This window comes from Meleagris gallopavo, chromosome 3 (genome assembly GCF_905368555.1).
Source record: "Meleagris gallopavo chromosome 3, MGAL_WU_HG_1.1, whole genome shotgun sequence".
Lineage (NCBI taxonomy): Eukaryota > Metazoa > Chordata > Aves > Galliformes > Phasianidae > Meleagris > Meleagris gallopavo.
The window spans coordinates 51,932,388-52,043,309 of record NC_139406.1 but is presented as its reverse complement, the minus strand read 5'-3'; the positions used below and the strand labels follow the sequence as shown (position 1 = coordinate 52,043,309).

At 42.0% G+C, this 110,922-nt stretch overlaps 1 protein-coding gene across 4 annotated transcripts; it reads left to right on the top strand.

Moving 5' to 3' along the window:
- Positions 1 to 4,332: 4,332 nt before the first annotated feature.
- Positions 4,333 to 106,965, top strand: GAREM1 (GRB2 associated regulator of MAPK1 subtype 1). Of its 4 annotated transcripts, none has more exons than XM_085220978.1 (6): positions 4,344 to 5,040; positions 25,143 to 25,283; positions 81,716 to 81,846; positions 90,511 to 91,689; positions 96,951 to 97,117; positions 100,102 to 106,965. In XM_085220978.1, exons 1-6 carry the CDS (start codon positions 4,920 to 4,922, stop codon positions 101,012 to 101,014), a joined length of 2,652 nt encoding a protein of 883 aa, XP_085077104.1. In that variant the 5' UTR covers positions 4,344 to 4,919; the 3' UTR covers positions 101,015 to 106,965. The 4 variants fall into 4 exon arrangements, with proteins under 4 accessions (XP_085077105.1, XP_085077104.1, XP_085077107.1 ...); XM_085220980.1 differs by lacking the exon at positions 4,344 to 5,040 and adding an exon at positions 9,546 to 9,659; XM_085220979.1 differs by lacking the exon at positions 25,143 to 25,283 and having other exon boundaries at positions 4,333 to 5,040.
- The last annotated feature ends 3,957 nt before the right edge of the window (positions 106,966 to 110,922 follow it).

Below are 110,922 nucleotides of genomic sequence, written 5' to 3'. Positions count from 1 at the left end.
CACAAAAAACAAATGCAAGCTGGAAATTGTTATGGTTATATTGTCTTTTGTTTGTTTTGACTGGGAGATGTGGTTCTTGATTATTACATTTAATCTATTCTACCAGCATTTGCAGAAGAATAATAGTACTAATAGTACTTTGCAAGACTGTGTGGTAAGCTATCCTAGTACATCCAGAATAATGAACTCCATTGGCTTAGTGTTCTGGAATGCCACTATGTGAAGTGGGCCTTCTCCTTTCTGAAGTCTTTCTTCAGCTTGTCTTTTCAATCATATTTAGTGTTGAGACAGTGACCTCAGCTCTCAGGTACTTTCTGAAGGATGTGGGACACAATATGCCCGAGCGTTCTTTCAGGTTACTGTGCCACCAGCTATTCGGTGTGCTTGCAGAAGGGGAGTGAAAGACAAGAAGGTTTACTTATTTACAGCTGATCCTGAGACTGCTCTCCTAGCCAGTCATTTAAACTAGCATTTAGAGCACAATCTTAAAGAACAAAGGATAATCCCTGCCTTAATTACAGCCATAGCAGATGAAGAAAATAGTGCTGGAAGCGATTTTGAAAGGCTGTCTAGTTCCTCCTCTTATCTCATTCTCAGATCAGCTGTCCCTGCTGTATTCCAGGAAGATGTTTAAAAACCTGTGGTGAAGGAGGGGATTTCAGTGCCTCCCTGAGTAGGTACAATCCTTACTGAACTGGTTTTGCAGGCAGGAAGTTTCCTAATAACCTCGTCTAACTGCTGCACATGGAAAGCAGGTTTTCTCTTTCCTCTTTATGTATGTACATACCTTTCTGTGTCCTCTTTTTTTTAGGCCAGAGAACTCTTTTTTGCCATTTTCAGTGCGCTGCTTCTTATTTTTGAGTTGCTTCTCAGCTATCCTGGAGTGTAGAACTGAGAAGTTACCAGACTACTCCAGTTTAAATAACCACAGCTGGTGAGATTAAACTGATTTTTTTTTTCATTATCTTACCTAAGATCTCCCTACTTATGCATTCCAGTATCAGCATAATGTAAGATAGTTAACGTTGCTAACTGTTTAGCGTGTGTGATCTGTAATCTCTCCTCTAAATAACCGCTTTTCTGTCCTGGCACTTATTTGTGCAGTGGATTATTCCTCTGTATATGTAGAACTTTCTGTTTCTCCTTATTTAGTGTCATTTCATCTTTTCCAATTTGCCAGCATCCTTCTCAGTTGTCGTGCTGCGCTCCAGCATAGCTGGAGCCTCTGCCTGTATATACAGCCTTTGCATGTGAATAAGTGTGTTCTGTTTAGTCATCTGAGAGATGTTGATGGAAATATCAAATAGCTCTGGATTCAAGACAGATCTCAGTGAAGTCGCAGTCAATACATCCTTTCAACTTGGGAGTACCAAATATTTCAATATTATTATGCACTCACGCTGTGTGCTTCTCTAGACCTTCTTTTTTCCTTTCAGTTAAGAGCAACTTACATGTAACCCTATGACCCTCACTTTTTCCAGCCTATTCACAAAGCCTGTTACCATCTGCTAGAAGTGATCTAGGTTGATCTGGTGTTGGTTGTTACTGACAAACCCATGCTGTTACTTTTAGTGTATTTACTTTAAATATGCTTAAAAATGGTTGAATTGCCTGTTCAATTTTTTTCAAATTTTCTGGGGAAAAGGAGGCTGAGGGGAGACCTTATTGCTCTCTTCCAATATCTGAAAGGTGCTTACTGCAAGAGCAGGGCTGGTCTCTTCTCACTGGTGACAGGATGAGGGGAAATGGCCTTAAGTTGCACCAGGGTAAGTTTAGGTTGGATATCAGGAAAAACTTCTTTACAGAAAGGGTTGTTAAGCACTGGAATAGGCTCCCCAGGGAGGTCGTTGAGTCACCATGCCTGGATGTGTTTAAAAACCGTTTGGATATGGTGCTCAGGGACATGATTTAGCAGAGCATTGTTAGAGTTAGGATAGTCTGGTTAGGTTGTGGTTGGACTCGATGATCTTTAAGGTCTTTTCCAACTATGATTCTATGAAACCAGGATTTTTTTTAACAGTAGAAATAAAGATTGTATTTTGCAGCACCAGCAGGAGACTTGGGTAAGAGATCACTGAATGACTAAGGCATTGCTAAACATCAGAGAAATGGTTATATCTGAAGTGTTAATTATGCATAAGGTACAGTTAACACAAGAAAGAGTTGTGAGATTCTTCTGTTCTGGTGATTTGAATACTTTGTAGGCAGTAGTAAAACATACTTCAAGAAGGTTCAGCTACAGTACAGGTAGGACACATTACAAAGTCAATTTAAGAGCTCCAGTAAGACAGTTAAATAATAATAGGCTTTACAATTTATTTTTGCCTGGAAATAACTAAATGAAATTTAGATGGTATCTCTAAGTTGCATTTAAAAATATGCATCCTGTTCCAATGGAATGGGTAAGAAGAGGTCAGGTTTCTACTGATGAAAGATGACACTGGCATGCCTATATATGAAGACAGGCTTAATAGATGTATGACACACCTAAAACTGAAGGAGAAAGTAATCTGTAAAGAAAAATTAGCAGTAACCAAGGGGCAACCTATTGTAGGGAACCTGCTTTAGCAGGAGGTTGGACCTCATGATCCCCAGAGGTCTCTTCTAACCTCTACGATTCTGTGATTCTGTGGGAGAAATGTTTCTGCCCAAGCAGCAGTGCTGTGTGATGGCTGAGAGAAGCCTGTGAGGTGAGGCTGTGTCTGTCCTGAAATTAACATGGGTTGGATTTGCTTTTAAAGCCACTTCTTGACAGACCCGTGCTCCTGGTCCTAGTGGGTCCCAGTCTGACCTGATCTGCTTCACCTTGTGCATAAAAACCTTGGCAAACCTAAACAAGTTAAAACCATACTTTGGCTTTCCATATTTTGACAGCAATGCTTTTAGCTATTATATCACTTTGCACTTCAATAGCTCAATTCACTGAAGTAGTTCAAAGTGTTCTGCAAACTTCATAAAAAGGAAGCTACTTTGGGAAAAAAAATAATCCAGTGTCTCATATTTGTGAATCTAGCAATTCCAGTAAGTGGAATTTAACATCACCAGGACCGAGTTCAGAGAATGAAGGACTTTCATAGGGGTGGGAAACTCCTACCCGGACCCCTTTAAAGCAAGTTAACTTGAGTTTGTCACCCCCTCTGGCTTCCACAGTGGTCATTTCATCATAGAGCATGGACAAGTCTGTCTGCAGCTAAGCAGAACAAGAATGGATCTGTCTGTGCTCTCCTTGTTCTCATGGTGCTGCTGGCAGTAGCCACATAGCACGCAGCTATGGCTGGGCCTGATACAGGACAGGAGGAAGAGCAAGGGGTCCCTCCACCCCTTGTATGGGGGGTAGAAAAACATTTTATCAGAAAGTATCCAGAGTTGGGAAGGATCTGCATGAATCACTAACTCCAACCCCTGGTTCCAAGCAGAACCACCCAAATCCAAACCCTTTGTCTGAGTGTATTGTCTAGCACTCCTTGAACTCTGGCAGCTCGGTGCCATAGTCCTGGGGAGCCTGACCTCTCTCTGGTGAAGAACCTTTTCCTAACACCCAGTTTGACCTTGTAGAGATCACACAAGACTTCACTGCATCACAGAATCATTAACATTGGAAAAGACCACTGTTATCACCTAGACCAACTGTCATTCCCACCATGCCCACTAACCACGGCCCTCAGTGCCATGTCCACACAGTTTGTGAACACCTCCGGGGACAGTGACTGCACCACCTCCCTGGCAGCCTGTGCCAGTGCTTCAGCACTCTTTTGGAGAAGAAATTTTTCCTAATATCCAACTTGAACCTCCCCTTGTGCAACTTTAGGCCATCACCTCTTGTCCTAACCCGGGAGAAGAGGCTGATTCCCAGCTCACCACAATCTCTTTTCAGGGGGCTATAAAGAGCAATAAGGTTTCCTCTGAGCCTCCTCCTGACTGAACAATCCCTGTTCTCTCAGCCGCTCCCCATCAGACTTGTGCTCCAGACCCCTAACAGATTCACTGCCCTTCTCTGGATGCACTCTGGGGCCTCAATGTCTTTCTCATGAGGGGCCCAATCACACAGAGCATTGAGAAAGGAGAACAAGCAGCTAATTTTCTGTTTTGTTAGGAGAACTGAATAGGGTACACAATACCTATGCCTGCAGTGACAGCCGTATAAATACACCAGAGATCTTTTTTCAAGTGCCTGTGTACTGCTCTTCACTCTTGAAACTCCATTTGTGGTTGATGAGTGAAAAATAAAATAATAAAGTTGGTACATAATTAGATTTTTTATTTATTTATTTTTTTAATCTAGGATGGAACTTCGGTAAACAGGCAGACTGCTAACTCTAAGTGTAAAGCACACGCAGAGACTCTCGGTCTGGTGTTAGCTCCGTGCCTGACGCGAGCCCCGAACCCGCGCCCTCAGCGCCCCACATCTCCGGTCGGCAGCTCCAGGTGCGGGGTCGCGCAGCGCCCGCGCCCACCTGCAGCCCGCGGCGGCCGCCCCGCCCCTGCACGTCGGGCGAGCGGTCGGAGGGTGGAGTGAGAGGGCCGGGCCGGGCGGCGGCGCGCCCCGCCGGGCGGGCAGCCCGGCACTTTCCTTTTCGGAGCGGGGAGGAGCGGCAGCTGCGCAGGCGTTGCTCGCACCCTGTTGATTAGTCAGTCCTGGGATGGCGCTTCCTGGGCCAGGCGCGGCGGCGGGCGGCCCCAGCCGGTGCCGGGGGGCGGCGGGAGCAGCGTCGGCCGCTCGGCGGGCCTCCCCCTCTGCCTAGCCCGGCATGTCCCGCGGCGATAGCCGGCGCTGAGCGCGGCGAGCTGCCTTCCCGCTTACCCTCCCTCCCTCTCCCACCCTTCCGCCGCCGTCCCGCCGGGTGGAAGCGACCCCACCGGCGCTGCCCGCCCGGTTCCCTCCCCTCTGCGCCGCTGCCTTGCCCGGGCCAGGCGGGAAGATGGACCCCGGCTCCTCACTGGGCTTCAGCCTGAAGGACGTGAAGTGGAGCGCGGTGGCCGTCCCTCTGGACCTGCTCGTCAGCACCTACCGCCTCCCGCAGATCGCCCGGCTGGACAGCGGTGCGTGGGGCGGGCGGCGGGGCCGCGCGGGGGTCGGGCCGCTCTCAGCCGTGCAGGGGGCGGCCGCGGGGCCCCGGGGCTCCGGTGTCGGCGGTGCCGCGGGGCTCGGGCTCGCGGCTGAGCGAAGCGTGACGGGGTGCGGGAGACTGCTTGCTGCCAGCCCAGGTTAGAGCGGTGCGAGAGGAGAGCCGGTGTGGTGGCGCGATGCTGCAGCAGGGCCGAGGAGGGGGAATATCGCGCGGTAGAGCCGGGCACGTCGCCTGTCACCGCTTGCTAGGAAAGCGGCGGAGCTGTGAGAACGAGGGGCGACGCGAGGTGCCTGCACGGCTCCCGGACAACTTCTTACCGCTGTTCCGTTGGGAGCCCACCTGCACGAATCTGTGTGTGTGTGCCTCCAGCCCAGGGGATGAGTAGCCAACCTGGGTGGCGGCGGTGCCCGCTGAGGAGGGAGCGCTCGGTGGTTGGGCAGCGCAGGGGTTTCTCCGGAGGCTCGCACTGCTGCTTCGCGATAGCGTTGCATTGTGGCTCCCTGAAACCGTCCTGCTTTCCCATCCCTGACGGAATGCAGGGGATAACTCAAAATTTGGAAACGTGTCTGGGCTGTGGGCTTTGTTAGCATATGAAGTGGCCTTGCAGTTGCTCGCTGGAACAGATCGGAGCTCTCACAAAGTTTTCTGTTGGTTTGAAAAGTGAAAAAGGAGCGTGAGCGCTGTGTGCTGCGGCTCCCCGTGTTCTAGGCAGGACTGGGACTGGCTTATTGCTTAACTGCAGCTCCCATAACCCTGCAGCAATCACAGCCAGGGCTTTTTGACTTTGTCCCTTGGTTGTGCGGCACGCTTCCCAGCCTTTGCCCAGAACTGCTGTGCTGGAGCAGGCTGGTGAAAGCTGCTCTGCCATTTTAGCTGCAGCTGGCTGTTCTTCGTGCTGCCAAACTGATGTTGTCCTGCAATAATGGTAAAGCTGCTGTGTGAAGGAGTTCCTCCTGTGGTAGTACCTTCTGTCCCTGAAGCAGCCAAGATGGCCTCCAGTCACTGCACTTAAGGCTATCAATTCGCTTGCAATTCCTGGCAGCGGTTCAGGCTCTAACAGGGCACATGTATTGATGACTTACTGATTTCCTTCTCTGTGTGTCAGGCTCCTTCTCAGCCTCTCTGCTCCCTCTAGAATTACTCCCTCTGGAGGGAGATGGAAGTGGATGTTCAGAGGTGAGCAATCTTTTCCTCTCCATCCCTTCTTTGGGTGTGTTTTCTGGGGGGTGTCTTGTGCCGGACCTGGTGAGAAGAACGTCCCAGAGACAGAAGTACTGCTGGCTTTGTGCAAGGGCTGCTCGTCCCCTGTGCACACCTGAAGCACATCACTATGTAGGTGGATGTGGGCAGTCCTGAGCTCTGTGTGACCATGTCCTGGGATGCCCAGACAGAGGCAGCTGCTGCAGGGAACAGACAAAGGCTCTCAGGCCTGCTTTCCCTCCTCATGCAGATGTACCTTTTAACTTAAGGGACTGCAGATGGCAGACAGATCAATATTTTATAAAGAACTCAGACGCCGTGGTCTCAGTGGTACAAAGAGGATGCTTTTCCTATCTTCAAGGGAAGCTGTCTTGGAACAAGAGGAACAGGAATGATGAATCAGTGCATGGTGTCCTGAGGAGATAAGCAGGGAACGTGCTGTGTGTTGACAGGTAACTTGAGCAACTCTTGTCCTGGGAGCTTGCACTGTGTGCCTCTCTTTGTCCTGAAAAGCTTCCAAGTAGAGCTCTGTCAGAATTTCTTGATGTGGTTCTGAAAGAAGTTCCAAATCTGTTCCAGATGTGTGTAATCCTATGCCACGGGCAGGTTAGGGTAGAGCTCTCATCTCCACATCTCTGAAGGTACAGCTTGCAGGTAGTCACTAGCACATTGGAGCAGTAATGGTGTGGAAGTGGCCTGTTCTGTTCCTGAAGAGCTGAGCTCCTGTTGAGGTTGATGGGAGCTGCACGCACTGCATGTGGTAATATCTGTCTTCAGGCACCTTCTGACTTTGTTAGGAAAAGGGGAGACAGTTTTGAACTAAAAGAGGGAAGAGTTAGATTAGATGTTAGGAGGAAATTCTTTACTCAGAAGGGGGTGAGGTACTGGCACTGGATGCCCAGAGAAACAGTGCATGCCCCATCCTTGGAGTTGTTCAGGTCAGATTGGATGGGGCCCTTGGCAGCTTGAGCTGGTGGGGGGCAGCCCTGCCTATAGCAAGGGGGTTGGACTAGTATGATCTTTGAGGTCTCTTCCAAACCAAGGCATTCAGTGATCCTGTGTCTTCATGGCTGGCTGCTCTGTCCTAGCAGCTGATTGTTTTTCAGGCTGGTTGTCTGATCATCGTGAGGTGCTGGGATGGAGTTCATTTCTTGTGTAGGACCAGGAGGTAAAGGGGGACTGAAATGCTGGAGGTGTATTTTCTTCACAGGAGACCAGCTTTGCTGCATTGTTTCTACATTTTTTTTAATGGAGTGTAGTGCACCGTGGGTAATGCTCTTACGTTACACGCACATAAGATCTCAAGTTTTTAACTGCTGCCTCACCTTCAGGCCTTGTAGTTGGAAGAGGGAGAAGGGTTATGATGAATGTGGTTTCATGCTTGGAGTTAAGATGTGCATCTCCTGGAAGAGTGCCCTTAAGTATTTCAGTTTGATTTCTTGACAGGATGAAGTTATGAAATATTGATGTGCACTAAATTTGGTCCTCTGCGAGAAGGGAGGATTTTTCTGGATGGCATGGGATAAAGGAGGGCTGGAAGGAGGTAGTCTCTTACTGCAACAAGGTGCAGGTTGGAGCAGTTAAGCAGCAGTGCCTACCTTAACTATCCTCAAATGATAAATTTGTTAGTATTTGGTTCTCAGGTGAAATTCTAGGACTGTCTGGTTGGGCTCCAGTTATCCTTTCGGATGCCAAGTTAAGTTTTTGAGATGGCCATTTTGAGGATAGCTAATGCCTGCGTGTTTCCTTTAGTCAGCTTTGTGTTTTAATATTTTTCTGGTGAATATTGTTAACATTGACTGAACAAGTAGAGCAAATGGTGTCGCTCGCTCCTGAGAGGAATGTTTTTCCAGCATATATAACAGCCTAAATGTTTCCAGAGGGCAACTCAAATACAAAGCTTCAGAAAGAGTACTTAACACTGGGAACCTGGAGCAGAAAGGGCTCATGTCTGAGCCTGGCTGTAGTCTTATGCCTGTGCATAGTTGGACTGAGAACACACAGGTGGATGCACAAGGAGGCTTGGGATGGCTGTTTTTTGGATAAAGAGTAGCAAAGGCAAAAACTGAAAACATGACTGTTTTCTCTTAATTAGTAATGGTGAAGTGATGCTGAGTGTAATTATTTCAACACTTTGCTTTCCTGGTGATTATTTTTCTAGGATAACTTTGGAGGGTAAAAGAGAAGTGCTATCAAGGTTAAGATCTGGAAAATGCTGTTTTGCATAGAGCTGACCTTCAGGCCGAGCATTCCTGCGTAAGCTTACTGCTTGCACTTGGTGGGACTCCCTTTCACCCTGCTGCTACTGCTGTGCAGCCAAGGAGCAGGCTGCCAGCAGAGAGCTGTGACCCACAGATCGGCTGCAAAGAGTTCACAGAAATCTAGGCTTCGTGTATAAAGACTGAAGTTTCTGGGATTAAGAGGGCATGTGATCCTCTGGTGTAACTTCTTTTTTTTTTTTCCTGCAAGGAATGAACACATTTATGCATGCTCTAATAATGTGTTAGGGAAACATGCTGTAGAGATCAGATGTGGCACTTGGCTGGGCTGGGGGAAGCCCTCAGCTGATGGAGAAGTGATTCCCTGCTGTGTGCTATGTAAAAACAACAGTGATTTTTTTTCTGGAGGATCACTACAAGCCATTAAGACTCAGAAGGATATTCTTTTCTGTAAATGTGTGGTTACTTTAAAGTGAAATGACAGAAATAGTGGCCAGAAAGAAGGAAAAATCTATGTAATAGGCAGCAATCTTTTTATAAAAGTGATTCCTTAGTCCTGACAGAACTCTAGTGAAGAGCAGTGGTAGGGTGAATAGTGAGTTTGTGCTGCTACTGCTCCTGGGGACAAAGATTTTATTTATTGTAAGTATCCAGGTGCCCTTTTTCTCTCTCCTTTTTACAGCCTTTCCCTTTGACATCCTTCTGCTCCAGCAGTCTCAGTGGCCTGTTGTTTCCTGCAGCACGTTATTGTGGGGTTTATTCCAGTTCTAAATGAGTTGAAACCGAGTGCCCTTGCAGCTTATCAAAGAAGATCGTACTGAAGAGAACATCTTGGCCGTGTACATAATGACAATTTCATATTGCGTCAGTCCACAAATGCGGGTTGTCTGTGTGGCCAGACAATGCTTGGAAACTACAAAGAATCTTATTCTTTTTATTCTGGGTGCTGCTGCCCTTGCTTTGATTGTCCTGAATGACCTCTTCCTCTCAAGAAGCTGCTGCAGAGCTCCTCGGTAGCCTGCTGTTGGTGTGAGGGGGTGTGAATCATGTGGGGGTGGGACGTGGTTTTCAAATAGACCAGAAAAGGGACTTTAGATGTGCTGAGGCTTTGAGCAGATACTGTGATCTGACCTCCCGCTCGTGATATGGCTGGCTGCTGTATGCTATGTTGGTAAGTTACAGCTGTGCACTATGCAGGTAGACTAAATTTTGATATTTTTTTTTTGGTAACCTACCTATCCTGAAATATGTTATAGCCACATGGCTTGATTTCTTCCTTAGGTGCTGAGCAGCTTTGAAACTCCAGTGGCTTGTTCTGTATGTTCTGCCACTGTAGTAAAATATCAGAAACATCTTGTTTTCTCCTGTTTCCTCCTTTGCCTTATGGTCTGCTGTATTTCTACCAAGACAATCAAATGAAGATACAATTGACAGGTTGCTAACCACTGGTACTGGTTGTTGGTTTTTTTTGTCGTTGTTTTTCTTTTTCCCCTGCTGGCAGAGATGTGTTCCAGGAACGTTTTAGTGAAAAAGCTTTTAATTCATTTAAAATCTGCAGCTACCAAATGGTGTCTGTGAAGATTACAGTGCCCTGCTGGAGTCCAGTAGCTTGGCAACACCTGCTCCCAGGAGTACCACTGGCTTCAAATGAGATAAATAACAGTTCAACAGCGTACCTGCTTTACACCTAAAATCCATTCCTTTTTTTTTTTAGCTACTTTCATATTTGGCAGTGGTTTTGTGTGTATTGTGTGTTCTGTGTCCAGTGTGCAATTTGCACTACACTAGACCTATGGTAGTGCTGCTATAGGGCAGCTAAGATGCAGGTAATTACCATCCCCTTATTTATTGCGCACTTAATAAATGTTCAGATTTCTTGCTACCATGCATCATGTAGAAATTCTAGATTGTGGTTCCTGCTTCTAAATTTCTGACTCTGTTAGGCAAAGCTTCTATGTATGTATCGGAGCAAAATTCCTGTGCAGTTCTGTAGTTCAACATCTGTCTTTTTATAACTGGAATTCAAGAGCTGCAACTTTAAATCCAGGGGCAGAATCCTTGGGGAAACTTAGTGTCTTGGCTTTTTAAGCTTCAATTACATGACATTAGGTATGGCACAAGATGTAGATAAAAATCAAAAGAATTAAGGTGTCCTAAACAGTTAGTAAAACTCCTGATCTTAGAACAGAAGTGCAGTGAATCACATGCTCGTGTTGCAAAATGTGGTATTGAGGAATGAATGATACATGTGTAAGAAAGAAGGGCTTTGTTTCTTAAGCTTTGTAGGTGCTGTTCTGGAACTAGGTGTTCCTGCTGCAATGACTGCACGGGTTAGTGCTCCCTGTAATAGCACTGTGAAGGCAACCTACGGGAGTGTGCCAGGAAGGAGTGCAGGAGGAGTTGGACGACGTGGTGTGATGCCCCAGGATCCTGTGCATGTTGTGAGTGGTTTGTTCCCATCGTTCCTGCAGTGGTTTGTCAGCAGCACAGGGCATGGGTGTTGCTGTGTTTCCTCTTGGCATTAGGAGTAACAAGTCGGCTGGATTAGGGAAGCTTAAGTTCCTCCCCTATAGGAAAATATGCATCATCTTAGTGTACATTGCGTATGACTCAAAGAACAACCTGCCTAAAACTCAGTGAGCCAATATTTCGAATCTGAAATTTGTGCTCTGAGCAGTTTTCTCCTTTGGAATGGATTTCATGTGGCGTTTGCGATCTGCTTTCTTGTCATTTGTAGTATGGAAAGTCTGTGGAGCTCACTTCACTGTGCCTTCATCTGTGAGGCACATCTACTGTGTTGGTGTACATCAGCATAAAATTCCTAACACTGTGGCCTTGCCAGTGTACTGGCATAGGTGGCTGAGGCCTAGCACCAACCAGCAGAGCTGCCCTGCCTCAGTGCCTCCGGCATGGCCCCATTGGGACTGGGGCTGATGGGGCCCTGCTGGGGAGTGCTGCATGTGGAGGTTTTCCATCTCCTGTGCTCTGCCTTGGTGTTCGGTTTGTGTGAAGGAGGAATGAGAAGGCTGACATCTGGTTCCCAGACCAGGTCCCTCATGTGGAGAGCGATGAGTCTGAGCCTTGTGAAATGCAAGCTGCCCCTGGTTTGAGCCATGGCACAGGCTGTTGGGGTTGCGGTTTTGGGAGGTCTCAGCAAAGGAACCTGTGGTGACTTAACTGTGGAAAAACAGCAAGCCTCATTGTGGCAGGTGAAATCGCTGTCAGGAGTTTTGCTGTAGCCAGGAGTAAGCAAAAACCTGTGCTTTCTGCTCTCCAGGGTTTCTAGTGTGGGAAGATGCGTGCCAATTCCTCTTTTGGCATTGTCTCCCTGTTTTCTTCCCCTGCTCCCAAACTGGCACAGGCTACCCAGAGAATCTGTGGATGCTCCATCCCTGGAGGTGTTTAAGGCCAGGTTGGATTGGCTCTGGGCAGCCTGAGCTGGTGGGAGATGTCCCTACCTAGGACAGGGCATTGAGTGGCTTTTGGTGAAGTGAGGGACTGAAAAGCTCCTCTGACAGGGCTGTATGCATCATGCTCTGCTCTGCTTTGTGTCTTTGTGATCATGACAAAACTCCCACGTGTTCTGGGTGAGAAGGTAACTTGCTCGGCAGCAGTTTTAACAAAGATGACCTGGGTCTGTGGCATGAGCAGCAGTGGCGCATGTGTGGTGCTGTTCAAGGGTACATTGTGCAAGGCTTTGGCTCCTCTCTGTATCCTAGAGCACCTGGGGCAGTTGAAGGAGCATGTAACTGATTGGAGAGCCTAGGGAACAATGGCCCTAACCTGTTTATGCACAAGATGTTTTCTGCACTGCTGATATGGGAAAAAAATGAATAAGTGATTTTCTTCTGCAGGATAGCATAGGGATTTGTTGTGAGGCCTTGAGAATCCCAAGAAGATAAAATAATGTGTTCTCTCGCTTGTTTTTGTTTCTTTTCTTGGGTTTTAGGTTGCTGTTTGAGCAGTGCATAATAAGTGCCTCTCAGGGACAGGATATTTGAAGGGTCATCAACCAGAGTGGCTGAAAGAGTTGCCTGCTATCTTCCAGGCAAGTTCTGTTAACCACAAGGAGTGACCCATAACTATGTAATAGCTCTTGTCCTCAAGGGCAGTTCAAGAACATATTCTCAACTCTTGCAGGTGGAGAGTGAATAGATCCTCTGGATTATAAGGACAGTAAATTAAACTATTCATGTTGTGGGTTATTGTGGTCTCGGGTCAGGTGTTTGTGGAGGTGCTGTAGAGTTGCATGCTGCTGGCCTTTTTACAGGATGATTTCTCCAGAGCTCACTAGAAAGAGACTGAAGAAATGATCAGCTTCTCAGACTCAGAGAATCTTCTTGCAATGTGAATTTGCCTCTTAAAAATGTTTGCTTTAAAACTTTATTGCCTCTTTCCTGAAAAGAGACTGCATGTCTAAGATTGACCTGAGAGTACAAGTGGAGAAAGGTAGCTGTGTGTATCTTAGGCAGTCACTTCCAAGCTGTTCCTGCTGTCCTTACTGGGAGTCTGTGCCTTTTGCTCGGCTGCTGAGCCTGCTATTGTGCTGTTGGACCTGAACAGAACATCAGTTATCTGGAGGTATTTCCAGGGACGTTCTAAGGTAAAACACTCAGGACTGCCTAGCAATAGCAGATGGTGCTATCTCCAGGTTTTCTTTTATCCTCCCTTGTTTTGAAATAGTGCAGTCCTCCCTTTTGCCTCTTCCAGCGTTTCTGGTGCACTGCTGTTGTTTCTGTCCTGTTGCGCCCAGACAAGTGATTCTTCTTTCTGCTCTAAGTGAAAAGAACCTCTGGCTCCGGGGAAATTCAGGATGGGAATCAAGAACTTGTTTCTTGGACTGGACAGCATGTGGTCTTTGGCAGTATGTGTACCAGGAGTGATGGCTGAATTTGCCACCAAAGGTGAGGAAGCAGGCAGGAACAGCCATGTTGGACGTTTCTAGTCACTGAGACCAGAAATGCAACGTGCAGCTAGTGAAATGGAACCAGGTGTTTTTGGACCCTGATGCAGAGAGGAGGCATGTATCCATGCAGGTAGCATGGGATTTCTCTCATCCTGTACTCTTTTTCTTATGTTGACCTGCTTGTTGGTTTAGCTTCATTAAAGTGGGTTTTGCTGGCAGGACTTGAACATGATTTGGTAGGTTTTTCCTCTGATACTTCCTCTTAACTGGCACCAGATTCTTGCTTGACTTACAGTGAGTGGGTGAGTGAGCTTGTAGTAATCCTTGTTTGGGAGGTTGTCCCAAACACATCCCGCTTGTTATGGGATGTGACTAGCTGGGAGAAGAATTGGGTGTGTGTAAACCGATTTCTGTCTTTGCTGAGAGATTAGTTACTAGAACATTAGATATTTCTTCTATCTTAACAGTCCTGTTCAGGCCTCTATTTAGTAAAAGGTCAAAATGCCCCTTTTCCTCTCTGAAAAAAGCTATAAAAAAGTATATTGGCTAATTTATGTGATCATGTCTGAGATGTTTGTCACTTTGTTATGGCCAGGCTTTTTTTCTACCCTGGTCTCCAGATATGAATCTACGTTATATTCATAGTAGAAGAATATAGAAAACATTGGTGTGCACGTGAATCAGGGAGATATTAGGGTTCTATATGAATATACAAAATGTGACTTGTTACATCTGTGTGTTACTGCAATCACTGAACCCAGGATGTGGCTGGAGATGAGTAGCAAAGCTGCTATACCATTGCAACTGAATGTAGGGCAGTCCAGAGATCGGATCATCCCTGTTGTGCGCTTTATGGGTTGTATTGTCAAATATAATTTGTGTTCTTGTCAATATAGAACAAAATATCTTGAGACTGAATAGCCTGTGGGCAAAGATAAATTATTCCTCGAGGGGAAAGTGAAGCATGATGGGTTTTCCTTCACTGTCACTTCTGTATGCTGCTCACTGAAAGTAGCTTTCCCTCTTTGCGGGAGGTGCTTTCTTCTTTTTGTGCATTCTTAAGATGATAAAAGCTATTATCAAAGGGACATTACTCTCTTATCCCTTACGTTTGTTTGTGTGTTTTTTAAACAAAGCTGTTCTTTTTGTACCTTTCAGTTTGTGCAGATTTCTCTGAAACAATGAGAATTAATTGCACTCAGGATTAGGATTGTTCTTGGTCAGGAAAGAACAAGGTGCAGCCCTGCTTGCATTTCTCATGTTGATATTGCCATATTGCTCAAATACTCTTAAACTGTACAGAACGTAAGCAAATCAAGCACGTGCCTAATTACCCTTGAACACCTACAATTTCTGTGCATGTATGTGGTCAGCCTGTGTTGGAAGAGGCCTTACCCTGTCATTAGTGGTGCTTGAATTTTACAAGGTGGAGGTGGCACTGCTGGAGCTGCCATCCAGAGAGCAGCCCCCCAGCACCAATTAGTGCGCATCAATTAGCGCCTGCTCTGCATCTGACAGCGTGGGGAGCCGGGCCAGGCAGCTCGGAGAGCAGCCAGCGGGCATCCTGGCTGGAGAGCAGAGTTGAACTTCTGCTTGCTCCCAGCTGTTTTTATTACATCCCTACCATGCTGCAGAAATCGCAGGCAAATTAAAGTGCAATGATGAGCTCTTGCAAAGCCAAAGAAAACTATCCTTGAGGAGCTCCTGCGTTTTTGGCTACTTTATTTTTAATTGGGAGTTTGTCCAAGATGCCCTAAGTTCAGACAGGGATCACTGCCATGCAGCACAAAGGAGCGTAGTGTCTCTTTAGGACTTGGGCAGTATAATGAGAAGGCTGAGCATGCTTGCTTGGCTACTGTTTAAAAAAAATCATCTAATTATAAATCATTGACAATAGGCAGCTCCCCAGCTCTCATGCTGTGCCCAGGAAAAGTCTGAATGAATAGGCTGCTTCTGTCTGCCAGGGCAATCTAGAATCACGTTCTGGATCTCACAGCTATGGGGTTGGCAGGGTCAAAGGTTTTTTTGTGGGCATTCTGAATCCAGGGAGCAGCAGCCAGACCTTCCTGACCAGACTCCAGCTGACGAACCTGGGAAGAGGGGCTCCTTGGAGCAGCTGAAATTTGGCTTGTCAATTAAAGCAACCATTTTGTTGCTGCGCTTGGAAATAAACAGGAGGCCAGTAAAAGTGCACAGTGCAATGCTAACTGCTGACTTCCCACCTTTTAAGTGTTAAGTTTGTCCAGCTAGGCAGCTGATGTTAAACAGGCTCTTGGAAGTGTATCCTCTGGTAGCCCTCACAGTATTTACAGATGCTTCTGAGAAGGAGCTTTCTAGCATAAGGAATGCTTGCTTCTGGTAAGGCAAAACCTCAGCTCTCTTAATAAGGTATTTAAAGGAGCTGATTTGGATATCAGCACGCTGCTCAGAAATCCCGTTAATGCATTGGTTTTCTTTAGGTCAGGTAGTTCCGTTTGTCCCTTTATCGCTGCCAAGCAGTTATTGGTCTTAATTTCTAGACTTGGTGCTCTGGTTACAAAGGACAAATAAATGCTTTAACCTTCTTTTCCGTGACTTTGGCAATGGGAATTCAAAATGGAAAACAAACTGAATCTACGCATTAATTCCTGTCTCTCTACAGTAGCACTAAAGTAATGGAACCTGTGTTACCTGCAATGAAAAGTTAAGCTTTGTCATTCACGGTACTCCGGATTTGTAGTCATTCTAAGTGTCATTAATGTGAGATTCTTAGAGCTTCAGATTTGTGTTCTGAGGTCACTTCAGAATGGATTTCTTTTCCATGAGAATCTCACGTTTGGTTGTTTTTTTTTTTTTTAATTAATGATGATTTTCTGATCAAGTATCTTTTTTTTCTCCTTAAAGTCTACGATACCATGATAAATGAAAAATGATAATGGGCACTGGTTCACATGTTGTAGGGTATTGGAGTAGTTTAAAGAATTGTTGGGTCTTTCTGCAGTGGTTTGTAAGTAACTGGGTTAATGGATTGTCTTGTTGGACCAATCTTACAGCTAAATCTGTAAAGTGGATAAATCTGCAGTTATTTCTGATAATGTTCAGCATTAATAAGAGTAACTACAGTACTGACAGAAAATCACTGTGTTTTGGGATGCAAATGTGAAGATACTGTTGGTTTGTTTTTTTTTTTTCCCCTGTGTAGGAGTGGAGAGCAGGCTGTGTTGAAAGATGTGCTTTGACTTGCTTGGCTTGAGTTCATAAAAAGTAAGGCTTCTCGTTCTGGGTTGTTTGTTTTGAAGGCCTGAAATGAATGCAAACAAAACTCAGTGAAATCTGAGTTGTTAGCCTTGTTCTTTTTTTCCACACCAACTTTCATATGAACACGCATCAAGATGCCAAAGTTGCTGAAGTCAGTGGAGCGTTCCCCATTGAAGGCAGTGGCACCAGTCTTCCGTTTGGCACTGATGTAAAATATTTGTGCTCCTCCTTCCTGCAGTGGGTTGAACAGGTTTTCTGAGACTTGCTGAGATGATGTCTGTGCATTGGCAGCTAGAAAAAAGCTTGTATTGGAACAAACCGGATTTTTCAGTGGATTAATCTGTCCCATAGCCTTATAACAAGATTAGGGTTTATGCTGATTTGTTGCAACAGTACTGGTATATCCAGTTGTTCCAATAGCAAAATCTTAATCCTAAAGAAATAAATCTGTCTTCTTCCTGGCAAGCGTAGAAAGAATAGGGGGATGGGAGTTGTTTCTCTCTTGCTGGGTATTAGCGGATCGTAGCTTGAGTTCAGCATCAGATGTATTGAAGCAATTTGATTGTATCTGGCTTTTGCAGAAGGACTGGAAATTGCAGAAGCAAAGGCTTGTCTACTTTCTCTTGATTGTGAAATATTTAATGGTCACCCAAAGCGGTGTTTGATCACGGTGCTGTGAGGCTCAAGGATTGCAGAGGTGAACAAAGCACTGCAAGTCGTGATTCTAGTCTGTAGGTAAGGCTGTCATTGCTCCTTGTTTGCAGATGTCAGTGAAGCAAAATGAAAGTCCTGCTGTTCAGTCACCACTGAAAACTGTTCCAGTGTGGTCAGTTGTAGACAACAATTGTTTCATCTGGAGAAAACTTCTTTGAGGAGCTGGTAAGGGCTGTGCTGTGGAAGGGCAGGGCTGGTGACCCAGTGTTGTGGGCTGGGCTGATCCCATTGCCCAAAGCCTCTGGAGGACAACAGGCTGAATCTTAGCTTGAGAGACAGCACACACTTTTGTACTAATTTTACCTGATTTCCCCTGCTTGAGTTGCTATTTTTACCTTAATTTTGGCAAAGAAATGAATTTGTTTTAAAAATCAAAACTTTTATACTGTCTGGTAAGCCTTTCTTTCATCTACTGGAAGATGTGGAGTCTATTCAATTGATGGTGCTTCAAATCAATATTACATTATTTCCAAATAATTCCAAAAAAGGAGTGTAGGGGAATTTCACTCATGCCAAGTACTGGCTGACCTGGGTGGTGGGAACCAGCACCAGTGAATGTGCTACTGGAATGAAACAGTTAGAAACATATTTAAAATTACTCAGCAGATGGAGAAGTAAAGCTAGAAAGTGAGATGTGATATCACTAGTCTCAGATATAACTGTGATTTTTATTCCTAATCTTTGTGTCACTATTCATAAGGTTGTGTAGCCGTGGACAAAGTCTTCTACTTCCATCCGCTGTGCTCAGATACAGATGAGACCACTGTCAGGCTTTCAGAATGAATTGGCTCACTTTAAATTAAAAATTTAGTATACTGTTCTGTATAGCCCAGAGATGATTAAATGTTAATGCTTTTTTTTTTTCCCCATGTTGCTCCTAGAGATTACAATATTTACCCTTCTAAGTCACTGGCTGCCTGCATTTAGGTTTCTTGTGATCCACCCCCGTGCAAATTGTTTTGCTTTTCTTTAACCAAAGAAATGTTTCTGATCAGCTAGATAATTCTTATGCTTTTTTTTTTAATGTCTGTATGGAATGACACAGTGAGACTGATAATGTGGGGAGACCTTCAAGGAAGGGCTTTTGTTTGCTTTTCTGGCAGTAGCAGTATTTTCTACAATTCAGTGCTCTTTTTACTTCTCTTCCATTGCACATTTTATGCAACAGTAACTCTTCCAAGCATCTGTTCAGTCTTTGTGACAAAAAACCAAAATTTTCAATCCTTGTATATCTGTTGTGTTGCTGTAAGTGGGATACTTCACACGTCAAATTACTTGTGAGGTTTTCTTTCATTCATTTGTTAGGAAAAATTACAGTAGTCTTTTTTTTTTTTTTTCATACAAAATCTTTGCAGCTTCACAATGGAAAATTTGGATGTTGTTCTCATCCTTTTGAACTTCTCTCTGACCTACATTTAGACCAGGACAAGTTTTATTTTTGCTGAAGCAATAGCACTAGCAGGCTGAACAGCTCATTGAGATTTGACTCAGTAACCAAACACACTGCAAAAGGATAAGCAAGCAAATGACCCTAGCAACACATAGTCTTTGACGTTTGCTGAGATATCTCTGTAGGTGTGTACCCAACAGATACTCTGGAGTATGATGCAGCATGCAGGGGGGAAAAAAAAAAGGTTTAATTTCTTCCCTCACCTTCCTTCAGAGTTCATATGAAAGTTACTTGCTGTGAGAAGGATTTTGAGCAGGCTTGTATGGTAAATATATATGATAAAAATAAAAAATAAAGTTCATATTCAGAGTTAACAAGAAGTTTGTGTTTTATTTCCTAAAATGTAAATTCCAGACTCAGTGTTAGAAGAAAGCTTTAACCTGTGGGAGAAGAGGCAGCTGTTCTGCTAGGGTAACACAACTGCGAGTTGGAGATGAAAGACCAGGTGGTGTTAGCATTGGGGCACGTCGTGGGTCCGGTGGATCTGTCCTGTGCGCTGGTGCAGCTTCAGTCTGTCTGAAACAGAATGGCCATGAGATAATTTTAGGGGAAGCTGACACTTCTGAAGGAAAAAATTTGCTCATGTGTTCCTTTCCTGGCCTTGATGATGACTGTCTTTGGTTGGTCATGTGTAACAGCACTGCAGGTATTTGATTAACTAGAGAATGTAATAAGCTCATTTTTGACTTGTCATGTACTCGCTTCCTTTGCTTCTCCTCCATTGCACATATTAAAATTAGAGAAGATTGTTTAGGAGTGCAGCCTTGTTTCCTGAGTAAAATAATTCATGCTGCTCTTAATTTAAACTCCAGTTTAGACTCCAGTTTAAATAGTTGCTAAGCATTGGAGGTACTGGAAAATGAACTACCTGGAGTTTCAGTAGCTCATTGTCATCGTATAGGCAAAAGGATGCTATACTCATCACCCTGGCCCTAAGATCTGCTGATACCTCAGAGGCTGCCTTGGGAAGGGTGCAGTTACCTGTGGTGCTCACAGATCCTCTTTGCCAGGCAAGCTGAAGTCTGTGTGCATAGTGCCAAAGTTAATGGGTGTGCTGGGGACAGTTGGGTGTTTCTGACCTGCTCTTGCCTCTTCGGATGTGCTGTCTCATCCGTGCTGGGCCCCTCTACTTCCCATTTTTATACAGGAAACTCTGTGCTTGCATTACAAGAGGAGCTTCAGCTTATACCTGCTGTGAATCTTCCAGCAAGATAAAAAGTAGTAGTTCACCCTAGGATGCTACCCCTATAGGAGCTGTGACTAGCGAATGTTTTTAGAGACACAAGTTGACTTTCTCAAAAAAAGACAACTCTTACTAATTGACTAGTGTACAATGTTATAGATTCTTTCTTTTCATGTGGAAGAGCAGTGTTGGCATTTATTTGTGTTAGCAGTGTGACCTCCCTCTGACCCAAAATGTCTCCCTGCACAGAGCCATAATACATAATACTGTCTTTCTTTATTAAGAATGGATTATAATTTCATTTCATCCTGGCTGGAGCTGTGCTTACTGTAGGATGATGTTGAGGTGTATCTTAATGCATGGCTTGTTTGGCCCTCAGCTGGGAAAAGAGTCCCTGTTGCTTGACCTGTGCGGCAGATACATGTAAGTAAGGAGGGCTCCTCAGTGCTGTGATATCATGTGGAATAAATAAGAACATCACTTCTCTCTTCTCCAGTTTTTCTCATCACTTTGCTTTCTGTTAGCTTCTGGTCATTGTAAAGCAAACCTTATCTGCTAGTCTTCCCTTGTCTTCCCTTTTGACACCAGCCACGTGCTGACAGGTCTTTCTGCTCCTTCCACGGAGCTCACCTGCCTGGGCAGCTGCCTCTGCTGCTCCTCAAATTAATCCTTCATTCTTAGCAAGCATTAGTACAAGCTTGAGTGGGAGGAAAGTTGAAGTTACTCATTTGTGTGGGGCTTTTGTAATTACCTGGCTGAGCGTCCACTGAAAGGATTTCTCATGTTGCTGAGGTTTTCCTCTGTAATGATTTGTTATATGACTTAGAACATTAGGTGGGATAATTAAAGCCCACCACCTACTTAACTCATCAAGGAAGCCTGGGTGATGCACTTAATTGTACAGCAGCTGTTATCTGGCTGCAGACAGTTCAGACTTGATGAAAACACATGGTACGAAGTCTTGATGAATTGTCTCTGGGGTTCAGCAGGCATCTTCTTCACCAGCTATTTCACAGCAGCAATCTTACTTTTGTCATGAGTTTAGTTATTTTCTATATTTTCTTTTTGTTCCAGGAAGAGCAAATTCTGCTTGCTTGATCTAACGTGCAAGGGGACAGCATTTAGTTCTCTTACAGTCTTCAGTGATGAATGGGATAAGAGGAATGTCTCCATAACCATCTTCTGGCAGGAGGAGATGTATCCAGTTCAATGCAAATTGTATCTGTTACGTTGCTGGAACCTTGTGTGGACTTCCTCTTTCTATTCTTATGCCCCTAGACACAAAGCTTATGCTTTAAGGGAGTGATACAAATTCTTACCCAGGATGACAAAGTGTGTGGCATTTTAAAATGTTTATATTCCTGTAGATGGCTGCTTATTTTTAGCACTGTAGTTTCTGTGAGTGAATGAGTCATGTTGGTCTACATGTTTTGCAGTAACTTGAACATCAGCTTCCCAAAAGTAGAATGAGAATCCTTAAAGTTTGTCTTGTTTGTTTTTTTCCATTTGTTTCATTATTTTTCTTTAGTGGTTGGTGTTGAAAAGTCACTTCTATCTTTGGCAAATGAGAATTTATGGAACCATCTTGAATTCTCTTGTATGGGAATGAATGAGCCAAGCTTTAATTGTTGATCCAGGGGGTGAACAGGAGATGGGAGAGCTCAGTCCCTTCAGAACTGGAAGGTCTACAGTTATAATGGGGTCTTTACCTTAGATGTTTGAGAATCGAGAAATGCGAAACAAACTGCAAGCACACATTCTCAGGAAGAAGTGGTAGTGACAGCTCGTGAGGATGTCAGTACTTGCTTCAAGAGAAGCGTGCCTGTGTGCCATGGCTTTGCTATGGATAAACTCAGTCCTGGCACATAGTCAGCCACTATTTTCTCATCTGGTTCTGAAACACGGCAAGTGAGAACAGAAACTCATCTCTGAACTTGTAAATTGGGGTATCCTGCTCCTGCCTTGCTGCAGTTTTTAACTGTTCATCTGAAATTGGAGTGTGCACAGTGACTGAGCCAAGATGGGATTACACAGTTCTAGAACTAGAAAGAATTGTGAAAGGAGTATTGGCATTTAATGTAGGTGGCATTTAATAAGCATAAGAATCTTGATTAGGCAATTATCTTTTTCTTGTTTTTTTTTACTACCAACATTTGAAGAATTTTCCTTTCGTTGTCATCATTCCCTCTGCAATTGCTTTTGAACAACAGCGGGCTTTTGTTTGTAGTTCTTAAGAGCTGCACAGATATGAAGTTTTGCCAATCATGCAACTAAAAAATGATGATATCTGAAAAAGAACACATGAGTAGCTGTTAAAGCACTGCTTCAGTGGTGGGTGGTGAAGTGGCCTGTGTCTTGGTCACAGTGCTCACAGGATGACAGCTTGCTTAGGAATACGCCTGCTTACTTCTCAGTTCAGAGATGTGAGGCTTTTACTGTAAGGTAAGGAGAGGTGTCAGTGCTTTATTAGGATTTACGTGCTGTTAGCAAAGCGTGCGTTTCTTAGTCTTGAGCATTATTATGAATAAAGTTGACTCATGCTTTGGAAAGGTGTAGTGAACTTAGGGAGGTGTGAGGAAACGTGTGATAATTCCTTGCTTCTGACTTTTATTTAGGGGAAAGAATGAACTCAAGTATTTACCTGTAGATTCTTTGTAGTGGTATAATTACATTGCAGGCATTTGGGGTGGGGAGGAGAGGGCGAGATACAGCTAATCCATATTTGATCACAAGAGACAAAATTGCTAGTAAAGATGAGTGACCTGTATTCTGTTTTCTCATGGAGTCTGATTTTATGTAAGCAGTAGTGTAGGAGTATGTTGAATAGGTGAGAGCCAAGATGCATAGTTTGTGGATATGAAGGCTGCTGACTTCTCTCCCACATAGCTAAAATGTGATTAATAAAAGACTTGCATAACCTGTGTTACTAAGATGGGGGAAAATCAGATTGGATGCGTGTGGCTGTGTTGCAAGGTATGGGTTGCTGGGAAAAGTATGAAGGGCTACATCTGGGTGTGCTTGGGCCAGATCCTGAGAAGCATAACCTGGTTTGAATGTGTCCCCAGACTGAAGAGAGGAAGCTGGTCTAAAGGCACCGGACAAGTCGGTGGAAGGAATTAGAAAGAAAGAAAGAATCACCACATGCTATTCTCATTCATATTTGATGCTTCTTTGTATTTCCCCATAGTGTGGAGGCTGTTATTAGCCAGGTTTTTTGCTAATCCATTAATCCCTACAAGGAGCAACTTCATCTAAAGCAACCCCTCTACTCACCCTAGGCTACAGAAGCAAAGGGCATGCAGATGTCAGGCCTGCCTGTTGTGTACGTCCACCTTTCTGCTCTGCTGCAGCTTCCAGAGAGAAATATGGAATTTGTTTCCAATTTAATCTCTTCAAGGGAATGGTTGTTGTAACAGGAGTTGTGGTTTCCAAGATTCTGCTTAAAAATTACTACTTCCAGCTGCAGAGTTAATTAGGTAGTCACTGTTTGGCCTGCCTTCATAACGCCTTTTTACACTCACCTGTCCCACCCAGTTTTAGGAATAACCTCTTAAACAGATCGTGGCTTGTGAGCCATGACTGGAAGCTCCTTTTTGTAATGTGTGCATATGTTGTTATTTTTAGTGAAAACATCTTTCTCAGACTCCTCGAGAACAACCTATACTGTAATTATTTCCCTGCAAATCCTGGATATAGAATTCGGGCTTTCTTTAGGTAATGGTCTGAAATTATAACTACAAATTACAAGGCACAGTAGAGCATATCAGAGGTGCTTTGGCTTTTCTTCAAAATCTGTTTACTATTGTCAGTGAAACTAGTAAAATACTAGTTCTTCCCTTAGGTGTCATTGTTTTTATTTTGCTGTGGGATGGAATAATTGCTTGTTGCCATGGGCTATAGAAAGCATGAGTTTAAGACTCTGAAGTGAAACTTGAGTTTCAAATAGACCATATATTATCATCATGTTTCCCTCCAGAATTATAACTGTTCGCTGGAGTAAGCTGAAGAGAATTTTTGTGTCTATTGTGAGTTGCCTTTTGAGCAGAGAACAGAAGATGCTCAAAGTCAGTGAGAGGAGCAGGTGCTCAGCAGACTGCCTGCCTGGCTGGACTGCCTTGGGACTTGGAAACCAGTTCTTGAAATGCTGTGCCTACTTGAAAGTGTGCCTGCTTGCTGTCAAAATACTTTTAAAAAAAAAAAAAATGGATTTAACAGCTCATGAGGCAGTAGACCACATGAGGTCCATCTCTTAGGCTCATCACAGGGGGTTGGAAGGGATCTCTGGAGATCATCAAGCCCAACGCCTTGCTAAAGCTGTAGGTGACATAGGAAAGTGTACAGGTGGGTTTTAAATATCTTCAGCGGAGACTCCACAACCTCTCTGGTCATTCTGACTTGCGTTTGGTGCCTGCTAGGTGTTGCTGAAAATTCATTTGACTGCTTTCAAGACACCTTGAGGAAGGCTGTTTTCTCTACTTGTACAAACAGGACTGTATGAATGTAAGAGCAGCCTGCTCTGAGTGGTGATTGTGATGTGTTAACGTTTTTTTTTTTTCCTCACAAACAATAGGATTAAGTTTACTTGTACAGGAATAGCTATTTACCTAGTAGCTTGCAAAGGGATAAAAAGAGCTGAAATCTCTATCTGCAGGTGAAGTACCCAGGTGCTTAATAATGACAAGCAGAATTTGGCTTTTGGTGGCTTTAGGTTAGTGAAGTGCTGGTCCTTTAATGTATGGAAATGTGCTTTTCTCCTGATACCTCCAAAGTCTAATAACTGATTTGTGTGGATTTCCTTTATTTAAAGATTAAGAGCTCTCGAGTATATGTATTAAGTGAGATAGGCAGACAGAAACAGGAATGTGAAAAATCTGTTTAAGCAGAAATCTGAAAAAGCAGTCTGAGAGCCACTGCTGAGTGATCAACAGCACATCTCTGGTACTTGTATTCAGGCATTGGATTGGTTTATGTTCTGTAAGATAAAGTGCTTACCTTGCAAAATGAATAACTGTTTAGAATTGCAACTTAGTTAACTGGATTTCTTAACTTATTTAAACTCGATTTCTGAAAAATAAATAGTAGTAAGAACACAATGCTTATTGCGAAGTCTTTCTAATTCTATAGACAATAAGTGTAATTTTAAAATCATATGTCTGTTTTTCAGGAGAAACTGTAGAAGGCCTTCGAGAGAGTGATTACCTCCTGATTCATTCGTGTCGGCAGTGGACAACAATTACAGCTCACAGTCTGGAGGAGGGCCACTACGTCATAGGGCCAAAGATAGAAATCCCTGTACATTATGCAGGTAAAGCTGCTGTTAACCTGGAATACAAATTTCAAGAGAATGAATTGCCTACCACTTAAGTTAATCACTTTAGTTGGTAGAGTGAAACTAAGTCTTCAGTATCAGTGACTGTGAATTAACTTTTTAGTAACACTGCAGAGCTCAAGAGATAGTGATATACAGCCAGGGCTACTAAACAGATGTTTCATTGGGCAGCACGTTGACAGAATGCATAGCGATGTAGAAGAGTGTCAGTTTTGAGCATAACAAACTGCCAGCCTTTGTCATCTGTGAACATGGTAGGGGAAGTTTGAAAATGCTTTGAAATGATCAATCAGAGATGAAATGAGGTTTGCACTTAGTTACATACTCAAGCTGGAGGTAGGTTTTAACATTTGTGTTCAAAGTCCTAGAGCTTTCAGAACAACAGTGCAGTTTTACATTGGTGCTTTTCAGTAGTTCTTATTGCTGCCTGCCTTTTTGGATGATGCAGTAGTATCATTCTTCAAAGTAGACAGATACGGTGTAGCTCATCAGTGTTTATTTTATGACTTAAAAAGTTAGCTTTACTTTCCAAAGAGAGTATTTTATTAATTTCGATTTTAGTACTGTTTCTCACTGCTTAGTATCCTTATTCACATGCTGAATAGAACGGTACTAAATGAATGGGAAGTACTTACCCTGCTGCAGTTTCAATGCACACTCGGGCTTTTAAAATTTTTTTAAGTAAAAGAACTGTGATCATAAAGGAAATATGTGGGCTTAGTACTCTTCTTTCACTTTGTCTTCTGAATAGCCACTTGTCAGTTGAGTAATCTACACAGCTCTTTTACTGTCTCATTTTAAATCTTGCTGTAATGAGGGTAGGCTGAATTGTACAAGAGTTGACTGAGATGTTTTAATCACAGTGCTGCTACAACAGCACCATATTGCAATGATGGAACTTAATGTTGTTCCTTTTTTGAGCTGACTTCTGGAAGCTTAATTCTAAGATGTCTAAAAATTTCAGACCGGTGACATTAACATTCAGTGGATTTAACTTCTTCAGTATAGTTTCTAGTGCTTGTTCTTAGTAACACTGTTTTTTACATTTCCTGACTCCATAAACTTCAGTGCCATGGCCAGATAAGCACTTCACTTCGTTCAGACTGAATAGTGCTTTATAAAATCCTCATTGGCCTGTGGAAGGAGAGCAGCAAATAACCTGGTTATTGGCATGAGGGAAGATTGGACTCTTTAGGGGTTTACTAAAGCTTTGTTATTAATTTTTAAAGATCTTAAAGATATCTATATAAATTCACAACCTGTCCCCTACGATACTGCAAATGTCTTGATGTACTTTTCTTATTGACTTGTGTTAACACAGGACAAGGGTGTGTATTTAGTATTTTATTTAGTGTGTATTTTGCTGTCAAACAATCATCTCTAGAAGGATCTGTGACATTAAACACCTCACTAATGAGATGAAAATGCAGGCAAGTTCACAAATTGCTGCGTAGTGAAGATGCTTAGTAAATATCTGATGGACTCTGCTGCCAAGGGAACTTCACAAGACTGATGGGTGCTAACTTGCAGTGTCAGAGCTCATGAAATAGGTTACCTGTGAGAAAGGAGAGACTTATATAAGGATATAGAGGTTGAGCTAGAAAAGTACTTCAAACTAGTGCTTGGATGCTAACATCTAAAAGCGTTTAGGGAGATCTTCTGTGTACTAAAAACAAATTTATGCTGACATGATGCCTGATACAGCTGTGTAAGGTGGCGCAGTGCTGCATTGTGCCTCATGGCATGCTTTTGGAATCCAGAACCCCATGTGAAAGTGACAGTCTTCAATGTTAGACTTGTACTCCCTGATGCAGTTATGCTTCCAGCTCAGGAACTACCTTGGGCATCTGCTCTGCTGTAAGCAGTTTAGAAGTCTGGGTGATTAGAGCACTCCAGAATCATTAGCTTCTCAGAGGAGGATGTGCTGCTGCCAAAGGTAGGCTGTTCAGCTGGCCAGGGCCCTAGGAACTTGCTGGCACAGCTCTCCATGTGCATCCAAGAACTTTCCATCTTTGTAGAACACAGAAGTAGAACAATTGACAGACTGTGTTTATGAGGTTCAGACCTAAGTTTTTGGCTCTAGAGGTGGGATTTTATTTGTAAACTGCTTTGCTGTCTGAGGACATATTTACTTATTTACTGACGAGTTTTGGATTATATTGCTGCTGCTTCTTTTCCAGATAGTAACTTTAAACTTCTGTCAAGTACGACTATTTTGTGAACATGCAATTGGCATTGCTTCTTATACTGCCATCCAGAAAAGTCCTTGGAGTTTGAACATAACTGTTCATTAAAATGATTTTTTCAGTTTTAATGAAATAAATTTTTTCTTTTCCCCCCACAGTGAAGTTTTAAAGTAGCAAATTTCAGCATGATTTTGGTTGCTCTTGGTGAGTAGAAAGGGAGTTTGAAACTGATTTTATGCTCTCTAGGTTTGTGTTTACCTACTGCAAAGTCATCACTCACATATATAAATACTAGTATAGCATAAATCTGATTTTGCTACTTGATAAAATCAGATTTTGATACACTTATTAAACCTAAATACAATAAAGCCTAGTTAAAGAAGGAAAAGACTGTATTTTACATTTATGTGAAATCTCATTACTGCAACCTCTGTTTTGTAGTACTGCTAGCAGGAAGCTACTACCCTGTTTGTTGCTGTTCAGTGGGATGTCTGACATGGTTAATTTTTGCTGTTCCTGTCAAACAACACTCATATATGACAGCTGTTAGTCTAAGCATTCTCTCTTGAATACTCTTTCCAGTCTGTTTCTCTTTAGCTGAAGTTAATGTAGCATGGAGTTAAATTTTCACGTAATTAAAAACAAGTGGTTAATGTATTTCTGGTTCCTACAGCAGAAGAGGTCGTCTTGCACTTAGAATGAAGAGTAGATCAAAATTATTCTCCTGATAGTGTCCTGTCTTGGTGTAAGAGACTAGATGATCTTAGAGATCTTTTCCAACCTTGATGATTCTTTGATAAGAAAGCAGACATCAAAGGCCTCCCAGGTAAACCATTGCTGCTTACAGGCTCGGGTGTCCTTTCCTTTTGTCAAGGCCTGTTATTCACATTTGATACATCTAACAAATCCCTACCTGCTCTCAGTTTGAGCTAGCTTTATGTTTCTGGTACTATATTCCTAATATCAGATTTCTGCTCTAGAAAAGAGTATCATCTATACTCTTCAAATGCTACCGTTGGTTTTGACTTAGGCAATGCTGTGAACATTATCTTGATGAGCGTCTCCCTCAGTAACCTCTGGAAAATGTTGTATGATCTGAATTTGATATCTTGCAGAATTAAACTTCACTATGCTGGTTCTTGTTGAGGTGATGTCTCATGTTCCTCCGTAGCTGTGTGGAAAGATGCAGGCATTCATGACTGCTTTTCACATGTTTGCTACCATAACTAAAGTGATTGAAGCTGCCTTCAGCAGAGGCTTGAACACCATGCCCCTTAGATATTGTCTAACTCTTGTGTTACCACTGTGCCCCTCAGAGGTTGTCTAACTCTTGTGTTACATTCCAGAGTTCTAGAGCTTGAAACTGAAAAAAGTGTTTGTGAGGTTTTATCAGCCCAAGCCACAGAGATCTCCTTCTCTGACTGAAGAGGCTGAGTTCTGGCAGTTGTTTGCTTGCATTATGTGACTGACTGCAGCTTGTTCTGGGGGTAGATCAATGCTTTGCAGTGGGATGGAGCTGGCTGTGGTTTCTGAAACTTGCAGTACAGGAAAAGCAGCCCAGAGGGCTGTGCAGCAAGCCACCGGCGTGCTCTTACTGTTGCCTGTGTAGCACAGCTTTTTCTTCCAAAGGTACTGTTGTTTGTGAGCAGATGCAGTGAAAGAAAAAATGCTTTGGGATGAGTTGGCAGCATTGGGGTTACTTTGCCCCCAGATATTTGTTCCAGTTTTTAATCACTTTGCAACAGGATCTTACTATTGCTTTTAGCACTTTAGCTCTGTTTCTCTGACTCACGGTTTATTTCCACTCTTGTGGTGTCTGTTGGAGGCTTTTTCCCTCCTGAGAGCAAAGCTGTTCCCTCTAAATGATTGTTATTAGTATTGTTGCTTGTTAGTATTGTCTAAATAAAATTGACTCTCTTTTTTTTTTTTTTTCCTAATCAACTTTTCCAGGGTTTGGAGGGTAACAGCTCTTGCATCAGTGCTGCTGTTGGTATGTTCAAGTGAAGCAACTAATAAAGAAAATACTTCTATTAAGACACTAGAAAGTAACACCCTATTGCAGGGTGTACCCTGTTGTAACATATCCGGGGTGTTGGAAATACTCTTCCCGTGACCTCATGCCTCCCAGCCACAAATGAAGGTGTTTGATTACTAATACAGAGCAATCACTTGTGCCTTGTCTGGTTGCTTACCTAAGTGTACTGATAGCTTTCTTAATGTCTTTAAAATGAAGAAATATAAAACCTTGTCATGTGAGCCCTCCCCAGGTGGGGCAGCTGGTGAGAATGAGTCAGAAATCTTGTCTCTGCTTTCAGAACCAGTGTAAATGAACATCCTACTGAAACCTGTTTCTACTAGTTGGATTTGTTAATCACAGAGCAGTGCCTGATAGGCCTGTTCCTCGCTGCATCCCGTTAACGAGGAGGAAGACACTCTGCGGATCTTCTCAAGAGAGAACTTGCCTGTGCAGCTGGGGAGCAGGAGACATTAATAGCATGCAGCAGCAGCAGTTTCCATCTCCTGTCTCTAATACAACTATGCAGTGCTACCAGTCCCACTGTTGCCTGCTCTGGGATACTCACAAGTTGGACACGGAGGAGGGTGCTGAAGTGTGGTGCGAGTATGGCATCTCCCATCTGTCTCCAGATGTTGGCAACAGCTGCTGTTGGTCACCCTTGTATCTCTTCTATCTGAGATGTGTAGGAGAGTGGCAGTGCAGAGCAGAACGCTGTTAGATGTTTAGCAGTATGTCAGCTCTTTTCAAACTATGCTTACCTTGTGGCCTTGGAAAGAGGAGCAGATGTTATATGGGCAAACAAATGCTCGTTCTCAATGACTTTATGGTAGCTGTTGCCAACTTATATTACTTTGGAGACAGGGTGCTTTACTTTCTTCGTTCAGCTTAGTATTTTCATTTCTGTGGGGATAGCTCAGTACCGTCTGCTAGTTAAGGAAGGCAAAGGTAGATGAGGAGCCCTTTTGCTAAGCTTTACCTCATACAAATTAACTATGGTTTTGTGAAGAGCTAAGTTCTTTTGTGTATGTGAAGGAACACAGCTCTGATGGAGTAACTTTAAAGTTCAAAGAAGTGGGTGAGATCTGAAGCAGGGAGGGACGCTGCTTTGGAGCAGAGAACTTATTTAGGTGAGTCCTCTCGAGCAAACAGGTACACCACTCCCTGATATGAAATGTGTTTTGCATTTTAATTTGTGTTTTGCTTTTAACTTAACCTGGCACCCAACTATCACATAGCTCTCCTGGGGCTTTTGTGCTGTATGACTGCACAAAACAGCCTGAATTCAGTGTTTCTGAAAGAGGCAGGCTGTCATATGTAAGGGCTGGTAAATGATTAATGAATGTATGTCCTCAAAAGAAACCCAAGACAAAAAACAACCCCCATATTTAGCTCCCGGTACTCTAATTTTGTTTTTGTTGTGCTTTCTTTAAAAGTTTTTTTTTTTTTAATCTTAAAAGCAGTCAGAGGAGTTAAAGTTTTACTTCATGGATACTGCTCATAAAAGCGCTGCCACTAGCATGTAGCCTTCATAGTTTTCAAGCAGAACTACGTGTATAACACTAAACACCTGATTCTGTCAAGTTTCCTGAGAATTGCAAGCCTTTTCTCCCCATAAAAGAATGTATCTTCAATATCAGTTTAGAGGTGTTGTCATGGAACAGTGCCTAGGTGTTACAGTTCCCTCCTCAGTTCAGAAATCTGAGAACAGTAATCTCCAAACCAATTTAAATAGTCCATGGATTGTCATTCCATGCTTTCTACGCTGAGGATGTGACTGCGTCTTAATCTGTATTTATCTACTCATTTTTTGTTAACTCCAGCTGTATCCTGGAATACATGAAAAGAGAAGTAGCCAGCAGGGAGAGAGAGGTGATTGTTGGTGAAAGGAAGAGGATCACGAAGATGATCAAAGGGCTGGAGTACCTCTCCTATGAAGAAAGGTTGAGGGAGCTGGGCTTATTTAGCCTGGAGAAGAGAAAGCTCTGGGACAACCTCTTTGCAGCTTTCCAGTACTTTAAGGGAGCTAATAAGCAGGAGAGAGACTGATTTTTACATGGTATCGTAGTAGGAGTCGAAGGGGAATGGTTTAAAACTAAAAGAGGGGAGATCTAAAATAGATGTTAGGGAGAAGTTCTCTCAAGGGGTGGTGAGGCACTGGCACAGGCTCCCTAGAGAAGTTGGTGATCTCTCATCCTTAGAGACGTTCAAGGCCAGGTTGACTGAGGCACTGGGCAGCTGATCTGGTGCTTTGCAACCCTGCCTACGGCAGGGGAGTTGGAACTGAGTGTGCTTTAAGGTCTCATCTAACCCAAGCTATTCTGTGATACTCCTTTTTTTTCATCTGCTACCACCAACGGTTTTTCTGTTCGCAGGAATTCAAGGCTTTGTAGTCTGGCGACTATCTTCACATCCCTGGATTTTTAAAACCTGAAAACTAGTGGATGAACTACTCTTCCATACATGAACAAATCTCTGTATTCTTAATTTGTGTGGTGTTTTTTTCTTCCAAAAACTTACCACCAAGTTCAGCTGATGTCAGACTTCCCATGATTCCCTATGGCCCTATCTGTTATTTCAGTTCCCATGTCTGTTTAAACTTTGGCAGATGTGTCTCTGCTGGCCTACAGCTCAATATCAAATCATAAGATAAAAATGCAGGCACTGAAAATGCTGGCAAAAATTACTTATTTCTCTTGCACCTTTGAGTTCATATTCTTCCTGTTCCTTCATTTTTCCCCTGCCCACCATTGCTGAGTCAGATAATGTAGCAGCATTTTACATAAATTTTAATTAAATATTCCCCTTTTGTATATTCATCTGCATTGGAGAATCTCTTGTACTGTTTTTTAATCTATTATGGAATATATGCATGTGTTCCAGTTATTGTTGCTTGCTTGCTGACCAGATTTTCTCTTAGCACCATTAGTATGTCCTGAGCTCACGGAGGTTGTTCTGAGTATGTACAGGACTTACTTTTTAGGATTCTGCTGGTAGATTCCTAGGATGCAGACTATGGATCAGGAATACCTTTTTGTATGGGGAGGTGGCTGAAGTCTAGCTAGATTCTGGAAAAAATAAATGTGCAACTCTTACTATGTTGAGCCTGTGAGGGTCTTCTCAAGTATTCACAGCTTCACAGCTCTTGAGTCAGCCAGACTTTTTTTTTGGTGTCCAGTTTCCTTAAAGTTGTTATCCTCATAAAGGAAAATCAGCAAACTGCAAGACAGACTGCTTCTTCATTTGTATATTTTAAGGTCTTAAGTCTAGGAGAGACTTTAGGAGTCTCCTGTCTACGGAATTTGCAGATTTTGCTCAACTTTCAGAGGCCAGTGGAAGTATCAAACTTTGTATTCAGTGTTCTGGTGATGCCCAATTCAACCATTCAAGCTCCCCTCCGCATTCAGTCCTGCTGCTTGGTATCTTTCAGTGCAATCTCAGTGATGTACTTGGCAGAAAAGTGTATGATTTTAGACACAGTTACTTTTCTCTGTTTTGACTTCCACGTCAGTGCAACCGTACCCTTGCTAAAAAGCTTAAGATTTGCTTCAGCACAGAACTTTGTTTTATTGGTGAGAAAGGACAGCAAGTAGGAAGAGAGAGGAAAATTAACAGTTTTACAGCTGCTGATTTGAAGCATCACATATTGTTCTCAGACTTCCATGGTTCTTGGCTGTTACACCAAGTCTGCAAATACGCAGCCTGCTGAAATTCAGCTGTGACCTTGTATGCATTCACTGTAAGGTGTGTTGTTTTTTTTTGTTGTTTGCAAAGAAGCTGATAGCAGTTGCATCAATTAAGATAAGCTCTAGAGGCTCATACAAAAGAAATTAACTGATGAGGATGACTTTTTAAAAGATTGCAATTGAGGGAAGGTTGAATAGCAGCCAGAAAACACTTTCTCAGATGAGATGGGCTAAATCATGCAAGATTTGCTCAGTATTGCTTGAATTGTTTTGCCTTAACTCTTGGCTGGTATGGTGGAGCACTGGGCTGAAATGCTTGGGAGAAGGCTTTTAAAAGCTGCCTAACATAACTGCTAGGAAGCTCTAGGGATAAGTCTGAGTCACCTTGGGAGCTGCACATGTATTTAGGGCTATGCTCGAGGTTCCGGTCTGCTCCCACATTTCTGACCACTTGAGAATGTCCTATCTATGAGGAAGTGGGGAATATGGCTCCTGTGTTCCCAAGAGGGTGTTATTCTCTTCTTCCATGAGATGCAACCTAAGGCATTATAAGGGAGGATGTACATGAATGCTATGGCACTGAAAGCTCATGCCAGTGAAGCTGGGGCAGGAATGGGCACTTCTGTACTTGCAGAAGTTTCTAGATAAGACAACTGGAGATGGTGACACACCTGTAAAGCAGGACCCTGTGTTTTTTGCTTGAGTACCTCCCTCCTGTATCCTGGAAGTGGGATAGATGGAAGAACAGTCTGGTTTCAGGCATCGTCTCGGGAATAAGGTATGAATTAAATGTAAAGCTGCTTCATCTTTTCATGCCCTAAAGTAGATGTGTAGGGAGGTAGAAAACAATACTGATGGGTAATTAAAAGCTCAGAGAGGATCTATTAGCCTGTAGTCTGTATTTGCAAGTCTGGAACTACTTATCTGTTTTCATAAGGGTGTGTGTGCATGCACATATATTGTATTATTGTAACAGGTCTAATATAATCATTTGATAGGACAAGGGGGAATGGTTTTTAACTGAGACAGGGGATGTTTAGGTTAGATATTAGGAGGAAGTTTTTCACCCGAAGGGTGGTGTGACACACTGGAACAGGTTGCCCAAGGAGGTTGTGGATGCCTCTGGATGCATTCAGAGCCGGGCTGGATGTGGCTCTGGGCAGCCTGGTCTGGTGGTTGGTGACCCTGCACATAGCAGGGAGTTGAAACTAGGTGATCATTGTGGTCCTTTTCAACCCAAGCCGTTCTGTGATTCTTTGATTCATTCTGTGATCCATTTGGCCTCAGAGTTGACTCTTGATGGGAGAAGAGAATGAAGAGAAATCAGTTGCAAGGGCACAGCAAAATTTATATGCCTTCTCTTTTCTGCAAAACTTGAACTTTTTTTTTTTAATAAAACTGTTCCAGCTGAAAACTGGTGTGTTTCAAGTTGATAGTTCATAATGGTAATGATTTTCTTTGCTAGCCTGAACTCCAGTGTGTGAAGTAGGGTCTTGTGTTTTTGTATGAACAGTAGTAGATGCAGAATAAAAAAAGGGAACACAAGTGACTACTATAAAACTCCTGCAAAGAATCGTGTAGTCCCCACTTTGACTATCTCATGACTCGTAATCTTACATGGATTGTAGTGTGTGCTAATAGCTGATGAAGATTTTCAGAGAAAAGTTACAGCTCTTAGTGTTTAGGGGATTTTGATATGGCTTACTGTATACCCTTAAAAAAAAAACAACTTTATTCAGCCATCTCTAAATCTGCATGGGAATTTGGGAGGGGAAGAAATTGCTATGAGGCTTTTTGATTAGTCTAAGAAATCTTTCAGACTGAGTGTCCTTCTGCTCCTCAGAGTTGGAAGGGCGTCTGTTGTATGAGCTAAGTGGCAAACAAGTAAGGCAGAAATTTCCAGTGTCTTTCGCTTCCCTAAATACCCAGTCCAGCTGACACTAGTCTGCAGCAGGGTTCCGTATAGGTTGTGTTTCTCTGTGGGGATAGCTGTAGAGAAGTGTGCTGCATGGGATGATGTCATATTGTGAATTTTCGGATGCCTGAGTGGACATTTTTTCCCTGGAGCTGGTATTTGGTGCGCAAAACAACTGATGGGAAGTGTGGTAGGAATTCTTCAGGCAGCATCCTCCCCATGGAAACCAGCACACTTCACGTCTGGGAACGAAAGCCAGTCACGTCAGTGCTGCCTATTAAAGCGACTGACATCACAGACATCTTAACCCTCAACTGAGCTACTGTACCCATTGGTGCCAACAGGAAAATAAAACCCTGCTATTTAAGCCATGCATAAGTCTGTTTATGTAGGGAATGTAATTTGTGTGTTTAATTTAGCCTGTGATCCAATATGATAATTTTGCTGTGTCAGGCTGGGGATGGTACTTCTGTGGGCTTTGAAACTTTGGAGTGGAAGAAATGGCTTTTTTTTTTTCCTGAATGATTGTGCAGAGACTCCGTTCTCAGGTGGAAGGGATTAATTCATTTCAGTGTGTGTGAGGAGGGGATGGAAGCTATTTAATGGTAATGTGGCCACTTTCACCTGGCTAGGAGAAACATGGGTATTTTGCTTTAGGTCCTTCAGAATTAGAATAGGTGGAAACAGAAGCCTGTGCCTTATTTGCATGAGGTGCAGCCATGAAGTTCTGTTTCTCCTACCCATTCTCTTTGCTGCAGCTGAGACTCAGCTTTCCCTGTGAAGAAAGAGTGCCTGGGTTATTTGTGAAGGCAGACAAAGTTGGGACAAAGAAGAACATACAGAGCATATGTGAATACTCTGTGCTCGTAGTGCTCATGAGTTTCCCTGGATGAGGAATGGCTGCCTGGTGAGCTACCGTACCCTATGTAGAGCAAGACCTTTTAAATCTAGCTGCTAAGAAGGTTTTTCAGACGAGTTACTTTCACAGCACTCTCTTTAAATCTTTGTCATGGGTTTAACTTTCTCTGGTTCATCTCACACAGATTCCATGTTGTGCTAGGCTGAGAATAGTTAGCTGGGATGGTTGTGTTTGGCTATCTGGAACAGCTCATACTGGCTGTGTCCATTCGTTGTTGCTTTGATGCTCACCTGATCTCTCTCCCAGTGTGCCTCGGGACAAGTTCTTCATGTGCAGGGTCCCATTTTTGTCTCAGTGGTTGCACGTGTGCAGGAGAAAGGAAAAAGAGAATGAGCAATTAGAATGCATGATCGCACCTGAAGGTTTCTGAAGGTCTTCATCAAAATGATGGGAACCACATTTGTCATCTTCTGCCAGAAGAAAAATAATAGTTGGTGGTTTTGTTTGTTCGTTGTTTGTGGTGGATCTTTTTTTTTTTTTTTTCATTAATAAACTTTTAAACACAAGTGTGAGATGTGTATCTGTAGAGAAAAGGGAGTGCAGGAGGAAGTAGCAACTGGGAAAAGCCATCTGATAAAATACGTCATGGGCCTCTGCAGTGTAAATAAGGGCTGTGTAGGGCAAGGGGGACTTCTTTGAAGCTGATAGGGGAAAATGGCAAGATGGTGCACAGGATGGCTTGTGTAATCCAGTTTTTTAATTACTATGTTCCTGTTGATTACTGGAGCTTAAAGGGGAGATACTGTGACACTTCCTATACACATGGCATTGACCAAAATAGTGCTATGTTTGACCTGAGTGTCTGAGTTGATTGATTCTCGTGAGAGTGACCTGGAAAGCCAGAACCAGCTGCTGTGAGGGGCGTGTTTCTCACACAGCAGAGGGCAAGGACTGTGGTGTGCCTGCTGTGCAATGAGAAACTCTGAGTTTGATTTACTATCCCATTGCAAATCTGCTCCCATCCCCCCCCCGAAACACTGCTGATGTGTTAGGTGGGTGAGATGGCCATTTCTTGTGACTGGTTGTGGTATCCAGTTTTTCTGTGAAATGCTTTCAGATCTCCGGAAGGACCGTTGCTATAGAAACAACATGAATTGAGACAAACTTGCTAACTAAGAGCTGATGGAGAACCTGAATTTGACTTCAGACTGTCAATGTCTTAAAACAGGATGTAAATAGAAGAGGCTGACATTTATAATAAGATCTTGTGTGCATATGTTCCTATCTGAAAAACTACCTTATTCTAAAAAAGAGGCTTAGAGCTGCGCTTGAAATTCTAGGATGTGTTTTTTGGTGGTGATGGTGTGTCCATTCTGGCAGTGCAGAGCCCTATGGCTGCCTGTGTGTTACCTGTGTTTCTCTACTGATGTGGTGTCTATACTGCTGAAGACACTGTTGTGGGGCTGGATGTCAACAGGGCTGCTCTGGGTGTAGGGTCAGGAGCAGACATGTTTGTGTTGCTTTCCCAGGCTGGAGCAGCAAGCAGGCATCTCAGTCAGCTTGCCCTCCTGCAGTCGTTGCAGGGTGTGGGAATGAGCAGGAGAACTGCTATGGGGGTGCTGCGGAGGGAGAAGGATGAAAGGGAGGCGATGATGCAGAGTGAGGCAGGAGGCAACAGCAGCATTCTGGATGGGGATGGAGAACAGGAGGAGGTGATGGGTCTGAGGTTCCTTCTTGGTATCTTTTTAGCAAAGAAGTGGCTTTGCTGATTTGTATTTCTGGTTGAAAGTCTAATGACTAGAATTAGTCTCGTCCAGAAGAAAGAGACATATGGCAAGCAAATGGCCCTTTTTAATGAGCCTCCCACTCAGCAGTTGGCTGCTCATCCAGTTTGTGTGTGGCACAGTGTTAGAGCAGCATCTTACTGCCAGGAAAAAAAAAAAATCCTGCAACCTTTTGGTAGGTTTTCTTTGGAGAAGTGGGGGGACAGATCATAATGAAGTGCTGCAGGAAAACAAAGCTTTGCGTTACCCTTCTCCACGCTTTCTTACTCAAACTATAAAGAAATGTTCCCGAATGTAGTTTAGGGAGCTGGAATGCACCTGTTCTTTATCTCTTGCTGGTGATTGTTACCATGTGTACCTTTTCACAACATCCAGAGTTTTCTAATGATAAATAAGTGACATAATGTCTGATTTCTGAATGTCACAGCAGTCCAAAGGCCAGAATGTGATTGCAGCTGGTTTATAAAATCATGTTAAAATTAATTCATGGCACATTCAATGGGAAATACTGCTTTCAGTGGACAGTAGTGGGTGTGGAGGATTGAGGGGGTGCATTGTTCCTAAGCTGTAAGTACTACTAGTCTGAGACACGAGATTTACTGTGACCAGTCTTTGCTGCTGGTGACTGCTGTCTGACTGATCCAAGAACAGTCCAGTGCCAAGGTGTAGCTCCACAAGGAGTCATGTGAATAACAACATATCCAGTTATTTATGCCCAGCTTCCTTCTTACTAGGCTAGGTCAGGCTGTCCTTCAATACTTAACCTCCGGGTGAGGAATACTCAGTGTTGTGGCAATCACATTTGGTATTGGATCTCAGGTTTGTTCTCAAAGTGCAATTTGTGTGTAGGAAATGAGAAGTACCCTCTGCCACTGTGCTGCTCATCCCAGGTGCAGCTGTGCCATTTCTTCCTGCTGTGGTTCCTAGGATTTCTCCCTGCTGTTTAGGGTCTGTGTTGAGAAGGTGAAGTGCTTTGCTACCTTCTGTGTGCAAATACCCAACTCGTAGCTGCAAAGAGACTGCTACTTCTGCAGGCTGCGGCTTTAAACAGTGCTGCCACACCGAGCTCAGCTGAGCCCTGTGTCACTATAAGGAAGGGCCAGGTTAAGTGTTTCTGCAAGAAAAAGAGAAGTATGGTTCAAACATATCTCAGCGGGACTTCTTGCAAGAGGAATGAGAAGTGCTGGAGTTCACTGGCACAGTGCAGCAACAGAGCACATATAGTGCTTTACCTTGGTGCTATTTGCTCCATCTCCTGATGCTATGAATAAAATTCTTTTTGCTCTTTCAGAAGAGGATGGGAAGCAATTAACAGCAACGATTGTGCACATCAGGCACTTTCGATAAGATATGAACTAGCTATTGCAGCTTAAAATAACCTCTCTGAGCCCACTATTGTCTAAGCAGTGTGGAAGAGGAGTGGCACAGCTCTGCTTGGATGCTGCCAGGTCTGGTGGCTGGCAGACTAGGCTGAAATCTGAGTACAAGATTTCAGCTGGCCAGCAATGTTTGGATTTTTATTTATTTATTTATTTATTTTGGTTGGAGCTGTTAATCTGCAGCCCTGCAGGCCTTCTCACAGCCATGACTATTGCATGCTGCCCAGCTCTCCCTCCCCAACCTGGGCTTGGGCCAGCTGTGTGTGTGCATACAGCCCTTTTTGTTTCAATGACTGGTGCCCAATTATAGCCGTGCAGCATGGGGTGAGGGGGGAGACAGCATTTGGCACTCTGTTTGCCAAGTCATATTACTGTAGTAAGGTGTGAGTAATAGCCACTATATATATATATATGTAGTATGTGTATATGCACACGAATGCCAGATCTCGCTTTGATTTGATTTCCAAGAGATCTGTATTCACGAAGGAAGTCACTTCAGATACCTTTTCTTCATCCAGAAGCATTAAAAACCATTCAGTACCAGTGGGTTGATTTATTTTCGGGGGGAGGTGAGAGGGAAACATAAGTAAATTTATTCTTAAGGAAGTTTCACTCTTCCTTCATGGACAAGTAACTGAAAAAGCAGTACCTGATTTTGCCAGTGTAGCTGAGCTGAGCAGTGTTCTTTTCTAGGATGCAGGGATTACTATTTTTTTAAAAATAATTTTTAAAAATTATTTTAAAAATGCTTGTTATTCCACTGTAAAGGGAACACACACTGTGATAGAAAGGTGAGTTGAATAAGCTCAAAGAGCAGTTGATGCATCCTACTGGCTGTATACCAAGCAGTAGAAAGTTACAATAGTGACTGATTCTTTTCTTTCTGGGAATAAGGTAGTCAGGAATCTAGTTTATTTGCACTGTCCTGAATTCATCTGTAAAAGGGTAGGATAAATTTAATGCAACATAAAAACAGGCTTTTAAATTTTCTGTGTCTGTGGTTACTCAGACAAAAGAAGGTTCTTTTATATGCAGTTTTCAAAAGAAACAACTACAGTTCTTTGGACTCCTGGAGTTGAATGCAACCCTGAAATGCATTAATAACAAAAGTTTCTAAGAACTTAGAATAAAAACTTAGAATAAAGTTAACAACTATGTTTTTGGGAGGTTGGCGTCATAGAAACTCATGGTCAGTGTAGTGTGTATTGATGGATAGTGCTGTTGTTTTTTTTGTTTGTTTGTTTTTTAATACTTCAACTTAATGGTCCAGCAGAGCAATCTTTAGTCACATTTATGAAATAATGAGGAGGAGAATGTAGAGGTTATTGATTGCGGTCTTGAACAGCAGTAATTCTGGCTCTTCAAAATCTGAATTCAAAGTTTCAACTGCTGCATTTTCCAAGGCAGCCCTTGACTAATACTCGATCACGCTCATAGCTCAGTTGGATCAGTTAAAAGCAAACTATTTTTATAGGCTGATTTAGATAAGCCCAAAATTGTGCATGGATAGCTATTTGGAAAACTACAGGGTAGAATCTGATTGGCTAATGTTTGCCCTAGGCTGCAATATCATCGACTTCAAAAGAAATCAGCAATAGACATGACTTTGGCTGGTTTTGGCAGATGAGTGTTTTGTTTGTTGTTCTCCTTGGTTGGAGGGTTGATCTTGGGAACTAAGAACACTTTGACTAGTGTTGCTATAAATGTTGGTCTCCCATCCAGGAATTCTTCATACTAAACAAACAAAAGATGTTTCCTTTTATGTGAGGAATTATTAAAAAGAATATAAACATGTGTACTTACGTCCTCAAACATTTTCTTTCTGAAACTGATATAAATAACCTTGTGTGGTGATTTCTTATATTTGAGGTCTGTTCCCTGTATGTAGCTACAACCCTGCATTGCATTGATTGCACATGCTGTACCATGTCATGACTTCTAGGCCGGACAAGTCTCACAAATGAATTTTTCTTATGGTTAACAAATGCTGCAATTCAGAAATGTCTTGAATAATCACTTTTGTAGTTTCAGGGCTTTATAGCTCTCATCGGGGAGTCCTTCACCAAGTATAGTTTTCATGTCAAAAGCTCATTAGTCTTTCATCTTGGTAATTCCTCACTAGAAGAGATTCTTTTCCTTCCATAGGAGGAGAATGGTTACGCCTCATCCTTCACGTCAGAACTTCTGGGTAATATTTGAAGTAAGTGAGGAAACAAGCAGCATCAGGGAGTGATTAAACCAAGCTTTTAACTGGCATTTCGAGACAGAAGAAAGCTCTCTCTACACTCTCTCTCTCTCATAAGTAGTTTTGCAGAAGTATGTAACGTTTCCTGAGCTGAGCCCTGGGTTTTTTCTGAAGAGTGATAGAAGTACCACTGAACTCTCTGGGAGCGGAGTTAGATTACTGTTAAGGGCTCTTCAGAAGAGTTTACTTTTAATTATTTAAAGATACTTGTATTCTCTGCCATTCTGCTGCTACTACTGTGGCTCAAAAGGTCAGAAATGTAGGTAAGTGATGAGAATGGATGCCTTGTAGCTATTTGAACTGCCATGGACCTAGGGGCTTGTTGCCGTGAGAGGAGATAGAAGTCATTGAAGTGGGGAACGTTTTTGAATCTTACTGAGAAAGAGCTAAAAAGATACTGCCTTAGACTGTGAAACTTAAACTGATCTGAAGGCTACAAAAGAATGTGAATCCATGTAGAAGTAAACGTCGTATAAGTCAATCTAGTACATAAGGGAGCATGTAGTTAATGTAGGTAAGAAAATATCATACATTTGTTTAGCTGATTTCATGGTAAATATAGTTCAAATAGAATAGTAACACAATAAAAAATGCCTACCTATAATCTCAGGGCATTTAAAATATACCAAATCACTCATTCCCCACCACCCACAGCCATGGATTTATAGATGTTGTGTTGTGGAGCGCTGCATCTAGATTCTTACTCACAGCTCCGATGTCTAGGAAACATTGGAGTAAAGAAGAATATAAATGTGTTTTCTACTTAAAAAAGAGAAGGTGCAACAGCAAGTACAAATGACTTCTATTATTTACTGATAGTACTACTTCTCGTAACGACTGGGCTGCAGAGTAAACCGTATCCAATCAAATATTTAGAAACAGATGCACTCACCTGTTTTTCTCCTCTCTTCCATTCCAGTGCATGCAATTGCAATATAAAAGCTAGTTGGTAAAGATGAATTCTGTATATCTTTTTACATCAGGGAAAAAAACCCACAAAACTACACCTGAATTTTTGCTTTACATAGGTAGCTTGCTTTGATGGCCATGTAAATTCATAGAATTTTCATCATGACTGGAATGTACTTGATATGTAAGTCCTTGAGACGGTAAATGTGAAATCGCACTGAAGAGCTTCAGTAGACTTTTTTCAATCTGGTGGTAGGTCTTTCGATGGATATTGGTGGGTTTTTTATTTCATTCACAAACTTTTCTACATTGGAGTTCTTTTTCAGAATTACTGCTTGAGGATACTTAACAAATACAGTACTTAACTATTCCAGAATGTCCAACTAATATAGATAAAAAAATTTTGTCTGCAAACAGTTGCAGAGGTGACATGGAAATCAAATTTCTGTGTCAATATCAGTATTCATTTAATTATTGTAAACAACCAGACAATGATTTACAAACATCAGAAATCTGATTGCGTCTGGGTTATGATGTAACATCTCACTTAGAGCTGCAAAGTCAGGGTTATGTTCTCAGAAGACGTTGTTAGATTGCCACTCATTTTTTTCCTGTCATTTTGAGCACATGTTCTATCACCTGAATGTTTTTAACTGCACAACAGCCTCAAGTTATCTAACACGAAACTAAAGCAAACACATGAAAACTTGCGAAGAGATTGCTATGGTTGTGTAGAAATCAGGTAAAATCCTCTGAAAGAACTTAGCACTTGGAAAAATTCCAATGAAAAAGCTTTGCAACTTTTATACTTTCTTTTTCCCCTGTACGTGTATTGGCTTCAGGCGTTGGCGACTGACCTGAGTTATATTTTCGGAGTTGATGTCTGTATTGTATTGATTGTGCTATTCCTAAATATAGCAAAGTCACTTTTAAACTGTTCTGTCCCATTTGTTTTGAAATTACTCAGATTGTCCTGCAAGTTCAATACCATAAGTTTACCTTTTAAGAAAACTGTGAAAAGTAATAGTTTAAAAAATATCTTTATGCTTTTGTGAATTAGCAGAATTTTTAATGATTTTTTTGAATAGCTGCTAAATCTGAATTTTTTTATTTTTTTTTTTTGCCACTTTGAATACTTCAGTGCTTCCCTCTTTCATTGTGCAATTAAGAAGACTTGTATGTTATTTAGGCTAAGGTAATTATTACTTCCCTAAAAAATTACAGGGATATGGTGTTGAAGGCTCCTTTGAGTTAGAACAAAGCCTGCTCGTGTCCAGAGTGTTGGCAGGTTTCCTATGATTTGTTAGCTCTGCAGAACTTTCCAGGAAGAAACTATAGTGGCTGCAGCCATGTGACGGTAAGGTGGAGGGTTGTTCTTGTTGTGGAGCTCTTGGAACAAATCCAGAGGAGGGCCACTAAGATGATCAGAGGGCTGGAGCACCTCTCCTATGAGGAAAGGTTGAGGGAACTGGGATTGTTTAGCTTGGAGAAGAGAAGGCTCCGGGGAGACCTCATTGTGGCCTTCCAGTATTTGGAGAGAGCAGTATAAACAGGAGGGAGAACAACTATTCATGAGGGTGGATAGTGTTAGGACAAAGGGGAATGGTTTTAAACTGAGACAAGGGAGATTTAGGTTAGATATTAGGAGGAAGTTTTTCACACAGAGGGTGGTGGCACACTTTAACAGATTATCCAAAGAGGCTATGGATGCCCCATCCCTGGAGGTATTCAAGGCCAGGCTGGATGTGGCTCTGGGCAGCCTGGTCTGGTAGTTGGTGAGCCTGCACATAGCAGAGGGGTTGAAACTATGTGATCATTGTGGTTCTTTTCAACCCAGGCCCTTCTATGATTCTGTGATCTGCATAGAGGGCAATATTTGTGAGACCAGTTGCAATTTGGTGCTGAGTTGCAGAGTTTAATGGATGTAGATACAAAACCAGGAGAGCATCATGTAGCTGCAGTGGAAAATGTCTGTCCAGCCACTGACATCTCACAAGTAGCCATGGCTTTTGGAAGCACTGGATCTAAGCTCCAGCCCCATGCCCCAGCTGTGCCTCATCTGCACTGCCATCCTGGGCTGGAGCAGCTGGTGCAAGGCATTGCCCTTCTGCTGGCACAGGGACACGGCTGCCAGAGGGCGAGGGCGGAGGACACCTGTCACAGAGCCATCATGTGCCGCTTCTGTTCAGTAAACGGAACGTAAATCACTGCAGGAAGTAGTAAAAGCAATAATTTATAATCCTAACTTCATGATGTAATTGAGACGCTTACAAGAGGGGATGTTGTAACCGTGTTTCCTGTTTTATTAGTATTATCTCGTGTTGCAAAACTGTTCCTATTACGGCATCTGTTTGTGGATGTGTTTACTCGTAAGGGCTGGAACTTTTCTTTCATCCACAAATTAAACTATTAATGTCTGGTGTGTTTAAGTTACACCCATTTGCCATTTTTTGAGTTCTTGGAGGATTGCAGTCTGCATTTTAACATTGTCTGCTGACAGTATTGTATCAGAATTGCTTTGAGTCTGGTTTATGATATTTTTCTTTCATCTGGACTGTCAGTTTCTTCTAAAAATACTGAATTCTGTACCCTTCCTTTTTTATTATTCTGGTGAGGCTGGCCAGTGAGAAGCCTTGATCTGTATGTTATTGCTTACACAAAATGTAGATTTGACATAGGAGTTTGCTACAACATGTCTTATGCCAAACATATTGACAAAGGTTGTAAGCAGTACTAAAATCTAGCTAATGAGGACTTAAATAATACAGCTGAAGTTTATGAAAGCAAAATTTATTAAGTTATAGTCATAATTTCTTAGAATCACAAAATTGCTCAGGTTGGAAAAGACCTTAAAGATCATCAAGTCCAACCATGACCTAACCATACTACCCTAACTCTTAACAACCCTCTGCTAAATCATTTCCCTGAGCACCACATCCAAACAGTTTTTAAACATATCCAGGGATGGTGACTCAATCACCTCCCTGGGGAGCCTATTCCAGTGCTTAACAACCCTTTCTGTAAAGAAGTTTTTCCTGATATCCAACCAAAACTTACCCTGGCACAACTTGAGGCCGTTTCCCCTCATCATGTCACCTATGAGAAGAGGAAAACCTCGCTCTCACTGTAAATACCTTTCAGGTATTTGAAGAGAACAGTAAGGTCTCCCCTCAGCCTCCTCTTTCCCAGACTAAACAGCCCCAGTTCCTTCAGTCTCTCCTGGTACAGCATATTGTCCAAGCCCTTCACAAGCTTTGTTGCCCTTCTCTGGACCTGCTCCAGCACCTCAGTGTCCTTTCTGTACTGAGGTGCCCAAAACTGAACACAGTACTTGAGGTGAGGCCTCACCAGTGCTGAATACAGGAGCAGGATGACTTCCCTAGTTCTTCTCACTACACCATTCCTGATACAAGCCAGGATGTCATTGGCCTTCTTGGCCACCTGAAAATGATCCTTTCTTAAATGTAATAAATCAAGAGATAAATGATCTTAATGATCCTTTAAAAAAATCAGTCGTGGATTTGCTAGGAAGTTTTTATTGGGGAGCTTTTTACTTCTCTTTCTTAGCAGAAAATAGAAAGTTTCTTTAACGGGAAAAGTGGTTGGTCCAGATTTTATTCCTCTCAACTTAGAAGCTAGTATGCTCAGAAGTTTTTTAAAAAAAACAATTCCAGCCACTGGTTTTCAGAAACAGTGTATGAAAAACTCTAGCCTTGTGCTGAAGGTAATTCAAGACACCTGGGGGAAAAAATGGTTATCTAACTTCAGAAACTTCTCATCTATGGCTTAAGACCGGTTGCAGTTTAATTAAAGTATTAAGTGGCAACTTCCGAATTAAAATAATACTTGCACAAGTGGGGGAGGAGATAGAGCTATGAAACCATTTTTAATTGTGTTTGTGTGCCCTCTGTTGCAATGGGTAGTGTCTAGGTTACACACGACCTACTAGGTTTACAAGACATGCTCACACGTGGTAATGTGCATGCATTCAGTGCTGTCTGTGATCAGTTGGCAAGCTGCAGATCACTTTTCTATCAGCTCTCCTTTCCAAAGAAAAGTGAGCACCTGTATGAAATACTTGATTTCAAACTGTATTTAAGTTGTTGAAATTGGGTAGTGCTTTGTTGGGCAGCTGTAGCATCTTAAGGACCATTTGGTTACATAGGCAAATAATCCTTATAGGGGACCTTTATCTAAAGCACCACTCTGATACACAGGCAAACAGCCCTGGAGGTGGGAAACTTCTACCCTCCCCCAGGCACATGACAGGCGAGGGGAAGAGGAGATGGCACCAGAATGTGTGAATTTAGTGCATACTCTGGGTGCTGCACAGATCTTACTTGAATGGCTATATGATTTGATTTGATTTTTTTTTTTTTTTAAGCTGGCAACCTTTTCAACAACTGAGTGATGCTTCCTGCCTCCCTTTCTTGGTAGGGAATCGTGTGTTCTGCCAGAAAGCAGCTGTCATTTGACACAATCTGTTCTGTGCTCCGGCGTAGGCTGGGTGCTCAAAGGGGAGCTCTGTTGATTCTTACACATTAGGAGATTAGGGAGTGACTTCAACCTCCCTCGGTTATTAGGGCTTAACGACCAGCTGCAAGCAAAATACTTGGAGCCTGTCTCACTAGCTTTCTGCAGCAAAGTGGGTCAGGGTTATGTGTTGAAGGAGGGAGGGATATGCTGTTCTGACATCTAGGCATGCTTTAAGTGTATTGCTGTGGGTGTGGAGATGGGTAAACTGGGGGATTTCTATTAAGGAGTTTTTGAAGTGGGATTTTTGGTTGAAAGGTGAGGTCTTGTTTTTTTGTTTTTTTGTTTTTTTAACATGCAAATACATATTTATATATTACATGTATACATATATGAAAGTTTGTGCATTTTTATATTTGCGGCTATGTTTACTAGTAACTGCCATCTTTTAGTGACTCTTAGCAGTTGCAAGTTGTGTAATGCTGTCGCCGAGGACCAAATTTTTGTTACAGAGAGCTGAAAAGTGTTACAAGCTTCCTTGATAATAACAAGTGAAGGAAAGAAGTATTTCTGTAGAATCAAACCTGTTTGAGAGGCGCTCATCGCCAGAATAACACACTAAGGCCTAGTTGCAAGTTACAAAAGGCACTTACATATAAGATTATTTCTTAAAGTAAGCCTCATTTAATAATTGGCAGTATACAGTATTTTTCCATCTACTGGAACTTCTGAGAGTTATATCTAAAACAGAACAACTTTAGGACAGTTATTAGTGCTTATCCTATTTGTACATAGTTACTAAAGGCTCTGTTTCAGGTTCTCTTTCAGAGACTCTGCAGACTTTCCAGTCTGATATGGAAGTAGCAGCTTTTGGGTGTACTAGCTAAACTTAACAGAAGGGCAGCATGGCTGAACTGATTACCCTTTAACACTTCTTCCATTCCTAGAACTGAATGAAGAAATACTTCTTGTAATCTGTAGTTACCGTTACGTTTCTGGTAAGCGTGGCTTTAAATTAAGGCAAACTTGTTATGAAGACACCTTTTTTATGTTTGACATTTACTTGTCTTTGCAGAGAGGACATAGTTTAAGCCTACTAGTTAAATTAAGCTGATTTGAGAAAGTTTTATGAAAACTCAAATGTTAGTTTATATTTGAGGTTCTCTGGTGGAAAGGTGACTGTGTAAAATGTGATCTGTTCTTTTTTTTCATTAGGAAAGCTAATATGGTTGGTCAGTATGTGAATGTCTTCCAACTCCAAGAAAGATGGAAAAGTTACCAAGGAATGTAATAGCTTGATAAAAGACAAGTGTTATCTTCATTGGCAGTCTCACGCTTTATATGACAAACTGTGGCACTTCTTTGGCTTCTTTAAAGAGAAAAAAAGTTGAGATAAAGCTTAGAGATGCCTTCATCTCTAAATTGTAAACTTGAAGTTTGTCACAGTAATTCAGAAAACTCATGAGTTCCACAGACATTGTCTGTGAATGGTTCAGCTGTTCGTCTTTGTTAGAGATCACGAGATCAGATCCTTCTTGCCTCTCTCCCACCCCCTTCTTTCTTCTCTGTCTGTAAAGGCTGTTTTGTTTGTACAGTTTCTTGGAACAAAATCCACTGACAGCAGTCTGTGCAGTAGATTTATTAAGGAAATACAGTAGCTCCTTCTGTAGCTTCCTTTCCTGCACCATGCCTGTGACCCTTGGAGATTTTCCAAGACAATGTCAGTCAGTAAGCATGATAGTTGGACACATTAATTATGCTTATGTGGAGAACTAGGTGTCTTAGACTTCACTGATTCATTGCTACAGTTGACAAATCTTGCCAAGTTAACTGGGTCTGGGAGGTATCAGTTCCAAAGCGGAAGACTTTTAAGTTACAGCCCATGGGACCCCTTGTTGGTCTGTGTACATGCATCAGCGTAGTGACACTGTGCTGCTCCTCATTCCCACAATAAAGGTAAAACCTGTTACCTCATTGCTTGTAAGTAGCAGCTGTGCTTGCTGTGTTCTGCAGGGGCTGCTTCAAAAGTAATGCCTCCTATTATATTGGCTCACAATGTCAGAGGTGCATGTTGGCAGCATGGCAGTAGAGACTGAACCTTCCCGCCAGCATTCTGTTACATGTTTTTGTTGTGTGGCAGATGGAAATGGCAGCAGAGGTGCCATGTCTGTGTGTCTGACACAATGGTGTCTCACATGGAAGTGCGTATGAAGCCAAGGTGTGTCACTGAATTCCTCCATGTGGAAAACATTGTACCCATTGACATTCATCTATGCTTGCTGAACTTTCATGGAGACTAAACAGTGGACATGAGCACAGTGAGATGGTGGGTGGTGTGTTTCAGCAGTGGCAACTGCAGTGTAAAGAACGAGCCACATTTTGGGTGGTAATGCAGATTTTTATAATCACAGCATGCAGGCTCTTGTTCGTTGCTGGTGCAATTGCGCTGCACTAAGAGTGGTGCTTGTGTTGAAAAATATGTTCTGTAGCTGAGGATTTGCTCTATCAAGTAGGTTATTGTGCTCTTTGCATCTGTTGTAGCTTCTGTGGAAATAAATAGGAGGCATTACTTTTGGAGTGACCTACATACGTAGTAGTAATATGAAAATGTTCGGTGGTAATTTTCTTCATTCAGCAATTTGTCTGTTCTGTGGCATTGCCTGTTGAGAATGAGAATGTAACGCAGTTGGTACAAAGCAAAAGTTAAGGGTCACACCTCACTGATTAAGTCTACTTGAACCAAGTACTTTAAGTGGTGTGGTACTCATCGAACTGTCTTGCAGCTAGTTAAAAGACATGGATGGGGTACTTCTCTTCTTGTTGTAGGAAAGCTACTTAGCATTAGACAGTCCTGAAAATCTTCCCCAGATTTGTCCACTGATTATATTTTCACTAAGGTCTTATATTGAAGTAAGAACTTAAATGAAAATCAAGTTGAAGTGATGGAGATGGAGCATACTTGGCAGTAGTAAATACTGATGTCTGTCATGTGATCTTGAAAATATAAAACCTGGCAGAGTAGGAGGAGGGAACCAGGCTTCAGTCAATAAATATGTTGTTTGCCGTCAAGTTCCCCAGTAGTCTCATTCTTCTCTAGCATGAGTAGGATGTAGAGAGTTCACTCTTCTTCAGATTGCTTTATATGTAAAAACTGTAGCTACTATGCAGACTGAAATGTGCTTGCATCAGGAAAAGGAGTACACTAGACTCAGATTGTGAAACTTTTGTTTATGAGTGTTCTTGATTGCATATTGACTCAGTTATGCTCACTGATTGAGATGACGCTATACCATATTTAAGTATTTGCGTATTACTTCCACAGTCATCAAGAATACCTTTAACTACCAAGGGCTTGATTTCTGTCATCAGTGCTCTGCAGCATAATTTTTTTTTTTTTGTAGTGTATATTAGTGTTTGCTTACAAGAATAGAGAAAGGCACGTTTCCTATCTCACAGTTTTTCTGTAAACTTCATTTGAGTTTTATTTCTGACTCCTGGATTGGCCTTATGACCTTCAGAGGCAGTTTGTGGTAAATCTTGGTTGCTGAAATGAAAGTAATTGTTGGAAGCCAGTGAAAACACTGTTTTCTGTTTTTTTGTTTTTTTTTTTCCAGGTGTGATTTTGTTTTTGAGTTCTCTTTACTAAATACTTCCTAAGAGCTTTCCTGGAGATTCAGATGGTGTCTGTAGTCTTGTAAATCATTTTATAAACATGCTTAATTAAATTCTCTTTAAAGACCTAAGGCTTAGAGGTAATTACAGTTGTTTTGCTGCAACTAAGAAAGATGCCTGACAATTTTACATGGGTGGGAAAAATGTTAGTATCATTGTTAGAGCATCTGAAATAAGCTAAAATTCACAGATTGTCCTCAGTCTAAACTGAAATGAGCAGCTCATGGCTTACATGTGAAGCAGCAGTTCATGTACTTAGGCTGGAAATCCCATCCAAGTGAGCCAAATCAAGAAATATATCCCACAGGGTATATTGTTCAAAGGAAAACTGGCTTTCAGTGGGTGCCAATATCACATTGGAAGAGGTGAGGTGGTCTTATGTGATCACAGTGGAGACTCTGGCTTTACTTGTAAGGCTGTTACTTCCAGTTGGTGACAGATTACTGTTAAATGACCTAGTTCATGGGAGTCCAATCTTTTGGCTTGTCTGGGCTGTATTGAGTGAAGAGGAATTGTCTTAGGCCACATACAAAATATATGATATAGTAAATGTATGCATCAGAACTACTTCTTTAATATATGTTTCCTTACTAAAGAATAAAAAGAAGAGAACAACAAAATGTAAAACAGGTGGGGTATATGACCCTCCTTGTGTGAAATGCATCACTCTGGTTTGATGGCAGTGGCTGCAGTTCTTAGTGAGTTCTCAAGGTGTTTTTAATCTTCCTGTGCTTCATCCTTGAAAGCAATTGTTTGCAAATTTACGTACTGCCAAAAAGCAATGTCATGAATAAGGCTTGGCTGTGAAGCGAGGGATATTTCTCTCTGCTAAAACAGAGCTTATTGAAGTCTAGTAAAGAGACATGGTCAGACTTTTGTGTTGAGTGTCTGATTGTAACTCTGTACATTCCATTTGAAATTTCACAGGTTTTATTTAGGTTAACTGAAAATGAAGTCACAAGTAAACAAAAAAAAAAGGATTTTTTTTTTTAAATATTGAAACCTATTTTCGAATTTCTTTATCAAAGTGGAAAGCGTGGCTGCATATTTTTCTATTCGCAGGACTATGTTTAGCTAATGTATCAAAATGCATAGAATGCCTTTAGTTGGCACTGCTCTGAGCCCTCCCTGTGTCCCAGTTTCTGCCCAGGCAGTGCCAATTGCACACTGATGTTTTGTTGTGAGCGTTGGGTATCCTAAACCTGGCCAGCTTCCTCTTCTGAAGGGTCACACGGTGTTTGTGTTGTAGAAACCAGTGTCCATTGTGCAGGATGTGAAGTCAGGGAGGATGCTGTTTCCTCTCTACAAAGCAAAGGCAGTGCTTAGGAGAATATGGGGCACACACTTGTGAAATTTGGGTGAAGAAACCTGAGCCACTTCCCTACTGGGGCAATCTGAGAGCTGTATCTTCCAGTGCCTGTGCTCAAAATGAGAAAACCAGTGTGGACTGGAGATCTTGGAAATCCCAATGGGCTGCAGAGCTGATGCTACACTGCTCTTGGCAGTCTTTCAGTGATCTGAACTTAATGGCTCAGGTGGCCCTATGAGTTCTGTATTTCTGCGGGTGCTACATCTAGCTGATGGCAAAATGCCAGGGAATGCCGTAGGTATCAGCAGTGAGAAGGCCTTTGGGTAGCGCTCTCAGCAGTTTGGGTGCCTTCTCTCTAAGTCAGATAACTGACAGCTTTTTGCATAGCAGCCAAAGCTGTGATAAATTTAAAATGTGGATAACCGGGAATGACTTACTACTTCTCTCTCCGTGGAAAAAGTGAGAAATAAGGAAAAATTCAAGTGCAGCGGGCTGGTAGCTGTAGTGTTCGTAGGCATGTTGTTTCTCTGCAACAATTTACATAGTGAGGCATAATATTTTTGTTAGACCAGTTGGAATTTCGGATACAGTTGGAAAAGGCAGGCAGACTTTTGGGCTTACAGTCATTAGGGAGGAGCAGCTATTTTTGCACTACATGGGTGGGATGAGGCACACAGAGTCCTTGATGAAAGGAAAAGATGGGAGGATGTGTGTAGTGAAGTAAGAGGTCAAAACATAGTTTGATGTACCTCAGAAAATGAAGGATGTTGTAGGATCTAGAACCAGTGGCTGTGGTAGCAAAATGCAGTGAAGATTTCTTAGAAACAACCACATTCTTTTTTGCAGTTAGAGATGTTTTTGAAATACTAATTCTAACAGCATTGGGGCGGTGGTTTCTTTTTTTTGGGGGGGGGGGAGGGCAGGGGGGGAAGAAAATAGTGCATCTCTGTACAGCAGTCTGTGCCTATCAAGCTGGATGTGCTTTATTAAACTAATCTCAGCTTGTCCTGTAGAAGATTGAGAATGATTGTTTTCAGTGTTGTTTTACACTTACCTGACTGAGAATGGCTGAAAGATGACTCATGTTCTGCAAGGACTTCTCAAAAATATTCACTTACTAGCTACCACTAAAAGAAGGGTTCAGAGAGCAAACTCGTGATCTTATACTGCGTGTGTTAATCATTTGTTGATTAATCTGAATTACAGACCACAATTTAGGCAGTTTAACCATGTTGAAAGTCCTGTGGGTGTCTTCTAATAGATCTGAACTCAAATCTACTATAAGAAAATTTTAGCTCTCTAAATAACACTTTACCACTGCTTTCCTTCTGGTTTAATTCAGATGCTGAACACTAGTCACAATAAACATCAGATGGGAGGGAATAAAATCAAATATGGTATGTTGGATTGTGTATAAATGCCATGCAGGCATATAGAGCTGTTTAATAACCATGTAGTGAAAAGCGCAGCAGTGCATCTGTTTTAGTAAAGCAAGTATTTGACCTTTCTAGATTTCTTTCATTAATCTTCATTGGAAATAGTAGGTTTAGTTGTACTGAAGTTTAGGCAGCATCCTGAAACATCAGATGAGCCAAAAGCGTCCTAAAGATGCTTTGGTGTTGATGGATTTTGGGGCAAAAGAAGTCAGGAACAGGGGGTCTAATTGCTTAATTTACAAGAATACTGGCTAGTCATTTATAAATATTAACATACTTTGATTTAGAAATACATTGTTGCCAGACAAGACTTGCTGTTGAAATTAGCTAAGTGTTTCTGTTGGTACACTTAGTAAAATAACATTGCTTCCATGAAGGACTCCGAAAGCTTAAATAAGGCTAGGTCATTTCTTTACTCCGGCTGAGATGGGAGCGCAAAAGGCAAATTGGAAAAATGATGTTTGTAGTAGAAAACTGTGTTTAGTAAATATGGGAAACTAAATCTGAAGGAAAGGCTAAACAATGTTCATTGACAGAAAGTACAACTCATGTCTGTTGCTCTCATGCAAGACAGTAGCATCTTTCATTATGAATGAGCAAGGTTTTAATGGTATTTACTACCATTACTTTTAAAAGTACTTCCCTGCCCTGTCAGATTTAAATGTTGTTATGACATACTCTACTTGCAAACTTTACTGAGTATCTCCCCTAATTAGCCATTGAGAAAACCATCCAAGCCAAGCTGCTTCTTAAGTGATCTACCTTTCTATGGCCAGGAAACTAGTTCTTTATAATTGCTAATACTTGAAAGCAGCTTTCAAGATGCAAACTATTCTAAGGATGGCCTCTGCACTCAGCGTACAAAGTACATTAACTTACTTGAACTCCTTCCTGCTACTGTGTTTTGCTGCTTTTATAAGAGAAAGTCAAGGATTTTGTTTCTTTCCAGAAAGAAGGCTTGGCATAGAGCAACTTCCAGAACTTGTAAGATAAATAAGGAAGGGAAAATATTAACTGTTGTTTGGGAATTATCACTGAGATGTCCCATTTTGTAGTTCTTAATTTTCTAGGTTATATCTCCCTTTTACAGTATTACTTCAGTGTTTATTTCTATAAGCTTTTATGTATTATTAATGCTTCTTGTGACTTCTTTCCTTAGGAGGGGGGGAAAAACATGTTTTCCTGACACCTTTCAAAAGGAGGATATTAAAAGAAGCTTCTTTGTTTTCTTAGTTTCTTCTATTAATTAACCTTAAGGAATTCAAGGCCTGAATCAGAACTTTAAGCTGTCTTAGGAGATAACTAGTAAAGTAAGGGCGAGTAAAATCTTCAAGCAGCAGATTGTCACTCACTACCTGGCCATCTGTCCAATTGCATTCAAAAAGTATTAGGAAGTTAAGACTCTCACATTTAAGTGTGCATAATATCTCTCCTGGCTATTGCTTTGCATATTTATAATTCTCATAGAATTATGAGGGTTGGAAGGAACCTTTGGAGACCATCTGGTCTAGGTTCCTTACAGTAGGTTACACAGGAAAGCATCCAGGTGGGTTTTGAATACCCTCAGGGAAGAAGAATCCATAATCTCTCTGAGCAGCCTATTTCAGTACTCTGTCATCCTCACAGTGAAAACATTTTTATCATGTTTATATGGAACTTGCCATGTTTTGGTTTGTAGCTATTGCCCCTTCCTTGCCCACCAAGAAGAGATTGGTCCCATCCTTGTGACACCCACCCTCTAGATATTTCTGTGTATCAATAAGATCTCCTTTGTCTTTTCTTCTCCAGGCTGAACTGCCCCAGGTCCCTCAGCCTTTTCTCATAAGGGACCAGACTCCTCGTTATCTTTGGGATCCTCCACTGGACTCTCTCTAGAGGTTCCCTGCCTTTCTTGAACTTAGGAGACCAGAACCAGTCACAGTAGTTTAAATGTGGCCTCACCAGAGCAGTGTAGAAAGGAGAAGATCACCTCCTTCGACCTACTGGCCACGCTCTTGTTAATACATCCCAGGATCCCATTGGCCTTCTTGGCCGCAAGGGCGCACTGCTGGCTTATGGTCAACCTGCTGTCTACCAGGACACCCAGGTGCTTCTCCGCAGAGCTCCTTTCCAGCATATTGGTGCCTAACTTGTACTGAAGCTTGTAGTTATTCCTCCACAGTTTCAGGACTCTAACTTCCTGAGGTTCCTCTCTGCCCTCTCCTCTTACTTTGACTCCTCTTCAGCTCACATCTTGCACTGTCCTTGCTGACTTGTGTTTCAGCAGTCCATTTGGAAAACTACTGTAGCAGTATTCATCAAGGATGTCATCTATTCCATCAAAAGCTCTAAAGTGAGCACAGTTCAGGAGTAAATTTTGTAAGCATTTAAAAAAGAGAATATCTATATGATGAAGACAGTTGTTTTTATACATAAAGAAGCTGTCTAAACTCAGGGATGTTTTAGAGTTGCAGCCTGAGTGTTTCCTTGCTGGCTTTTTCCCAGTCTATTTTTGTATTGCTGCAGAGAAAGAAATCAATGTGTAAAACTGAGCCCTTTGCTTGTTTACCTGAGCGGTTGTTGCAAGTGACTCTTTCCTAGTTATGGTCCAGTTATGTAAGATGTTCTACCTCACTGTATCTTCAAAGGGTAAATAAAGAACATGCTTCTTTCTCTGTTGCATGTTTTCTTTTGGTGTTTTTTGTTTTTGTTCTAGTGTTATATTCACACTTTTCATACCATCTTCATTGGTTATTGTTTTTTTTTATGGTATATTTTCCTGAAAATACGGCAGAGACATTGTCCATGCTGAACTGGTATGTTGGAAGGTAGTTGGCAATAACCAAAATGAAAGCCTTCCCTTCCACCCGCGCAGAGAATTGGCATTCAAGCAAGTAGTATTTATGGTCTATATCTACCACTCTGTTATGTCTGTATTTATTTAGAAAATGACCTTCTGATATGTCTGAAAATCAGCCATCCCAGTCACTGATGGTTGCAGTTGGAAAATTGTTGACAGCTGAAAGCGAATCCACTTTAAAAGCAGAATGTGAAAAAAGGTTGAAAGGCAGGCTTCAAGCACATTGCTGGCAACAGACATCAAAGACCTTATTTTAAGCTGAAAATTTAAGAATGGAAAACAAGTTCTCTAATAGTTTACTTCTGTTTATAAATCTGAACATGAGTCATTAGTGTCATGATGTTGCCTCAAGGAAAGGGAAGGGGTGAAGTGTCTGAGATAAAGCTTTTGGTTTGTAGGATGATGTCATTCTGCTTTCTTTGCAGTTGGTAAGGCATCAGTCAGCTCAGTAGAGTCTTCATTGTGCACATGGAGCCTTAACGTCCAGATCACAGCAGCAGAAATAATCACAGCATAGGTAATGCAACACTTGAAGGAAACATTGGTTTGCATCTTCTAGAAAAGGAGTAGTTCAGAGGCATCAAGTGTGTCAAATGAATTATCCCCTCAGTCTGATGTGACAAAACAGAGACTTAAATTCTAGCAAGGCATATGGAAACAAGTTATTCCAACTATTCCAGAAACTTTACCAAATATGAGGATGTGACATACTGGCAAAAATTGCCTAGGCAGATGGTTTGGATGTTTTTTAGAAGAGGTCCAACATTTGCCAAAATTGGTGTAGAGACAGTAAATTCTTTACTGGAAGTGAGAAAAGGGAGGGAAGAGAAGGGATTTAAAGACAACCTCTGGACATCTGGTCTTGTTTTCTATTTTTTAAGAACTGAAGCTGTATAAAATGCATTTATATCTCTTCTTTTTCATCTTTGTGTTTTTAGTATTTTTATGAATGAATTAAACGTCTGGCAAACAGGACATAAGAAGTAAATGAAACCAGGCTACAAATTGATCTGCTGTAAAACGATATTTACTTCAAAGCAGACCAAAATAAAAACTGCATGTCCAGGAATGGAGAAATACAAGTTATGCTTATAGTGTAATGCTATTTTAAGAAACACTAGCTCCAAAAATGTCTGGATTGCCCGCTGTGAGATTGTCTGATTTCTGTGGTAAGTGGTCGTAATGCAATCAGTGGATGTATAAAACAGAAGCATGTACAAATCTTTTTCTCTTTGTGACTGATGTGACAGCAACTGGAATATAATTTATAGTTGGTTTTCAGTAAAGGAGTTGGTGGTAGAGCAGAATTTCTAGAATAGACGTAAAAATGACTTGCCTAAAAATAATACGTTGCTTGCAAACTCCAGGGGTTTGGAAGGGAAGTTAGTTTTATTCATCTGCGGTCTCCAAGAGCTTTACCTTATCAAAATTGTGGAATTAAGCTATGTAATGTAGGAGCTGAGCATGCTTGCTAGACCAGGTCATGACAGAGCCAGCAGTAAAGTGAACAGAAAGTTAGCAGTGAATATGAGGGAAAAAAAATGTGAATTTGTGGGTTGAACTTCCTTCCCTGGGAATATTTCAATCAAGATTGAAGGTGGGAATTTTTCTCCCTTTTGGAAAAAGCACAAATCCATAAGCATTAACTCAAGAGAGATAGTTCATTGCAGTCCTATGGCTTCTACTATCAGAGAGATTAAGGCTTAGATGATTGTGTTGGCTCCTTCTGGTTTCATGATTTATGTCGCAAAATGTTGGGGAAGTTAAATGAGAGATTAGCAGCTCTCATGGGAGTGAAATAAAGGTTTTCCCATGACTGGCATTTTGTAATATCTCTTTGAAAGTGTCTGTTTTGGTCTTTCTGCCTGTTCTTTAAGGTAATTAATCTTACTATTGATTGTGATGTCAGAGGAACATCTTTTAGCTCTTTTGTTCTTGGAGCAAGGAGGGGGTAGTAAGTTACCATCAGAGGAATTTCTATCAACTCTTACTATTATTATTTTGTTTGGATAATTGTTTAATTTATTACTTTGCCTAACTCTACAGTTTCTGGAGCCAATACAACTTTATTTCATTCTTATTAAAGAAAAGCGAGAAGATACTATTTGAATGCATCCTGAAAGCTTTAATAATAATAATAAAAATGAACTAAGAAAGAAAAACTGGAACCAAGCAGTTGGTGGTATGGATATTTCTCATGTTACATATATTGTGACTTATTTTGGAGTAGAGGAGGCTTGGCTTTTATTTCCAGTGTTTGTTAACCCTTTATAGGGAAGACCATGAAACCATCAACACAACATACTGAGGGAAGTGGCCACGATATACTGCATAAAGGGAACTAGGTGGTGATGAAAAATTGCTGACTTCAAGATGATTTTGTTCATAAACTTTGATCCCGAAGTTCTCTGCAAATTTTAGTATGTCTGGAATTGGTGATCCCCTGAGTCCAGCAAGAGGTCGGTGAAATGGTTAGGGGGCTTTAGTTGACTGATGTATGAGGGAAGCTGGAGGAAATTTAGCCTGGAGAAGGAAAAGGTGGGGGGTGGTCCTCCACCAACCAAATGGGGTTATAGAAAAGGCAGGTCAGGCTCTGAAAGACAAGTCAGAAAGGGAAGCATGCAATATCTGATGGGGAAAATTCCACTTGGGTGTAAGGAAAAACTGCATCGCCGTGATGGCAGTTAAACCCTGAGACAGATTTTCTAGAGACACAATGGGTTCTCCATCCTTGAACACATTCAAACTTTGATGGAACAAGGTGGTGAAATCCACCTTTGAGGTTAGTCCTGCTTTGAACAAAAGTTTAGACTTCATGACTTCCAGGGGTCCCTTCCAAATTCAGTTGTACAATTCCTTAATGACACCATGGATTTGTGCATCATCATCACAAAAATTCCTTCTCTTAGTGTTAGAATTGCTCTCCTGCTTATGATTAAAAGCTGATCCTGTATTGAAAGTTTTATTCCAATTCTTGTGAGAATTATTTTATAAGAAGCTATTAGGAATTAAACAGGAAGATAAGAAAAGGAATGAACCTTCTCTTATCGTCTGCCATACACTGGTGAAGTTTTACTTTTTTTCCTTTTCCTTGAAAAGGAAGCTGTATGAGATACTCCAAGGTGTCATGTTAAGGACAAAAGTCATTAAGTTTCTCGTGTTTCTGTTCCCCTACCTTCTGAATTATAGAATGAGAGTCATAGAATCCTTGGAGTCGGAATGGACCTTTAAAGGTCATCTAGTCCAACTCCCCTGCAGTGAACATGGACCTCCACTGCTAGATCAGGTTACTCAGAGCCTGGTCCAGTTTGGCCTTGAATGTCTCCAGGGCCAGGGCTTGTTGTCAAATTCATTTTGTTCTCCCTTTATGCTAAGATCTGGGAATTTGTGTGGGAGTTTTTTCTCCCCCTCCCTCTTCTTCCTTCCATCTTTGTGTAGTGCTTTCTAAAGTTTACAGATGCTGCCAGAAGATAATTTAGCATTTCCATGTGATTTTACTGTTCACTTATTCCTAACTGATGAGAATATGCTTTCAAAAATACTAAGAATGTTCTCATTTTGCAGTTTATTGTGAGGTTTATTTTGTATGTAATTTGTGACTAATTGGCTATTGCGCATAGTGAAATTATTTTAAAATTAGACACTTCAATTTTTAGTCAATTTTGATAAAGTAAAGGAATTTTTCTCCATTAGCTGTTGGTGTTTCTGGGACATCCTATTAATGTTTGAGTCTAGTGTAGGCAAGTCTTGAGTTCATAGCCTAAGTTCACTTAACAGATGGCCTTCCTTGGCTAACTTGCCTGTTCTCCTCCCCCTCTTTTCCCTTCTCTCTCAAAGGTCTCAGTGCTCATGGCTGTTAACTTGTGAAAACTGGATCCTGCTGGTTCGAGTCCTCAGGCGCCCAAGTTGGAAGTAATCACACGCATCTGAGTGGTTGTTCTGGTGTACATAATTTTCTTCTTCCTTCAACCTTCTTGTTTTCTCCCATACAGGAAATTTTTGCCACCTGCCTGCTGGTTGCCTCTTAATTTAGTCAAGTATTCACTCAGTTTTTCAAGAGGTAAAAAGAAAAACTAAGCTCTGTAGTCTAAGACTTTGTACAAATTGTCACCTTTTTGCAGATTTTTCATATCTCCCCCCAAATATCCGTGCCTTCAATCTTTCCTGTGGTCTGATGTAGTAACTCTGATGAGTTTGAGCTACCTTGTTTCCTTTGCAGTATGTTCTCTTCTATGTTTCCCTTAAGCCAGGTCATAATTTAGTTTTTCGGGAGCCCTCCCATGCAAGTTGGCGGACTGGGGCTTCAGGCAGAAGTGGAATGAGAAGACTTAGTGACTGCCTGGGAGAGATGCCAAATGGCTTCCTCTGAATCCTCACCTCTCTTTTAGCCCCGTTTCTTGGGATATGATAGATGCACTGCTGCTGTGGTGTAGACTTGCCTTTTTTCTAGCTAAAGGACACTATTTCTAAGCTTCACAGTAAGGATTTTAGTTTGTGAATTTAATTCCTTGCTAGATATAACAGTATGATCCATCTTGATTCCCCCCCCCCCCCCCCCTTTTTTCCTTTTGCAATTTTTGTCATAGTGCTGATAATAACGGTTGCCAAAAAAAAAATGTTAAAGATAATCTCTGTTAGTGCAGAATTTTCTGCGGAAGTTCTGACCCCTGTCCCATAGGTCAGCACAGGTGTTCTTGTGGGAGGGATCATTCATACATTCCCCTCAGAGGAGATTGTGGAGTTCCAAGTCTGTACTCTGGCACATTTGGACTCTGAAGCCTGAAGCTCCCAAGTACCACTTCAAGAAGGCAAACTTCTTACATGGAATCTTAGTGGTCTGGAAACATTCACAGGATGTGTTTGCTTTAAGATGCTTAACCAACTCTTCACTGTGTCACATCTGGTTCTTGCACTGAAATCCAGCTTCACAGCAAGTGGCAAAAATGCAACGTTGTGTATTTTTTTTTTAACTGAGCAATAAGCTCCATTCTATTTAATCATCAGAAATCTCGTGCTGATGATGGTCATTGATTAAAATTAAGAGGGTTTTTTTTTCTATTTGTTGTACAATAAAAGTATTATTTTAGTGAGCCAAGAATCTTACAGCTTTATCCTTTACCAGCTATAGAAGTACTCTGAACTATTTAATATTAACTGAGCCATTTTACTAAAAATTCTCTCTGAAAACAAATTCAAATACCCAGAAAAGTCATGGAAACACACTTTTTTTTCTTTTTTTTCTGAAAACAAATGTTCTGTTCTCAAACTATGTGAAACTGGAATAGGTTCAGGTCAGGCAATGCATTTTCATTCTTGGAGACTCCTTGGCAATTTTAACTATGGACACTTCCCTTTTCAGCCCACTCCTTTCACTTCTAACTCTGAGAATGAGAATTCCTTCATCATCTGGGAATTGTGCTTGCATTTCTCTTGGCCCTGACAAATACAAGTATGTTAAAACTTTTAGTGGAAGACACTTAGTATGTGAATTGGATTCTTGGGTGTTGTGGTATGAAAATACCGTCATCCACCAAAAATGGTTTTTGGTGGGAATTTTTTTCTGGAATACCACAGGTGTTTTATATTTCTTTCTGTATTACAAAATTTGTAAAGGGGAATATAAATCTGGGTGAGTCATGGCAGATCAGCAAGCTTTCTTTGGCTGTGATCTGAAATGTCTCTGATGAACCTTAAAACCTTGTGATGATATGAAATGCAACTGTCCTCTAGGTTGCTGAGCAGACTACTTCGTGCCTTTATCCCCAACCTTCACCCAACATCCAACTACAGGTATGTTCCCTGTGCTAGTAACTCTCTCTCCTGAAAAACTAAGAAATATCCCAGGAGTGGAAAATACTACGTGGAAAGTTGCACCGGCCCTTAGCAGGGATGCAGCGCTGTATCCTAGTGGGACTAAAACCAGTTATTTGCTTTATTCATTTCAAAATTGTCCTTCTATTGCCTGTATACAACTTGATAGTTCAAGTGGCAGCAGAGGCTTTAGAAGGCTGTATTGTGCTGAACAAAATGAGGGCTGTTCTCCAAAGCCTGTTCCCTGCTACACAGGGTCCATCTATACTGAGCAAAAAAGAATAAGTAACAACAGATTAGTTGTGCAGGGAACCACTAAATACATTGTCTATATGGAAGATTTGGGCCTTTTTTCAACATTGCATTCATCTACTTCTGAAAAGATCTCCCTTCCCCCACCACTGTTTGTGACCCCACACCTTATTTTTTCTCTTCGTGATATTTTTTTGTTTGGTTAGTTTTCTTTACAAAGGTTTAATGTGCTAGAGGTTGTTGGATGTTTTTCTCATGAAAATTTATGCTTTGCATAGTTACCAGGTCAGCAAACTGGCTAAATAAAAGCAAGAAGGATTTAGCGGAGTTTGAGCCAGCCATTTACAAATAAATCTCTTGGGGTCTCTAATCACTAACAAATCTAGCAATCATTTTGATTTGAAGGGAGATTAAGGATTATAAATGTTGTATAAATCTCTTTTTAGCTTTAACGCCATTACACAAAAGTAAAGGATTCAGTGCTGCTGCTTGATCCTTTCCTACCTCTTGCAGCAGCCTGGGAAGATTCAGTTTGCAGCTCTGCATGCTTTGGCAGGGGGTGTTTGAGTGCTCTGATGCACATATTGACAGTAGCCTTCTCTGATGTCTCAAGCTGCTGCTAGCATGCACACTGATACTCTTGGATGTGCAGATGTAGGCCATGCTGGGATTCAGGTCTGTGGAATACACTCAAAGCCAAAAAGTTGGATTGAAAAACTTCCTATTCTCCCTGTCACCCACTCAACCTTTTAGTGGTGATTTTTTGTTGGTTTTATTTATTTATTAATGGAGAAAGTATCAAACATATCTGGGATATAGACCGTAGACAAGTGTAAATGAATAAGTGTCTATAATTAAGGATAGGAAAAATGTAAAAGTATTTCTAAGCTACCTAGTGCATAAGAAAACCTGTCAGTGTTGTAGCATGTAATGCAGTGGTACAGAAGTGAAGAAAACCACAAAATGAGGCTGTGGAAAGAGTTGGCCTGGTAAACTCTTAATTTGTACAAATTCTGGATGGATATTTCAAGCTTTCATGGCTGTTTGTTTGAGGTTTGTATAGTTGTGCTGTGATTCCCACTGAGGAGAGAGCAGTGCCCACAGACTACTGAAAATCTTTTACTCATCCCTCTGACTTGCTCTTGCACCTGGTAAGATTACATGCTTTGCTCTTGTTTGTCATTATTCTAGACACGAGGCTCTCAAATGACAAGGGAAATTGCAAGGGTGAATTTATGTGGGAAGAATCGAACGATTGTATAAGAGGCAGTGGTCTTCATGGATGGGTTTGCTTTCCCCTGCTATGTCTGCACTTGGCCTTTTCCAGAATTTCACATAGCCTGTTCCTGAGAGTGAGAAACTGTGCAGGGACTCCATGGAACACAGAAGCTTTAAGAATTCACAGCAGCATCCTTTAGTTCTGCCTTTTACTTTGTTCCTCTCCTTCTGTATTCCTGAGTTGCTGTTTTTCCCCCTGCAATTGTGACTGCAGTAGGCTTGCTCCCCAAACATTTTTTTTCCTCAACATTTAAATAATAAAATGTGCTAAATTAATGTAATTCTCATAAAACAATTGCTAACGTGGAGGGAGTGGGGCAGTCAGTCACAGTGATACGTATTTCCCTAAAACCTCCTTACTTTAGTGGTACTGAAATATTTGAAGTAAAATTCTGAAGAGGTACCTAAATGTTACTGAAATTTAGCTGGGATAAAATTGTCGAGATTTGCCTACAAATGCCATCTGCATATCTGTCAGTGTAATGTTTGCTCTTCATACTACTCTTTCAGGCCTGTTAAAGCTATTTCAGTGGCTTCTGGCTTTTGCTCTTGATATACAAATAAATCTTTGACACTGATCCTCCTTTTGATTCTTCCCATCAGTCCTGATGCCAAATGAAACAGAACTCCCGTGCGCGTAACATAACCATGTCTCTGCTCCTGCAGGGGTGAGTTGCAGCGTAGCTCTCACCTTGCCATCAGCCTTTAGGAAATTTTGTCAAGAAAGCCAGAAAGCCAAGAACGAGCTCCTTGAGACCTGTCTCCAAGGCATCAGCTCTGGCACCCAGGGCAAAGAGAAAACCAGGGCAGACAATGAATTGTGGCTTGCCCCTTCCACAGCTTTGTGTAAGGCTTTGAACCTTGCCCTGAGGGCAGACAGCATGCCCGTGCAAGGCAGGGGGTTCTAACAATAACCCCCCTTGTGCTCGCTGCCTTCTCCACAACTGCAAAACCAAGGCTTATCCTGTAAATTGCCTGGTGAGAAGGAACCCCCTTCTGGTATAAGAATGATTTCCTACTCTGCACGGTGAATGATGCTGAAATAAAGTAGTTTAATTTTTAGAAAACTGTCGACCCTGAAAGGATTGAGCTATTATTTTAATTTTTGTAACGAACAAACACTACTTGGAAGTCGTTAAAAGAACGTATGCATAGCCCAGATCCTGATGCCTGACTTGTATTGATGAAACATTTCTTTAACCAGAGGGATGCAGGTTAATTTTTCTCTGCTACATCGACAGAATTCAGTTTGAAGAGTTTTCTTGGTTTGGTTTGTTGGTTTTTGGTGTTGCTATTTTTTGGTTAATTTGTTTTTGTTGTTGTTTTTTTTTTTTAATTGAAAGACTTCTCAAATCCACAGTGGAAATGGAAAATGGTACCACACAATAACTGGTGACTGCAAACTGGTACATCTCTTGCCCTTCTGGATTTGAAGTTTGGACTTCCATCTTGCTTCCCATCTTCACGGTTCCCTGGCCATAACATTGTGCAATCAGTTGCTCTGCTACAAGGATTGCTTGGAGCAATTCTTTCTTTATGCATGTATGATTTTGACTGGGGCAAAAAGATTGATTCTGTAGCTGGGAGAGACTGGATTTAAATCATCAGCTGAAATGTATCGAATGAAAGAGATGTGTAGTATGAAAGCAAGTTGCTTACCAGTTTGTGAGTTTATCCAGACCTGGGTCTGTATCCATGCATCTTTTCTGTGGGCGGGAAGCACTGAGAAGGCGTCTCAGAATAGTTCTGCTGCAGAAAAGAAGTAACTCCCACACTTCAGATCTACACAAGGGGCAGAAAAGTTTAATCAAATTGCTGAACACAGAGCTAGTTTGTGCACTCAGCAAAATAGATTTCATAGGAAGTTTAAGATCCTTTGGAAAGAGACTGCTGGAAAAAAAAAAAAAAACCTGACAAGAAAATGGCCAGTGAAAAGCAGATGAAGTGTACAGGCTTGTGTTCTCCCTTCAGAAAATTAATCTGTTGGTGCAAATTTGTGTTTAGAAAAAAGAAAAAAAAAAAAAAAAACAAGGATTTTTGAATCAAATTCCTACTCATATCGTTTTCCTTAGTGTAGCTGTTATTCAGCTGATGGCAACCAGAGTGCTGTGCTTTGCCCAACCTTCCTGATGGGCAGCTCTTGAGGATGATGAATGAGCTGATCCATCAGAAACACCGTCTGTTCTATTTCTTTAAGTTGCATATGTGCAGTACAATTTTTTCTCAAGGAGACAGCCAAAACTGGTGAGCTCATACTACTGGTTTGGAGGAATAGCTCAATGAGGAATGAGACCCCAACTATGGACCTTGAAAAAGAAGCTGAAGAAGTACAGTAATGGGGGAAAAAACAAATTGATTATTATCACTCTAGTCCCTTCATCTGTATGGAAAGAGCTGTCGTTCTAACAAGCTGTTACTATTCAGAGATTGAACTCTGCTGTAAAGATAGATCAGACAACCCAGTACTTGCTTAGTTTCCCTCATGTAATTTCCATCAACACTGCTTGAGTTCAGCTATGGAGGAGGAATCGGATTTCAAAAGGGAGGTGAAGATTTCATTTTCAAACAGAGTTTGGGTATCAGAAGCGGAAACATGTTAGAAAGCTTGATATTATGAGCTCTATGTATGGTTTAATTTTTCAGTAGAAAGTGTCAATACATTATTTGGATTTCCTGGATTAGCCCCTAATGCTCTCTGCTATAATCTTGCATGAAGATGTTAATTGTGTGGGCTTGTTATTTCTGTTACATGTAAGCTGCTAATTATAGAGTTTTTCTGTTTTTGAAGGTAGTGTCTGGTTCAGTTTACTTTTGTTGATCATTATGGAGTGATGTGCTATATGGTCACAGATAAACTTATCCTCTATTATTATTACTCTGGGTACAATGTGTTAATTTTTGTAAAGCTTTTTTAATGCTAGAAGAAAAAAATCATTTCTGGTGGCATAGATTTCTTCCCTGTACATTTTATACTTTACTAGGAAATTTTGGTCTTACTGATTTCCACGTGCTATTTCTAGAGAGTCACAGGTGGTATTTTCAACGTAATGGTTTGCTTGCCTTTCATTTTCTTCAGAGTAATGTAATTCTTTGTGAGGGAAAGGATGAGCAGTGGTATTGGTGCATCTCGTGATGTTTGACAGGGAAGAAGTAATATAAAGGGTCATGCTAAACCTTCAGCTCTGCAAAAAGACGAGAGTAGGTTTCACACATCAGCTCTCTGACAGGCCTTAGACTTAGTTCTGGTAAGCCCTGAAAGTGAGACGCTTCAGGTCTGCCCACACAGCACAGTGAATGTTTAAGCTCTCAGCGTGTACTGACTCGCTGTGACAATAACAGGGAAGCAGCAGTGGCTCAGTGTGTGGTAGCAACCAAGGTTTGCCTGTCTCTGGAAGGCAGACTGCAATGCTGAGGATTAAACCGTGTGCTGTTCTATCTGCATGGCTGCTGTCAGGCTTGCTGGTTCAAGGAGGCAGATGTCTGTGATAATGTGTGACGCTTGTACGCCTTCAATCTGTTCGGATACACCAGTCATCTTTGCTGTGGAAAGTAGCCACCTTCCTATCATATTGCAGATGTTAGTTGCTTTGTGGTGTTGGGATATTGTAAGGCTCATTTAATGTGAATTGGATGGAAAATGCAGTGTGGTTTCCTGACTACTATCCAAGAAAAATCTTGGGTCAGCTGGCATACAGTTTTTTGAAAGTTGGCTCAGCTGCATCTTCTTGGAGCTGGCAGCTGAGCTGTGTGATCAGCCATGAAGTGCATGTACCAAGCAGGAGTACAACACCTTGAGTATGGTGAAGAATGACCCATAGATATTCAGGTATTCAGCAACTTGAACAGTTCAGGATTGAGAGTCGTTGGGAAAGCTTGTGTTAAAGAACAAACAATTGTAAGGAAGAAAGGTGAGGACTCTGAAATTAAAGATTTTGACATCCATCAGTCAGAGAGCCTCCTGCTGATAATGTGACATGAGGATCTGACTGTATCTGACTTAGCTGAGCTGATCACTATCTTTCAGGGACTGAACTAAATGTGTTGTATATCTGTTAATGTTAAATGACCAGTGAAACTGTATGTTGATAAGCCTATTAGCTATAGCTCCATATGTCCAGGCTGTGAAAGCTGTGCCTATGACTACTTTGTGTAAACACAAGTACCATTGGCCAAGTTTTCTACTGGGAGGCTCTTTCAGTGGCAGGGTCTGATCCCCTCAAGGGAACACAGTGTGGTAGACTGCGTCCAGTTCGGAGGCCCTCAGCACATGACATACACAGACCTGATAGATTGGGTCCATATGATGGCTGCAAGTGCAATCTGGGAACTGGAGTATTTGTCCAATGAACACAGGCTGAGAGAGTTGGAGTTGTTCAACCTGAGGAAGAGAAGGCTTTGGGGGTAGTTCATTGCAGCCTTTCAGTACTTAAAGGGGACTTGTAAGAAAGACAGAGAGAGACTTTTTACAAGGGCATGTAGCAATAGGACAAGGGGTGACAGTTTTGAGCTAAAAGAGGGTAGGTTTAGATTAAGGAACAAGTTCTTCACTATGGGAGTGGTGAGGCACTAGAATACGTTGCCCAGAGAAGCTGGGGCTGCCCCATTCCTGGAAGTGTTCAAGATGAGGTTGGACGGAGCCTTGGGCAGTCTAACCCAGTGAGAGGTGTCCCATCCCTCGGCGATTGGTAGGACTAGATGACCATTGAAGATTCCTTCCCATCCAGACCATTCTGCAATTTCATGAAAGTGTGAGAAAAGTGCTGGGGCACTTCCAGCGCGCAACCCCTCTCCAAGTGTTCTGCAATGTGGTAGTGTGCTTCCCTGTACCTGTGCAGAAGGCTCAGTATGTGGGAGGCCACTTATGCTGATGAGCTTTGATCTTGCTGGCTATGCAGTAGTGTAGTTGAAAAAGGAAGAAGAGGACATTTTTTATGAAATTACTGATTCAGGAAGTGCAATTTGTGTCATCTGAAAGTTCCATCTTTTTGCAACTTTGCAGCTCTGCGCTCTGTGTTCAAAAAACTCAACTGAAATACTCGTTTTCCTGAAAGGTAACATTAGGCTGGTGAGAAAACCATTTCAGTACTTCATAGTAACAGAGATCCAGAGATGTTAGTATTATTTTAGGCTTAGAGGTAGCATTGATATGACCTTGTTTTAAAGGAAAAGTTCTTCCATGGGATTTTAATGCAGAGAATTTCTTGCCACTGATAATGTTAGCTTCTGTACTTAAAAATTAGTGTGTAATAACATATCTAGTCTAGCATCTGTGAAAACATGCGTGTATTCAAAGATGAATAGGAGACCAGACACTTTGATAATTACCACTTCACAGCTCTTTCCATGAAAGGCTGCAAAATGGAATTGGTAGAAAAATGGCTTTTAGCCGGAGATGCCCCAAGCCAGTATTAGAGAAAAAATTTCACTATAAACACAGATAAGGTATTCACTATAATTTCAGGAAGCGTTAGCAATACACAGTATAACTTTTCAAATCATTACCATTTACATGGAGAAAACAAAATCACCTGACTGTGTTTCTTCTGTGTTTGTGTTTCTTCTAGAAACACAAAAATTAAAGCACAAAATGTGTAGTCTGTATTGTTTACTTTCTGCCAGGCAGTTTTAGGCCAGGCAGACTCTATTAATGGGTTTCATTTACTCTCGGTAAGCTGACAGACTTAAGAGAGAAAAACTGGCTGGGTGTTCTGTTTCTTTTCACCGTTTGGATTCAACTATAACTATTTGAACTGCCAAAGAGGGCTTTAGATGATAACCAACTTATTTAAGGTACTTTATTGAACCAAGTAATGAAAGAATTTGTGTGACAGAATGCTAAGGAAGATGTTATCTTGCTTAGATCTGAATTTTAGATTTATTGTCTTTGTTGGCTTTTTAAGGAGAAATGAAAATTAAATGAGGTGATGATGCTGAAGCAGTATGCTCTTATCCACTAACTCTATTCACTCATCTTTCAGCTCATCTGATTTTTTTTTTTGTGTGTGACACTTTCACATATGCTGTGAACGTATGCCAAAATGTTCATTCTTAAAAGCTGCCTTCATTCATATTATTGAGAGCTTTCTTGACTTCGTAGATAAATTGCACAACTTTGAATCAGTGTTCGGTTGTACTGGAAACCAGATAAATGATTCTGACAGACTTTACTGCTTTATACACAGTGATTGAAAAGATGGCTTACTGCATGCAGAATACAGGTAGCAAAACACCTTCTCAGCTGAGGTGATGATGTAAACATGACTGTTGGCTGTAAATAAATGTTAGAAATGTTTGCTGCAAATAACTTTGCATTCTTATTGGATATTCCAGCGTTACGGACAACAAAATTTTGAGGACATAACTTATTACATGCATTTAACTAGTGACTTTTCAGATTGTCTATAATTTTGGCTTTACGATTGTTGAATTTCTTGGTAATATAGTTTTAGCTGTAGCATAAGTAGATTTAACACTTATTCAGCTAAGGTCTCTTGCCAAAGCTGGATCTACTGTGTAAATAAGGAGTTTCTTTGGAAATTGGCTTCATTTCAGTTTGAAATACGTTGTCTAATTTGTTCCAGAAGTAAAGTGAACTTTTTTTCCAGAATTTGCTCATAATTGCTGGTGGTCAGAACTATAATAAATTGCATTCACACCCAGTTTGAACATTTTATAAATACATAGGCTAAGATACAGCCTGTGCCAGGCTTGGGGGGAAAGGGGAGAGAGGAAAAAGTAAGAGCCTTTCCTAACAAAATACTTTTTAGTTGCTTGAAAAACCAACAGACTTTCCATTATATTGTTGATACGCAAGTGTTGGGAGCTGTTAGAGCAACAGGTCTTCTAATAATTTGCATGAAATATTTCAATAGATTTAAGTTGAGAGGCAGGGTAGGGAAATATGGAGTTTCTGCTAGAGACTGTGAACCATGTATATTCAGTGAGTGAATGAGATACGAGCTATGGAACAATGAGACAGTCTATAATGCACAGACATTCTTTCAGGCTACCAAGCCCAGGCTCTGAAGTCTCTCTCCACATTGATAAAAATGTCTAACTCTGAATGAAATATGCATATTCTGCCTCGTGGAAAGCCCTGTGAGTTACCAAAAGCTGGAACTGCTGACTCAGTCATTGTTCCTGGTTTTTAAAACTCTTCCCATTCAGTTAATTATAAAACCTGTTCCTGAGCATGAAACAAAAGCACTTTATATACAGTATTGGACTGCATACATTTTAAAGATTTCTGCTCTGTGAATGCTTTTTTTCTTTAGCTTTATTTATTGCACTGAACATGCCTGCCAGCAGCAGTGCTGCATACATGGCTGTCCTTGTCAGCTGGGCTGTTCTACCGCACACCGGCCTACACTCGTACCACAGCCTGCGTAACGGGGAGCGGGGTCAGAACCTGAAGGGCACAAAAGGCTACTCAAGCAGCATGACAGCAATGAATGCAGTTAAAGTCAGGCTGTAGAAATGGAGATTTTAGTGTGGGAGTAGTCAGATGAAAAGATTCTGTCAGCAAAAGTGCAGAAAGAGGTGGTGGGTTTTTGAGTGCAGGCCGTGTCTTTACGATGGGGCAGGAACACTCATAGCTTGAGATTTGGTGAGCATTATGTTTATGAAATAAATAAAAGCTGCTGCTGAGTTACGCAAAGTTAATCATTAAGCTTAGCAGCCATTGCTGTTACTTTAGCAAAAGCTTTGGCTTAACAAGATGTAAAAGAATGTGCATGATGTCATTCAGAAAAGTCACTTCGATTCTTTCAAATGATTGTTCTGAAAGATGGCTTCCAAATCCAGCAAGTATCTTGTGTAAGATACAAATTCAGAAGTTGCTTGTTTAGAATCTCTGAAATCCGGTTGTGACCAAAAATGTGCTTCTCCATTTCTGCACATCAATTTCTTCCTGTAGAGGCACTTCTCTCTCCGAATTTTTAATCAACAAAATGAAGTGATATAGTTCAGAGCAGACCTAGCACTGAGACTGGGACCTGATGATTTCTAAATTGCAAAAGTTTGCTTTATTCAATGCAGTAAATTTTTGGTCCACTAAAGTGATTACCTTCTTTCCAAATTCAGTTATTCTTCTAGGAATGATGTCTCTTCCATCTGTCTGTGTATGATTTCTCCATTGCCACTGGTAGACAGAATTCTTCTTGAACGCCATTTGGTTTTTATTTAACCTCAAATAAACATCCTCATTTACTTGTGGCCATTAGTAATAAGGATGTATATTGAACTACTGTTTGTAAGTACAATCTGTGCTTAAAATACTTTAACTCACTGTCAGTGCACAATCCCTCTTTACCTTTTTCAACACATTGAGACACCAAAAGTAGAAGAACACTAATCAAACTGAGCTCGGACTGTGGAGTACTGCTGCTCTTAAAACACTTCAGTTTTTTCATTGATACTTCAGTTGCATAAGAAACTTAAGTCTGCTATACCAACCAAGAGTGGAAAGGAAGAAATGCTTCTTCCTATGTGGATTTCCCATGCGAAGGTGTCTTCTTGAGGGAAGGACTAGGCTGGGTTTGGAACTTGGAGTCACATGTTATGAACTACAACTGCGCCATTGCTGGTGGCAACATCAGTCTGAATAAGATGTTAATGAGGAAGTCCATGATAAAGGCAGAATTTTTTGATGCAGCCGTGATACAAAATCTCCAGCCCATCTAGTTAATCTGTAACAGGTATTCTAATATGGCCTGTTTGAACCTGCTTGTACCTAGTAGTATTAATTTCAGATGTTAACGAGGGGTTTATTCTGTTACTCTCATCATAACTTTCTGCTGTGCCTTAATTAAATGTTAATCTATTGTAGACAGCCCTGTTCTTGTAATGACTTGAGACTGATGTATACTGATGATCTGAGAGAAGATCACCTAGATAAGAGTAAGTTTACAGACCAACTAAGCCTGTACTGCTTCTTAATTTTCAATGTATGTAATGCCTTTTGCTAAAATAGGAAAATTTGCTTGGGTTAGAACAATTCCAAAAAAATAGAATTTACTATTTTAAAAAGCATATACTTCACAGAATCACAGAATTGTAGGGGTAGGAAGGGACCTCTAGAGATCATCAAGACCCCTCCCTACCAAAGCTGGTTCCCTACACCAGGTTGCACAGGTAGGCATCCAGGCGAGACTTGAATATCTCCAGAGAAGGAGACTGCACAACCCCCTGGGCAGCCTGTTCCAATGCTCCGTCACCCTCACCGTGAAGAAGTTCTTACGCACATTCGTGCGAAACTTCCTATGCTGCAGCTTATGTCCATTTCCCCTCGTCCTGTCTCCACGTACCACTGAAAAGAGACTGGCCTCACCACTATGGCCGCCACACCTCAGATATTTATAAACCTGGATCAGGTCCCCTCTCAGTCTTCTTTTCTCAAGGCTAAACAGACCCAGTTCACTTAGCCTTTCTTCATAGGGGAGATGCTCCAGGCCCTTCACCATCTTTGTGGCCCTCCGCTGGACTCTTTCCAAGAGATCCCTGTCTTTTTTGTACTGGGGAGCCCAGAACTGGACACAGTACTCCAGATGAGGCCTTACCAGGGCAGAGTAGAGGGGGAGGATCACCTCCCTCGACCTGCTGGACACGCTCTTCTTAATGCACCCCAGAATGCCATTGGCCTTTTTGGCCACGAGGGCACACTGCTGGCTCATGGCCAACCTGTCGTCCACCAGGACACCCAGGTCCCTCTCTGCAGAGCTCCTCTCCAGCAGCTCATCCCCCAGCCTGTATTGGTGCATGCAATTATTCCTCCCTAGGTGTAAGACCCTACACTTGCTTTTGTTGAACCTCATCCGGTTTCTTACTGCCCAGCTCTCCAGCCTGTCCAGGTCTCGCTGAATGGCAGCACAGCCTTCAGGCGTGTCAGCCAATCCTCCCAACTTCGTATCATCAGCAAACTTGCTGAGGGTGGCCACTATCCCCTCATCAAGGTCATTGATGAAGATGTTGACCCAGCACAGACCCCTGGGGGACAGCACTGGTTACAGGTCTCCAGCCAGACTCTGCACCACCAACGACGACCCTCTGCACTCTGCCAGTCAGCCAGTTCTCAACCCACCTCACTGTCCACTCGTCTATCCCACACTTCCTCAGCTTTGTTATAAGGATGTCGTGGGAGACAGTATCAAATGCCTTTCTAAAATCAAGGTAGATTACATCTACTGCTCTTCCCCCATCCACCCAGCATGTGACAGCATCATAGAAGGCCACCAAGTTGGTCGAGCACGACCTCCCCTTGGTGAACCCATGCTGACTACTCCTGATAACCTCCTTTTCTCCCAGTTGTCTGGAGATGGTATCCTGCACAAGCTGTTCCATCACCTTTCCAGGGACAGAGGTGAGGCTGACAGGCGTATAATTACCTGGATCTTCCTTCTTGCCCTTTTTGAAGACCGGAGTGACATTGGCTATCCTCCAGTCTTCAGGGACCTCCCCTGTTATCCAAGACCTCTCAAAAATGATGGAGAGCGGTTCGGCAATGACCTCCGCCAGCTCCCTCAGCACACATGGGTGCACCCCATCAGGTCCCATGGACTTGTGGACCTTACTACTTACCTTACTACTTATCAATAAATATTAATACTGGAAATCAACGTTCAATTTCCTGGGCTAAATAAGATTTTCTTAAGGGTCTTGAATGCCATCCAAAGCAAAGTTTGATCCTGAACTTGGTTTCGCATATCTAAATTGAATCACCACTCCTCAGGCTTGATTTTTAGCTCTAACTCAGCTTTGATGTATCAAGTATAAATGAAAGTGATGTATTTTCTCAGAAAGACAACTGATTTTAAGTACAGTGAGAACTGTAGTCACATACTTTTTCACATTTGGTTCTACATCTATTTCTAGCCTTTCATAGATGGGGGGACAGTTTCTGGAGGAGGCGTCTGTTATGCGGAGGACACATTGGCTTTACCTTTGTTTCAGATCATCAGTGGTGACAAGCATTTCCAAATTGTCATAAGGATACTGGTTCTCATAAGGATACTGATTGCCACTGCAGTAATGAGAGTTGTTAGCTCTTAGTGACTTAGCATTTTCTTAACTGAGAGGTAAGTGGCACTCCACTGCAGCTTGAAAAGAATAGCAAGCATGTAAGGAAAGCTCTTTGTCAGACATCTGCTTGTAAACAAAGTCATCTCAACACTATGATGCAAGTTCTGGATTGTTTTAGCTGGGCTTTCTGTAACTTTACTCTCACTCTTGCTGCCTTGTGCTGCAGTCTGAATTAGCTCTGCTGTTCACTAGGAGAGCTTGCCATCTTCATGTGTGTTAATGATCTTACTGTTCAACAGGAAACCAGCAATGGCTTTTCTTAGTAGTAATTAGGAAAGTCAGACTGCAGTAGTCACCAGACTGCTCTGCATGGCCTCTGAAGTGTGTGAACTTGAATGCTGACAAAAAACTGCATATGGAGCATTCATGGTGTCTGCTGCTAGCATGTGGGAAAGGAATGAAATGATGTTAATTACGAGTTAGATTGATGTTAACCCAGTGAGTAAGTTGAATCTAGTCAACTTCTTACTAGTCCAGACACTCCAACGTGACCCCGTAAAATGGAACATTTCATTGTGGTAATCTAGCATTTGTGATGATAATAACTTACGCAACAAAGGGTAGAGGTTAGACTTGTTTCCTGTCTGTCATTTTACATAATCAGTAACCTAAATTTCCCTCTCAAACATAATCGGTTACTTAAATCTGCTTTAAACAGTCATCAGTCACCATTTGAACTGACTTGTCTGCCTTATGCCGCCAATAGAATCAGATACATTTTTACGCTGTTTAAGAGTCATAACAGCAAGATTTGGAAAATAGAATACTAGACTGTATCATCTCCATTGCTTTAGCAGTTTGGCATTAGAGGTTTAGATGAGAAGCACAATCATTGTGTTGCTGCGTGGGGAAACTTGGTTGCATTCCCTCCCTTGATCTCTCCACCGGTATGCATATGAGCAGGTGGTGCGTCAGCCTGCTGATGCTCTGCTTCAACATGTCTCACTGGGTTCTGATGCTTGACTCATTATGCTGTGGTTGAATGGGTATTTGTATAGCAGACATAACACGGAGAGGAATAAAGGCATTTAAGGCTTCAAAATCTTGATAATACTTCTGAGAAGTAAAGCTATTCATCTGAAGGGCTCCTTCCCCAAGAAACATTGCACAATCTCTGACTGAATGTGCCATTGTGCCTTGCCCTCTGCTTCACAGGGCCATAAGTTTAGTTCCAGTACACTTGATGAATTCTAATTGTATTATGTTTACTTAGATATGTCCCTAGTTCATCTTTCATCTGTTGTTTTTTTTAATTCATTCCCAACATTTCCAAATGACTGGGGACAGATGGGGACACGGGAAGTACTCTTCTATCCCTTTCCCCTCAAGGAAGAAGTATAGACAGGCGGCTCTTAAAAAGAGACAGTATTTCAAAGCTATTTCATGGTGATTACAATGTAAGATTCAATTGTAGCTTTTCTAGTTTGTGGGCCAGTCCTTACCCTTTGGAAGCTGAGACTCTTGTATATTCCTACTGTATTCTCTGCCCTTTTATAACCTCCTGTAGCTTTCAGCAGGCTACAATACATAATAAATTCTTAGGAATAACTCAGAAAAACTTCCATCTTTGCACCCTACCTCTCTGCCTTTTTTATATAGCTCTCAGAAGCTGTTGGTGTGACAGATGAGGCTGAATCTGTACCAGGAAGGATTTCCTTACCTTTTTTTTGATGAGGGGATTAACTTACCACAGAATCATACCCATGTCATTTCGCTGTCAGGTTCCAGTGCAAGGTGAAGCCAGTAGCTTATTTGATGAGGAATCCTTCTAGATGGAGCAAGGAACTGGCTTTCCTGTCCTTTCCTTTATCTGTACAACTTGACTTGAGGTCTGCTGTCTGCCTCAGTTGTTGAAAACAGTGTTCTTAAAAACAGTGTACCATTTGTTTGCCATTTTTCTCTATAATAAGTCTTTCCTGCCTCAACTCTACAGTGGAGACCCTGGAGCACTTCTGCTCCTAAGCACCTGAACTCCAGGGTAAGCATCCAGCCTGTAGAGGGCTGGGAAAAAGCTCTGGATTTCTGCAAGCTGGAAAATGACAGAAGCAAAGGAAGACATTAATTTCCTGCTCACTGTTACTTCTGCATGTCTGCCAAACCATTTGTTATTGATTTAGTGATACATTCTCATGTTCAAAGTGTTCTTTGGTCTTTCTCCGTTCTTTCAGGTCTAGGCATCTTCAACCGTTGTCACACTAGCACTCTTTGAAACACTAAAATGCCACATGTGGGCTCTATGCAGTGACATTTTGGCAATGTCAATTCAAATAAAAAACTGATTGTGCACGACAGGCTTTATTATCTAAAAATTAGGAAGGGAAGGAACAACTCTTGCATATGACATAGTTGATGGAGTTGAAAAGTGAGGAAATAAACTGACATTCTCCCTAGCATCCAGCAAGCTGTGTTTGCCCTCTTTACTGTTTCTTGTTTACTCTTTAGGTTTCTGTTATTCAACTCTGGTTGGTTATATCAAGGATCACCCTTTTGGAGCGGAAGAAAAGTTGTTTCCTATCATCTTGGTGCATGGAAAACAGTAGACAGAAATCATTTTTTTTCCTAAAGTGGTGATCTGGAAGGCAGAGAGTCTTTTCTCTTTGATTCCAGTCTGTTATTCTTTGAAGTACTGAAGTGCAGTCAGCAGTCAACAAATAATATGAAACATAAACCTCTGCAGTACTTTGGCTACCCCGCTGTGCTGTCTGCGCATTCTGAAGAAGCACAAGACTTTGCCTTGTGAGACTTGCTAAGTAATCAAAGCTGCTGAAAGACAATACAGCTCCTGCCTCCTTAGGGAAGTGTCTAACAGCGAACACAATTGAGCAGATGTTTTGGTGATCTTCCATGTTTTCTACTGATGACATACAGCTACTTTTTTCTTGTTATTTACAGAATAGTCCGTTTTTTTTTGTTGTTGTTTTGGAGATAAGTCAGAGCGTTTATAATAGCTGAGGTGTTTGGGTGTGAAGGGAAGATTGCAGCTAAGACCAGCAGACCTTACATTGCAGAAATACCTGAATGGGATGCATTGCAGTTCTGTACATCCATAAACTTGCAAGAGCCTGAGCAGTGGAAGTGGCAGAAGCAACCGAAAGGCTGGAAAAGAAAGGGCTGGTTAATGACCTAGGGCAGATCCTGCTCATAAGTGTTCGGCTTCTTGGAAGAGGTAGAATGGACTGATCTTCCTACTCGTATTTAATAAATGCCTCCATAAACTGGGGGATAAGCCCTGGTTTAATTCTTTCCCTGCATTTTATCTTTCCAGATTCGTTTCCTTTAGTAGTGAATTTACAGTCTTTGCTGTAAGTACTTTCACACGGAAATAAGGTTTCATAATCTGTGTAGATAATATATACTAGAATGAAATTGTTCCAATACTCTGTCTGCCAGAGGCCATACTGAGAGATAAAGAGATATAAGGCTTGCAGTAGTCGTTCATTACTCCCTTGCACTTGGCTGCAAAGGAGTAACCACACTTGCTCAGTGGACCATGCAAATATAACAAATCTCTGATCTTTCTGAACGTGATTTACTAGAGGAATATTTCGTTGTTCTTTCTGTAGCAGCACGAGAAAGGGGGATAGTTCTATAAAGGTATAGCTTTAGATTTTCTTCTTTTTTTTTTTGTCACATTTATAATTAGCAGGGTTAAATTGTGTGGTAATTTGTTGAAGCTTGCTGTCAGTTTTGTAAAGTCTCTTGATGGAATCTTGTCTATTGTGAATGATAATAAATTCCATTTCAGCTTGTAGTCAAGACTTATGTCCATTTGACTTGTGTTTCAGCTATGCTCTTTTTTTATGGCAATTTGAGAGACTGGGGAGGAACATAATAAGTAATTGTGTGCTTCCTCTCTGTTACTTACTTGACATCTGGCTCATAAGTGTCTTGCAGGCCCCTCTTCTGCCCTTTTTTTCTCCTTCCAATAGAAAAGTCTGCCTTTCTCAATGAAGAAATAAATTCCAAAAAAGTCTATAGAAAATCCAGAGAATTTTCCAAAGGAAAAGCATTTTAACATCCAGTCCTGACAGCTTCCATGCACAGAATACTTGATTTCGTAACAGGAGAAGATTAATGCTGCCCTTCTATTATGTGCTTTTGGATCTGTATGTACTGCTCTGTAGTCAGCCTCCTCATGAACTGCTGAATATTAGCAGTGAAGGCACAGACAGCTTTGTGTTTGTGCAGCTCAGCTGAAGGGAGGATGACACAGACAGCTACATAGATGGTTCTGAGCATCTCTTTGTACCGAAGCAATACTCCAGCTGATGCTTTTGGTTTTTTTTACAAGAACTTGTGCAAGCTTGCAGTAGCTAGCAGATCCTTCTAATTGCTCACAGCCTAAAGCTTTTGTTCTGTGGTGAGGAATTTTGGACTATTTTTTAGAAGTTTGAGTTGTAATGGATGACTGACTTTTTGTTGCCACCAGACCTACAAATTTTAAATACATCACAGTCATAGTAAAAAAATACTAGTACGCTTCCAGATAGAGTAACTAGAGGTCCTAGAATTAAAGACCTCACTCTAAAGTGCTGGATGAGTCTTGTTTAGATAATGTTATTGTTCAAGATGATGTTCTTCTCCATTATTCATATGAATTTGTACCCTGTCACTGTGCTTAACTCAATTCCCACTCTTGAGCAAGATTTATTTCTGAAGTAGCAAAATGTTATCTCTGCAATATATCACCATTTTCAACTATTACGTAGCTTCTGTGCAGTACTGTATTCAACTCCATTCTGTAGGTGAGGGTGATAATTCAAAGGTAACCCCACTAAGTTTAGCAGATCTGTCTGAGGTTTCTAGAACTTGCAGTAATTTAGTTTGTTTATTCCTCTGGGGACTTGAAGTATAAAATGCCATTATAAATTGTAATCACAGTTTGCCTCAAATAGTGACCGCAGCTGGGAATCTTACAGATCAAACCCCTAGATCCCAAACTGGGCTATCATATAGGGTTGCAGCCAGGTGCTGTGCCACTAGCTGAAGAGGGACAACAGTGCTCTCTGTAGAGCAACTCCAAAGCAAGCAGGAGTGAGCTACAGTCAGTAGTTAACCCATGGGGAACACTATGACAACTTCTGTCAAATGTAAAAACATCTCATCTCTGGTGACTATATGTGGAATGCTGTCATTGATTCTGCGCTCCGGAGTGGTTGTTTCTCTGTGCTATCAGGCTGTCATTCCCTGGTGCCACACATAATCTCTTCTGCCATATGATGTCTTGGCACATGTAGGTAAAGGTCTGTCTTTACTTGGTTTGTGCACTCTCCTGAAATTCCTTCATAGGAGATCTGTGTGTCTGGAGGGAGAAAGACCTGCAGACCTGGGGAGAGCATCTTTCTCCAAGTACAGGGAAGTCCCAAAACCATAACTACACTGTCTATGTGTAGTGACTGGGGGATTAAAAAACCTAGTTGTTTTTCCTTCATCTCTCCCTCTCTGTCCCTTATCAACAGCATAACTTCCAGCTCTCTTGCCACAGCAAGCTTTATGGAGGTGCATAGTTCCTCCTTGATTGCTTTGCACCAAAATGGGCTGCACAATGCTGATATGTTTCTACTACGTATGTAAGGTGTTCTTTTTAAATGCTCATTTGCTGTAGATTTCTTATGGCTACCTGTAGTGTCTGGCAGGCATAGCTTTGTCACTCCTGAAATTTCTGCTCTTAACGTTGAAGGCACTGTAAAGCCTGTGGAAGAAGAATGCCAACATTTTTTCAGGTTGGGTGTTTATGTTAAAACTTTTAGATACCTTGAGGAAACAAATTTACAGAGTAGAAATGTAGAGCTACTAAGCTAAAATCTTTTCTCTGCTCTGGACATCCTTGAGCCTCAGGTTCTGAGGCAGAGCTTTTGTCTGATGTGGTGAAGCCACCCTTGCAGTGTATGACAGCAATGCGATTTACTACAGGGACAACATCACCAGATCAGACCAAAGGTTTGCCTATTCCTGCGACAGGAACAGTAGCATTGATCTTTGAAGTACTCGAGCGGGCTTGGCTGGACTTCAAATGATGGTGTGTCCTGAAGCAGACACAGAGTTAGAAAAACACTCAGACAACTGAATTTTGAAGTGCAGTGATTTATTAAACAGTTGCAAAACAGCACATGGGAGATGACAGCATCTTTAGCTATTCCGTACGGGTGAATCCTCTGAACATGTCTGATGGGGGTACGTAGGAGAAACTGTGTGTGGTGCACAAAAATGCTGAAGGAATGGGACTATTTCTGTAGGTGGCTGACGTATTGGGTGAATTTTCATGAAGTTGAGCACTGTGAGCAATAAGTTGGTGCCTGAGTGCATTGCTAATTTTAAAATATGATTTACAGAAGATGCACAAATCTCAGATTTTAATTGGATTTCTACTCATTTTCTTGAGTTGCGCCTTACAAGGAGGCCTGCTATGCTGTTCTCTCACTGAGATCATCCTTTAGCCTGGTAATAGTTAATATTAGTAGTTAACGTTTCTAAATTTAGGGAGATTGCTGATTTGTCACACAAACAGCAACATATCTGTCTGAGTTTTCATTATGCCTGTATTTATATAACAAACCTCTAAACTTGGTGTTCGTTACGCACAAGAGCAATTGCTCCTTGGTGTTGGTCCTTGCCTCCCACAACACTGAAAACATGGGAGAAAGCAACAAATGCTTCTTCCTAATGCTTGTCTGAGGCTGACCACCTTCAAAAGGATTTTACATGTGTATGGTTTCATTTCTTGCAGTGTTGAAGTTCTCAGAGGGCTTAGCTTATAATTAAGCACTAGGTGCTATTCCACACTGTTCCACTGTTAGGAAAGCCTGGGGGAAAAGGATTGTAGCCTCACATACTTTCATAGCCTTTTGGTGACACTGAAATATATACTTCAAAAAAATACGTGTTTACTATTTGGGGTTTTATAGTACTGGGTGTGTTTTCTCTCTGTAACGCTTCTATTATTAGGGGCCAAACATTTTATCTGTACAGATACTATTACAGTAAATGAAGTACATAAACACAGAAGCCTCAATAGTTATTTACTTTTTCTAGACAGCGTGCGATAAAAGGATCTTTTAAAATTTGCAGCTCCTGCACATTCTTTTTGTTCTGCCCTGGTGAAACTGGGTGTCCTTCATGGCAGGTTCGGAAGGCTCTTTGCAGTCTTTCATTTTGTATTTTGGCTGCTAAATAACCGGAAAAATTGACCGAGGAAAACAGTGAAGAAGTTGAGCCAGCAGTTGCCACAGTGACAGTTGTCCAATGTAAATATCTTACAACTCTTCTGTTTATCATCTGTTTTCAGGGCAGTTTAAGCTGCTGGAACAAGACCGAGATATTAAGGAGCCAGTGCAGTATTTTAACAGTGTGGAGGAGGTGGCTAAAGCATTTCCTGAACGAGTTTACGTCATGGAGGAAATAACATTCAACGTTAAGGTAGTCCCTGAATAAATATTTATCTCTGTCTCAATGATTAACTGTTACAATCTTTATATACATGGCAAGCAAGCAACAGCGCTGTGTGGGAAGTGTGATTTTTGAGACAAATGGGTCTTTAGTTCTGCCTTCTGTGGTGGTGCTCTTCAGGATCGTTTCTGCAGTGCTAAATCAACATGTCCTAGAAGGGCTGTCCTATCCTATGGCACTTCAGGGAGCACTCCTGATGATGCATCCCATAATTCACCTAACTGGGATGTTGCTGCCAGACTTTAAACAAATGTTGTTTGTTGCCCCCTTTGTCCTCCCACTTCCAGCAGTTTGAATTTTATTTTCTGGTAAGCAGCAGCTGCTCAAATCCCTGTCCAGAAAGCCTTATTCTCAGAGAGTGTGCAGAGTGAAATGATGGTGTTGCTTCTCTAAAATTGCTACAGAAAGTGTCATTGTGAATAAAATAAAAAAAATAGAAAATATGACCTTGTTCTGTGTGTGTATTTGTGCACACACACTTCTTGGGCTCATCTTTGGGTCAGCAATGCCAGAAGAGGACTTCACATCACCAAACTACAATGCTGTGGTGTGAAGCAGTGGTAATAGAGCATGTTCATCTCCCTTGTCTTACCTGTATTTCCTTCCTTTCCATAGGGAGACACCTATGCATGATAGGTCAGTTCTGGTGAAAGTACTCAACAGCATCCTGGAAATGGGATGCAATGGTGTATATTTGCATTGTGTATACAGAAAAGACTGGCTGATGCTGCTAGTGCAAAACCAGTATAGAGTTTCCCACTCTCAGGTGTAGTAGTGTGGGTTTTTTTATAGCCCATATATCTTTTAATGGCTTCTTCTCTTTCTTATACTGCTAGAGTTGGGAGACATCAGCTAGAGTCATTTTTTGTAGGTGTGAAACAAGATTGCTGAAGACTGCTATAAGTGCTCATTAGTTAATTCATTTAGATACACAGACTCTTGCCTTTCAGGACAGTAAGTTTTTTTTACTTTTGTGCTATTAATTAATTAACCCGAAACCATGCAACAGAGCCTTTCATGAATGAAAACTACAGGAGAAAGGTGAAACACTTGAAGTTTTAGGATATATTTAGCCAAATGAAGGAAGCAAGAAAATTCCATTTCTACCCAAGAAGATCATTATTATCTTAGAACTGCCAGCCTTATCCACTGCTGTGCCATTATTTCTCAGTGTATCTCTGTCCAAATGAAGAGCATGGCACAGTGAAACATGCAGCTATAATTTTGGAAGAAGAAGGCTTTTCAAAATATAAAACATTATGCCTTGAGTTTAGCACCAGTATTCTCAAATCTCTTTGTCATATTTAGCAAACTCAAAATTAAGCATAGCCTACAATTATATATCAGATACATTTTAAAAGATATTTTAGTCGTACTCTTTAATGTAAATAACAGTAATAATAATCCCGATTTAACCCAGTGAAACGTATCTTGGCAGTATTTCTCTTGGCTGTTTCTCCAGTTTCATTGAAGTCTATTCCAAAGTTGTCATCTTCTAAAAAATGAATTAGCAGGACTTGTAAAAGTGTTTAATGACTTTACACAGCAGAATGACGTATGCTACAATTTTATAAGAGAGATGGTGTCAAAGTGATTTGAGCAAAGGGAAGAATGCAGTTGATTTCTGTCCAAAGCAGTGTGTTCATTTAAATTAAGATTATCAGAAGTTAGTTAATCTCATACAAAAAGAAAAAATGTCTAAAATATCTAATAAAGCACTTAAGATGAGGAGGAATTGTTATGTCTGGGAGTTTTTTCTTATTCTGAAAAATCCACTGCTGTGGATAAGTTTTGAAGAAAGAACTGATAGCTTTACAGAATTTCACTGGACTGTTCCTGTATGATTGTGTCTGTGTTGAGATCTGTCTGAGCATGCTGTGTGCCACTGCTGTGGTTGACTCCATGCAAACCTTGTCCTCCAACTAATTCCTTTGCTGTTTAGGCAGTATTTTGCAGCTTAGAGAAGTTTAGAGAACTGCTGCTTTCTCATTATGAATTGCCATGACATCTTTTCTAAAAGGGAGGTTTTATTTTACTTTGTGTGCTTTCAGTTGTTAAGGAGGAAGATGAGGCACTTTACCCTAAGATGGGCCAAGGAAACATCTCCTTTCCCTCCTTACTGTTTCCCAGCTAGGTGGGCTTTCTGGGAAGTGTGCTGAGGCAGAACATTTAGGGCCTGTGTTGTATTTGAAGGAGTGCTGTAAGGCATGCCATCAAAAGCAGAGCTGGGACTAGAAAGTAGAGTCCTGAGTACTTTTCACAGAACAGCAAGCAGGAATTTGAGATTAAACCAAATTTTTGCAATGGTTAGAACTACTTATGTTAATTTCTTCTGATCTGTGTATGTATCTGTGCTTGCATACCTTGTCGGTCACCTCAGGTACCTGGTAGCCAGCAGCATCTACAGGCACAGTAAATCTGAGTGATCTGAGGATAAGCTAATTCCCCACTGTCAAAGTCTAATCTATTCCTAGTAGAAAATTACGGGCATCCTGTCTATTCTTCAGTGTACAGATATCTTATAGCCTTTTCCATGTTACTTTTCAATGCATAATGACAGATAATGTTGTTTTTATAACAGCATTACATTACAGTGATGAGGATATTCTGCCCCTCTATGCTTAGAAGAAAAATCTTAAGAAAGTTTCACTACTCCAGGGCCCTAGCTTTTGCTGAAGTACCAATAGGTTTCTGCAGTTGGATGCTGAGGTTCCATGCAGCTAGAAGTCTATGTAAATACAAAGGAAGCTATTTGCTCTAAGACTAGGGGGAGACAGGGGATTAAAAAAAAAAATAAATTATACTGAGAATAATTCACAAAAAAGTTCCTGTAAAAATTAATGATATGTCTGGTAGATCATTGGACAAGCCATGAATTCCTGCTTTCCAAAAATCAACCCAGTCAGTGTTACAAGACCATTTAAATATTCTGAGATATCATTTTTGCCCTGAAGATATCACTGTATTTCCTTAGAGATGCTGTGAAACTGTTTTCAGAGGATTTCCATGGATGGAAATGTGCATTAATTAGCAAATCCTGTAATATTCTTTTCTATCGAAGACTTTGTTGTGAACTTTCGATAGCTGATTTGTTTGATGTGGTCCTTTGATGTAAGTGAAGCAAAATTGATCTGATTTGGCTGCAGTTCTATTGACCCTAGTAAACTTGCCCTGAGTTTCCAAAAAGCACCTACTTAGAAGGCTGTAACCTACACTGTCATTTCCAAGTGCTGCAATAAAAACTTGGCTGAACTCAGTCTCTGTTCAGGTTTGCAAGTAATTCATCATACTTCATCTTGAGAATGAGAGCTTCAGTTCCCTCTGCACCGCTTATGGTGGCCTTTATGGTGGCCTCATGAGGCAGCCCTCATTTGGTCCAGGAAGGTTTTTCATCTCTTGCCCCTCTGTCCCCAGCATACAGGTGGCATCTTGGTGACTCAGTGGTACTGCAGTGCTGTGGCTGCCTCTTTCCTCCATAATCTGGTACAGTTTGCATAAGAGAGAAGTAGACTACTGAGTTTCTGCTCTGAAGGGAGCCTGGATAGCAAGCTCCATCACCTCGTGGTGGCTTCATGTGCTGGCCTTCCTGGTATGCCAGCTTTTAATATAGTAATCAGGGCAAAGAAGCTGAGAGGGGAGCATATGTAGACTACCACCAAGAGTTATAACTACTTATTTTGTCTTGTGAGGCTAGCATTTAGAGAAGAAAAAATAGTTAACTTCTTTGAAAAAATATGATGACTTTTTCTTCTTAAAACTCTTTGGATACTCTATTTTATATTAAATAAAACTCTTTACCCACTTTCTATACCTTGTGGAAAAAAAAATATGTTCTGGTTGGTCTGTTGGCTTTAATAATAGAATCTGTATGTGGTAACTATGCATCAGAGGCCTCACTGTTTAAAAAAAAAAAAAAAAAGTTCAAAAAGGTCCTAACTATGAATTTTTACTGGCAATGCAATGCTTGCATTGCTCTAATAAGATCTAGCAGATATAACAAGTTGTATGAAGCCACAAATCATTTTTATAAGGAGTTCCTACATGCCCAAGTGATTAAGGACTTCTGCCTCTTAACTATAACAAATTAGAACAATTGGAGCTCGAGACAGGATATTGACTCAGGTGTTATCAGAATCTATTTTTCTGAGTTAACCTTTCCTTAAGCAAAAGAAACAATATGCTTGAATTTTCCCAAAAGAACATGTTGCCTAAATCATCATTCATCACTTTCCTGAAGCCTGTCTTCTGCAGTAGATATAATTGGCTTCTGAATGGTTATTGAATTGCAAGCTGAAAACATTAGAATGCCTTAACCCCCCTATGTTTGACAAGATGTCTGCAAACCAGCAGCCTTTCTGGTCAGCAGCCTGGCATCAGTACTGAACTGTTAGCATGGATCTGTATGTGTAAAGGTGGAGAATAGATGTAGTGTGGAGCAGACTGCTTATGGTTGTGTGGATCTTCTCTTATACTGGGGGATGTTCAGTTTGAACATCTAGTGGGGTTTTTTTTGCAGGATAGTGTGCCAAACACTGGTTCTTCCACAGAGCTAGAAGCACTGGTTATTCTCACCTATTATGAGAAAGTGACAGAAGGACGAGGGTGGAATAAAGCTACAAGGTTGATTGTTTTAATGTGTAAAGCAGCACTTCAAGAGAGAACAAACAGGAAGAGAAATGTGTTTGGGGAAGGAGTTACTCCAGGATGCTACCAAGGCTAATAATTAGATAAAACTTTGTGTTTATCATGGCACTGAGAGGTGTGGCAGTTACAGCTGCAGGTTGTTGCACTAAAATTGCCCAGTGTGGAACCTATGTTTTAAACAGAAAATGTAAAGAGAGAGCATATACAAAATAGTTAAAATGAGTGCGCTGTCCCACTGAGGAGAGGTTTGAAGAAAATGTGTTCACCTTCCCTCCTCCTCTCACCATTCCTTCAGCTGCTCTCCTTTCCTGCTGCAAGACTGTTTTTATAGCTCAAGATTCAAAGCAGGCCTGGTGAAGCTACTGAGGAGATGAAAGCATGGTTCCAACATGGGCAGAGCAGGAAGGGGAGATGAGTGGAAAGCACAGGACAGGCTGGAGTCACACTGGGATCTGTCAGCCCTCCTGGTGTGTTATACAGCTGAATGAAGGCTTTTTGGTGCCTTTTGTAGCTCCATATATTTTCCAGAATTATGAGGAGATTCCAGCAGAAAAATAGACTGTATATCTGCATCCATCTAGAGTCTGGGCTGCCTTAACTGCCACTCTGAGATAAGGCACTATCGTCTCTTTCGTACAGGAATTGTATGCTGTGAGATGTGCTGCCAGCAGTTCAAAGTGTCTGAAATAGTCTAGGGTTCTGTTACATCCCTCCAGTGATTTCACAGCAGGCAGTGTATGTTACATATTTCAGGTGGTAGTATAAAGACATGGAGTAGTGCTTGAAGGTATGGATCCTGTTGGGTTGGTGCTGGAAGCTTGGAAGATAGAGGGCTTGGTCTTATCCATGTCACCTTTTGGAAATAATTTGTGATTTTTCTCACATCATTTTGTCTTTAAGCATGTTTTTTTGGCGTGAATCAAATCTGTTCCTAGAAGCTTTTAACCAGCGAGCATCTGTGTCTGACTGCTTCACTTGGAGAGCAGAGGAGGCTGAGGGAGACCTCATGGCACTGAGCTCTGCTCTCTGGTGACAGCAATAGAACCCAAGGGAATGGCATGGAGCTGCTTCAGGAGGGGGAGGATCAGATTAGATGTTACAAAAAGGCTCTTCAGCAAAGGGTGGTGGGCATGGAACTGGCTGCCCACGGCTGTGGTCGCAGCCCCGAGTGCCACAGCTCAAGAAGCATTTGGACAGCACACTCAGACATAATGTTTGAATTTGGACAGTCCTGTGTGGAGGCAGGAGTTGGATTTGATGATCATTGTCAGTCTCTTCCAGCTCAGGATATTCTGTGATTCCCAGACTGGTGGGAGCCTCCTGAGGTTCGTTAGTGAGCACAGAGCCCTGTTCCTGCCATGGAATTACACCTGAAGCAGGCAGACTGGCCAGAAAACAGCTTGCAGAAAAGACCTGGCAGGCAGACTTGGAGGTGTGGAAAGGGCAGACAGCAGCATGTGGGGCTGTAGTAGCAAGAGCAGAGCCAATGGGTCAAGGTGTGTGTTTGTTGCTGATGTTCTGCACCCAAATATTTACCTGCCATGTACTTGTTATGAATGTTAAATAGTAGGTAAATAAATAACTGAATTAACCTCATGCAAGAGAGGAGTTAGCTACCTGGACTTTAAGAACTTAAAATTTAAAATATACTTGACCTGCTGAGGTGTTCCTGCAGCCTTAACTTCCCCAGAGTAAGGTTTTGTGAGTAGAAATGAAATCAGTTGTGCAGTCTAAGACTTTTGGTTTCACCATTTCAATTTGTTACCATTTTAGATAGCAACTGGTACCTTACAGATGTTTGTTCAGGAGGCGCACACATCATTTTTCTCAGTGTCAAAATAGAATAGCAGCAGTTTTTCTTTTGATTCAGCCATGTTTTGTGTATTATTACATTGCTACTATATTCCAAGAAAAGAAAATAACATTTTCCAATTATTATTTTTTTTAATTTAGAGTAATTTTGTCTTTAAACATGACTATCTGATGTCGCAATCCTTGTGCTATTGGTTGAAGTCAATGCCACTAGTGAGCAAGTGCTTTCATAACCGTGGCATGACTGAGCCGTGTCGCTGTGCTGGCTCAGTACCTCCTTGTGGTTGCACATCTGAGTGTCCATGTTGTCCTTCAGAACGGACTCTTCACAAATCACTTAGAAGCTGCAGGTTGTCAAAGCAGCAGCTCCTGCAGTCATGGATCATAACAGCTCCCTTGCTTCTGTCCCCACTGTGCAGGAGGTAAGAAGAAGCTGTAACACTGCTGTCTCACATTAAAATGTCTGACAGTGTTGCCCAAAGAAGTCCTTTATGGGGATTTGTATTTACTAGAAACCCACATTCTTATTGGATGTGCCCTTTCGAGAAGAGATGCAGTGCACTGAATGGGACATGCACAGAGTCCTGTGTCTTCAGCCCCCCCAGCTCCCCTAAGGTCACGGCCTCACCAGCAGCAGTGCAAACGTAGCACTCATTGGTTCTGAAGAGAAAATAGCAATAAGCATCATTCTGGTGTTATCGGCAGAAAAATCTGAGTGCTTTCTTTTCGTGTTGCAGCTTTTCATTATATTGTCTGGCCAGCATCATAAACTGTGACTACTGTGTACAATAAAATCCCAGTGGTTTCCTGGATTAGGCCAATTAGAGTTTGTTTGGATAATTCAGGGCTTGAATGGCTTCCTGTCAGGAAGTGCCTAGCTGAAACACTCCGAAGGCACACCTCTTCTGTGCTGCCTGGCCATTTGCTCAGAGAGGTTTCCAGAAGATAATAATGACTTTACAAATACAAGTGAATTGCAGATCACATCTTACAAGAGGAAGCATTGTTTACAGCACTTCTCAATTACTGACTAATTGGGATTACAGCTCTGATTTCATGCAGCGGCTGTCCTGTGATGATGGCCAAGTCTGAAGGCTGGAATGTGAACTTCACATAGCTACGTGGAATCTTTAGGAGTCATGTAGATGAGACAGGGATATATTATTCTTGCTTATTTTTGGCAGTTCTTTTTTTAAATATGTTCAGTGTTCCTGAACAAAGTGGTCTGTAGTAGGCCTGCAGTGGTTAGCTGAGGCACCTTCCTTTAAGAATACGTATCTGCTACTGCTGAAGAGGAGCTCATTAAGTTCTGGTTGGTCCCTGAAAAAGGCCTTTCACATTAAGCCACTCAAATAGAAAGCAGAGCAGTCTTGTGCGCAAAGAGTTATTCCAGTCTTAAGGAAATAACTTCAGGAATAAATGAGCCTTGGACATCTGTTTTGCTTTTTTTTTTTTTTTTTTTTTTTTTTTTTTTAATTCCAGTACAATTTCTATAGTAGAAAAGCACACACATGGCTTTGCATATGTTGTTTAATACTTTAAATTGCAATTATGATCAAAAAATGAGGAAGGAAGTCTAAAGGCAGAGAGGGAGATGGGCATGTGGGATAGACCAATATTCTTGACTTTTCCTCCAGGGAATAGATGTCATCTGTCATTCACCCTAGCTGTGAAGAGGTTATATCAAAGGGATATGTTTCATTCGTAGTGATGAGATCACCTTTTCAGCTCCTCAGGGAGATGAAGCTGGAAGAAGAATGTTTGCTTCCCTCAAGAGCCTGGCAAATAAGTTACAGCAAAAACAAGGAGTGAAGAGAAGATACTCGAGCAAATACAGACAGGCTCTGTCATAGCTGTGTGACGCAACTGGCTGTTTGAATTGCTGGGAGTTGTCCTTTATTTTAAAACTTGTTATATTTGTTCTCATGCCTTCTTTGTCATTCCCAAGTGGCTGCTTCCCCTCTAATAAGATGAAAGAATACACAGAACAGTAAAAAAGGTTACTTGACTGAGCTTTACATTAAGCCTCACATGTGTCTGACTACTCAGCTGTTCAAATGAAAATAGTGTTGTTTCTCTCAAAGTACCACCTTCAAGTCCAATCTCATTAGGTTTGATATGATTTGTGATGTTGTTTTCAGCGAGGTAAAAACAATTTATTTCATTACTGTTTTGCAGGTAGCTTCAGGTGAATGCAATGAAGACACTGAGGTTTACAACATTACCCTTAGTACTGGGGATGAACTGACTTTAATGGGACAAGCAGAAATCCTTTATGCAAAATCTTCTAAGGAGAAGTCACGACTCAACACCATCTTCAAAAAAATTGGTAAACTTAATTCAATTAGCAAACTTGGCAGAGGCAAAATGCCCTGCCTCATCTGCATGAACCACAGGACCAATGAAAGCATCAGTCTCCCATTCCAGTGTAAGGGCAAGTTTAGCACCCGCAGCCCGTTGGAGGTGCAGATGCAAGAAGGTGAGCACACAATTCGTAATATAGTAGAAAAAACCCGGCTGCCTGTTAATGTGACTGTGCCAAGCCCTACGCCGAGAAATCCCTACGACCTGCATTTTATCCGTGAAGGGCATAGGTACAAGTTTGTCAACATTCAAACCAAAACTGTGGTGGTTTGTTGCGTGCTTCGTGGCAACAAAATTATTCCCATGCATTTTCCCTTGCACTTGACACTTCCAAAATTTACTCTACCTGACAGTCTTGTGAAGGGGGAGCTGTGGCACGAATCCCTCATCCAGCACTGGTTTAATATATGCCAGGAACAGTTTGACATAGACGAGTATTCCCGGGCCGTGCGCGATGTGAAAACAGACTGGAATGAAGACTGCAAGAGCCCAAAGAAGAACCGGTGCAGCGGGCACACTCACGTGCCCAACTCCCTCAGCTATGCACGAGACGAGCTCACGCAGTCCTTCCACCGGCTGTCGGTGTGTGTTTATGGCAACAATTTGCATGGCAATAGCGAAGTGAACCTCCACGGCTGCAGGGACCTGTGTAACGAGTGGGCTCTGTTTTCTCACGATGCACTTCAGTACCAGGATTCTGGTGACAGTAGCAGTGATTACCTTTTTCCTGAGGTTGGTGAAGAGTCCATGTTTCTGCCTACAAAACCAGAACTTCCTTACGAAGAGCTGTGGTTGGACCAAGGGTCTGGAAAGCCTGGTGAGCAGCTTCTCACTCGCTCGCTAAGTGAGAAGAACAAATGTGACAATTACAGAGGATCCTTCCGATCAAAGTGTGGTAGTACATCTCTTCCTGTGCCTGGGACAGTCGATGCAGCAACAAAGTCTGTGGATGTTTCCCTACCTCCACCTCCAGTGCCTCCCAAATCAGAAGCAGTAAGTCAGGGTTGCTTATGTTGGTTTGTTTCTTTTTCAGCAGATTGCTTGGGAATTCTTTAGGGAGAAGACTTTGGAGGGGGTAGAGCACATGCAGGGAAATAGGGAGAAGAGGTGTGCAACTTCAGCTAACCTCATAGCAACAGTAAGTCACATCCTAAAAATCATCTAAGTATATTTAATATAACTGATCTAGTAGCTTAATCCTGATACTTCAGGTAACATCATCTCTCCACGTGTACTCTGTTTTCTCATATTTTCTGCAGCTGAAGTGTGGGATATAAACCCACTTGGAACTACCACAGTGTGTGTGTCTTCCATTAACAGTCCTAATACTAAGGGCAGCTAGAATTTTTACATTTGAAATATTTTTTTAATGAGAGATTATATTTTCTGATGCAACTCCATGGCAAATTTTGGGGATTATTATGTTCATCACCTTCAATCAGACTTCATGGAGTGATTATTTAGCTCTGTTTTGGTAGTGTTTATTGAAAGAATTTATGCTTAAATATAAACTCTGCAGTGGAGTTTAGAAATGAGCCCTTTAGAAGACTCAGTTTTAAACAGAGTGAATTCTATCTGAGGGTTTCTGATGAAAACTCTTGGGAGAAATCACTTTTCCAAACCTGAACTGTTTGAATTGACTTCAGCAACAAAATTACGAACATATTTTTTCTACAGAGCTTATGTGGGTTGGATGGAAAGTCCACCCATTGCAAGGTCTCTTGAGGTAGTCCTACACATTATTTAAAAAACAGGAAAAAAGAAAACTTGCCCAAGGAAGAGTGGCTAGAGAACTTTAGCAAGATAAAGTGATACGTAGTTGATTATGTTGTAATTTAACAAATCAGTTAATCATTTTTGCAGGTTTTTTAAAATTAAGTTTAATTAAGGAAAACGTCCTTGCAAGTTGAGCAATGTTTTCAAAACCATGGCTGCACAGCAAGCTGGGGCTCATCTGAGACCAAACTGCAGCACATGGTGGTGATCCCTCTGCCATTGCCATCTTTCTGTCTCAGCAGCGTTGTCAGGAGCCTTTTCATCATGAGTCAGATCACAGCCTGGTTGACAACTATGATTGATTTCTTTGAGCTGGGTCAGCTTGCAGTAGATTGATGTGCTGCTATGCAGCCACTAGGGAGGTGCTGTGAGGGGAGACAGAAGGCATGTGCCGGCACAGGTGTGAAAAGCACAACTGCAACCCTTCAAAACTTTCCCAAAAAGCAGCCACAGCAGCTTCAGCAAAGACAGGAAAGTCAAGACATTACGTCGTCTTAGCACGAGGAGTGTTTACGTGTTATGTCTGAGTGCTGGAACCTATGAGCACTTCCTTGCTGTCAGGGTCAGGTATGCACCGAAGCTTTGTCCAGAGTGTGTTGGAGAAATGCCCACTGCACTGTATCGGGATGAGCTGCACTAATGTAAACCGGCATGGGGCTGCTCCCACCCTTCTCCTCTCCCAGCCACGTGGGCTTGGCTTTCCTTTTGTGCTGGCTCTGGCACTCCTGTGCCTGGGCAGGGAGCCAGGTCTGGATGTGGAAAACGATTAGTTTCCTGCTGATTTCTGTGAGCCAGACCGCTTCAGCGCAGAGCTGGAGCCGAGGCAGGGGGAGGGTGAGGAGGAAGACTGCTGTCACAGTGGCCAAGGGGGAAGGGAATGCCGTGTCCTTGAGGCCCACTCGGCCTGGCTGCTGAGAGGAATGGGCACACCTGCCCCATGTGTCATGCCTTGGGGACCCTCATGGAATAGAGTCCCTTCTGGGGACAGCAGCATGGCCTCTGGGGGACCTGTGTGTGTTTTGCCTTTTATTATCAGCTTGAGAAGTGTGCATTTTTGTTATGTCCGTCATACCAGGGCTGAGGTAATGCACCCGCGTGCTGTCAGCAATTTCAGCGTGGCTTCCTAACCATGCAGGAGAACTCATTTCTGCTAAAGCTATTAGATTGCATTTTGAGCTGGGCAGGGTGTAACCTCGTGAAAAATAAAAATAAAAAATTGCCTCTCTGTAGATGGGATAATGATTTAGAATCAGTTTTGTGGCTTCCTGGAACAGCTTTGGAATGAGTCTCAGTGACCGTCCGAGCTCATCAGTGGGCTGGAGCTGGCCGAGATGCTTGCATGCTTTCCATGTAGGGTATTTATAGAATAAGTGGATCTCGGTAGCTGCTGGTGAACATGAGGTTTAGTCATCACATCCCCTGGAATGATATTCCATAGTGTTTCTGTATAAAGGTTGGCAGGCAATTGTGTTTTTGCATGCACTAAATTTAAAGTGTGTGTGTAGGAGCTGGTTGTAGGAGAAAAGGACGTTCAGGTGTTTCAGAAGCTCTTCTGTCTTTCTTCTCACCCACAGGGCAAAATATTCTGATGCAGTGTGTATTTTCTAAATACCTTTCAGAAAATCAAAGTAGCATGAAGGGAAGAGAGAAAGAAAATGACCTCTGAATTAAGGCCTGTAAATCAGAAATTGCTTTGGTCCCAGAACACTAATTTGCATTAATATCAGGGGCTGTTTTCCTGATTGATTTACAGCATGCCCAGATGGAGCGTGCCGGAGGCTGGCGCTCCTGCAGGCTGCGTTACACTGGTGGCGGTGCTGGTAGCAGGGGGGTTGGTTGGCACCAGGGCCAGGGGAGATGAGTTGCAGTGCATCCTAAAATCCTTGCAGCACCTCGTGCAAGGAAGGGGTCACCGTTACCAGGCTTACCATGGGAAGGAGTGTTTGAGTGTGGGAGGAGATGTCCCGGGGCTCTCATTGCAAGTGCACTTTATCTCTCCCTGGCAGCCGTGTGGTATCTAGCGCTGCTGGGTGAAAGAGTGTTTCTGTGTAACAGCAGCAGTCACCAAGGCAGACGCTGTGTCACACCGCCACTCTTCCCCTCCTCTCCCGCACTGTTTCATTGCTGTTCTCCCCACGAGCATAGATCTCCTGCGAAGCTTCCCCATGCTGCTGTCGGTTTAATGTGCAAAATCTCTTTTTTGTTCCTCTGCTGTGTTTTCCGAGAGCTGTGCCTGGCAGCTGTAATCGCAGTCTTGTGACAGGGACCAACTGGGATTGCAAACTGGTATTATTTACGGCCCACTTCTGATCTGCAAACTAGGTCAGCAGAGGAGCTGGGTGTAGTTAGTTCTGCCAGTACCTTTGAATGCTGGTATTCTTCCCAGGAAAGAATTTCTTTAACCCCATGACTGTCTGCGAGCTAAGAGCTCCCCTGAATGGTCTCTGACCCCCACGGGTGTGTGTTCCATGGCATGCAGTATTAACTTTGCCTACTCTGACTTGGGAAAAAAAAAAAAAAAAAAAAATGAAGTCCTTATGCATCCTTGGGGCACAGCACTAAAATGGTTGAAGAGTTTTATGCCTGAATTCAATAACAAACATGAATAAAATTGATGCCTTTTTTTTTTCTGAAAGAGCAAATAAGAGCCCTTAGAGCAAGATTTATTTCAGTATTTTATGCTGTCAGGCATTTCCTGTAATTTTGTCTTGTTCTGAATTAGGGAAAAATGTACTACAATGTCCCAGTCCCCGATTTTCCATTTTACTTTAGTACTAAATGGGTTGTTGCATTCTGAATGCACTGAAGTGGATTGCAAAAGGTTCCACATTTATTTTGTTTTTAAATAAATTAAATCACTTTAATTGCTAATTATGTGTTGCAAAACTGCAAAGATAACTTTTAGTTCTGCAGTGTTGGTAAATTTAAAAATAAACTAAGTTTCAAACACAAAGAGAATTTTCCAATTCTGGTGCATCTGAGATGATTTCAAATGAGGACAACATGGAGATCTGCTGCTGCCTTGGGGAAGTGATGAGTCCTCAAAAGGTTTGCCTGGCAGCCTTCTCAGCAGCCTCGGACATCTCTAGTCCCACCAAGTTGCTCTCCCTTGTATGTCTTGATGAGATTAAGGTTTTAGCTCCATCATTTTTCTGATGGAGCTTTATCTTGGTTTGTTGCTCCTCCCTAGGCAGGACCAAGCTAAATTTTATGTAAACAGTGCTATGGTCATGTGTTTTAAGCTGTAAAGTTAGCTGACTTCAGTGAGTAGACCTGTTGGCTTTGTTGTTAGTGTTTAATATCAAAGTCAGCTCTGAGGAAACATAGGCTAAAGAAGACATGCTATATTTTTGTAACGCAACTCATAAGTGGTTTTTGCTTTATGCCCAAATCTATCCTTGTAGTCCACCACCCATTTCATTTGCATTACCTGTCTGCTGCTACTGTGATCCTAGAAGCAAGATTTGTGTGGCTGGTAACAAGAGGCCCTTCTGCTTGGCATCTACATGGATGCGTTATTTTAACAGCTTTTTCTGCTCCACACTTTTTACCTTATGCATTTTGTAGTTAACCATACCCTGGACTACTTTGACATAAGGACTGAAGCTCCATATTTGAATTCCAACATACAGCTAGCTAAAGCATTCCAATCTCCCAGTCTGAACTCAGGTTGTCGTCCATTCATAGTTTGTACCCACAAGATGGAGAGGAAAAAAGGAGGGAAGGGGATTTTTTGTTTATAATTTACCTATTGAAAAACAGCTCCACATATCTGCCTTATCAAGTCTGGCATTGGAAGTATATATACCGTGAAATATACTGAGGATAAGGAGCATGGCCAGTGGTGATGTGGCCTCTGCTGGGTAGTCCACAGGAAGAGATGGAGCAGTGGCCACCAAGGTCAGTTCTGTTTAGTGCTTTCCTGCAGATAGTTATGTCCTGGGTGCATCTGGTAAATCTACAATGTGTATACTGTTCCTTGAGGGGAGAAGCAGGGAATTATCCTAGAACTGGATGGTGAGTATCACTGGTGAAGTAAGTCAGGAAATGTCGAAGTCTGCTGAGATCTTTTCATTACATAAGCTTGGTTTATTACATCTAAATAATACTAATGGAGTTTGATCCTAATGAATTGCTTCTTACAGAATATAAAATATCTGGAACAGTCTGTCTGGTTTTGTACTTTAGGAAGGTTCTTTATCATTGCTCCTTCTTTTTAAATAAGTGGATCTCAAACTACTGCTAAGCACCCCTAAAAGATTGGTAGTAGCTCTACTGGTAGTAAAGCATTCTTTTGTCTTTCTTATGACAGCCACATACTGTTACAAATGCATATACTTAGCATCATTTCTCTGTTCCCCTCCCTTTTTAATTATTTCCTTTCACAGAATAAGCCTGAACCAGATGTGTTTCATCTGTTGGAGAGCACTGTTACCCAAGTTTTCTGGCTGCTTACTTATATGTCCTTTTTTTAACAGGTAAAAGAGGAATGCAGGCTCCTGAACGCTCCCCCTGTCCCACCACGGAGTTCAAAACCATCTTCCACTAGTCCTTCCATCCCTCCTCGCACAGTCAAACCTGCACGACAGCAGACGCGCTCTCCTAGCCCTACTCTGTCCTACTATTCTTCAGGACTGCACAACATGTATGTTATTATATAGGACATAGCAATTTGTATTAAATACCTACTGCTATAGGTAGTCTCACTGTAAGATGGCAGAGACTGTTTGACTGGAAAATCCTGTACAGTTCTGTATAATTCCTAAATGGCTTGAATCTTCAAGCCAGATAATCTCAAAGCTAGTTTTCAAGTGGAATTTCAGTCTCACATGCATGTAGTGCTACCTGCTCTTGATAACTGGGGGCATAGAAGGATGTGGTAATCCAGAAATGTTTTGTGCCAACCAAATGTGAACCTACAGGTGAGTATGATGGAAAGCAGTGAAGCTGGAAGACACCACTGAGCATGAAGTGAAGAAAAGGCAGAATGGATCCAGGCGGCCGGTGGATCAAACCCACTTCAGCACAAACTTAAACCACAGACTGGAAAATCTGTTTAGGCTAGTCAGAAGTTGACACTGGATTTTGAACTACCTGGCTGCATACCTTTTCTTTGCAATGCAATGTTCTTCCTTTGGCTTTAGAAACTGTGTATGTCAGTTGAAATTTTACCTCCTTTTTGACTTGGATGTCTTGCTGCCATGACTTTTTTGTACCTCTTCAACTTTGTTGCTAAGAAAGTTCCAAGGTACTGCCTGAGTATCATGGATTGATCAAAAATTGTTTCTGTCTAGGAGCAATGGTATAATAATTCCTGAAGTTGCCTTTCTAAGCCATACTGCACATTTTCAGCTTAGTGTTGTGTATCTGGCAATGATTGCTCTAGATCAGGGCTACTTATTTATTTTTCTGGAAGCCTATTCGATAGATCTGTAAAGGTCTACTCTGTAGGAGATTAAGCACAAGACCTCCCGGAATTTGGGGCCCACCAAATGCTGTTTTCTTTCTTGATAGCTAACAACGCATCTGTCTCCCAAGAAAGCAAGAAAACAATAAGTAGTTTCTCATGCAGGTGACTTTTTTGCCTATAAATTCACAAAATTCACATGAAGTTAATCTACATCTTGGGTCCATACTGGGTATCTCCAATTTGGTGGCACTGATCTGGAGCTGCTGAGGAAGCTGGTGGAAAGTAGACATGTGGAGTAACCAGATTACTGGTGAAGTTACTTTTCAATTTTTGACATTTTGATCTTATTTTCTGGATCATGAAGGGTTGCAACTAGTTTGCAACAAACAAGAACAATATGATTTCTCCTTTTTGGCCTGTTAAACCCTGTAAATTGAAGGTTTTTCTTGCATCCTCTGGCTCTGAGTCTCGGCAGGTTAATTTTAGTGCAGTATGAGTAAGAAAATGGTTTGTGAATATTTCATCAGGTTTTGTTAATTCTGTTAATCTTTTGAACTTCTAAAATGTTAACCTTTTAAATGTTCCTATTTCTAACATTGGATTAGAGAACAGAAGTGGAATCAGTCAGTGTAATTCCTCTGTATGGTTAGTTGTTCACCTTGTAGACTGTCTACTCTGAATTAGACAGCCCAGTGTGTAGATTTTTGGAAAAATGTTTTTGAGTAAAATGACCAGTTGAAGGTATATCCTTGATGAGAGTGTTTTTTTGTTGTTGTTGCTGTTTTGGTTTTTTGAGTGTTTTTTTTTTGTTTTTTTTTTTAAGTGTGGCATTGTTATAATCCAACTGTTTTTACTGGCAGCTTTGTGCAGGAAAAAAAAGAAGTATTGGGAGATCATTGAGTGGGAGAGCAAGTTGTAAGCAAGTTCTAACCAACAGGGAAACTGATGGAACTATGATTTTTCAGTGACATAGATTAGAACTGCATTTATGCATCTACTTTTTGCTAAGCAAGTCTAGGTTGGCTTCCTTTTTAACTCACTGTAAATACATGGGAAGTAATTTTTTTGTGGCAATCTATTCAAACTGTGGCCTATTCAAAAGCTGCCTCCCTCCTCAAACAGTCTTCATTGAGCTGCCACAGAATTACTGCCTATTTTCTTTCTTGAGTAATTAGTTTCTAAGAGAGAGGTGAGTAATTAAAACAATTATTTCAACTGTTGGTTTCCCTCTGCTGTATTAGGTAAGGATTTTATAAGTCTGCTAATTGTTTTTGCAGTGTTCTAGCTTAATTGGCCAGAATTCCGAACATCAGCCAAATCCTTCAGACTCTCTTTTAGAAAGTGGCATAAAAGCAGAGAACATTCACTTCTGGTAACAGATTGTATGTATTTGTTAGCATCTCAGTCTTTTGGAAAGGCCTAGATATAAACAGTCAGTTTCCTTGGACAGGCTGAGTTTGATTTACTACCTGGAAGTAGGTCAGGGTAACTTTTCTTTAGGTGCCTTTGAAAAGCAAGGGCTTTATGTCAGAACTTTTTAAAGATATGAATAAGCAGTTTACTGTGGCTTAAGTTTAAAAGCTGATATTTCAACGAATACAGCTCTGTCTACTTACCCTTCCAGGTAAAAATCTTCCTTTGGCAGTAAGCAATAATTTAGTCTGTGTTATTGTACAGTACGCTGGTGCAATGCCATAGCAAATGAAAATACTGGCCCCAAAAGGGCTTTTGATCATCTCTTATGTCTACCAAGCTTGTAACTACTGCAATGGTGACCTGCCTCTGTTACAAGTTTTTACACACTGTGACGCATCTGTGGTCTTTAAAAATAAAATACAGGATTAGAAAATCTTCCAGTATGCATGAAGCTATTTGTTTACCATGATGATGTCCCTCAGGAATTTAACAGTGAAAATCTGAATATTTGGGAGATGACACAAAACTGAATTGAGACATCTGTTTGGGGTTTTTTTTTCTGAGCTTAAAGAAGCAAAACATGAATCTATCTCATGAGGCTTTTGGGTATATCAGCATCTCATCAGGCTTGTAGAAAAAGAGCCGTCAATGTTTGTATTGTTAATTCAAATCTGAAACATTCTGACAACAGAAAAAAGATTCTTTCCTTACGACAACAACTTTCTGATTTTGTAAGATGATTTATGAATTTATTCACGTTTTACTTTGGTGCTAACCAAATCCTTTCTGCTTTGTTCCTTAAGCAACGTCACAGAGAGTGACAGCGTGAACCCAGCTGAGAGCAGCACACCTGTTTCATGCTACCCTTGTACCATGATGAAAAACGAATCCAAAGAGCCTGAGAACACAATGCCTTTTGGAAGCCCCTCAATTGAAGCTCTGCCTTCCAGATTATCTTGGCCAAATCATTTTTCAGGAACTACGGAAGGCCAGAATAGGAGTGATTTCCTGCTCGATCCAAGCAGGAGCTACAGTTACCCCAGACAGAAGACTCCAGGCACGCCAAAGAGGAACTGTCCAGCACCTTTGACTTTTGACTTCGATGGGTGTGAGCTCCCTGCGGGCTACTCCCAGCTGTCCCCAGCAGAGTTCAGCAACATCTCCAGCTGCCCAAAGTCAGCAAGTTACTCTCTAGGCTGCACTGATGAGAAAACTCTGGGAGACAGCAATGCAAAGCAGAGTCATTCATGTCCTGCCTTACCTCCACGGGCACCAAAGTCAAGCGAAGAGAAACAAGTTACAGACATGTGTACTTTGCCACTAAAAATAGATGGTGCCGAGGAGGAATCAAAAACTGATTCTCCAGACCTCCTGGAAGATCAATATCTGGTTAAAAAGGGCATGCAGGATGCATTTTCCGTGTCTTATCCCTTCTCATCTCCCCTCCACCTCCAGTTAGCACCAAGGTCTTGTGGGGATGGCTCTCCCTGGCAGCCCCCCACAGACCTTTCTGGACTCTCGATAGAGGAAGTGTCTAAATCGTTGAGGTTTATTGGTCTGTCAGAAGATGTCATCTCATTTTTTGTTACAGAGAAGATTGATGGCAATTTACTGGTTCAGCTAACGGAAGAAATCCTGTCAGAAGACTTTAAGCTAAGCAAATTGCAGGTTAAGAAAATACTACAGTTCATTAATGGCTGGCGGCCCAAGATGTGATGCTGACTAGCTTTTAGTGGAACTGTATGAGGTGTGCTAGAGGCACTTCAGCTAATACATCACTTCCTGTTTTTTGCACTAAGAGCCCTTCTTGTAAATAGTAGTAGAAAAATTCTTAACTATGCAGATAAAAGTTTTTGAGTGGTGAGCGGTGGGGTTTTTTTGTATGTCAATAATAATGGTAGAGAATCTGCAGAGGTGTGCCTTGTGCATCCCTGAATGTTCAACAGCTGCTAAAAACTGGACACTAAGGGAACTTTCACTCTGTACTCTATTAAGACTTAGTCATATTTATTACTGAACAATTTGATGCTGAAAGACACACACACACACACACCAATCCAGTTTACAGTTTTGAGTTAACTGCAAAAAAATGTATTTGTTATGGGAGTATTTCTTCAAATAATATTTGACAACATGCTGTGATGATTTTTTTTCCTTTTCTGTTAACAATAAGCATGGTCAGAGATAGAAAGGCATGGTTTTGACACTACATCTGAAAATGTTAAGAATTGCTGTGAAGTGCCACTAATACACTACTCTTGCAGCTTGTTTTTATTAACAGTGTCTTCATGACTACCTATAATGTGGGTATGTTTTCCACTTTCAGAGAAAAGAGCTTGCTTAGCTCAGTGCCCAAAGGGTAGGGAGAAAGGGAATTTTCCTACTGAGCCATTCTGACCAGGCCAACTAAAAGTTTATGACCTGTAGATTTCAAAAGTTGCTTTTGTAGTCAGATAGCTGCAGTCAGTGGCATGACTTGGGGTCGTGCAGCTTTCTTATGTGAAATGCAGCTCCCTACACGAACCCTGTCCTCAGTGGCTCCAGCCCCTCACAGCCACAAGTACAGTCAGCAGCCTGGTAGCTCAGCCCTTCCATTTGCCTTGCTCTGCCCAGAGGAAACCCATTACGTTTCCTCAGTTGTTGTTACCATCATCTGAAAATGTGCTGTGCTATTCTTGGAGTCAGATCTGTGTGGGAAGGTGATAGTACTGCAGGATGCCTTTGAAATAAAACTTGGTGAGGTGCAAGGAAACAGAAGCAGTGCCTGCCACGCAGATAAGAAGGGGCCAAGTGAGAGTTTGGGCCATGCCCCAGGAAGTGCTTGCAATGCTTAAGTTCACCTGTTTCATCTGCAGTGGGCTAGGAAAATACGAATGTCAAAGTAGAAGTGACTGTAGCTTCATGGAGATGTGCAAACTCAACTGCCCAGTTACAAATACTTGTTGCAATTGATGCCAGGCAAAAGTACCAGCCAAAAGTGAACTCAGCGATGAGAAAGAAACATAAGGCTGCCCCTGGACACCTTTTGAATTGAAGTGTGATAAGTCGGAAGTAGGATTATTATTGGTAGTCCATTGCTGAGTTCTTGTCGTTGGCAGAGCTCTAAAAAATGTCTAAATAACTCCAGGGTCCCCGGATCCCCTACCTTCGTAGTCATGAAGGAAGGATTTGTGGAGGTCCTCAGGAAAGCCTGTAGAGCCCATCCTCAACACTGCGTGCCCAGTACCTTCTGGCAGTCAGAGCCAGAGATGCTGGAGCAGCTTCACCAGCCACAGAGCAGAGCACTGCCTGGAGTGACCATCACCTGCCTCTCTGTACTTTCTGAAGGACAAAGAGCATTTTTCAAGGCACCTCATGGAGGCATCTGGAGAAAATACAGTGCAGGGACAAAAATTGGAGGCTCATTTTGCCTTTTTTTCCTCAACAAAACAGACTCATTAAAACAAACATATTTGCAAAGGGACCTTTCTGTTGCCGGGGCAAATTTCATGTCATGTTTCCATGCTGAAGCCAAGACACAGTGTTTGTCCTGCAGTAACAGAAGGAATCAGTTTCTAACCAGAGGGTAAGGCCCAACTGGATGTAGATACCAGAAGGCAGTGAGCCAAAACATATCCCTATAGAAAAACCCAAGAATTCATGATCTTACTCTTCTGGATTAATGTATTGACTTTTAGAACAGATCAGTAACTTCTTCTGAATTTTAATTAGTGTCCTAAAATATTTTAACTGCATTTAAGACTGAATCACAGAATCACATTATCGTAGGGGTTGGAAAGGACCTCCAGAGATCATTGAGTCCAACCCCCCTGCCAAAGCAGGTTCCCTACACCAGGTCGCACAAGTAGGTGTCCAGGCGGGTCTTGAATATCTCCAGAGAAGGAGACTCCACAGCCTCCCAGGGCAGCCTGTTCCAGTGCTCTGTCACCCTCACCGTAAAGAAGTTCTTGCACACATTTCTGTGGAACTTCCTATGCTGCAGTTTCTGTCCGTTTCCCCTTGTCCTGTCTCCACACACTGCTGAAAACAGTCTGGTTTAAATTAGAGTACTGGTCAGATACGTGTGCTTGTTGGTAGGCACATGCAAACTCAGATCAGTTGTTTTTGACCCTCAATATGTCAAAAGAATATTCATTTGCTAAAGGGGCAAATTTTAAATATCGAGTACCTCTCTTTGTTAATTCTGGGTGAAAAAGTGAATGGTCTCTCTCTCCCTGGAACTGTAATCTTGATGTTAAATATTTCTGGAAGTTGCCATCTCTGAGAAAAGTGTTCTTTGACTACAGATGGTTACGTACCATGTTTCCATGCTTACCTGCTTGGAATGTTTTTTGTGTTTTTTCTTGCAAAACAATCGTGATGGAATCTGCATTCATAAGTTTGCTGCATTAACATCACGTATGCATAGACCAGAATAGAACTGTCCTGTAGAAAGGTGCAGAAGTGTGCAGTGATTTCAGAAGCAGATCTTATGTACAAAAGTACAGCTAAAACCTCTTAATTGCAAACTTGCTACTCATGTCCTGCCAGTTGTCTTATTCTGGCTTAGCACTGCTTACTTATTTTTATGCATAATATGTTAGCATTTGACCTTTACTGTAGCCCAGAGCAGCCCATCACCTTCACTTTCCAAACCTTTTATAGCAATTCATGCATTCCTAACCTTTGTGTAAATAAGAGGACTGCAGGATCGAGCCACTATGTGCATGCCCAAGCAGGGTAGAAGCGTCTGTGCTGGTGAAATTAGAAGAGCAAATTGCAAACTGTACAGCTGGGGTGTTATGACTTGCTTGGACTTAGATGTAGCAGCCAGCATAGGGCAGTGCTGATGCCCACAGAATCTCATTTCCTCCTGAGCTGGTTGGTCGCCTTGTGTTGTTTGTAGCAGGTATGCTTTGTGTGTTTAAAGGTGTGCTATGATTTAGGAGACGTGTAATGACTCATGCACACGTGCATGTTGCTGATGTGTTTTTGAGCTTAAATAGGATGCAGACTGTGTCTTCGTTAGTGTTAGCCTGATTTGTTGAATACCACTGAGTTCATCATGGTATTAAAGACTCCAGTTTGTCATTGGCAAGAGGTACTAGCTGTTTTCCTCACCGCTCACTGTTTGTAGCTGGCCCCAAGGCCTAACTATGCATTTGTTTACATCTGTACTGGTAACCTGAGCAGTACTGGAACCTGGGCCCCTCGAGGAGCCCCTCACTGCTGTGCTGTTGGCCAGGGCACGTGTATGGCTCTGGTGCAGGCCTAGCTCTGAGGAAGCAGTGACTGTTCCCAGGAAGCAAGGTGGGTGAAATCGAGCCATGGTCTAGGGGGCAGCAGAGTTGGTCTCTTGGTCTGGAGTTTGACCAGGCTGATGTGAGGTGTGCTGGGTGTCCTTGGGATCCAAGATTGGGTTCTGGTCCATTTTATCTGCTAATAGCAAGGGAGCTATTGAGTTCAGAGAATGCACATCGTGTCAGAGGGGGCCTAAGTAAAACTTTTTGGAGATGCTTTGCTAATATTGGCCAGTCCTAACTTTGGGTTTCATTTCTCCTGTTATTTAAATGCAAGGCCTCTGGTGCTTATTTAGCTAGTGGAGTCTGCAGTAGTGTGTTACCATTGGGGATCTTGTTTGTGTAGGGATTTTGGCAGCAAAAATTCTGGCCTCTCATTATGTATGGAATTGTTTCTTGACACTGCACCGGGAAATTCGTCCTTTCTATGCAGCATTCATGTGGTGAAGCATTGATGCTGCCTTCAGCTGTGAAAAACTTCAGTCTAGCACAGGTGCTTCTCCAGAATGGAAACAGAATTGGCAAGAGGAGGGATTGGAGAAAGCTTGAGAGGAAATGCTGCTTTCCTTTAAACACTCATTGTGCCTAGGATTGAGATTCTTCATCGTAGAATCATAGAATGGATTAGGTTGGAGTGAAACCTTAAAGATCACCTAGTTCCAAGTCCACTGCCATGGCCAGGGCTGCCACCCATCAGCTCAGCTGCCCAGGTCCCCCTTCCAACCTTGCCTTGAGCGTCTCAAGGGATGGAGCATCTGCAATCTCTCTGGGCAACGTGTTCCAGTGCCCTTCTGAGTAAAGAATTTCTTCCCATCAACTAACCTAAATCTCCTGTCTTTTAGTTTAAAGCCATTACCTCTTGTCCTATCACTATCAGACTGTGTAAAAATTTGTTCCCCTCCAGCTTGTAAGCACCTGTCAGGTACTGGAAGGCTGCAGTGAGCTCTCCCTGGAGCCTTCTCTTCTCCAAGCTGAACAAGCCCAACTCTCTCAACCTATGTTCATAGGAGAGTTGCTTCAGCCCTCTGATCATCTTGTGGCAATACTCTGGACCCACTCCAACAGTTTTGCATTCTTCTTGTGCTGGAGGCTCTGGGCCTGGACATACTACTCCAGGTGGGGCCTCACAAGGGCAGAACAGAGAGGGACAATTCCCTCCTCTCCCTGCTGGCCACCCATCTTTTGATGGAGCCCAGGATACTGATGTTCTGGGCTGCAAGAGCTCACTGCTAGCTCATGTCCAGCTTTTCATCCACCAGGACGCCCAAGTCCTCCGCAGGGCTGAGACCTTCCCCACAGGCCTTCTCTTTGTATTGCTGCCTGGCTGGCTAACCAAAGTTGTATTGAAATCAACTCAAAATGCATATTTGCCGCCTTGTTGTATTGTAAAAATTGCCTACAGCTAGAAATTTGGAGACAGAAAGCATTTGGTCCCTCCAAATTTACAAACGTGTTTTGAAGTGTTCTTGCCGCTAGAAGCATGGGTTTGAAGTAAATCTGCATCATGCTTTTTTTTTTTTCCCCAATACAACAGTTTTATTTGCCACTTTAGCTGACTTTATTCCACAACAGCTTCAAGAAAAAACAGTGTAAATAGCAATACAGTTTCAAAAACAGCATACTTCCAATCTGTCTGTAAATACTTGACGTGTTTTTTCCTGTTTTCTTCTTGAACTGACTCCTGAAGTTGCCTCCCTGCTCCATAAAGCGTGCTGGCACCAAGCAGTTGTATGCAGGGGCCGGGGGCCAGACTGCCTCAAACCAGGTCAGGGTGAGGGCTGAGCACGCTCCTCTGCCTCGTCTCCTCGATGTCCAAAAGCTGCAGCGCTCCCATGTGCAGAATGAAAGGTACGAATGAAATGGTAATCCAAGCGATGCTTTTAGTTGCGTTGTTAGGGGCATCGGGGCAGTATGGAAATTCAGGCTCCTTGTTGAGACCTAGCAATAAATGATTCTTTGTTTGTTATGTCTTAAACTCCTGTTCATCCAGGAGTTGCTCAGACTTTACCATTTCTGTGCGTAATAACCAAATTTTCAGAGCGAAAATCTACAGAGTGATTCTCTTGGACAATCTTCTGAAGTATGTTAAAAGTAACTGTTAGTTCTTAGCTCTTTAGATTCACTTCGGGTAGGTCAAAAAAAGTAACGTTTGGGGAAAAGAAAAAAGAAAAAAGAACTCTCAAGCTTCAGCTTAGTGCATTTCCGTTACGAAACGAAGCATGGTTTTTGTGGAAACTCTGTGCTGTTCTGGGCGTTTGTGTAAAAGGCTGAAGGCGGATTGTTATTTAAACCAGGTGCAAATAAATTTCCTTTTAATGTATATGAACAAATCTAAACTGCGTATTGTAAGTATATAAACTGTATATTAAAGACACTATTTTCATGATACTTCCAGAGCGTATGGGATTTGTTGTACCGGAGTGGTTGGGTTGCACATGCTCCGTAAAATTGTGGCTTTTAAGTCAGAAATAACCACCTCCCAAACACCACATGCACAGAATAAGAAGGGGAGAGATGAGAAGAGCCATCAGGCTTCTACCTTTGACCTCTCACCACACAGCACTGGATTTCTCCATCCTGCAACTTTACCTGGTGCCCCTCAGCAAGAGTTGTACCTTCCCCGAAAGATTTGTTGCCAGACAGTTTTCCTGATTCCAGCAGGAAAAAAAAAAAAAACAACAAAACAGTATTTTCCTGAGCGCTCAGCCTCTTAGGTCCATTTTAGAGAAATGCATTCAATTGTCATTTGGATATATTTTTAAGCACGAGACCACATGTAAGTATTTCTGATTGACAAGAAGTCTCTGAACTGGGCAGAAAATGAGACGGAGCAATTTTCTCAGCGAGGCTGCCTGCCTACGTTTCCTTCAGTGTCAGCAACAGGGGAAAAAGTCACTTTTATAACCGTCCATGTGTCACGCAGACAAGATGCTGTTGTGCCAAAGTCTCCTTCAGCACAAGCTCTGCTCGCTGATGCTGGGCCAAAGAAAGTTCTCTCCAGCACAGCGGGAGTTGTGGAAGGGTTTCTGTTGGGACTGTGATATGTGTTTGTGAGAAAATAAGTGGGGTGAAATCTCTCACAGCAGTTACCACTGGATGTGAGGTGGATGGGGCTTCCTCCAGCTTTCCCATCTGGGGCAGGCGAGCAGCAGAACACATGGGGTGGGAAGTCAAGAAAAACCCCACTCCTCAGCAGCAAAGCGGTCTAGGACACCTTGAAGAAAGGAAAGGAAACTATTCCATTTATTTAATGTTGCAGTTGGTTTGCTCCAGGCTGTGTGAAAGGGTCTGATGGGAAGTGTTCAATGCATGAAGGGGAAAGGAGAGACTACCCACTGCAGAATGCCTCTGCCTCCCCAACAGGAAAGTGCTGTGCTAAGAAGGCACTTCCGATGTAGGTGTGTTAGGGTACTCGTCAGACCTAACACGTCTCCCACCTGCCTGTAGTCACTGTGGCTACGTGTAAATATGGATGAGGATTACAGCAGAGGAGCAGCCTGAAAATGCAGCTCCCTTCTTTTTGAGAAGTGCAAGCTGATTGCTCGTCCTCACGCTGCCCTCCTTGCGTAGCTCACTAATTGAGCCTCCTCTGGATCTTCAAGTGTGCACATACCTGTTCTGCCTCACTGGGGCTCCCTCCTCGGGGTCAGTAGCTGCAGCATTCAGGCTTGAGCTGTTCTACAGCTGCAATGACTCACTATCAGAGCGCTGGCTGCAGCTGTGCCAGCCCAGGTCACCAGCAGCCTGAGGCACTCTTGTTGTGCTCTGCTGCCCAGGTGTAGGTATGCTGGGTATTGCCAGGTGCATATATCGTGCTCAACTGCTTCCTCCATGCCACCAAAATCTATAAACCTGGGTGAAGCTCTGCTCTGCTTGCTCCATGCCTGAGCAGATCACAGAATCATTGAACCATGTTGGTTGGAAAAGACCTTCAAGATCATGAAGTTCAACCGTCAAGCTGACCTACTGAGACCCACCACTCAGCCATATCCCTTAGGGCCATGCCCACAGGTCTCTTAAATGCCTCCAGGGATGGGGATGCCAACTCTAGTGATTGCCGAAAAAAAAAATCAAAGGTAACTGTATTCTGCATATACATTTCTTTCTTCTTGTTTATCCCTGGCCTGTGGTTGTCATGCTCAAACAAGGCAAGTTGGTTTTGTGTTTTTTTTTTTTTTTAACTATATTTTTATTTGGTTGCCTGGAAGCAGGACAAAGCATTGCAACCCATTTCCACTCATCAGAGTGAAGTGGCTTTGACAGAGGGGTTGTCTCCTCTTCATTCCTGCCATGAAATGCCAAAGGTGGAAAGCTCAAGCTGAGCAGTTAGGTCACTACATCAGATCAACAGAAATATGCTTCAAATCTTGATGTATTGCTCAACAAGACCTCAACATGCCCTTGACTCCTGGGTGGGACAAAAGAAATCTGTTGCCAAACACACTTGAATTAAATGAAAACCATTCCTCAGAGGGAGTGCAGGGGAGGAAGGAAGAAGAATAAAAGAAAAGGGAAACGGGGGAAAGAGAGGACACATATAATGTGCCAAGTTCAGAGGTGGCAGGGAGGAGCCGTCCTTGCTTCATGTAGTACTTGGATGTGCCACACTGGGTCAGGCTGGCACCCAGCTGCTGGGACAGGAGACCTGCAGCAGGGGCTGATGGGGTCAGGAACTCGTTTGGACTCACTGCCAGCCCCATAAAGTGCCACAAGAAGCATCTCTTTTGACTGTGCTGCTGCCATTCCACTATCCAGCATCAGCAATTACTCCTAGTGAATAAGGGATCAGTGAGACATGCCACCAGAGCTGGGTTTCAGGTGTTCTTGCAGAAAGTGGGAGGAAACTCCAAATGGGTCAGCACTGTCAGGAGGGCTGGAAGAGGTCTGGAGAACTTCATATATTTTAGCTGATCTTATTTATTTAGCTGCAGCTCAGCAAACAGGAGAAGCATGTGACAGCTAGAAATGATCACAGATGCTGGTGCCAGGCAGTGCCTGCTCTGGGCGGGCAAAGCAAGGTCTGTCCCAGTTGCTGCTCCTTCTTTTGTCTGGAAGACAATAGATATCCTTATTCCTCAGCTGGGAAAGATGTCCTGGGTTAGTGCTTCTCCCTTTGGTGGGATTGCAGTAGGATGAGCGCAGCCCTCTGCTTCCATAGATCTCATGGATATCTGTGACTCCTTTGCCTTACTATTGATTTCTTGAACGTTGTTCTGAGAGCCAAGAAGCTTCCAGTTGACAGCTTCCTCTGATTTTTCTATTCCTCTTTCCCAGCTGTTCATGTGAAAATCAACCCATCCCCAAACCCAGAACACGGCCTGCTATTTCTGCTCCTACTGCCCTGAAAGCAGTTTGCCTTTTCCCCACTCTGGGGAACGCTGAGTCATCCTCAACTACTGTCTGACTGCATATACCACTTTGCTTATTCATGATAGCTAGCAGATGGCATTTGATTTTTGTACCTTGGCCAAATATCTTATGTTCCTATTTCCTTAAACTGTTGTTTTGACCAAAAAAAAAAAAAAAAAAAATCTACCTGAAGTAAAACTATATAGGCGATCCTTGAAAATGAATATCACTCCTGTTGATAGACCCAGAAGTTGGGTTTTATCCTGAAGCACTAAGCTGAGCTGGACATATAAATGACAGATGCATTCAAAGACCCCGTCAGATTACGAGAGTAGCATCAGCATGTTGTGTCTGTACTGTCCATGCAACCTTTTCAAGCATGTTACAGCTTTCTGTAGGTCCTCGCAGAGTTTGGGATTCATGCAGTAATGTGTGGAGTAATGTGTTCAGTTATGAGATGCTTGATTCTGACTCAAGCACTGGAAAGGACTGTACAGAGAGGTGATGGAGTCCCTGTCCTATGGGGTATGCAAGAGGTGTGTGGATGAGATGGTTAAGTGACGGCACTCAGGATGACAACTGGACTTGGTGATCTTGAAACTCTTTTCCAACCCAGATGATTCTATAATTGGGTACAAAAAAGCATCCCAGTTCTCAAGAGGAGCACTTTACACCCACTCGTTCCTGTGGCTCTAAAGGAAACACCCTGGATACCAAGGAATAACATATGTGATGCCTTGGACTCCAACCTTCAGCATTCTCAAGTTCTTTATGAAACCAACCTTACTGAAGGAGTTTCTGCATTTCTTGCTCTGACCAAACTCACCCTGAAACGAAATAGGATCTTTTGAAGCTAAAGGGAGTTCCAGCCAAGAATCCAGGACAATGTTCATCAGCAAAATCTGACCAAAGACATTATTGAGCCTCTTAGGCCTATGTTAAATATCGGAAAAATTGTTTCCAGACAGTTGTTCTCCATCACAGCCACTGTTTTTT

Coding starts and splice junctions, on each gene's coding strand:
- GAREM1 (XM_085220978.1), top strand. CDS start 4,920: ATGGACCCCGGCTCCTCACTGGGCTTCAGCCTGAAGGACGTGAAGTGG. Junction 25,284..81,715: donor AATCCCTGTACATTATGCAG/GTAAAGCTGCTG, acceptor ATCTGTTTTCAG/GGCAGTTTAAGCTGCTGGAA. Junction 91,690..96,950: donor TGCCTCCCAAATCAGAAGCA/GTAAGTCAGGGT, acceptor TTTTTTTAACAG/GTAAAAGAGGAATGCAGGCT.